We start from the raw sequence: 122,755 nt of genomic DNA, 5'->3' as shown, positions 1-122,755 counted from the left end.
ATATTGTATGGCTTGTACTGGGAAGCGGGAAAAAAATTCCAAATGCAGTGAAAATGGTGAAAAACCACATTTGTGACGTTTTCTTGTGGGCTTGGATATTACAGCTTTCACTCTGCGTCCCAAATGACATGTCTACTTTATTCTTTGGGTCGGTACGATCACGTGGATACCAAATTTGTATAGGTTTTATAATGTTTTCATACATTTACAAAAATTAAAACCTCCTGTACAAAATATTTTTTTTTTATTTTGCCATCTTCTGGGGCCAATAACTTTTTCATACTTTGGTGTACGGAGCTGTGGATAGTGTCATTTTTTGCGAATTTTGATGCCGTTTTCATTACTATAATTTTTGGGACTGTGCGACCTTTTGATCACTTTTTATTAATTTTTTAATATTTTTCAAAATGGCCAAAAAATGCCATTTTCGACTTTGGACGCTATTTTCCGTTACGGGGTTAAACATAGTGAAAAAACATTATCATATTTTGATAGATCGGGCATTTTCGGACGCGGCGATACCTAATGTGTTTATGATTTTTACTGTTTATTTATTAATCAGTTCTAGGGAAAGGGGGGTGATTTTAATTTTTAGGTTTTTTTATTATAATTTTTTTTTTTTAACTTTTTTTTATTTTTACTTTTACTATTTTTCAGACTCCCTAGGGTACTCTAACCCTAGGTAGTCTGATCGATCCTATCATATACTGCCATACTACAGTATGGCAGTATATGTGGATTTTACTCCCCATGCATTACAATGTGCAATTAGCACATTGTAATACATGGGTTAAAACGAAGTAGCCTCGGGTGTTCGGAACACCCGAGGTTACCATGGCGACGGATCGCCGCTCCCCGTGACGTCATTGGGGAGCAGCGATCCACAACAAGATGGCGGCGCCCCTTCGGCGCCATCTCTTTGAAGCCGCCGGCAGCATTGCCGGCGGCGATCGCGGGTGTTACCGGTAAGCCTTTGCTGCAATATGCGAGCCCTCTCCATGCACCGGGACCCGGCGCGCGCTGTACTAGTACGGCGCGTGTCGGGAAGGGGTTAAATATAGTTATATTCTTGTACATAGGGGGTAGGATTATAGTAGTTATATACTAGTACATGGAGGGCAGTATTAAATATAGTTATATTCTTGTACATAGGGGCAGTATTATAGTAGTTATATTCTTGTACCTAGGAGATAGTATTATAGTAGTTATATTCACTATATAACACTACATACGCTGGGAGCTCTCTCACACTAGAAGGTTAGTCAGTGACTGCAATACTGATCTGACACAGGAAGAAGTAGGATCTAGTACCTCACAGGTGTCATGTCTTCTTTTTCAGGGACAGAATCATCGTAAAATCTAGTTGCAGAATTTTCTGGCACATGTGTTCAGCTCTGGGAAGCAGATCCCCTCACTGCGCCCCTAAAAATACCATAGTTACTTACAGTATAATGTCATCTGGATAAAACAATGTCATACACACTGCCTCTCCTCCAGATTTTAATAACCCCCCCCCCATGCACACTGCCATTCCCCCCTCCATATTTTATTAAAGGGGTTATCCGGGTTTTAAAAATTACCTAGGGCCGGGCTGGGGAGGGCTAGTTAAACATACTAAACATGTACTTGCCTCGTCCGGTGCCGCTGATGTCCCGCGCCGCGGTCCCTTCGATCCGTGCCCCTGTTTGTTTACAGGGGCACGGAAGCCGCGCACAGGGAGCTTCCGGTCCGCGATATGGCCGGCTCCTCCCATCCGTCCCTATCTCTCAGCGTTGTAAGCCCTGGGAGATGGTGTCGCATGGGAGCATCCGGCCAGCCGGAAGCTCTCTGTGCGCACTTGTAATGAAACCGGCGCACAGAGAAGACTGGCAGCGGCGCGGGACATCGGCAGAACCGGAGGAGGTAAGTACATGTTTATTGTGTTTAAATAGCCCTCCCCAGCCCGGCCATAAGAAATTTTTTAAACCCGGATAACCCCTTTAAGGCACCCCATAATCACAGCCACCCCCTCCATATTTTATTGAGCCCACCATGCAAACTGCCATCTCCCCCTCCATATTTTATTAAGGCCCCCCATGCACACTACCATCCCCACTCCATATTTTATTAAGGCCCCCATTCACACTGCCACCCCCCCCCCCCCAAGCACACTGTCATTCCCACCTCTCCTCCATATTTTATTAAGGCCCCCCCTCCATATACTATTAAGCTCTCCTCCATATTTTATTAAGCCCCCCCCCCAACCCTTTCATATTTTATTAAGGTTCCCCCCTCCCTCTATATTTTATTAAGGCTCCTCTCTTTTGCCAACAGCAAAAAAAAATCACCTCACCTGATCCTGTAGCTTGTGCCACTGGGAGAAATGCACGACCGTGCAATGACGTCACGGAAAGCACCCGTCGGCGTTGCACTCACTGTGTCAGCTACAGTCAGTGATAGTACTTAAGTGGCCGTTTCCGGCTGCATCGAGTACTATTACAGCCAGTGGCAGGGGCCTCCCATGGATCCGATGCCATAGTGACAGGAGTCAGAGCCCATCGGGGGATTCACCGCCCCCCCCCCCCCCCGGCGGGCCAGACTGTCCCTGAGTATAATTGGTTGGCTACAGGCAGAGCACAGTACTGTGGTCTATCATAGCCCCTGTGTGCAGCCAGTTATTCACAATTATCTGTGCAACGTTGTGTACTCTGTGTGCGCTATATAAATACAAGAATAATTATTATTCATGTTCATCATCACTATTATCGTCTGTAGTGTATTGTAGTCTCTTCTGGGTTCTATGTTACTTTTTGCACAAATGCAGTAGTAGGTTTCCTGGGGGGGGGGGGGCATTTGCACTGTACAGTGATTTTTGGCACTTCTCAGATGTTGGTTAATAGTGAATACTGAAGGGTAGCGGTATGACAATTTGGCCCTTGGACCGAAAAAGGTTATGCACCTCTGTTCTAAATAATCTCAGTGCATAACAAAAATATACTACACAAACGAACATAAATTACTATTGAGGGCTGGAACTCATCCCCCCCAGGTGCCTACCCCTTCTGCCATCCCTCGCTGTCAGGGTCTTTTTAACTTTCATATTAAAATTTCTGTCTATGTTGACAGATATTAAAGGAAAGTCTTCCATTTATAACTATAAAACTGGCACCATATCGCTGTACCCATCTGAGCAAGATAGGAATCGTAGTATTTTGCTCTGCCCATATGTGCAGGGTAGGAATAGTACTGGGTAGTACTGTGATGTGCCCATATATACAAGATAGTAGTATTAGTACTGTTCCTCTGTCATTACATGCAGGATTAGTGTAAGAGTACTGTGATGTGCCAAAAAAATACTGGATGGGTATATTAGTACTATGCCTCTATCCAGGATAAGTGCAGTAGTACTGTAATCCAGACACCGATAAAGTTAATGTCCCAGGACATACCCCTGCAGGGCCCGAGGCTGTCCTATTGGATTTGGAGGGTTGGCAGGTATGGTGTATAGTAATATAAATATGTGGGGAGCCTTCTTACATGTATAACTAAGGAGATCAAGATTCTCCTAGGGACACTGTAGTGAACTCTATCAGCATCCTGGGATACAGACACAGTTTATAGCGTGGAAGTAGCCCCCTAAAATAACAGAGCCCGGAGCCACCACTCTTCTTTCCCCCCTTATAACTAGGCCTCTGGGCCCCCACGGACACATGCTATACAATAAACCATGCCTGAAGTTTGTCAACTTATGAAATTTTGATTTTGTGATCTTTTTCCAGACACTTGTACTTGTGAATTCATTGTTCACCTGCATAACACTAAAACTTTGCCATGCCGCATCTATTGGCTCTTGCAGGTCTCTCAGGTAGCCACATACTTTGTATCTGCGGTGCTTGATCGCAATGTTTTAGTGGTTTTTAAGGTGATGTCCTCTTCCAGCAAATAACCTATATCGGGGGAATTGTGATGCATGCATATCATTTTGGCTGCGGAAACAACCTATAGACTGCTATAGATGAATTATAAGGGCTCTGAATAACACTGTACATAACAATGAGCCTGAATTTTTATTTATTTTATGCTATTTTACCAAATTTTAAGATCATTCTCTCCTAGGTGGTGATCTCCATGGAAACAGATAGAAACCCAAAAAAGATATTTGCTTCACTAGCGAATGTCCATTTTCATTTCGGTTCAAGAGTTTGTACCAAGTTTGATTGTTATTCAAATTCTTGAGTTGGTGCTGGACTTTGTTAGGGGTTAACAATCTTATCAGTCATGGTCTTGGTAATTTAAAGAGTAGAAAGTCCAGCTTCCACGCCAAGGATCTGGCAAAAAATATTTTAAATGGTTAGTTTATTTTCAAATGCTTAGTGGTTTCAGCTAACACCTTTATTAACACACCTGCACCAGTTTTCTGTCTGACTTTGCACATCCTTTTTATTGAAAACTACTTGCACATGTATTTATAAACTGTCCGTGACACAATTAGGCACTGATGAGGCGTTCCAGTGCACCCTCAGACCATGCGCCACATTTATCATGCAGTGTCTGATAGAATTGTGTTGCATGCTCTATGTTAAAGGTGCACCAAAAAAAGATGGTGCACTCTGTCGGAGCAGTGCAGGGGCGTTAGAGTCACTTCACCCTCTACAATGAAATTGCTCTATTTTTGATAAATTTTGGCCAGAACGTTTGGTGTATCTGATGTCACATATTTTGCACAGGGTGAGCTGGTGCCAGCGCTTATCTTCGTTATGGTTTTAAAGCATTTAATCACTTTATTAATGTTTATATCGGAAGTAGCTTCCCCACACCGAGGTCCACCAGAGCTGGACCTCGGTGCGAGGAAGCTACTTCCGATATAAACATTAATAAAGTGATTAAATGCTTTAAAACAGTTTTAAAACTTAACGAAGATAAGCGCCGGCACCAGCTCACCCTGAGCTGTTGCACAGCATGTCCTGCTTATAAGCCCTATCCAAAGTGGTAGGTTTCCTTTAATTTTTTACATTGTGAGAATAAATGCAGCATGTCAGTACCTGTATAGCAAACACGCAACCACAACCAGGCTTGGCGATAGCTGTCAGACTAGGCAAGTGGTGGCGAACTCACCCTGCGACGTCCCTGCCTAAAGCAGAAAAACCGCGCTGATAAAGGCGAACCCACTATCAGGAACCTAATTGACGGTCCCTTAGTGACCCTACAAGATGACAGAAGACTTACGTCGTCTGGCAGCTGCTGGATGGTGGAGCGGACAGGTAACCGGAAAACAGGAATAGACCAGTGTTCACACTGGCGCACAGAAACCAACACAGGACTTACCAGGTAACCGGAATACAGGAATAGACCAGTGTTCACACTGGTGCACAGAATACAAACACAGGACTGAACAGGTAACCAGAATACAGGAATAGACCAGTGATCACACTGGCGCACAGAATACTAACACAGGACTGAACAGGTAACCGGAATACAGGAATAGACCAGTGATCACACTGGTGCACAGAATACTAACACAGGACTGAGACAGGGACAAAACAACAGATATATACCGGTCAGGTCCAGATACAGGCAGAGACAAACAAACCAGGTCAAAACCAAGATGGCTGCAAAGGTACAGAATCGGAAACAAAAAAAACAGAATACCAAACAAGATAGCAAGAGCACTAGATACACAGCAAGGTATGATGGGAATGGGCAGGTATATAAGGCCTTTCCCGGACATGCCTCCAGCAGCACACTGGGGGAACTGTCCATCTGGATAGTAACCCTTGCTGGGCAGGGCTGAAATGCAAGGAGCAGGGTGTGGCTCAGATAATCCAAACACAAGCAGTAAGCCACTGTTCACACACAAATAAACGCCATCTATTTTGCCAACTATGGATAGAGCGAAGTTCAGGCACGGACGTTACACAGCATTTATTTATTTTTCACTGGACTTATGCCTGGGTGGTGGACTTTGTTCTCTCTGAATCTTCACATTACATACATGCTTATCTGGAATCTGCAGGCGCAGTGAGCTGTCTGATATATGTTTAGAATCAAACTTAGGGTACTTTCACATGGGCGTGCCCGAAGACGCCAATGGTGGCCTGGCGGCAGTACGGTGCCACATTGGTGTGGCACCGTTACGCGCCATGCACGGGGAAAGAATACAGCATGCTCCTCCTCCTCCTTTCCAGTGCACAGCGCCGTGCTGTGGCTGTGTGAATGTACCCTTACAACCCCAGTAATGTAGTTAAGAAATATGGGCCTGTTCACACTACCTTTAAAATGCAGTAAAGTATTACTATTGACTGGCTTAGCCAATTCAGTATGTTCTGTTGTTATATGTTATTAATATTGTTTATAAATGGTTAGATAACTCACTAAATTAATATGAGATTTTAGATAGGATATGGAACAGCTGGACATAGCTGTAAAAGGGGTATCAATCCAGTGACATGTACTAAATTATTAGGGAAATTCTATCTCTATATGGCAAATTAAAGTTGTGTGCAAATCACAGGAAGAGTAATGGCTGCACTAAAATTATTCCCTAAGGGATAAAAAAAAAGTGGTCAATTACTATGAGTCATTATATTACTCACACATTTCCCTCTTGCAGTCATCACAAGCTAGGTAATAACTCCAAAGTGATGTGAGTTTTGTGGAATGTCAACTTCAGGGATGATAACTTTAACAACATGATAGTCATCTCATGAGTTAATTAATCATATTATATTTCAATTTCCTCATAAGCCTGAATACTATTTACTATGACACACAATATATATCATTATACAATTCTTACTAAGTTTTGGCTCATCATTCTGGTATATCCTTATACGGAATAAATTGTGTGAGTATCCTCAAGGCAATAGCCATTTGTAAGAATGATCTAGGCAAGCCAATCAGGGAGGAGGTACATGAGCCAGGCAGATCTTACAATGCTAAATATGCCATAACCTTTATTTATGTTTCATATCCCCAAAATCCCCACACAAGGGCTTTTAAATAGGAGTATCATATCCCAAAATTAGATAAAATAAAAATGATGGAACATCAAAGATAGACAAAGAGGGGGGGTTACTCTAACGGGGAGTTATTAGAATTTACTGTCATTAGGTCTGAATTATGTACCCACTTTGATATGTATTCTACCATCCTAAATGTTAATCGTTTTATTCAGGATGTTACGGTTACAGTCAGGATACATCTTTTCAAATACAGAATGGGATTTGTCAGAGATTCCGCTTGCAGTGAGAACCTGTTTCACAGTTTGAATGTCTCTGAACAGATAACACTGTCCTCTTTAACCCCTTAAGGTTGCAGCGTTTCATTTCATTTCATTTTTCCATGTACAGAGCTGTGTAAGGGATTATTTTCTGCGTAACAATTTTTTTTTTTCTCAGTGACGCCATTTAGTATTCTATTCCTTGTACTGGGAAGTTGGAAAAAAAATTCCAGATGTGCTGAAATTGGCAAGTAAAAAAAACGCTTTTCTGGCACTTTCTTGTGGTCTCAGTTTTTATGATTTTCACTGTGCACTCCAAATGATACATCTACTATGTTTGGTTCGGTACAAAGAATTACTGAACCAAAAAACAGTTACGAAAAAAAAACAGTTTCGCCCTCTTCTGATGCTAATAAATTTTACATACTTCGGTGTACGGAGCTGTGTAAGGTGTAAATTTTTTGCTAAATGAGCTGACATTTTCATTGATACCATTTTGAGGACTGTGCAACCCTTTGATCACTTTTTATGACTTTTTTATGTGATATAAACTGGTGTAAAAGGAGCGTTTTGGACATTTTTTGTTTTTCTGTTATCGTGTTATCGTGAATTTTTTATATTTTATTATTTTTTAAACTTTTTTTACTATTTTTTAGATCCTTTAGGGTAGTGGTGGCGAACCTATGGCACGCGGACCATCTCCCCTGCTGTCTATATATAAATCATTAGAACTCCCGGCAGGCAGGAAAAGCTGCCAATCGCCGAGAGCTCCAGTGATCTCTTTCACTGAAGGCTGCGTCTGACCTGCTCTGTGCTCATTAGTGCTGCCTAGAGACACAGCAGCAGGTCAGTGCCCGCCCCTCCACTCCCTCCCCCTTCAGCCCAGGAGAGTGAGAGAGAACTGCGGGAGCACACAGCAGCGGGTGCTCAGTGAGTACAGAGAAGTGCAGCAGGAGGGCAGGAGCTGCTCTGTGTGTATTACACAGGCAGCAGCCAGGCAGCTTTGGTACACTGAGCAACTATAGATGCTTATTGTTTAGTGTCCCAAACTGCCCTGTACGACAGATGTCTGCGGCCACATATATTCTGCCCCTGGCCCAGATCTCTTGTTTCTGTGCTATGCTGCCAGTGACCCTGGGGTGCACTACACTGCCCTCACTGACAGCATGGCACAGGTGCCAAGAGCACCAGACCAAGGGCAGTATATATAAATTCACCTGCCTGGTTCCATGTAGATTTGCTGCTCAGTGCACCCACAATCCACCCTACAACATACACTTTACCCTACACATCCCCTGCCGAATTCAACAATCCTTCTTATTGCCCTGGATGGGGGTAGTGCTCCTCACTGGATGGGGGTAGTGCTCCTCACTGGATGGGGGTAGTGCTCCTCCCTGGATTGACCTGAAGAAGGGGTCAATCCACCCCGAGACTCGTCGTCCAATTTTATACTGATGAATCCTTAAACTATACTGCTTTTATATGTAATAAATGTTTTCTAATAGTGAACATCTGTTGTTATACATATAATGATCCATTAATACACAAAATCCTGGTAAAACAGCAGCGCGACCAACCACTGGCTACCCACTACATAAATCTCCCTGGATGGGGGTAGTGATCCTCACTGGATGGGGGTAGTGATCCTCACTGAATGGGGGTAGTGATCCTCACTGGATGGGGGTAGTGATCCTCACTGGATGGGGGTAGTGATCCTCACTGGATGGGGGTAGTGATCCTCACTGGATGGGGGTAGTGCTCCTCGCTGGATGGGGGTAGTGCTCTTCGCTGGATGGGGGTAGTGCTCCTCGCTGGATGGGGGTAGTGTTCCTCGCTGGATGGGGGTAGTGTTCCTCGCTGGATGGGGGTAGTGCTCCTCGCTGGATGGGGGTAGTGCTCCTCGCTGGATGGGGGTAGTGCTCCTCGCTGGATGGGGGTAGTGCCCCTCGCTGGATGGGGGTAGTGATCCTCGCTGGATGGGGGTAGTGATTGTCACTGGATGGGGGTAGTGCTCCTCGCTGGATGGGGGTAGTGCTCCCAGCTGGATGGGGGTAGTGCTCCCAGCTGGATGGGGTAGTGTTCCTCGCTGGATGGGGGTAGTGTTCCTCGCTGGATGGGGGTAGTGTTCCTCGCTGGATGGGGGTAGTGCTCCTCGCTGGATGGGGGTAGTGATCCTCACTGGATGGGGGTAGTGATCCTCACTGGATGGGGGTAGTGTTCCTAGCTGGATGGGGGTAGTGCTCCTCGCTGGATGGGGGTAGTGCTCCCAGCTGGATGGGGGTAGTGATCCTCACTGAATGGGGGTAGTGATCCTCACTGGATGGGGGTAGTGATCCTCACTGGATGGGGGTAGTGCTCCTCGCTGGATGGGGGTAGTGCTCTTCGCTGGATGGGGGTAGTGCTCCTCGCTGGATGGGGGTAGTGTTCCTCGCTGGATGGGGGTAGTGTTCCTCGCTGGATGGGGGTAGTGCTCCTCGCTGGATGGGGGTAGTGCTCCTTGCTGGATCGGGGTAGTGCTCCTCGCTGGATGGGGGTAGTGCTCCTCGCTGGATGGGGGTAGTGCTCCTCGCTGGATGGGGGTAGTGCCCCTCGCTGGATGGGGGTAGTGATCCTCACTGGATGGGGGTAGTGCCCCTCGCTGGATGGGGGTAGTGATCCTCACTGGATGGGGGTAGTGATCCTCACTGGATGGGGGTAGTGATTGTCACTGGATGGGGGTAGTGTTCCTAGCTGGATGGGGGTAGTGCTCCTCGCTGGATGGGGGTAGTGCTCCCAGCTGGATGGGGTAGTGTTCCTCGCTGGATGGGGGTAGTGTTCCTCGCTGGATGGGGGTAGTGTTCCTCGCTGGATGGGGGTAGTGTTCCTCGCTGGATGGGGGTAGTGTTCCTCGCTGGATGGGGGTAGTGATCCTCACTGGATGGGGGTAGTGATTGTCACTGGATGGGGGTAGTGTTCCTAGCTGGATGGGGGTAGTGCTCCTCGCTGGATGGGGGTAGTGCTCCCCGCTGGATGGGGTAGTGTTCCTCGCTGGATGGGGGTAGTGTTCCTCGCTGGATGGGGGTAGTGTTCCTCGCTGTATTTTCTCCTGCTTTGTGATATAATTGGAGATGTTGGACTTTAGTGGTCTGTTTATTATCAGTATTATTTATCTTGTTGTACTGGTAATGGTCATCATGTGGCAGTGTTATATGTCCCTTATAGAGTGGTATGGTGTGATTTTAGGCTAAATAGACGTGTTGGCACTTTGTGATGATTACATGGACTTTGGTTTGCAGTTTGGGCACTCGGTCTCTAAAAGGTTCGCCATCACTGCTCAAGGTTACTTTAACCCTAGAGGGTCTGATCAGTCGTACCATATACTGCAATACTACTGTATTTAACCGATCGCCACTCTCTGATAGCGTCTCGGGAACAAAGATGGCGGCGTCTTTATGCAGCCTCATACATGTACGACGCAGAGCGTGAAGAGGTTAAAGGACATCTACCACCAGGATCAAGAATTGTAAACCAAGGAAACTGACATACTGGTGTGCGCCACCTCTGGTAGGATCTGCCCTTCTTTAAACTTTAAATACCCTTGTTTTAAAGAGAAAAAAGGCTTAATTTATTTATGCAAATTAGGGGTACTGAGGGGCTCCAGGCTCCATAGGTGTCCATCAGACTCATTTGCATTATTTTAAAGGCCTTTAAAATTAACAACAATTTATCTTTCTCAGTGAAACAGGCCCTCGATGAAATCTGAAGTTGGGATCATAATAAAGATGGCAGATAAAGGTGTTCTGTGGTTCTGATGGATAAAGTTATATAGAGTACAAACATTTCAACTATGCTGGTAGATGATGCCACCTACAGGAAATGAAAGATCGAACTATTATTTTCTTAAAGGAAACCTACCACTTGAAGTGGCAGGTATAAGAGGGAACTACCGAGCACCAGCTCAGGGTGAGCTGGTGCCGGAGCTTATTTTTGTTAGTGTTTTAAAGCGCAGTATCGCGGTTTAAAACACTTTTTAAACTTTATGGGCGGAGCTGCTTCGTCGCAAGGAGGTACGCGCTCAGCGCACCATGCGCGCGACCGTGCACGCGGGTACATAGGAAGTGAAGGAGAGCCTTGTGCATGGTCGCGCGCATGGTGCGCCGAGCGCGTACCTCCGTGCGACGAAGCAGCTCCGGCCATAAAGTTTAAAAAGTGTTTTAAACCGCGATACTGCGCTTTAAAACACTAACAAAAATAAGCTCCGGCACCAGCTCACCCTGAGCTGGTGCTCGGTAGTTCCCTCTTATACCTGCCACTTCAAGTGGTAGGTTTCCTTTAAAGTCAATTGTCTAAACCTTTACAAGAGGGAGTCTTATTAGACATCCTAAGTAGAAACCAGGCTGAATTGTTAAACACTGAGGATCCTATAATATTTTACTTCACGCTTTACCAAAGACACAAAGTTAATTGTACCTCCTCTATGCAAACTATTTTATCGGACATAGGCTCATGGAATGAAAAACGATGCGGTTGGTTAGACCATCTATTACAGCCACTTGTTTGTTGTGTAACAGGATAATTACAGGACACCAGGGAAGCGCTGTCGGTAATGGAGGGTAGAATATAGGAGAACAGTCATAGCTGGCTGAGCTGTGACAAGGTCTCACTCTACACTTCCATTCCACACCACATTGCCCTGACTGCCCTGAGATCACACTTAAAGGGCACCTACCACCCCGATTCTACCTATAAAGGTAGAACGGGTGGTAGGTGGATGAATGGGACGTGAGGATAGCCCTTTTTTGGGCTAATCCTCACATCCCAGCTATCTTTTAGAAAACTTTAATGCAGGCATATGTAAATTTTTTTATGCGGCTACTGGGGTGTGGAGTAGCCGGACATGAGGCTACTAGTCGCGGCTACTCCACACCCCAGTAACCACGTTACTCCGCCTACCATTTAATCTTCGGCGCGCAGCTCCTCGTAGCTGCGCGCCCTCATCCTAGTCCCCAGCGTTCTGCCTATGCGCAGAACGAAGGCCTTGGGCTGCGCAGAAGGCCGTAGATGCCGGGGAACTCGGACGAGGGCGCGCAGCAACGAGGAGCTGCGCGCCGAAGATTAAATGGTAGGCGGAGTAACGAAGCTACTGGGGCGTGGAGTAGCCGCGACTAGTAGCCTCATGTCCGGCTACTCCACGCCCCAGTAGCCGCATAAAAATTTTCACATATGCCTGCATTAAAGTTCTCTAAAAGATAGCCGGGACGTGAGGATTAGCCCAAAAAAGGGCTATCCTCACGTCCCATTCATCCACCTACCACCCGTTCTACCTTTATAGGTAGAATCGGGCTGGTAGATTCCCTTTAAATACAGTGAGTACATACCTAATCTAAAGGAATTTATCATCATGGTTCATGACTTTAAAATTTTCGATGGTGAATTCTTTATCCAGGTGAGGGGTGTCAGCATGGGAGCTAATTATTCTCCTTCACTAGCAAACCTCACCATGTCCTGGTGGGGGGAATTCACCATTTTTATAAATAACAATCCCTTTGTTGATTCCCTAGTGCAGTGGTGGCGAACCTATGGCACTGGTGCCAGAGATGGCACTTGGAGGCCTCTCTGTGGGCACACGGGCTGTCTCCCAGGCACAGAGTTTGCCTGACATGGCACCTTCCTGTAGCCTCAGGCAGTCCAAGTAGTGCCCTTCTGTTTTAAAGTGACCCATCCTGTGCTGCTTGGTCCTGTCCAAAGAGTGAAAAGGTGTCAGATTGGAGCTCAAAAAATTCTGGTAGCAAAAACTTTGTTACTGCCTAAATTGCCATGTTGGCACTTTGGGAAAAGCTAGTGTTTTTTGGGTCTCATTTTGGGCACTCGATCTCTAAAAGGTTCGCCATCACTGCCCTAGTGGGATATGGCAGCTACATAGATTCTTAAATATACTCAGGATAACAAAATAACACATTCTCTAATTCAATGTTATTAACAAAAATACAGCATTTCACAGATATAATTCCAACCTGTCTCTATTTCGGTTGCCTCTGAACCCAACCCTGAATATTCTGACTTAAGGGCTGGGTAGACATATTGTTCTCCTGTCTGATGCTACACTGAGCTGCTCTCTGCCTCCAGCCCCCAACTTATTCCAAGACAAGCTCACACAGAGACTTCCTGTCGGCTCTAGGAGAGTAAAGCTACAAGCGACAGACAGATAAGATCTTTATCCAGATGCGGGGGGAGGGATGCATATAGCAGAGATGTGTATGTTATGGCTGTGATAGCAGAGCTTAGAATATCATGTGTAATATGTGCAACACCCTCGCCGATGCAAGGCAGAGGGATTGTTGCGAATACGTCCCACCATGTAGCTTGCAGCCTGTGAAGGGTCTAATCAACCCCACAGCAGGTCACTACATAACACAGATGATAACTGCAGTGGTAGAATCTGCCTGGTTGTTTTCTGTGATGTAATTCCAGCAACCAATCACATGTGTTATACTTTGTTTCAGTGAGCTGAGATGTAATTGGAGGAGTAGCCACCACCTGACCAGTGGGAGTAACAAAACCCCTGGTCAGGAAACTTCTAGAGTGCAGTCAGACCAGGGAGTCTGAAGAGAAGCAGACTAGAGTTAATCCAGTACAGAGCAGATTAGAGACTCTGAAGAGTCAGTGCAGCCAGCACACCAGACCAGAGCAGGTGAGCCCAGCTCCCTGTCTGAAGAGTGGAACTAAGAGTTAGTCAGAGAGAGGGAAGGGGTATCATCCTACCTTCAAGGGTGATACCTGAAGCAACCCCGGACAAGCTGAAGCTTCCTACTAGGACACAGCTATCTCCCAGCCTGCCCATTGCATCCAGGCTGATGATCTCCATCCTGTGGCTCCCTCCAACTGCATCTTTAGCATTCCACCATTCTGTCAAGGCACGTTGCTACGGTTCCTGTCGGTTCCAATAAAGAACTGTAAATTGTTTTTGTTCAACGTCTGCCTCCGTCTGGTCCCTGCTACTACGGTTGTCACCATCACGGGCACCCTGTCCACCACACAGAGACTCATACTCTAGACATCAAAGGGTTGCCCCAGGGAGAACCGCTATTGCAGCCTCTCCCTCATCATTTCTTGCCAACACCACCCTGCTGGAGACCTACCAGGCTGTAGGACAGCCCTCCGGTTCCCCATACCAAGCACCGTGACACTAGCGTGCCTAGGCCGCAACTGCCAGCCACTCAGGTACTGCGGGCCCCGGCTGTATCCAGGCCCCAAGAAAAGGCTAGGCCCCGGTGGGGGATGTTGCATATGCATCTCATGGATCTCATTATCTCTCATCTCTAATCTGTCTCATTTCTCTTTTTCTATGTGTCAGATACTATTGAATGTTCAGAAGCTAAGTGAAAGTGTATATAAATCTGATAGACCTTAGAATCTAAGCACATTGTCAGAACACAACATCTCATAGCACAGATAAATCATAATGGGGCACTTTTAGTGAGGCTTTGCTCCACACTTTTTTCGGACTGTGCCCTATCTTCAATGGTAAAATGGCTTGCACAGGTATTTAAGTAGCGGGTGCCTTGTGATTGTGTAGTATGTAACACTTTTTGTGGTGCAGCTGTGCTGGCTTCCATGCAACACAAATTAGGGGGCATGCCGCCAGACAGTCCGACTGATTGCTGGAGGAGCTATATAAAGAGATTGCTGGGGGGCTGTATATAGTGGTTACTGGGAGCTGTATATAATGATTGCTGGGGGAGCTGTATATAGTTATTACTAGGGGGGCTGTAAACATTGATTGCTGGGGTGGCTGTATATAGTGATTGCTGGGGGGCTGTATATAGTGATTGCTGGGGGGCTGTATATAATTATTGCTGGGGGAGATGTATATATTGTTTACTTGGGGCTTTATATACTGATTATTGGGGGGCTGTATATAGTGATTGCTGGGGGGCTGTATAGAGTGATTACTGGGGGCTGTATATAGTGATTACTGGTGAAGCTGAATATAGTGATTGCTGGGAGATCTGTAAATAGTGATTGCTGGAGGAGGTGTATATAATGATTATTGGGAGATGTATATAGTGATTGCTGGATGTGTTGTATATAGTGATTACTTGGGGGCTGTATTTACTGATTACTGGGGACTGTATATAGTGATTGTTGGGGGAGCTGTATATAGTGATTGTTGGGGGAGCTGTATATAGTGATTGCTGGGGGTACTGTATATAGTGATTGCTGGTGGAGCTGTATATAGTGATTGCTGGAGCTATATATAGGGGTTACTGGGGGCTCTATATTGTGATTACCTGGGGGCCCCTATATAGTGATTACTTGGGGCTGTGTATATTGATTACTTGGGGCTGTATATAGTGATTACTGGGGGGCTGTTTATATTTATTGGTGGGGGCTGTATATAGTGATTACTGGGGTAAAAGGGCTGTATACAGTGATTGCTGGGGGGCTGTATACAGTGATTACTGGGGAGGCTGTATATAGTTATTGCTGGGGGGCAATAATGTAAATAGTGATTGCTGTTCCCTGTGTGAAATACATTCAATGGGGACCACCACCAGATTTTGCTCCGAGGGGCCCCCACCAACCTTAATCCGACCCTGAAAGGAAGACACCGTTTTTTTTACAAATGCTGGATTGCGGCTTGTTTGTTTTCATGGACTGAATCTTCCTGCAGATGAGGCAATAACAAAATAGCTAAAAATACCATTAAAGTTGGAAGAGAGCCTTGTCTGGGTCAGTACCCTAAGACACCAACAGTTACAGGAGCACAAAAGTGTTTGGTATCCGAGTAAAACTCATTCAAGTTTGCCAAGTCGGCCTCCTCAGGTAGCATAGATTTTGTTAAAATTTTGTTCACCTAGGTAATATGTTGGTACTAAGATGCCAAATATTCATGTGAAAAGCAGACACAGCAACAATTACATTCTACAGTGCTTACTTAGTGAACCTGCACTGCATTTTCAGTGATGCTTAATCTATTCATAATTACAATTATAGCGGTTTAACACTAAAAATATGCATTATTGCAAGATTGCTGTCAAATAAATGCCCAATGAAAAAAGGTTGATCAAACTATGTTCTTTGAAAAAGATCATGTAGGAACTTGAAGGGAAATGAATGTTTTTGAGTTAGACAGATAAATTTATGTTGGTGTGCCATACAGTGGCATAACAAGACACTAGTAGGCCCCACTGCGAACTTTGAATTGGACCCCCATATAGCTAATATTGCACTGCCCCCCCAAGTCCTGCACATTACACATGAAAATACACATATATGCTACAATGACATATACTCACAGCACCATACTCATACACCTAATACATAGTGTCCAGCAGCAGCCTCCACTCAATGAAATGTCCAGTAGAAGGCTCCATTCCGTGAAATCAACAGCAGCTGCCTCCATTCAATAAAATGACCAGCAGCAGCCTCCAATCAATAAAATATCCAGCAGAAGCCTCCAATCAATAAAATATCCAGCAGAAGCCTCCAATCAATAAAATGACCAACAGCAGCCTCCACTCACTAAAATGACCAGCAGCAGCCTCCAATCAATAAAATATCCAGCAGAAGCCTCCACTCAATAAAATATCCAGCAGAAGCCTCCACTCAATAAAATGACGAGCAGCAGCCTCAATGAAATGACCAGAATCAGAATCCTGTAAGACAAACTTACATCTGGAATACTGTACATCAAACTACCACAAAGTCTGAGTGCAGGCTGACAGAACAGAGCAAGAGGGCAAACTAACCCTGCGCTGATCTACCAACTAGACCCTACCAAGGCAGAAACCTCCTTGAAGGTAGGGAGCCTCTGCCGCAGGAACCTCCTATCTACCCTGCAAGGTCCCGGGAGGTGAGAGGAACCCGAATAGGTCTGTCAGCCGCAGTGAGGTGGTACAGACAGAAAACTGCAATGAGGGAGTTAGGACAGTATTCAGACAGAGGGAAAAAACAGGACAAACAAGGATGAAACAAGCGGGGTTCAAGAAAGCATAAGAAACCAAAGCAGACACGAGGAAAGAGAACTAAAGAAGTAAAGACACTGAACATAGAAAGGTAAGCAAAACCGCTGGGTCACACCAGAGGGTTCATCAAGGTCAAACCACTAGACAAGGGAGCGTAACCTAACTGGTGAATACAATACCAGGGTAAAGCAAACAATGCTACAGGAGACCAGGAATCCAGCTAGGCTGTAAGTTCCAGAAGGACAAACACTGGCACAGGTGGAAGGTCCAGATCCAATTTATGCAGTCTGAGATTCGCCCCCAGAATCCCACAGGAGCAGGAACCCAGGCTGACTCAGACGACAGACAGCTTTAATTTCCCTAAAGCGCACGTGTCCTGGATGCCCGCTGCCCCACGCGTGCAGCAGGGTTAACTCGCTGAGGATCAGGGGCGAAACCTGCGCGGAGACGTGCAGAAACTCGGGGAGGACCGCTAGCATTGTCAGCATGGAGGGTAGAAGGACCAGCAGATGAGGTGTCCCTTCCAGCGGATCAGACAAATCCATTCAATAAAATAACCAGCAACAGCCTCCACTCAATAAAATGACCAGTAGCAGCATCCCCTAACTAAAAACATGTTTTACAGAAGCCTACACTCACTAAAAAAATATAAATTAGCAGTCACAGGGCCCAATGTATAAAAAAAATTAAATCAGTACTCACCTCCCATGCTCCCTTGTATTCTTCTCCCGTAGTTTCCTATGCAGTAGAACGGACAGAATCAAGTCTGTGCACTCTGCCCGTGCACACTGTATGATGTCACACAGTGTGCACTGGGAGAGCGCACATTCATGCCTCTGCCTGTGTGCTCTGATATTATATATACACTCACCGGCCACTTTATTAGGTACACCTGTCCAACTGCTCATTAACACTTAATTTCTAATCAGCCAATCACATGGCGGCAACTCAGTGCATTTAGGCATGTAGACATGGTCAAGACAATCTCCTGCAGTTCAAACCGAGCATCAGTATGGGAAAGAAAGGCTATTTGAGTGCCTTTGAACGTGGCATGGTTGTTGGTGCCAGAAGGGCTGGTCTGAGTATTTCAGAAACTGCTGATCTACTGGGATTTTCATGCAGAACCATCTCTAGGGTTTACAGAGAATGGTCCGAAAAAGAAAAAAACATCCAGTGAGCAGCAGTTCTGTGGGCAGAAATGCCTTGTTGATGCCAGAGGTCAGAGGAGAATGGGCAGACTGGTTCGAGCTGATAGAAAGGCAACAGTGACTCAAATCGCCACACGTTACAACCAAGGTAGGCAGAAGAGCATCTCTGAATGCACAGTACGTCAAACTTTGAGGCAGATGGGCTACAGCAGCAGAAGACCACACCGGGTGCCACTCCTTTCAGCTAAGAACAGAACAGGCTACAATTTGCACAAGCTCATCGAAATTGGACAGTAGAAGATTGGAAAAACGTTGCCTGGTCTGATGAGTCTCGATTTCTGCTGCGACATTCGGATGGTAGGGTCAGAATTTGGCGTCAACAACATGAAAGCATGGATCCATCCTACCTTGTATCAACGGTTCAGGCTGGTGGTGGTGGTGTCATGGTGTGGGGAATATTTTCTTGGCACTCTTTGGGCCCCTTGGTACCAATTGAGCATCATTGCAACGCCACAGCCTACCTGAGTATTGTTGCTGACCATGTCCATCCCTTTATGACCAAATGTACCCAACATCTGATGGCTACTTTCAGCAGGATAATGCGCCATGTCATAAAGCTGGAATCATCTCAGACTGGTTTCTTGAACATGACAATGAGTTCACTGTACTCAAATGGCCTCCACAGTCACCAGATCTCAATCCAATAGAGCATCTTTGGGATGTGGTGGAACGGGAGATTCGCATCATGGATGTGCAGCTGACAAATCTGCGGCAACTGTGTGATGCCATCATGTCAATATGGACCAAAATCTCTGAGGAATGCTTCCAGCACCTTGTTGAATCTATGCCACGAAGAATTGAGGCAGTTCTGAAGGCAAAAGGGGGTCCAACCCGTTACTAGCATGGTGTACCTAATAAAGTGGCCAGTGAGTGTATATGGCACCAGCGGCACCACACCTTTAACAAATGAAGGGAAAGTTACAACGTACAAAGCATAAAATACATTGCAATAGGTAGTGATGATATTTAGAAAAGTGAAAACATGGAAGCAAATTACCACAACAAATGGGAAAATGTATAACAGGCTAGTGCGGTAAGCTTAGTATAATTGGATTTGCCTGCTCAATTTCTTAATTCCAGGGTGAATAATCAGTTTAATCAGCTCTAGCACTCTTAACTTAATAAATAAATGACACAGTAGTTATTATAGCTGCTACTGAGCTGTAGTAACAGAATGCTAACAACCAATATGTGTTTTTTTCTAGCAAGAGTTTTAATTACATATATAACATATATTCTATCTGAATTACTAGGAACCATTTCCTGCTAACTACATATAGTATCTGATGCAGAGTATATTTTCACACTTGTGAAGGTAGTTCCTGCATGTTTAGATTAGGCAGAACTCCCTCTACTACCATACCAGGAGCACATAGCCTGACTACTGTTGTAAAAGCCCATAACAGAAAACTATGTAAGTAATATTTTTTGCATGTAAGGGCACCCTCATCAGGACACATATGGTATTTAACACCCTACCTGTCACCTTACTAAAGTACCGTAAGCAGCTCCTAGTGCTACTACTGATGTAGCAGACTTCGGATAACGCTAGCAGACACTGCCGCAATTTACACTAGAAGCGTATTCATGTGGGGCAGGGGTTAGCCTATGTTCATACAGATCTATCTACATATGCATGTATATATTAAGATACATCTGGGTAATACAGTGGGTATGGAAGATATTTGGATCCTTTTACATTTTTAACTCTTTAATTGCAGCCAATTGGTAAGATAAAAAAAGTTATTTTTTTGCTCATTAATGTACACTGTGTACCCAATCTTGACGGATAAAAAACCCCCAGAAATGTAGATATTTTGCCAAACAACAAAAACTTAAATATCATCATAAGTACATCAGACACTCTTATTTAACTCACATGTTGTCCATTTCCTTCTGATCCTCCTTGAGATGGTTGTACTCCTTCATTGGAGTCCAACAGTATTTAAAAAAAAATTGATTAAACTTGATAAGGAAAGGCACAAACCTGTCTATAAGACCTCGCAGCTCACAGTGCAGTCAGAGCACATGAGAATCATGAGATCTAAGGAACTGTCCAAGGAGCTCGGAGACAGAATGGTGACAAGTAACATATCTGGCCAAGGTTACAAAAGAATTTCTGCAGCACTCGAGGTTGGTTAGAGCACAGTGGCCTCCACAATCCTTAAATAAAAGAAGTTTGGGACGACCAGAACCCTTTCTCTACCTGGCCATCTAGCCATACTAAGCAATCTTAGGAGAAGAGCCTTGGTGAAAGAGGTTAAGAAGAACTCCAGCATCACTGTGGCTGAGCTCTATAGATGCAGTAGGGAGATGGGAGAAAGTGCAACAAAGTCAACCATCACTGCAGCCCTACACCAGTTGGGGCTTTATAGCAGAGTGTGCCAAATGAAGCCTCTACTCAGTGCAAGACATATAAAAGCCTGCATACAGTTTGCAAAAAACTTTTGATTGGCCCGCCGCTGCATTTTCACAGTGGCATACATCAAGAGACTTCTGAAAAAAAACGCAGCCGGCGACTTTCCACATATGAGAAGTCGCTGGCAGCAGTGGGTGCGCCGGTGCGGGGACAGTAACGCCCTGCTAACATATGCCATTATTTCAGGGCCTCTGTGGCACACCAGGTCCTGATAAATATGCTCCAATGACACTAAGCAGTGGCTTCAGAACAACTCTGTGACTATTCTTGACTGGCCCAGCCAGAGCCCTGACCTAAACCCAATTGAGCATCTCTGGAGAGACTTGAAAATGGTTTACATCAACATCTAACCTGAGGGAACTGGAGAGGATCTGCAAGGAAGAATGGCAGATGATCCCCACATTTAGGTGTAAAAAACTTGTTGCGTCGTTCCCAAGAAGACTCATGGCTGTACTAGATCAATAGGTGCTTCTACTTAACATGATGTTATGTTACTCCTGGGAATTAGAGGACTTCAATCTTCCCCTCCAGATCCTTAACATCATTCCTCCTGACGCAATGCCAGTAAGTAGGTCAGTCATAACGGGTAATTTTACCCACCCACTGTTGACACACTATACAGTACACCCTACTATGCTGTTGACCTCCTCTGCACCTCTCTACTACCTTTTTACTCACACAGGCTCAGGCTACTAACATCGCCCCAACCGACCTTTGGTCACAAAAGTCTACGCGCTCAGACGCGGTCAGTCATTTACTATATCCTGAACTCAATTAGCTTACAATTTTACCGGTCAATGAGACCCCGATTGGGGTCATATGAATATTATACTATTTAACTGAGTGTATATGTGTTTTCATTGGATATGAGATTTTTTTTTTCTGTCTTTTACATATGCACTGTCCATAATCAAAAAATATCGGTGACCCCGTTATGTTATTTCTATTAGTTTCCCATGTAATAAACCGTGTTTTTTTCCTGTCTAAACCAGTAATGATCCTCATTTCCATCCCTACCTACCACAGAACAAAACAACTCGGACCTGAAGAAGGGGAAATTCTCCCCGAAACGCGTAGTCCATATTTTCTTTGTCCCAATATATATGTTACTTGAGCATTTGTAAAATAAATATTTTATTGAGAAATTTACTAAAAACATGCACTTATTCTGTCAACATTGTGTATAAATAGCAGCACGATACCCCATCTGGTTACCCAGACTCTATCTTGACACTTCTGATCAGGAAACTTTTCCTGAATACCAGTAATTGCAGCAGCTAACAAAACGTACCCTCCAATAGTGGACAACAGGTACATTACCGGTGTATTCCCTCTTTATCACTAAACTTACTCTCTGTGCTTGTCTCTCTGTTACTCAATGTCCCATCTGTCTCTATCCTTATCCATCATACCTCACAGTTATTATAAGTTGTATTACCGTATACTCATTGCCTATAGTAACCAATCAAAGTAGAGCTCATATTAATTGACCTGTGGCAAAATAGAAGCTGAGCAGACAATGGCTCCTGTATATGGTGGTTATCATATTACCTCATATTATCTCACATATTACTTCACATCTTATCTCTCTAAGACTGTGTTCACACGTTACGGTTTGTTTTCAAACGCATCACAACAGCTCAGAAGAGATTTGCCTAATACATTGCTATCAACATTGCATTTACAAAACCTGTATGTGAACAAAATGTTAAAGAACACGTTAACATTGTGCTAACACATACATTTGTTAACACATTGTTAACATGTGTTAACATATAGTTAACACTTGTGTTTTGTAAATGGAATGTTAACAACAATTTAATTAGGCAAATCTTCTCTTCTTAGCTGTTGTGATGGGTTTGAAAACGCATGAGTTACCGCAAACAAAACGCAGCATATGAATGCAGCCTAAACTGTATTATACTCATTGCCTATAGCAACCTACTAAAGCTCAAAGCTCATATTAATGACCTGTGGCAAAATAGAAGCTGAGCTGTGATTGGTTGCTTATTGCCATTGCAGACAAAGGCTCCTAGTATATGGTGGTTATCATATAACCTCACATATTACCTCACATATAAGCTGTCTTATACTCATTGCCTAAAGTAGTGATGGCGAACCTTTTATAGACAGAGTACCCAATCTACAACCAAAACCTATTTTTATGTCTCAAAGTGCCAACATGACAATTTATGCAGTAACCTATTGATCCCAGCTGTATCAATCGTGGTGGCGTCCTGAGGACACCAATACAATAGAAGGATGATGGATAAATTTGGATTATAGCTTCCTTCCAGGGTCCCCTGAAGAGCAGGAGCTTCAATGATAATCCATCTCTGTCTACACCTTCTTGTGTAGTCCTGACAGCCAAGGAGGTGTCTCTTTAAAATAGAGCTGAGCATTACTTGTCCATGTCTGTCTTGGATTACAGGAGGAAGCCTTGAGTCACATCTAATTCTGTGCTGGGGTGAAGGCCTGGGTGCTCACAGAAAGGGCTCTGAGTGCCACCTCTGGCACTCGTAATATAGGTTCGCCACCACTGGCCTATAAAAGATCAGAGCTCATATTAATGACCTGTGGCAGCAGACCAATCACAACTCAGCTTCCACAGCAGCAGACAATGGCTCCTGTATATGGTGGTTAATAAGTGGATTTTGGAAAGCGTGGGGTGAAAATTTCAGTTCAAAACCTAGTCTGATGTCCCCTGAGTCACAGAGAGCGGCTGTGCAAAATTTGGTGACTGTGAACACAACAGTTGCCTATGGATCAACTGTAATTTTATAAACCGCTGTGGGAAAATGAAACTTGAGCTCTAATTGGATGCCATGGGCACCTAGAACAGTTCTGCTCCCAAACACTTCTGATATATAGAAAAAGTGACAGTCTGAGACAAAACGCAAAGATGGTCAGAGACAGTTGGAGAAGGACAGAGACGGGCAGACAGTTGGTGAAAGTCAGAGACAATTGGGGACAGTCAGGGACAATTGAAAACAGACAGTGTCAGAGACAGTCTGAGACAATCAGAGACAGTGGGGCAGATTTACTTACCTGGTCCTGTCGCGATCCAGCGGCGCGTTCTCTGTCCGAGGATTCGGGTGTTCGACATCACACTCGCAACGCATGCCCGAATTCAGCATGTCAGTTCAGTTCCTGTTTGCAGCGTTCGGGCCGTGCGATCCCAGGCAGCACGTGTGGCGAGTGTGATGCAAATTCATCGCATCATACTCGCAAGTGTGGAACCGGCCTAAGATGCTGCCACTGGGATTTAGAAGCTGCACACTCATAGGATGGTCATTCTGGATACAATTTATAGCAGTTGAGGATTCTCATTAAAGACACCATTTCAAATGAAGGTGATGGTGGTAGGAAATGTAAAGTCTGTTGTAACATGACATGTAGGGCACTGTCTGTTCTTCACCTATTCCCGACAATACGTAAGGGGAGGAGGCAGCGAGTGCTAAAGTCCGGTGGTTCTCAGCTTGCATAAAGTGAGAGTCACTGAAAATGTCCAGTGGTAGATTTATTTATTTATATTACTTTAAGTAGCCAAGGCAGGGGGCGTTACAGGCGATCTGCCGATTTACACTACTCTAGTGCTTCCTCTATCGCTCCATAACCAATGTCTAGACCATACTTGGAACCATTTAGATATCTGCCTGAGAGATAACTGCACGACAAGTTTTGTAGAAATCTGACACATCGTTCTAGGTGCATCCTATTTTATTTTGATGTATAAAAGACTTCTGCTAAAAGTATACAGCTGAATCATAAACAGGCAATAGGATGAGGTTTTATAATGATTACACTGCAAGAAGTCATCTGCACGCCTGTGTGGGATTCATAAAATGCAGTTTTTCTTAGTACTTTGTAAAAAGTTAAAGTGCAAAATTTTAAAATAAAAAAAAGCAATATAAAATTACCATGTACAGTGAAGCATTCTGGAACCTTTCCTTTGCATCTAATGGATTGATTGAATGCTTCCATTCCAAACCTCACCTCTCTGTTACAAAGCTACTGACAGTTTCCACACCAAAATCAGGCTGCACATCCTGAGATGAATATTTCATGAAGTTCTATTAGACACCAAGACTCCCATGTGTTTTCCTAGCCATAGATCATTTAATACATCAAAGAAATTTCCTCTATTTGTTTAGTGATTTGTAAAGAAATGCGTTTAGGCCAAACCACAGATGAGACTTACACAACTGATACTGCTGTGTTCAAAGGCTGGGATGAAAAAGCACTCGGTGCACAGTCTGGCCAAATGTTCTATTAAATCAGAAGAATTCTGACTAAATTATTGTTTCTTGACCACTGAGCTAAGCCATTACTGATTATTATAAAACCATAGCTTTCAAGACCAGTATTTTACATAATGTGTGTAATCCACAATGGTAACAGGTTAAAGAGTAATAACTGTAATGTATTATCTACTCTTGGATGCTGATCCTGACTTGTATGGTTGGTAGTCTTTGAGGCAGAGGATTCCTCATTTCCTTTAATTTTCCTACATGCTATTGTTACTTTCTGCAAGAACTTGAAGGGCATTTATTGCAATAAAGAAAACTGAGAATGGCAGCCAAGCCTGCATAACCACTACACAGTGAAAATGGTCTTTCCTGAAGATGCTTTAGCATTCGTGCAGGGAACAAATTCTAGAGCAGGGGTAGGGAACCTACGGCTCGGGAGCCAGATATGGCTCTTTTGTTGGCTGCATCTGGCTCTCAGACAGATCTTTAGACTGATCACTGGACACAGGCAGCGATGTTACCTCTGCCTATGTCCTTTGTACGACCCAGGTCTACTGGCGGGCATGTGCTGTGGCTACCCATCTACTGGCGGGCATGTGCTGTGGCTACCCATCTACTGGCGGGCATGTGCTGTGGCTACCCATCTACTAGGAGGCATGTGGTGGGTGTCAAGATTTGGAGTAGTGTACCCCCTGGACCACCACGAATGATGAAGATGTAAGCAGACACCTAGGACCGGAATCTAAGTGGCACCTGGTCTTCGCCAGAGCCCGCCACAAAGCAGGATGGTTTTGCTGCAGCATGGTACCACCAGGTCGAGGTACAGGATCAAGACGTAGATCGCAGGGGCACCTGTGACACTGGGACCAGCTATCTACTTGGGGCATGTGCATATTGTACGGCTCTTATGGAATAACATTTTAAAATATGTGGCGTTCATGGCTCTCTCAACTAAAAAGGTTCCTGACCCCTGCTCTAGAGCATAGCATTCACACTGCAGTGGGTATAGAATTATTACCTTAAGGCTCAGGCCAAGTACTGCAATTAGTGCTGTTATTTGCCCATGTACAGTGAAAACCCCTTTTAGCATAACAATACTAACCTAGGTCCTCATAGAATAGCAATGTTTTCTTGACTTAACACAACTGTGATACAAGGCTTGATAAATTCCTCCCCATCAGCATACCATACCCATAAACTGTAATACCAAGGTACAAAACTTTTACTATTTACACAAGAACTCCATGTTAAAACAAGCACTTTCAAGTAATTAATAACATAAATAGAACATAAATACAGCTATAGGACACAAGTGCATATACTGCCAATCATTGATCCTTGTGAAGAAAGGTCTTTTCAAGTGTTTCAATGAATTTATGCTTCAGCTTTAATTTGAATTGTCTGTACCATTCTAGAATCCTTTTTCTTCTTTGAATCTTTTCTTGCAAGCTCAGATTTTGTTCTTGGTTTATAATTGCAGGAAGTTCTTTCCATGATTTGATAAAAATAAATGGAGCGCCATAAGACTTCAGTAGTTGCAAAGGAGCATAACTCTTGACAGAGGAGTTTCCACAATTTCCCGGTGTCATCACATCTTCTACCACGGGAACAGAGCCATAAGAACAGGCCTCATAAATTCTGTAACACTCCGTGTTTATTCCCACTGGGCTTAAGGTAAGGTCGCTCTGTAACAGTGCATCATGATAGCTCTTATAACTTTCATTTGTTTCTTGTGGTTGCCACCTGTAAAAAATAGAAACAATAGGTTACTTTCTAATATGTATTCAGTTCTATAATAAAAATATATTTAAATTAAAGCATCAGGAGAGGTCTCAGCTGCACTACACGGGGCTGTGGAGTTGAAGTTAGGGAAATTGAAAAGTTGGAAGTTTAGCTTACTGACTTCAAACCCTCTATAACTAGAAATGGAAGGTGACTAGAATCTTCTGTTACCTGTAGACTTCATCATATAGTAGGTCACTTTTTGTATCAATAGTGTAACAAAAAAAGATTTAATAAATAAATACTTACTCATTTCTTGGGGAGATCCAACATAGCTGATCAAGACCCTCATTTCTAATCACCTCCATCAAAATTTCCCTAGAAGAGTTGCCATATACAGTTCCTAGAAAGTTACATAAGTATGGCCGTGAATCATGAACAAGGGACCAACTTGGGTCAATGACTGGAAAGTTTCTATACCTGAAATGTTAAATATAAAATATGGTTAGCTCTGTAAATATATGGGTATATAAACAAACAAGAAAACACTTAAAGGGAACCTGCCACCTTTTAGTATTCACTCAGTGCTCACAGAGCATAGTACATACAAAAACTCTTTGGCTGTGTATAAAAAAAAATTGGTTTTACAGAAAAAAAAGATGTTATATAGTACCTTTTAATGCCAAGTGCTCTGCGACTAGGCACTTGTCCCCTGGGAGTGGTTCTGTGGTTTTTTATACAAAAACTCTTTGCCAGTGTATGTACTATGCTCTACGGGGACAGGAATGCTCACGTTCCCCTGCCCTAGCAGTTCTATCCACTTCTCGATAGATAACCATACTTTACAACTATACATATTGCCTTCCGCCTGGTTACAAAATAGTTGGTGGACCACTGCATTGAGCAATTGCAATATACAATAATACCACAACAACATGAGTGTCAGATCGGGATATGCTCCTCTCCCTTCTCTCATATGCAATAATATAGCACAACAACAATGGGGTATCTTAACAATATTACCCCTTAAAACCTTATTATTCTTTAAGCTGTTAAGAGAATAAAAACTTACGTGGCTACTCCTAAGGGCCATTGGAAAACGTCTTCCTCATTAATCCACACACTGTCATAGACAAGGTAAAGAACCTCTACAAACCCTCCATTCTTCTTCAGATAGGGAAGGATCCAGTTATTACTACATTCTTCACTTCCTAGCAGTACTAGAGCAACATGTCGGAGTTTATAGTCTTGAACCAGAGTCTGTGTGTACTGAAGCCACTGAGTTGCATATAAAATCTTTGCTTGTTCTCTTCCATTGAGAACAAGGACCACATTCTGGGCTTCCACAGAGAAATAACCTGGAGCAACTGCAGGACCAGTGATGAAGCTAGAAAGAATGATGAAAAAAAAAAAGGTAAGAGAAATCAAGGAAATCTTACATTGAAGTGGTAATTGCATCCAAACTATATATATTTAGTCCTGGTGGACTAAACATGATGTAGTGCACATCTTCTAAAATGGTACTATATTACAAATGTCCACTGTAGCAGCGACTCCTGAAATCCACTGCAGATGGGGGCCGGAGGCAGGCAGGCTGGCTATGTACCGGGGGCCGACATGCAGGCTGTATACAGGGGGCAGGAGGAAGTCTGTAAACGGGGGCTGGCTGGATGGCCATATACTAGGGGAATGGCTGGCTGTATACTGGGGGGCAGGGGGCTGGCTGGCTAGCTAGCTAGCTATATACAGGTGGGGGGCAGGGGGCTGGACAGCTATATACTGTGGGTCCGGGGGCAAAAAAGGTAGAATTATTTCCAAAAAGTCAGGTAGGAAAAATGTGCAAAAAGAAAAACAAAAATAACTCCGTTTCCTGAACTAACGCTTCTGTCCATGTTCTCTGGAACCATTGCAAAAATACAAATAAAAGCCTCCTAGGACATTTTATTATGGCAATGAGACAAATAATCCCCAGATTGTGGAGATCTATGGAGGCACCAACCAGACTGCAATGGGTAGAGGCGCTGGATTCAAATAGACATGTGGAGGAATTAGGAGCCAGTGATGAACAGTACCATACCAACTGGTCCAGCTGTATTGATTTTTGGCCTACACCTGCCCTACAGGACTGGTTGACCGCGGGCGGCAACCGATCCTGGCTAGGATAAACACAGCTGAAGACCTAACTTGAATTCCACAACACCCTTTCCCCTCCTATACCTTACCCCTTCCCTAACCTTGCCCCCCCTCGTCTCTCGTCATTTTTTTCCCCCTGTTCTCAGTTAACTATAGGCAATAGTGGCAGTTCCACACAGTGTTCTGTTAATTAGTTATCACGCACCTTATTTCAAAATTTCAGATTGTTTCTCTTGAAAACATATACCAACATACTATGTACACACGATTTTAATAATCATTGCAAGATATATACATACTGTGTAAAGTGTTTTAACACCATGAAATATTCAATTAAAAAGTCTTTTGTTTTGCAAGTTTGTTTATATTTAATTTCACCATCTCCTCTTAATTTAATAATATACAGTCAATATCCATACATTCTATGCCTTTGTAAGGCCATATAAATGTGAAGGAAGTCTTCAATTCTGCCTTCACAGGTTTTGAAGCGTGTAGGAAGAGGATTTGTCATTTTTTTATTTCAGTATATAAAAAAATAAAGTTAGTACTCACCCTACGGCGCAGACCCCCAAGTTCTCTTTTCCCTGCAGCACCTCTTCCCGGCGGGGGCAGCAGATGGACGTCTATACGATCTGGCAGCACACAAACTATGATATGGTAGATTGCATAGAGATGCATCTGCCAGCCTGACCGTGAAGTATCATAGTATATAAGGCTAGAAAAAGACAAGTCCATCAGTGGTGCTGCGGGGGCGGGGGTGAGGAGTAGACCAGGGGGTCAGCACCGGAGTGTGAGGACCAACTTTGTTTTTGTTTTTTTTTTAATGGGGAGGGGCACTCTGCCGGACGTCACATCAGAGGGGGGGAGGCGGTACTCTGCCGGACATTTAATTACAAAGTAGCTGCTGCATTTCTCACCCTAGGCTTATACTCGAATCAATACATTTTCCCAGTTTTTCTTGTTAAAATTAGGTGCCTTGGTAGATTGTGGCCGGTTAATAATGATGTAATTGACTTAAAGCCATATGACAAAATCACCAGAGCTTGTATGAATACCTTTAATATCAGTATTTAAGCGAATTGCTTGAGCAAGCTTTATAATATATTATAGATTTATTGAAAATGAGGGGCGAGAATGGGTCTCTTTTTTGTGCATTTTCAATCAATAAAACCATTTGAAGATTTTTTTGTATTTGCTGGAAAATCAAATGTACTTGTCTAATTTTCGGGCAATTAGGTCATATTGAGCATTTTTTAAGAAACTTTTTAAAAAAAATTACAAAAGAAAGCAATTCTTGCAGTTTTTTTTCTGAATATCTCCTTTTTTCTTGGATAACTAACAGAACAGCTGTATAGCTTGAGGCATTATGGGTATAGTAATACCCAATGTGTTTTATAGCACTGGGATTAAATTTTTATTATTTTATTACACTTTATGTAGACAGAACTAGGAGCTCTCATTAGGCCCCTTGGCTGTAACCAAGTAATGGCACCATACCCCACAATTATGTTTGCAATTTATGTCTTCTAAGGGGTTAACATTAATTTGTACTGTTCCCTTATAAAAATAAATGGCAGGAGCATTATACAAGCTCTTTTACCTCTTGTGTCAATCCCTTCCATCCTCATAGACTGTAAGCTCTTGTGAGCAGGGCCCTCACTCCTATTTTCCATATGACTGTTTGTACTCTGTAATGTATTATATTTGTACATGTCCTCATGATTTGTACAGAATTTGATGGGGCTTTATAAATAAAGATTATTACTATTAAAAGTACAGCATTTCTTGCTGTTCCTTTCCTTGTCATCTGAGAGGGAAGAACAACAATGTAAAACAGTGGATTTATAGCTATGTGACAAATAGTAGTGATCTCCAGACGGGGGAGCAGGAACTCCCAACTATAAGCAAAGTACAAGTAATACAGAGCTGAACTACTCAGTCCAGTCTTCCATAATGGCTTTATTTTTCCAATTCACAGAATCAAATGGGGCTTAGCTTTTGCAGGACAAATTGAGTGGTGCCATTTGGAAGTACAATCAGCAGTTGTAGTGAGTATGATTGACAAGCTGAGTACACCATGCAGTAAAAATGACAAGGCCCTGCTATTCCATTCAGGGGTAGGCTACATGAATTGCATACATTTCACCTCTTGTCTGTGCACCAGACATGGGGACATGGGATTTTCTAATTTTAGGTTTCAAACCATAGCAGAATAATTTATACACATAAGGTCAGTAGAGATCGGCGTTACCATATCATTATGTGTTTGCTGTCATCAGTAGCAGCAGAACTGTAATACATTTTTATTTCAGAATTGTATATGTACTTGGTACACTCCAATGTGATATCTCTTAATTTAACCCCTTAAGGACGTAGGGTATTTTCGCTCACTTCTTGCTCTCCATTTTAAAAAAATCCATAACTTTTTCATTTTTCCGTGTACAGAGCTGTGTGAGGGCTTATTTTGTGCGTAATAAATTTTACTTTCCCAGGATGTTATTTATTATTCCATGCCATGTACTGGGAAGCCGGAAAAAAATTCCATATGTGGAAAAATCAAAAGAAAAAAAAAACCATGTGTGGTTTTTACGACTTTCACTCTTCGCTCCAAATAACACCTCTACTTTATTCTTTGGTTCGGTGCGATCGCGATGATACCAAATTTATACAGGTTTTATGGAGTTTTAATACAATTTTCAAAAATTAAACGAATGTGTACAAAAAAAATAAAAATATTTTGCCATCTTCTGATGCTAATAACTTTTTCATACTTTGAGGTACAGAACTTTGTGAAGTTTAATTTTTTTGCGAAATGAGCCGACGTTTTCATTGCTACCATTTTGAGGACTGTGCGACATTTTTTTTTTACATTTTTTATGTCATGTAAAAAGGTGTAAAAGTCGCATTTCGGACATTTTGGCACCAATTCCCGTCTCGAATGTCACCACCGTCTGTAACCGTTTTTATATTTTGATAGATCGGGCATTTTGGGACACGGCGATACCCAATGCGTCTGTGATTTTTACTGTTTTTTTATATCAGTTCTTGGGAAAGGGGGGTGATTTGAACTTTTAATATTTTATTAATTTTTCACATTTTACTCTGCCGAGTAAGAGTGATACCAGGCTTCTGGTTACATATTACAGCAAAGGGAATGGACTGGGGAGAAGTTTAAATGTAGAGCTCTAAGAACATCTAAGTCCATCTACAATCCTGGAATATAAATATATTTTTCACAGTCCTGCTTTTACTTATAAAACATAAAAAGGTATGTTACAACCTCTGCAGCTTTATATAGATTCTATTTAACCTGCCACATGCTTCATAAAGGGAATACATAAATAAAAAGATGTCAACCTGTGCAGTTAAATCTGTGATGTGCAAAAGGCAAGTAAGTGTGTTTTCTCTTTTTTGAAGTGTATGTAGTTATGAATACCAGATATCCACTATATATTATGGCCTGTTACTACAGCTATCTAGGCCTCATTGAGCCCAGTTCTGTGACCTCCTGAGACATTAAAATAGTATTATACCTGAAAACTGTTCTTCCACTTCTGAGCTTGCCCTCCCGCCAATGAGCAGTATTGTCAAGAGGTTCAAGTGGTCCTTCCAATATATGCTGCCACAAGTAATGTCCTAATGCAAATAGGGAAATACAGAAGAATAACATACAACATTTTCTTTGCCAGCCTGAAAAACAAAGCTGGGTCGCTTGGCCGCACTTGCTTTATAGTTTTTGCATAGAGCTTGTTGTGGAATTGCCTAGCATCACAGCTGGCTGCCAGAACATCAGGGGGTCTTAGACCGGCAGCACACGTGGTGTTTTGAACCCGTTTTAGGCCATTTTTGGGCCGTTTTAAGCAGTCCGTTAAAAAACGTATGGTTTTTAAAAAACGCCTTCTGATGAACCGCTGCAACGGGGGTGGCGGAGCTTCCATCGTATGCAGGTCCACAGAGTGCTGGCATATGATAAATTCCCCCCATTCTGTTTAATACAGTATTAAAATTGTTGCACTTCATCAAGTTTTTCCACAGCTTTTAGACACCTAGTTTATGGAATAAACTAAACCACAAGCAATAGAAATTGAGACTAGACTAACTAAAATTAGAAACATTTTTGTCTATTCCCTTCTGGGGTTTTGTAATATATAAAAGTTTTTTTAATAACATGTGCGTTTAATTTGAAATATATTGAAAACCAATAAACTGGATTAAACACGAAATTTGGCAAATTTAATATACAGCATCAGCCACTTCTGGATCAGTACAAGACTGGTTTTTTTTTTTTTAGATACTTTGGTGATTCTGCCCCATTGTGCGAAAACAATAGCTGTAATTCTACAAAACACAATATAGCACCTGCAAAAAAGTAGTATAAATTCTAGTCTTCGCTTACCAATAGCTGCCTTGCCCCAGATTTGCACCTGAATTTCAGGAAGTTCTTGACGAGAGTTCGGATTTAATAGGCCTTTCCAGTTATTTTCTATTTGCAACTGTGAACCCTTGTGTCCCTTTTCATCTTCTTCCCAAGGATTCCACAGTTCATTCACATAAAAGAGAGACCCTGTGGAAAGAAAAAAAAATTACATTCACACAGATAAACAATTGAATGTTGCAGACATGGCTGGCGCCAGCACCCAGGTCACCAGGGCAAGTGCCGTGGCCCCAGAGCTTCAAGAGGGGCCCACAGCGCACACTGGCCCGATCTTAAAACTCAATGACATCGGCTACGTTGTGCCGACGATGTAATTGAGAGCCGGCGTGCTGGCGCCGGGGACAGGGGGGGCGGCGCCGCAAGCGGGACCCTCCGAGGACTCTGCAATTGACAGGCAGAGCGTCTCTGTGCAGGACGCTGGCCGGCGATGTCATGACCTCACGCTGCCAGCGTCCCTGCTGTCGCACAGTAGACGCTGCCCTGAAGATTGTGGTCCCAGAAAAGGAGAAGAGGAACGCAGGATGGAGCCGTGGACCTGCATGAGGTGAGTTAACGTTTATTATTTTTCTACTGCCCACTATATGGCTCCTAACCGCCCCCTCGCCAGTGTATTAGTGTCCTCTATCCCCTGTATATCTGTCAGTACAGTGGTCACATACCTCTGCCATGTATATCTGTCTGTACAGTGGTCACATACCTCTGCCCCCCCTCGCCAGTGTATTAGTGTCCTTTATCCCCTGTATATCTGTCTGTACAGTGGTTACATACCTCTGCCCCCCCTCGCCAGTGTATTAGTGTCCTCTATCCCCTGTATATCTGTCTGTACAGTGGTCACATACCTCTGCCCCCCCTCGCCAGTGTATTAGTGTCCTTTATCCCATGTATATCTTTCTGTACAGTGGTCACATACCTCTGCCGCCCCCTTCCCAGTGTATTCGTGTCCTTTATCCCCTGTATATCTGTCAGTACAGTGGTTACATACCGCTGCCGCCCCCTCACCAGTGTATTAGTGTCCTCTATGCCCTGTATATTTGTCAGTACAGTGGTTACATACCGCTGCCGCCCCCTCACCAGTGTATTAGTGTCCTCTATGCCCTGTATATTTGTCAGTACAGTGGTTACATACCGCTGCCGCCCCCTCACCAGTGTATTAGTGTCCTCTATCCCCTGTATATTTGTCAGTACAGTGGTCACATACCTCTGCCGCCCCCTCACCAGTGTATTAGTGTCCTCTATGCCCTGTATATCTGGCAGTACAGTGGTCACATACCTCTGCCCCCCCTCACCAGTGTATTAGTGTCCTCTATGCCCTGTATATCTGGCAGTACAGTGGTCACATACCTCTGCCCCCCCTCACCAGTGTATTAGTGTCCTCTATCCCCTGTATATCTGTCAGTACAGTGGTCACATACCTCTGCCGCCCCCTCGCCAGTGTATTAGTGTCCTCTATGCCCTGTATATCTGGCAGTACAGTGGTCACATACCTCTGCCCCCCCCTCACCAGTGTATTAGTGTCCTCTATCCCCTGTATATCTGTCTGTACAGTGGTCACATACCTCTGCCGCCCCCTCACCAGTGTATTAGTGTCCTCTATGCCCTGTATACCTGTCAGTACAGTGGTCACATACCTCTGCCGCCCCCTCACCAGTGTATTAGTGTCCTCTATCCCCTGTATATGTCAGTACAGTGGTCACATACCTCTGCCGCCCCCTCACCAGTGTATTAGTGTCCTCTATGCCCTGTATATCTGGCAGTACAGTGGTCACATACCTCTGCCCCCCCTCACCAGTGTATTAGTGTCCTCTATGCCCTGTATATCTGGCAGTACAGTGGTCACATACCTCTGCCCCCCCTCACCAGTGTATTAGTGTCCTCTATCCCCTGTATATCTGTCAGTACAGTGGTCACATACCTCTGCCCCCCCTCGCCAGTGTATTAGTGTCCTCTATCCCCTGTATATCTGTCTGTACAGTGGTCACATACCTCTGCCGCCCCCTCACCAGTGTATTAGTGTCCTCTATGCCCTGTATACCTGTCAGTACAGTGGTCACATACCTCTGCCGCCCCCTCACCAGTGTATTAGTGTCCTCTATCCCCTGTATATGTCAGTACAGTGGTCACATACCTCTGCCGCCCCCTCACCAGTGTATTAGTGTCCTCTATCCCCTGTATATGTCAGTACAGTGGTCACATACCTCTGCCCCCCCTCACCAGTGTATTAGTGTCCTCTATGCCCTGTATATCTGGCAGTACAGTGGTCACATACCTCTGCCCCCCCTCACCAGTGTATTAGTGTCCTCTATGCCCTGTATATCTGGCAGTACAGTGGTCACATACCTCTGCCCCCCCTCACCAGTGTATTAGTGTCCTCTATCCCCTGTATATCTGTCAGTACAGTGGTCACATACCTCTGCCCCCCCTCGCCAGTGTATTAGTGTCCTCTATCCCCTGTATATCTGTCTGTACAGTGGTCACATACCTCTGCCGCCCCCTCACCAGTGTATTAGTGTCCTCTATGCCCTGTATACCTGTCAGTACAGTGGTCACATACCTCTGCCGCCCCCTCACCAGTGTATTAGTGTCCTCTATCCCCTGTATATGTCAGTACAGTGGTCACATACCTCTGCCGCCCCCTCACCAGTGTATTAGTGTCCTCTATCCCCTGTATATGTCAGTACAGTGGTCACATACCTCTGCCGCCTCCTCCCTTTTTGCTCACTACCCTGTGAACTCGGGACACCTGAGGAGGTCGGAAAAACACATTGTAGGCGGCGTAGAAGGAGAAGGCGCAGTACAGCAGCACTAGCACGGAGCAGCACACCTTCTTTCGGGTGAATCTCATGCTCCGGAAGCTATGTGCTATGTGAGTGCCAAAGGACCTCAGATGACGTCATGAACACATGACTAGGGCTTTGTGTGGGAGGAGCAGAGCCAGAGTTATAGGGAAGTATGGAGCAACGCAGCAAGAGGCTAATGAGGATAGCAGGGAACTGTGTGAGAAGAAGGGGAACATGGGGTGCAGGGAACTGTGTGAGAAGGAGAGGTACATGGGGTGCAGGCTGTGTGAGAAGGAGAGGGACATGAGATGCAGGCTGTGTGAGAAGGAGAGGGACATGAGATGCAGGCTGTGTGAGAAGGAGAGGGACATGAGATGCAGGCTGTGTGAGAAGGAGAGGGACATGAGATGCAGGCTGTGTGAGAAGGAGAGGGACATGGGGTGCAGGCTGTGTGAGGAGGAGGGGGACATGGGGTGCGGGCTGTGTGAGAACGAGAGGGACATGGGGTGCGGGCTGTGTGAGAAGGCGAGGGACATGGGGTGCGGGCTGTGTGAGAAGGAGAGGGACATGGGGTGCGGGCTGTGTGAGAAGGAGAAGGACATGAGGTGCAGGCTGTGTGAGAAGGAGAGGGACATGGGGTGCAGGCTGTGTGAGGAGGAGGGGGACATGGGGTGCAGGCTGTGTGAGAAGGAGAGGGACATTTGGTGCAGGCTGTGTGAGGAGGAGGGGGACATGGGGTGCAGGCTGTGTGAGAAGGAGAGGGACATGGGGTGCAGGCTGTGTGAGAAGGAGAAGGACATGGGGTGCAGGCTGTGTGAGAAGGAGAGGGACATTTGGTGCAGGCTGTGTGAGGAGGAGGGGGACATGGGGTGCAGGCTGTGTGAGGAGGAGAGGGACATGGGGTGCAGGCTGTGTGAGGAGGAGAGGGACATGGGGTGCAGGCTGTGTGAGGAGGAGGGGGACATGGGGTGCAGGCTGTGTGAGGAGGAGAGGGACATGGGGTGCAGGCTGTGTGAGAAGGAGAGGGACATGGGGTGCAGGCTGTGTGAGGAGGAGAGGGACATGGGGTGAAGGCTGTGTGAGGAGGAGAGGGACATGGGGTGCAGGCTGTGTGAGAAGGAGAGGGACATGGGGTGCAGGCTGTGTGAGAAGGAGAAGGACATGGGTTGCAGGCTGTGTGAGGAGGAGGGGGACATGGGGTGCAGGCTGTGTGAGGAGGAGGGGGACATGGGGTGCAGGCTGTGTGAGAAGGAGAGGGACATGGGGTGCAGGCTGTGAGAAGGAAAGGGATGGGGTGCATGCGGTGTGATAAGGGGGAAGGGGTTGAAAACTGGAGAAAAATGGAGGCTGTGTGTGAGAGGGTGACTATTGGTTCAGGGTCTGAGAAGGAAGGAAATCATTGAGATACAGGGGGCAAGGTGGTGCATGCTGGGTGAGAACGAGGGGGACTTGCTGTACAGGCACATGCCCCCAGTACATTGGTGAGCCATGCCAGCCCATGCCCCTGGTATATAGCCTGTGCAAGCCTTTGCCCCCAGTATGAAGGTAGTCCACCCCCAGTATGTAGATAGCCCTTGGCTCCATTAGATATACAGCACAGCAAAAAAAAAAGTAATTCTCACCTTTCTGTGCTCCCTGCAGCCTTCTCCTCGCTTCCACAATCCTTTGTGACAAATGCTGGCGTCCTTTCTATGTCCCGGGCAGCGGAACCAACACATTTTTCTTGAGAGCTTGGAAGTCCCCAGGTGCTTTAGAAAGGCGGGAAGAAAAGAAGACTGATAGACATTCTGGAATTCAAGTCTTTGCAGAATGGTCAGCAGTGTCAAAGGCAGAGGACTGATCAAGAAGGAGAAGAGCAATTTATACCTGTTTTACCTTGGCAGAGAGTAGATCTTTGGAGACCTTGGTTAAGGCAGTCTTTGTGGAGCGGTTGGATTGGAAGCCAAGTTGTAATAGAAAGGTTGAAGGATTATTCAAGATATATGTTGTCCCAGGAGTTTTGAAGAAAATGGAAAAAATTAGATTGGGCTACAGTTCAAAAGAGAATATTGGTCCAAAGATTACATCTTTAGGATGGGTCTGACAGTTGCAAGGGATTGTCCGAGTTTAGACAAAAATCTTGTGGTGGCTGAGGGGCTGGACAAAAAAAAAACCTTTACTTACCTCCTCCATCCACCTGGCTTGCCTACCTATCCCTTGTGCTGGTATATAGGTACAGGTGGGAAGGCATCTGGAAGCTTTCAACACCGAGGTGCCGTGCCCCAGTAAACAAACAGGTGCATGTCACTGAGGGACTTTGGCAGGATACCAGGGCGGCCGGAGGAGGCTAGTAAAGGTTTATTTTTTTTTGTCCAGCAACCCAACTCCCCACCCACATGCCAACTGACGAATTTTGTCTAATCTCTGACAACTGATAGAACATTACCAGTGGATATCGAAAGTTTAAAGAGATTAGATAGCGATTTGATGAGCACAGTGGTGAGGTTGGAGATAAGGTATAATGGAATAATAATCTTTATTTACATAGTGCCAACAAATTCCGTAGCGCTATACAAATCATATGGGACATATACAAGTGTAATAATATATTACAGAGTACAAACAGTCGTATGGAACACTAGGAGTGAGGGTCCTGCTCACAAGAGCTGGAATTGGGTCAAGTGCACAATTATTTCGGTGTGAGCTGGACAGCATGGAGGAAACTTTCTCAACAGTGAAGTTAGTTAAGCAGAGGCATTGGTTATCTTGGGTAGGAAGCAAGGTTTGAAGGTTAAAACTTTCCCTGATGCTGTCTATTTTATTTTTTATGTGTAAAATAAGTCCTCACCAGTCTGGGGTTGTGAGATACGGAATATAGAAAATTTATGAATTAATCCTCTTTTGCAGATGTGAGTGCAGATTTCTATGACCGGACATATTCCTCTAAGGGTGATTTCTTTCAACGCCATTCTGCAATCTTTGCACTTTGCTTTAGATGTTTTGTAAGGTTGCTGTGCCAAGACTGCCTGGTTGTACAAAGAACAATCGACCCACTGTGCTATCCAACCAGTTTGACTTTTGGCTACACACTAATGTAGTTGTCCCTGGACCTTTCCACTATTCACCCTTTCACCCTTCACGGATTTGTACTTCACTGCAGAGAGATTGAAAGGCTGCTTCCTCTGGTGGTGTGTTACTGGTCTGGATAGCAGCTGGCCCAGTGCAAAGCAACAGGGGACAGGTTAGGCGTAGTCACAGACGGTAGAGATTTAAGGGCAGACAGCAATTCATCTGAATCCAAATGACAAGCCGAAGGTCAAGGCAGGCAGATACGGATCAGAGACAGGTAAAGCCAGGGCCTGCAATGGAGCAGAATACAGACACACACGGAGCAAACAGAGGGAATCCAATACATCGCAAAGCAGCACACCTTTGCTAGGGTAAACAAAAAAAAAATAAAATTGCTTAGGAACCTTCCATGCGGAGGTGGGTTGTGATGGTTGGTGTTGGACATGTTAATTGTCTGCGCACAGGCCTTTTAAATATCAGGAACTGATGTGAGAGGAGAAACAGAGAGAGAGTTTGTGGATGTCTTCATGCTTAAGATTCCTATGTGGGTGTATTAGTTTGTGGATTGTGAAGCAGAGGTGAGAGTAGAGTCGACAGGTATTGGGGCAAACTGATAGATTCACTGGTACGCCGGTGATCAAGTCTGACCTTGCTGAATCATCCGCACTATTGAAGCGGGCAAAAATTCTATATATATTTAATATATATCTATAATTATATATTTTATATATTAAATATATATTTAAATTTAATATATATTCTATATACCATAATTTCATCACTGTTGATAAGTGTCACAGCTTATCTCCTCCCACTCTCTGCTCAATGACCTCTATATATACACCACTGACTGATCATTAAAGGAAATCAACCGCTCCAAAACGCACAAAAAGAAACATGCTGGGAGCATAGGAGAGCGAGGTGACAAGGGTGTCCATTATTAGCAGCCCGGAGCACTGGATATCTTGTCCCCTCGCCCCAGGCTGCTAATTGCAAGTTTCTTTTCTAGGTGATCCCAGCTTGTCAAGACTATGGGAGGACAGTGTCTGGATCAAGATGAAGAGGAGCGGAGGTGAGTATTTCAAGGTTTTTTTGTTTGATTTCCAAAACAAATCAGTATATATGATATCACACACCATGCACAATGACCCCTGTATACAGTAGGTAACACCACAGAAAAATCGTTACATCACTGCTGACAGTTTAGGTGACAGCCAGGAGCGTGTAGTGAAATCATAGCGTCCCATTGTAAAATTCAGGCCCCGCTCCCTGGCAAAATATGCATGTATAACTCATTATGTTTGTTAGATGAGATCTCCCAGGAGATATAGAAAAAAAGGCTACATTTTGTAAAAAAAAAACAAATAAAAGCATAAAAAAAGAGATGAAATGTAGCTAAGGAAACTAAAAATAATCCCAAATTATTTTCAAATATACACTGCTCAAAAAATAAAGAGAACACTCAAAAAACACATCCTAGATCTGAATGAATGAAATATTCTTTCATTGGAATGGAAGTCAAATTTATTAACCAATGGAGGCCTGAATTTGGAGTGAACCTCAAAATTAAAGTGGAAAAACACAGGCTCATTCAACTTTTATATAATGTCCTTAAAACAAATCAATATGAGGTTCAGTATTGTGTGGGGCCTCTACGTTCCTGTATGACCTCTGTACAATGCCTTGGTATGCTGAAGAAGTTGTGGATGGTCTCCTGAAAGATCTCCCAGACCTGAACTAAAGGATTTGCCAACTCCTAGACAGTCTGTGGTGCAACATGATGTTAGTGGATGGAGCAAGGCATGATATCCCAAATATGCTCAATCGGATTCAGGTGAGAAAAACGAGTGGGACAGTCCATAGTTTCAATGCCTTCATCTTGCAGGAACTGTTGACACCCTCCAGCCACATAAGGTCTAACATTTGTATCACAGTATATAAGGCTGGAAAGAGATGCTAGTCCATCAAGTCTAACCTTTAAGTATAAAGTGTCCCCCCCCCCCTCCCCCCATAACCCGTGATATTTTTTCTCTCCAGAAAGTCATCCAAGCCTATCTTGAACATTAATACATTGTCCTGCATAAGGAGGACCCAGGGCCAATCGCACCAGCATATGGTCTCACAAGGGCTCTGAGGACCTGTATATAATGGCAGTCAGGCTACCTCTGCAAGCACATGGAGGGCTGTGCAGCCCTCCAAAGAAATGCCACCCCACACCATTACTGACCCACTGCCAAACCGGTCATGCTGAAGGATGTTGCAGGTAGCAGATCGCTCTTCACAGGGTCTCCAGACTCTGTCACATGTGCTCAGTGTGAACCTGCTTTCACCTGTGAAGACCACAGAGCGCCAGTGGTGAATTTGCCAATCCTGGTGTTCTCTGGCAAATGCCAAGCGTCTTGCACAGTGTTGGTCTGTGAGCACAACCCCATCTGTGGATGTTGGGCTCTCATATCCTCATGGAGTCAGCTTCTAACTGTGCGGACACATGCACATTTTTGGCCTGCTAGAGGTCCTTTTGCAGGGCTCTGGCAGTTCTGCCTCTGTGCCTGTGAAATTGAATGTCAATCAGTGTTGCTTCCTAAGTGGACAGTTTGATTTCACAGAAGTTTGATATACTTGAAGTTATTGGGGGACATTTACTATGGTGTTTCCGCCAGTTTTGTGGCGCTTTCACCACATCTTCTGCTCTCAGACCTATTTATTAGCTGTCGGGGACAGAAAAAATGACTTTTTCCGTCTGCTCCGACTCTTCTCCGAAAAGGGGCGTGGCTTTGGCGGAGTGGAAACTCAGACAGAATTAATATGTGTCACAGCCATTTTTGGGTGCTGAAAACTGGCGGAAAGTAGACCAAAAGAAAACTGGTCTAGCAGGGACTGTTGGACATATTTCTGGTGCTCGGGACAGATTTTGGTCCCAGGGACAGAAAATGGTCTCGGGGACAGAAATGTCTCTGCACAGCTCTACAATATTAAATGTGTATCTTCTTTCCGAGAGCAGGTCGGTAACAAAGCCAATGCAGACACCGACACTTTAAGTAAATGTCCCCCATTGTGTGTTGTTTAAGGGTTCCCTATATTTTTAGAGCCGAAACTAAAAATTATGAATAATGTAATTGCTCTGCTAAATGTCAACTGCTCAACCCAGGAAGAAATGCAGTGCCTCCTCTAAACAACAATAGACAAAACACCGGGCCCAGAAGGCATACACCACTGGGTACTAATGGGTTATGTACGGTGATAATCAGAACTCTTTTATTTAGTTTTTTTTAAGCAATTTTATTCAATGCGATTTCCCTAGGTTTTACAAAAACATTGGCGAAAGGTGCATAAATTTGAAGTAGACATCTATGTGAGGAGTAGCCGCCAGCAACAGTCACACTGAGGGTGCTGTCACATGCTTTGATTACAAGCGCCCTGTTAACCCGATGGAGGTGTGCCTCATGCTGAACACGTTTTCAGCTAAACGCTTGTGATTGGTAAATTGCTTGCGTTTCACTGGAAACGCTAATGAGATAGGGCCGAGGCACGGCTCCCTGTGCTTGAAAACGCAGCAGCGCAGCGTTTACTGCATGCGTTTAAAAACGCATTGCTACAGCTGAAGGGATATTTCCCTAATTAAACAGCTGTTAACGCTTCCGTTTACATCGCGGTTAACGCATGCGGTTGTTAACGCATTGTTAACACATGCGTTAACATCGCGGTTAACGCATGCGTTTTGTAAACGCAAGCGTTAACAGCTGTTTAATTAGGGAAATATCCCTTCAGCTGTAGCAATGCGTTTTTAAACGCATGCAGTAAACGCGACGTGTGACAGCACCCTTAGGCCGGCACCACACGTAGCGCTTTGTCTGCGCTTGCAAACGCAGACAAAGTCGCGCCCACCGGGGCGGGCCTCGGCCCGATCGCAGGCGTTTCCATAGAAACGCCGATACGATCGGGCCGAGGCCCGCCCCGGTGGGCGCGACTTTGTTTGCGTTTGCAAGCGCAGACAAAGCGCTACGTGTGGCGCCGGCCTTAAACTGAAGAGCGGGAAAAGGGATCAAAGGTTTGAAAAGGGGAAACAATCCCTGATTATAGTAATAAAACAGGTGTAATAATAGAGTTTAGCATTCCATCATTATAGTACAGGTAATATACAGTACACAAGAGTTACATTAGATTAGAAGGAGGTGGGAAGATAGAGGCCCATAAAGTCAAATCATTTAGCCAATATATCTGTAGACCCTAGGCAGACCAGCAAAATTACATCCCCCTCAGTAAAATTGTATCAAAAATGCAGCAGATTCAGAAACTATCCCGAGGGGAAAATGAAATTATTCCCCCCAATTAAAAAATCGTATGAAATCTAAGAGGCCAATTGCTATGGGATCATCTACAATAAGGTGTGGCAGGAGTAAATATAATGCAAATAGAAAAATATGCCCCTCCAGCGAAAATGCTACAAATATTCATATATACCTGAAATGAATGTAGCGAGCACGTACATATATTCCATGCACATAGATACCAAGGACTATGTCGCAGATTTGCCAGCAATAAATAAACACACACATAAAAATATCCCGCACATATAAATATATACATAAAATGAATATAAATGTAAGCATAAATATATATCAGCGGTAAATAACCACACATAAATGTATACCAGCAATAAATGTACCGCACACCTGGACTGCATTCAGACAGGAAGAGACATCACTTACTGTTTAACCCCTACGCACACCAGTACTATTACGGGGTGTGTGGAGAGAGCTCATAGGCTCACCCGTCTGTAAGGGCGCGTTCACACGTTCCACTAGCGCCGCATTCATAACGCGACGCTATCGCACAGGGGGCGGAGTTTGGGGCGATCGCATATGCGTTTCCAGAGAAACGCATGCGATTGGGTTATTAATCGCATGCGTTTCCCGGGAAACGCATATGCGATCGTCCCGAGCCCCGCCCACTGTGCGCTAGCGTCACGTTATGAACCCGACGATAGCGGAACGTGTGAACGCGCCCTCACTGCCGAAGTCGGTGCTTGCACCAATCACGGCAATTAACCTGTTAAGTGTCGCGGTCAAACCCAACCACAGCACATAACTTACTTTCCAATTTCCGACCCCCCATGACTTCATGGGAGGGTGGAAATCGGTTGCCATGGCAGCCTACAGTCTCATAGAGACTCGTAGGCTTGCCATGTGTAATGATATCAAATAGCCTGCAGATGGCAGGCTATTAAATATCATCAAGATTGCTAAATACAGGTGGACCCTACTTAAGGACACCCAACTTACAGATAGTTACCCTCTGACCTCTGGTGAAGCTTTCTGAATGATTTACTATAGTCACAGATTGCAATAATCAGCTGTAAGGTATCTGTAGTGAAGCTTTATTGATAATCCTTGGTCCCATTACAGCAAAAAAAATGTTTAAACTCCAATTGTCACTGGGGCCAAAAAATTTTTTGTCTGGATCTACAATTATAAAATATACAGTTTCAACTTACAAACAAATTCAACATAAGAACAAACCTCCGGACCCTTGTACGTAACTCGGGGACTGCCTGTACTTCAATACAGTAGCATTACAGTATATAGTGAGAGCAATTAGACCCTGTAGGGTTAAAGTACCCTAGAGGGTCTAAAATAATAGTAAAAAAAATATTGAAAAAATCTAGAAGTTTAAATCACTCCCCTTTCCCTAGATATATAAAAGTAAACAGTAAAAATCATATATAAGGTATCATCACCTTCCAAAATGCCAGTGAACGGAAAATAGCGCCCAAATTGGCAGTTTTTAGCCATTTTTCCATCCATGAGTATTTGAATAAAAATTGATTGAACAATCCCACATCTATATAAGTTAATACACCAGCTCATACCGCAAAAAATTGCACCTTGCATAGGTCCGTACACCAAATAGTGAAAAAGTTATTGGCCTCTGAATTTCAATAAAGAGGAGGTGTAATTTGGAGCTCAGAATGAAAGCTGTAAAATCAGAACCCACAAGAAAACATCACAAATGTGGTTTTTTGACGATTTCAGGTCATCCGGAATTTTTTTTTCAGCTATCCAGTACCTTGCATGAAATATTAAATGGCACCAATAAAAAGTACAATTTGTCCCGCAGATAACAAGCCCTCATACATCTCTGTAAACATAAAAATAAAAAAGTTATCACCTCTGGAATGAGTAAAAAATAGAAACACAAAAAACGAAAATAGGCTGAATCGTGTAAGGGTTAAACTAGGTTGCCACTGTTTACTTTTGCAACACCCCTGCCAATGTGCAGGCAGAGGAGTGTTGCGAATAAGCCCCTTTTCTGTGTTTATTATTAGATTATACAGTCATATTAGAGGTAATTAGCAGTGGTAGACCCTGCCTGTACAGCAAGGGTTAACAGGGTATGTGTTTTGATTTACTATCATCCAATTGTATTCCAATCTGTAAACTGGAGTGTGATTGGAGAGTGAGTCACCACCTGACAAGGGGGGTGAAAAAACCCCTGGACAGGAAGGGGCAAAAGCTCTTAGGTTCCAGTTCCTGAGACAGAAGCACATGTCTTTAGGCCCAGCCTCTCACCACTTGAGGAGCTCCTAGACTTCAGCTCTCAATATAGAGCACAGACTGTCAGTGACCAGAGAGACATTGTGATGCACCTCTAGTGCCACACACAGAACACCCAGGACAAAGCTGCAGTTTCCATGCACAGCTACCTCCCAGCCTGCACCTACTATCAGGCTGGTGAACCCACTCATGAGAATCACTTTCCATGACCACTCCAGTAATCCGGAAATTCTCCAACAATCCGGCATCTGTAACCAGATTGTTTGGCTCATTGGCTGCAGTTGTTTGACTGTAGGACAGCCCACCGGTCCCCATACCAAGAACCGTGACCACAACGTGCCTAGGCTGCAACTGGCAGCCACTCTGGTATTCAGGGCCCCGGCTGCCTCCAGGTCCCAAGAAGAAGGCTAGGCCCAGGTGGTGGATGTTGCACTTTTATGTCTGTGTTAGCCTGGTCCATTCCAGTCCTCTTCCTGGTAGTCTCGTGATTAGTTAGTCCTGATTAGCACATGCACCCAGTATAGAGGCAGTCCCAGCACATTCCTCCTGCATACAGGTAGTCCAAGAAGAAGCCCCCTGTATATAGGTAGTCCCAGCAAATACCCCCTGAATATAGGTAGTCTCCAAATATACCTCCTGAATATAGGTAGTTCCAGCAGATAGCCCCTGAATATAGGTAGTCCCCACACTCCCCCCAATATCCCAGTATAAAGGTAGTCACCACACATGCCCCCGGTATATAGGTAGTCACCACACATGCCCCCTGTATACTGGTTGTCCCAGCATATGCAGAACAGCAACAAAAAAAAAAGAATACTCACCTTCCTGCGCTCCCTGAAGCAACCTCCTCCTCACCCCCATTTTCTCCTCTCTATGACCCAGGAACCGTCACCTAAGCAACCACTTTGTCGTGGGTGCCTTGGTCACACATAGGGCACAGGCAGTGGTAACACCACCTTCTGCATCTAGTTATCAGCACTTTGTTGCACATAGCAGTGATGGCTGAGATCAAAGGTGCGCCTTAGAAGGCAAAGGTGGCGCTCTAGGCGATCACCTACCCTTTGTGTCAGCATTACTCAATACTGTGGGGTATCTTGGTTGTGAACACTGCTCCTCGTAACACCATCAGGGAGTGATGGTCCGTCGCTATGATAGCCTTGGGTCTTTATAAGACTTGTCATTTATGAAGCTCTTTTAAAGACAGATTCAAAAGATGCATGTATAGACTGATTTCCTTTCCACAAAGTTCAACAAGCAGTAGACTAGTGATAACATGACCCAGCTTCCTAGACAGAAAGGTAGGTGTAGTTGAGTTTGGAACATAAAATTTTGCTACAGAAGTTAGAATTGTAAGCGTCCCACCCTCAAAGACTGCGTTCACACGCACTGTTTGAATTGCGTTCTAAAGCACAATTCAATGGGGGACATTTACTATGGCGTTTCCGCCAGTTTTGTGGCGCTCTCACCACATCTTCTGCTCTCAGACCTATTTATTAGCTGTCGGGGACAGAAAAAATGACTTTTTCCGTCTGCTCCGACTCTTCTCCGAAAAGGGGCGTGGCTTTGGCGGAGTGGAAACTCAGACAGAATTAATATGTGTCACAGCCATTTTTGGGCGCTGTAAACTGGCGGAAAGTAGACCAAAAGAAAACTGGTCTAGCAGGGACTGTTGGACATATTTCTGGTGCTCGGGACAGATTTTGGTCCCAGGGAAGGAAAAAGGTCTCGGGGACAGAAAATGGTCTCGGGGACAGAAATGTCTCTGCACAGCTCTACAATATTAAATTTGTGTCTTCTTTCCGAGAGCAGGTCGGTAACAAAGCCAATGCAGACACCGACACTTTAAGTAAATGTCCCCCAATGACTCAAGGGAGCAGCTTGGCCCAATTGCAGATGATCTTGAACTGAAACAACAAAACACATTGGGGGACATTTACTTAAAGTGTCGGTGTCTGCATTGGCTTTGTTACCGACCTGCTCTCGGAAAGAAGATACACATTTAATGTTGTAGAGCTGTGCAGAGACATTTCTGGCGCCGAGACCATTTTCTGTCCCTGGGACCAAAATCTGTCCCGAGCATCAGAAATATGTCCAACAGTCCCTGCTAGACCAGTTTTCTTTTGGTCTACTTTCCGCCAGTTTTCAGCGCCCAAAAAGGGCTGCGACACATATTAATTGTGTCTGAGTTTCCATTCCGCCAAAGCCACGCCCCTTTTCCGAGAAGAGTCGGAGCAGACGGAAAAAGTCATTTTTTCTGTCCCCGACAGCTAATAAATAGGTAGGAGAGCAGAAGATGTGGTGAGAGCGCCACAAAACTGGCGGAAACGCCATAGTAAATGTCCCCCATTGGGGGTCATTTATCAAACTTTTTTTTCTCTTTGTTTTGTGAAATTTAGCGTAATTGCACTAAAATTTTGCAAGGCCCACCACAAGTTTTACACTGCTGCACCGGATAAAAAAAAATACAGATTTTGAAAATTTTTGTGCAATTGCAATGAAAAATCAAATATTTTTTTTTCAGAAAAAAAAACTCTACTCCAGAGCAGACACAGGTTTTTTTTTAACACAAATTACAAAATACCAACAGACTCACATGCCTTATTTATCAACCACTCAGGGCGCGTTCACACGTTGCGTTTTGGTTGCGTTTTCATTGCGTTTGAAATGCATTACAACAGCTGATGAGAGGTAGTTTGCCGTTTACATTTGTTAACGCAATGCTAACGCATGCGTTAACAAAGTGAGTGTGTTAACACATTGTTAACACATGAGTTAACATCGCGTTTACAATGCGTTTTGTAAACGGAAATGCTAACAGTGATATAATTAGGCAAATCCCCTCTCCTCAGCTGTTTTTAGTCAGTGCTTTTTCAGATCGTAAAAAACACATGCGTTTTTATAAACGGATGCGTTTTTTCGATCTGAAAACGCACCAAAAATGGCCTAAAAACACCATGTGTGACATCACCCTAAGGGCGCGGTCAAACGGTGCGTTTTGATTGCGTTTTGAAACGCATTACAACAGCGGAGATGAGGTGATTAGCCCAATTACATTACTATTAACATTTGCAATTACAAAACGCAGTGTAAACACAATGTTAGCGAATCTGTTTACTTTGCGTTTTGTTAACGCAAATGTTAGCAGTAATGTAATTAGGCAAATCACCTCATCTCAGCTGTTGTAATGCATTTCAATTCGCAATTACAACGCAACCAAAACGCACCGTGTGACCACACGAGCAGATAAATCAAGCAAGCCCAAAGCTTAAGGGCGCTGTCCCACGTTGCGTTTGCAAACGCAGACAAAACCGCGCCCACCGGGGCGGTCCGATCGCATGGGCGTTTCTATGGAAACGCCTGCGATCGGGTACGAGCCGCCGGTGGTTTGTGTTAAATTAATGCAAAACACCGGTGGCTCGTTCCAAACGCAACGTGGGACAGCGCCCCAAAAGAAGCCCCCCCAAAACTAGACACACCTTTCCAGACTTAAGATAAATGTCCCCCATAATGATAGATCACTTACGTTTCGGTGTAAACGCATCTGCTAAGCTCCTCCCTGCAGCCTCTGAATTCAATTTCTGCATGTGAACACAGCCAAAGAAATTTTTGTTGAATTGCTTCAAACTTCAGTAAAAACATATGCAGTTTTTAACATTTCTGTGCAGTTTTGGAAATGTATCAGAATGCATTTAAGAAGGAAAGTACGGAAATGCAGAAAAAATGCATCTAAGGCCGCGGTCTCACGTACCGCTAGGCGTCCGTCTTTACGCGACGCTAGCGCACAGGGGGCGGTCCTCGGCCCGAACGCGCATGCGTTTCCAGAAAAAGGCATGCGATCGGTTTATCAATCGCATGCATTTCCCTGGATGCGTTTCCCTGGAAACGCATGTGCGTTTGGGCCGAGCACCTCCCCGTGTGCGCTAGCGTCGCGTTAAGACGGACGCCTAGCGGTTCGTGTGACCGCGGCCTAAATTTACTTACAAATCCTTCATGCATTTTAAAGAATTTTTGAAAGCTTTGGCATATGCGGACAACAAAATAATCTGTGTATCTAAAGTAAGCAGATAATCACATGTGTCACAATGAAGACTGGTTAATCTGCCTGTGGTAGGTAACACCTGCTTTGTGTTCACTGTTGAAGTTGCAAAGCCATGTCAGAGCACCGCTATCAGAACACATGCTTCTTCTCAGGAGGTCTCCTACTGCTTCTCAATGGAGAAAGAACTGTTACAGTACTCAATTGTGAGCAAGTAAATTGCCCTGTAAGTCCTGTCCTTAAAATGTGCAGTTTTTACAAATTTAAAGCAAAGAAATTTTTGTTATGTTAAGGTACAGCTTCTGTGCACAGTAGTGCAGGCTCTGTCTGACATATGTACACAATATTATCCCTAACAAGCAATCCTTGTGATGTAGAAAGCTGCCATAAGCATGAAGCTATTTCCCTCCAGAAATGCTGCTTAGGCTGCATTCACATGCAACATATGAATTGCGTTTTGAATTATACAGTTTGATTATGTCTCTACTTAGAACACCACATCATATGCTTTTAAAAGGAGCCAGTTTTGCAATTACTTTAAATGGGACCCACGGTGTCAGGTTTATTAAGGCCCCTTCCACACTAGCGAGTGTGATGCGATGAACTCGCATCACACTCGCAACGCAAGCTGCCGGGAACGCACGGCCCGAACGCTGCACCGCGGGAGTGAACTGACATGCTGAGTTCACTCCCGCGGTGCAGCGTTCGGGCCGTGCGTTCCCGGCAGCTTGCGTTGCGAGTGTGATGCGAGTTCATCGCATCACACTCGCTAGTGTGGAAGGGGCCTTAGGGTGAAGACACACAGGGCGCTTTGTCTGCGCTTGCAAACGCAAACGCAGACAAAGTCGCGCCCACCGGGGCGGGCCTCGGCCCGATCGCATCGGCGTTTCTATGGAAACGCCTGCGATCAGGAACGAGCCGCCGGTGTTTTGCGTTAATTTAACGCGAAACACCGGCGGCTCGTTCCCGATCGCAGGCGTTTCCATAGAAACGCCGATGCGATCGGGCCGAGGCCCGCCCCGGTGGGCGCGACTTTGTCTGCGTTTGCGTTTGCAAGCGCAGACAAAGCGCCCTGTGTGTCTTCACCCTTAGGGTGCAGTCACACGTACCGCTTTCACTCTCTTTAGAAACGGGGCATACCATGGCCCAATCGCATATGCGTTTCTATGGAGACTCCTGCTGCGATCACCTATTGAACTAAGACTGTGGTCACACATTCCGCTACCGCTGTCTTCATAACGCAACACTAGCGCACAGGGGGCGGACCAACGGTGTCTTGCATTGTTCAAAAATGTATGGCAACAGCTGAAGAGAGATTTGCCTAGATAAACATCTGTTAATACTTGCATTTACAAAATGCAAGTAAACACATAGGTTAACACATTTTTTGGATTCTGACTTGGCTTTATATGGTTATAACTTTTAAACACTGTTACTTATCAAAGCGATTCTGAGATTGTTTGTTTTTTCCTCACATGTACTTCATTTTAGTGGTAAATATTAGCTGATAAGTTTTGCGTTTATTTCCAAAAAAAATTTCCCATATGTCTACTTTACATTTTTATCATTTCTGAAATGTCTGGATAATTTATTTTGATGTCACACAGCTTACAAATTGAATAGCGATTTTAGGTTTTTTTTTTCCATATTTTCAAAAATCTGTTTGGGGATAAATACTGTTTTGAATAAAATTTTACAAATTTAGCATTTAAGCTCCCCTATATAACCAACCCATTTTCAAATCTGCACCCCTCAAACTATCAGAAACAGCTTTTAAGAAATCGTTAACCCCTTGAGATCTTCATAGTAATTGAATCAAAATGGAGGTGAAATTTAGTACAGTTAGGCCCCTTCCATACTAGCGTTTTTCATGCACGTGTTCCGCATTTTTTTTTGCAGGATGAAATGCTTTTTTCCAGTGTTACCATTTTGGGGTTGGTATTCCCTATTGTTTAAAATTTATGACCTTTTTTTGAGGTCAGGAGTTGAATAGCATCAATTCTGTACTGGATTTTTTACTTTACTTTTTACTTTTTTTTTTTTGGTGTTCACATATAGCCTAATAATCATGTTATCTTTATTTTATGGGTCGAAACAATTACCAGACATGAATATTTTTTTTCTTATGTTTTACTAAATTTGCCAAATAAAACCCTAATGTGGGGAAAAAAAAATCTATCATTTTTGCATCGCCATTAGAGATGAGCGAGCACTAAAATGCTCGGGTGCTCGTTATTCGAGACAAACTTTTCCCGATGCCTGAGTGCTCATCTCGAATAACGAGCCCCATTGAAGTCAATGGGAGACTCGAGCATTTTTCAAGGGGACCAAGGCTCTGCACAGGGAAGCTTGGCCAAACACCTGGAAACCTCAGAAAATGATGGAAACACCACGGAAATGGACAGGAAACAGCAGGGGCAGCATGCATGGATGCCTCTGAGGCTGCTTAATCGCACCATTATGCCAAAATTATGGGCAACAGCATGGCCATGACAGAGTGACCGAATGAGGCTAGATAGCATCTAAAACATGCAATAATTGACCCTGACACTATAGGGGACGGAATGCAGAGGCAGCGGCAGGCTAGAGAGTGTCATGGCGACATATCCTAAATGGACTCAGGCTTCAAACCAATGGGTGGCAGAGAGGAACCAAAGGAGGTGAGCAAGAAGAACTGGAATGATTTCCTATGTCAACAAAAGGTTGACGGTATATTTAGTCGATAACACAGCATGGTGGCGACATAGTGACCAAGTTCCATAACGTATCTGGTGAAACACCCGAAAAATTATCCTGACACAGCTCGTTTGATAAGGGGACGACATGTGGAGGCAGCCATGGAGACGACTTCCATGATTAAGAGTGACAGTATGGGGCATCCATATTGCTTCTATGATTGAAACTTCAGGTCTCCAGCATGGTGGCGACAGATGGGCCGAGTTCCATTATGTATCTGGTGAAACACCTGAAAATTCTGCCTGACACAGCTCGTTTGATAAGGGGATGATGTGCTGTATATCCTCTCGTGCTCCAGCGTCTGGGGTATAGAGAGTTGAAAGTTGCGCATGGAGACATTGGTGAACGCTGTGGAGGATCGTGGAGGCAAAATGGACAGGAAACAGCAGGGGCAGTATGCATGGATGCCTCTGAGGCTGCCTAATCTTGGGATGGAGCTGGCGGTCCGCTGCCAGGCGAGCTTTCGTCTGTCCAAGCCCCTGTCTCTCGGCTCCTCCCCACCCAAAATGGGCCTGGGGGCCAGAAGCGTTTACGTTTGAATATTTCACCTAGGAATAATGGAATAGCATAGCGGTTGTATTTTTAATAGTTTTTTCGTAAATGTTTCCATGATTAAGAGCGACAGTATGGGGCATCCATATTGCGCTGCTATGATTGCAACTTCAGGTCTCTAGCATGGCGGCGACAGATGGGCCGAGTTCCATTATGTATCTGGTGAAACACCCGAAAATTCTTCCTGACACAGCTCGCTTGATAAGGGGACGATGTATGGAGGCAGTAAGGTAGTAGTAGTAGTAGTAGTAGATTAAAGGTGCTGCAGTTAAAACTATGTTAGTTGGATCTTGGGATGGAGCTGGCGGTCCGCTGCCAGGCGAGCTTTCGCCTGTCCAAGCCCCTGTCTCTCGGCTCCTCCCCAAACAGCACTTCTAAGAACCTTTTGTATAAGATCAAGTGTAGTAGAGTTCTTATAAGTTTGGGTTATGTCAGGTGAGGGGAATGTAAACAGATGCGCAAGAAGCGCTGAAATAATATCGGTAAATGATAAACGTTTGCCAGCATATTTTGTGGATAACACAACAGGGTGGCGACAAAGTTAACAAGTTTGATGTGAAAGCCATGAAAACAACCCAAAATTCTGCTTGACACAGCACGTTTGATAAGGGGACGATGTATGGAGGCAGCTATGGAGATGACGTGTGGAGGTAGCAATGGAGACAACATGTGGAGGCAGCTAAAAAGACGACGTGTGGAGGCTGCTATGGAGACAATTTAATTTGGATAGTGCCTGTATGTGGCAGTCCAAAAAAGTTTTCAAACCAGAGGAGCAGGTAGGTGGTCCTCCAGAAAAAATTAAATAGATTGAGTGCCTGTATGTGGCACTCCCAAAAATTGTTTAAAACAGAGGACCGGGTAGGTGGCCCTCCAGAAAAATTAAATACATAGAGTACTATAGCTAGAGCCAGTTGGCCCTGGCAAAAAATAGCCAGTTTCCTCTGCATTGGTGTACAAAGTGGAGGAGAAGGAGGAAAATGAGGAGGAGGAGTGCATAAATTATTCAGGTTGAGCTTCCTTCACCTGGTGGAGAATGGAAATCCTGAGAAATCCAGGCTTTATTCATCTTGATAAGCGGCAGCCTGTCAGCGCTGTCAGTCGACAGGCGTGTACGCTTATCGGTGATGATGTCACCAGCTGCACTAAAAACCCGCTCGGACAACACGCTAGCGGAGGGCAGGCAAGAACTTCCAAGGCGTACAGTGCCAGTTTGTGCCACATGTCCAGCTTAGAAACCCAGTAGTTGTAGAGAGCTGTGTGATCTTTTAGGACGATGGTATGGTCAGCTACGTACTCCCTCACCATCTTTCTGTAAAGATCAGCCCTACTCTGCCGAGACTGGGGACAGGTGACAGTGTCTTGCTGGGGTGACATAAAACTGGCAAAGGCCTTGTAAAGCGTACCCCTGCCAGTGCTGGACAAGCTGCCTGCTCGCCTACTCTCCCTTGCTACTTGTCCCGCAGAAGTACGCCCTCTGCCACTAGCGCTGTCAGAAGGGAAATACTGTTTCAGCTTGTGCACCAGGGCCTGCTGGTATTCATGCATTCTCACACTCCTTTCCTCTCCAGGGATGAGAGTGGAAAGATTTTGCTTGTACCTTCGGTCCATGAGAGTGAATACCCAGTAATCGGTGCTGGAATAAATTCTTTGAACGCGAGGGTCACGGGATAGGCAGCCTAGCATGAAATCTGCCATATGCCCCAGAGTACCAACGCGCAAGAATTCACTCCCCTCACTGGCCTGACTCTCCATTTCCTCCTCCAACTCCTCTTCTTCTGCGCATACACGCTGAACAGTGAAGGACTGAACAATGCTCCCCTCTTCTGTCTCGCCAACATTCTCCTCCTCTTCCTCCTCTTCTTCCTCCACCTCCTCCGATATGCGCTGAGAAACAGACCTGAGGGTGCTTTGGCTATCAACAAGGGAATCTTCTTCCCCCGTCTCTTGTGACGAGCGCAAAGCTTCCGACTTCATGCTGATCAGAGAGTTTTTCAACAGGCCAAGCAGCGGGATGGTGAGGCTGTTGATGGCGGCATCGCCACTGACCATCTGTGTTGACTCCTCAAAGTTACTCAGCACCTGACAGATATCAGACATCCACGTCCACTCCTCATTGTAGACTTGAGGAAGCTGACTGACCTGACTACCAGTTCTGGTGGAAGTTGACATCTGGCAGTCTACAATCGCTCTGGATAACATGGTTAATGTTGAATTCCACCTCGTGGGCACGTCGCACAACAGTCGCTGAGCGGGCAGTTGGAGGCGGCGCTGCGCTGCCCCGAGAGTGGCAGCATCTGTGCTGGACTTCCTGAAATGCGCACAGATGCGGCGCACCTTCGCGAGCAAATCAGACAGTTTGGGGTATGTCTTGAGGAACCGCTGAACTATGAGATTTAACACATGGCTTCATGTTGAGCGGTGCCAGCCACAGATCAGTCTGCGCCGTGATGCCCTGTAATAGCTCTTGGGCGGTATGCCTTTTATTGCCTAGGCTCAGAAGTTTGAGCACCACCTGCTGTCGCTTAGCGACGGCACTGCTGCTGTGCCTAGAGCTACCGACTGATGGCGTCATGCCCACGGATGGTAATTCGGAGGAGGAGGAGGAGGTGGAGGAGGGGTGGGAGGAGTCGGAGGCATAGTAGGCCTGAGAGACCTGGACCGAGGTAGGCCCCGCAATCCTCGGCGTCGGCAGTATATGACCAGCCGCAGGGTCAGACTCTGTCCCAGCCTCCACCAAGTTAACCCAATGTGCCGTCAGCGATATATAGTGGCCCTGCCCAGCAGCACTCGTCCACGTGTCGTGGACAGGTGGACCTTGTCAGAAACGATGATGTTGTCTGACACGTGCTGGTGCAGGGCTGGGACGGCACATCGGGAAAAGTAGTGGCGGCTGGGGACCGAATACCGAGGGGCGGCCGCCGCCATGAGGTTGCGAAAGGCCTCGGTCTCTACCAGCCTATAGGGCAGCATCTCCAGGCTAAGTAGTTTGGAGATGTGGTTTGGAGTTTGGAGAGGGCTTGGGCGTGTGGGTGGGTGGGTTGCACTGTACTTCCTCTTGCGCTCCAGCGTCTGGGGTATGGAGAGCTGAACGCTGTGCATGGAGACATTGGTGGATGCTGTGGAGGATCGTGGAGGCGAAGGTGTGGTTTTCGCACGGGAGGTGTTTGGGCCGGGGTCCTGGGCAGGGGGCTGACTAGCAGAGGCAGCAGATGACACAGGGGAAGGAGCAGTGGTGTGCCCGGCCAGAGGTGAACGGCCTTGGTTCCATTGAGTGGGGTGTTTAGCATTCATATGCCTGCGCATACTGGTGGTGGTTAAGCTGGTAGTGGTGGAACCCCTGCTGATCCTGGTGTGGCACAGGTTGCACACCACAGTCCGTCGGTCATCCGGTGTTTCTTTAAAGAACCTCCAGACTTCCGAAAATCTAGCTCTCGCCATGGGAGCTTCATTACGTGAAACATTTGGCGCTGATGCACCAGCTCTGGCCCTGCCTCTCCGTCTGGCCCCACCACTGCCTCTTCCAACCTGTTCTCGTCGAGGACTCTCCTCCGTCTCCGAAGCACTGTGTTCACCCAGCCTATCAACCCAGCTTGGGTCTGTCACCTCATCATCCTCCGATCCATCAGTCTGCTCCCCCCTCGGACTTCCTGCCCTGACAACAACTTCATCACTGTCTGACAACCGTGTCTCCTCATCGTCCGACACCTCTTTACACACTTCTTCCACTACGTCAACAATGTCATCATCACCCACAGACTGCGACCGGTGGAAAACCTGGGCATCGGAAAAGAGTTCAGCAGCAACCGGACAAGTGGTTTGTGATTCTGGGAAGGGTCCAGAAAACAGTTCCTTTAGAGTACGCCGGTTCAAATGCCAAATTTTCCTGGGAGGGGGCAGACTGGGGGGAAGGAGGCTGAGGTGGAGGTGCTGGAGGAGTGCTGATTTCGGGGACATGGGTGGACTGCGTGGAAGACTGACTGGTGGACAAATGGCCTCTGACGATGCTATCCTATTGCTATGGCTAGTTTCTAACCTACACTGACAGCACACAACTGGATTTTGTGCTGTGCCTGATGACTTTGAGTTATAAAAAAAATAAAAGTAAAAAAAAAAATCAGCAGACTGTGCCTAATTCAATCAAACCCCTAATAAATTGTCCCACTTAGGTGTTTGAGATGTGTGTGTCACTAAGAGCTAAACACAACATTTGCAAGTCTCCCTGCAAATTCCTCACAATATGGTACTAGCTGCACTACTAGTGCCAGCAAGGCCAGCCACAAGTAAATCAGCAAAATATATATATAACGCTATTGTAGGCCTAAGAGAGTCGGTTGGGTTCTTGTATTCTAATAGCACACAACAACTGGATTTTAAGTCACTTTAAGTTTTGAAAAAAAAAAAAAATTGTCAGAATGTGCCTAATTCAATCAAACCCCTAATAAATTGTCCCACTTAGGTGTTTGAGTTGGATATGTGTGTCACTAAGAGCTAAATAGAAAGTTCCCAAGTCTCCCTGCAAATTCCTCACAATATGGTACTAGCTGCACTACTAGTGCCAGCAAGCCCAGCCACAAGCAAACAAAAAAAAAATAAAATATAACGCTATTCTAGCCCTAACAAGGGCTGTTGGGTTCTTGTAGACTCACTCCTGCCTAACAGTAAGCTAATATAACATCCTAACGCTATCTCTGCAGCAGCAGCAGCTCTCTCCCTAACGGCATCCAGACAGAGAATGATGTGAGCAGCGCGGGCAGGGGCTAGTCTATTCAAGGGTCACCTGATCAGGCCAGCCAACCACTGCTATCGACGTGTAGGGGTACGACGTCATGTTGGGTGGAGTGCAGAGTCTCCTGGCTTGTGATTGGCTCTGTTTCTGGCCGCCAAAAATCAAAACGGCGGGAGATGGCATTTTCTCGAGCTGGCGAAGTATTCGTCCGAGCAATGAGCAGTTACGAGTACGCTAATGCTCGAACGAGTGTGTTCGCTCATCTCTAATCGCCATCTTCCAAGTGGCATAACATTTTAACCCTTTTTTTGGCTACAGAGCTGGTTGAGGGCTTGTTTTTTTGCGGGGCATGTTGTACTTTGCAACAGTATCATTCTGGAGTAGATATGTTTTTTTGATCACTTTTTATTGTATTTTTTTTTAGATTAAATAGGTAAAAATCATAATTTTTGGCGGGTTTTTAAAGTTTTTTTATGGCATTCACCGTACAGGTTTAATAATTATTTACTTTTATTTTACGGGTTGTTACGGACACAGTGATGCTACATATGTTGGGTTTGTGTTATGATTTAGACTTTTATTTCTCTTTATATTTTTGGGGCTTATGGGCATTTTTATTGATTTATTGATTTATTTTTTATTGAATAACTTTTTTTTAAAAACTTTTTTTATTAGTTCCACCAGGGGACATGAACAAGCAATCATCTGATTACTTGTTCATGCTAATACTCTTCAATACTGATGTATTGCAGGGTATTAGCTGTGTCAGCCTATGCATGTGCCATTAAGGGTGGTGGTACACGTAGTGAACCCGTTTTTAGGCCGGCAGCACACGTGGCATTTTCATCCCATTTTTAGGCTGTTTTTAAGCAGTCTGTTAACAAAATGCATGCGTTTTTTGAAAACGCATCCGTTTTTGAACGGTTTTACCAATTATCTTAATTAAAACAGGCCGAAAAGGCATGCGTTTTTTAATGGGCTGCTTAAAAACGGGCTCACCTTAGGCCAGCGAGACACGTGGGGCTTTGTCTGCGCTTGCAAACGCCTGCAATCTATGGAAACGCCTGCAATCGGGAACGAGCTGCCGGTGTTTTGCGTTAATTTAACGCGAAACACCGGTGGCTTGTTCCCAATCGCAGGCGTTTCCATAGAAAGGTCGATGCGATCGGGCCGAGGCCCGCCCCGGTGGGCGCGACTTTGTTTGCGTTTGCAAGCGCAGACAAAGCGCTACGTGTGGAGCCGGCCTAAGGGTGGTGACACACATGACGTTTTTAGACCGTTTTTGGGCCATTTTTTAGATCGTTTTCAGATTTTAAAAACGCTTGCGTTTTTGACCAGTTTGAATTAAGATAATTGGTCGAACCTGTCAAAAACACATAAAAAAAATAAAAACGGCCTGAAAACGCCATGTGTGTGTGTGTCACCACCCTGAGGGTGATGTCAGACGTGGCGCTTTGTCTGCGCTTGCAAACGCAGACAAAGCCACACCCACTGGGGTGCGACGCAACGCAACGTGTGAATGCGCCCTGTTTTTTGATACCTTGATCCCATGTTGAAGTAACATTGCGTTTCCATTGCGTTTGCTAAAACACAATGTTACTTTAACATGTGATTAAGGCTGAAGCCTTTTGAATGCGTCAAAAACGCATAAAAAAACGCAACGCATCGTGTGAATGCGCCCTCAGAGGCGACGTGTGACGGCACCCTAGGATTGCTTCTTCACTTGGTCATAGCAGGAGAATTCTGTGCGTTTTGTTTTGAACACACAACACAGACGCCACATGCAGCCTAAAGGCACGTTTACATGTGGTGTTAATGCATGGGTTTTCATATACAATACAACAGCTGAGGAGAGGAGATTTTCCTTATAACATGACTGTTTAAAAAACGCAAACGTTAACACAGTGTTAACGTTTATGTTAACACAACATTGACACATGCTTTAACATTGCGTTATGGTGTGCTCACACGTACCGCTATTTAAACAATACAGGACACTGTTTGCTGGTTCCCGAGCACATGTGTTTCCATAGAAATGCATACCTGAGAGGGCCGCGGCCTGCTCCCGTATCCTAGCGCTGCATTTGTAAACACAGAGCTAGTGGTACGTGCTTTTTGAGCAAAAAATGCTACTTTTTTTTAAACATCAACATCTGGATTTAGCATTTTTAAACCTCAATGTGGTGAACCTTGCTGGGTAATAAAAATGTTGCACACTTTTTGTGCAAATTTACCAATGTACAACAGAAAAACATAAAGATAAATGCAGTGCCAGTACTATAACCGTTAATACAATTCTGTAGCTGCAGTATGTCCAGCAGACAGGGGGTCCTTGCATCATATTTATGTGTAATGCAAGGACTACCGACCTGTGCAGTGTGTTTAGTCTGTGAGATCAGAGCAGCATATGGATCCATTTCCACGGCTGAACACGTCCTCCTGGCTCACTGTGCAATAAAACTTCTCTTTCTATTAAAGTTTAAACATGTCACCAAAGCGCCTATCTAGGTTTTACATAGCAAATTGCTGACAGACTCCCTTTAACACCTTCCTGACTGATCCGCTTAAAATCCTGCAAGTTGTTTAGTAACATCAGACCTGCACATCTAAGGCCCCTTCTACACTGGCGTTCTTCACGCGCGAGTTCTGCGCGTGCATTTGACGCGCAGAACTTGCATTGCACTCTGTCCCATTGTATTCAATGGGTCTTTCTTCATTTGCGTTGTTTTGCACGCGCGTGCTTGCGTTCGTTTGCACGCGCGTCAAAATCGCAGCATGCTCTATTTTTGCGATTCACGCGCATTTTTCACGCCCCATTCAAGTCTATGGGGACGTATCAAAAACGCAATGCGTTTTAAACGTTAGGGTTGCTAGGTGACCAGTATAACAGTATTTCCCCTGCTCGCGAACGATCAATTAATTAAAAAAACACAATGAAGAACAGTGAAGAATAGAATAAAAACAGTGAACACAGTGAACACAGGATCATTTAAGTGAAAAACACAGTGCAGAACACAGTGCAGAATAGATTACAGATGTTCGGCACATCTGCTTACTTGTCGGGAGATACGCGCGGAGCGGTGCGAACAAAATAGCATGTGAAGAACAATATATATGTGTGTAAAGAACACATTGCAGATGTTTCCATACATCTGCAATGTCTTCTTCACACATATATATTGTTCTTCACATGCTATTTTGGGCGCACCGTTCCGCGCGTATCTCCCGACAAGTAAGCAGATGTGCCGAACATCTGTAATCTATTCTGCACTGTGTTCTGCACTGTGTTTTTCACTTAAATGATCCTGTGTTCACTGTGTTCACTGTTTTTATTCTATTCTTCAATGTTCTTCACATCTGCTAACTTGTCGGGAGATAATATACGCGCGCGGAACAGTGAAGAAAAGATTGTAGATGTTTGCATACATCTGCTATCTTATCAGAAGACATTCTTTTTCAATTAAATAAAACATTTTATTCCCGAACCTTGGTCCCTTTGAAAAAGTCCCATTGACTTAAAAAAACGCGCGTGAAAAACGCACCGAAAACGCAAAAAAACGCGAACAAAAATGAAACAAAAACGCAGCAAAAACGTCAGTTTTTCACGCATTGCACCCTGACGTGAAACGCAACGCTAGTGTGGAAGAGGCCTAAGAGCTGCTGGGATGCAATGTCCTCTGGTTCCAGTGTACATCTCTGCCTATAATAATTACTTCCTCGTACCTGCATCAAAAACAAGTAGGGGGACTGCATGTAAAGTCATGTACAGGTAGATATGGATACTGCAAAGCCAGCAATACTGTACATGCTTATACAGCTCCACTGTTTTTATATATATATATATATATATATTTGTAATGTTTATGCCATTATTGTACATGGAAGACCAAATTTATGGTGAATAAAATCTATTTTCTTCCTTTGGCAATGATATCCGGACGATGCCTTTGTTTTGAGTTGCATAATAATTTTATTTTGTCAATTAATTGCGAATAAATATGATTCATATACAGGTCCTATTTTCTACAAGGAACAGAAATGGGCATGCCTTAGGGCTCCGTCTGTAATTGGTTGCCTTCCCCCAATCATTAACTTTAAAGGGAGAGTTGATGACCTGCATGACCTGTTGAAATGTCAGCGTAGACCACAAAACTTTATTCTTGGCATCTTCCTTTGCAGTCAAGCTGAGGAGCTGCATCTTTGTCAAGAAGCATGCCTAGATACACAGTGCATGTGCGAGGAGAATGGCTGTCAGTCCCATGTAAAGATCCCTCCAAGACAATTAGATGTCTGGGTAAGGAAGCATTGAGGAGGTACATAAAGAATAAGCCGGATAACGGTGGCTTTGAGACCCTGGAGAATGTGAAGTTTTACTTGCGGAGATGTAAAGGTTTGGGCTTACTGGACCTTGATGACAAAATAGAAGATGCATTAGAAGATAATGAGTTTGTGGAAGTTGGTGAGTTACTTTGTTATTTCATAATTTCCTATTTATAAGAAATTGCATTTTCATGTTTTTTACATTGAAATAATGATTATATTTTTATTTAAAACGAAATAAATTATATTTTAAATTGACATTTGGGCTTATGCTGTGTACAAGGACAATGTTTGGAGACAGATGTTGACCTGAAGGCACCTTATTTGCTGCAAGGAGCTGCTATGGTTTTAGGGGTGAATAACGGTCCACAGCTAGGATAAAAAAAACTATTTTGCTTATACACTTTCCATGAAAGTTTACTATTTGAAAGGGGCTCATTGATTTCTTAATACTCTTCCCTGCTCTAGTTATGGAGGGCGATGTGATGTCACCAGACTTTATACCATCTCAGCCTGAGGGGGTTCATTTGTATCCTTTATTGCAGAGAATTGTATAATTATAGCCTGAAGTGATGAAAACATGTGTTTACTTATCAAAGGTCGTTCTTCAATCTGATAGAATTCCAAATATTTGAATTGCATGGATCAACAAGTATGGACAACCTGGTGGCGCCCATGAAACTTGTAATTAAACAGACCAAGACAGATTGTGTTAAGGTGTAGATGCTTATCTTTTCCTGTGCATTTTGCTGTGGACGCCTGTTGGGGGGCATTGTTATGCTCGTATGCTATGATTTTGCATTATATATGATCTGCTGTATTCTACAGTAATTTGCTTTAATCTAAGTTCTTGGCACCTGTTAGTACCAGGATATTGAATATTTTGTATTCTTGAATGATAATAGCTAAGCATTTTTTTTCTAACTTTCATGTGGAAATGTAAGATAAAAAAAAATTGAAATTTTATAGTAGCCATTGGTACACTATAGTTCTTGAGCTAATATCCAGGCCCTACACCGATTATCTTTTTGGGCCTGGCATGAGGGCTTGGTGTCCATCCCCCACTGATTATATATTGAGAGGCCAGCAGTTAAAATTCTCATGTGTACCTTTTAAAATCTCCTAATTCTATTTTAGATTTGTACTGAAAAAAACAAAGAAGGCTAAGGATTTATGGATTATTAAATGGCAGATTATTTACTGAATTAATAAATTACTAATTACATTTTAAATAAATTGTGTCTTTTTTTTAATTTTGAACAACAAGTTGTCAGGTAAACTGATCCTATCTTGTCATTTCCTTAAATTATACATAGATATAGCAAATATAAAGAACCTGAACAGGTAAGTTTGTTACATCCTTCATGTTACAAATTGTGTAATATTTATGAGAATAAAAATGTAGCATTTATTAATTATAATGAAAGGTCAATTTACCTGTCCTAAGGATTTACGGTATGTCTACAAATCGCCTGTTATTCAGAACAGTACCATGATCACTGTAATATTCTTCTTCTGAGAGATGTACTATTAAACAAAAAATAACCTGTATTCAAATGATTTGAAAAGAGTCATGGGGTGGAGAAGAATCACATTGGTCTGTCCCCTCCTGGATTGAATAATGTACCACAGGACAAGTACATTATCGTAAAAGCCACCTTTATTAGTAAATTTTTGTAAATGAGATAAAAAGTAACTCTGACTGGAGCTCCAAAGTGTTCAATCATCCTTCCTTTTTTGGGGGGATATATCCCTGCTTTCACTGTGACGGGAAGGGCAACTTCTATCCACGATTTATATAGCACTCGAACCTCCGACAGGACTAGACCACTGTTCAGAACTCCCTTCGTGCGGTTTTCTTTCTTCAATCCAGCCACTGTCTCCAGCGGGTCGCTGGAAGAAAATATTCGCACGGATAGCATAGTATGTTCTTTAAAACAGGGTATTCTTTTTTGCGCATTAGTTTGCACATTTTTTAAACTACTATTGTGAGTATATTTTAAATAAAGGATACCTTAAAACTACTACAGGTCACTGTAGCTAAACAAAAAAATAAATATGGCGATTTTTGTGTTTTAATTTTTTAAAAATTATTTTTTTTTAATTATTATTTATTTTTCTTTTTGAAATTTCCTTCCCTTTCTGTAACTTGAGGTGATGCAGAATGTGCGGTAACAACCAGGCCCAGGGAGTTTTGTTTCTCCATATCAAGAGACTGCTATTTTCAATTATATATTAAAGAGACTGCCATAAAAGGTCACATCCTGGTAAATGGATTTAAATATTTCCCAGAATCCCCCAGTGGAGCGTCAATGGCTGTAAACCTCTACATGCCTGCAGTGGCAGCCTTTAATGTAGTCTTCTTATTTCCCTGATCCACATAAACTAGGAGATATTGAAAGTTCAATCATGTCTCACATATACCTTTATAAATGCTTTGTGCTCCTCTAATTAAATTGTAGTTAGAGTCTATGTCTCACTAATGGTTGTTTATATGGACTGCATGGATTTCATACTGCTTAAAAAATATAGAGTACAGGCAGTCACAACTGAGAACCCGTCAGGCAAATTAACCTCCTGAACTAAATAAATACTTTCATAAACTGCCATTAGAAAGCATTGCCTCTATCCCTTCATTGTCCCTCTATATGCCTGTAAACTTAAGCAATGAAGTCCTAAAGCTGTGTGCAAATGACCTGTGAAATGTCCAATGAGTCATTATCATATTCAAGCGGTCCAGCTTATTCATGAGTGGGCAGCACAGACACACCCCCAGTGCTTGACTGACAGTCTGTATAATGATGTGAGGTATAATGGTGTAATGGCTGTTACATGTACTTCCTGGTGCTGGCGCCCCCTGCAGCCTATGTGTGTATAGGAGAGATACAACAGCTCCAGGCAGCCATGTTATAGCAGAACATGTCAGGTACTTGTGTAGCTGATGTATGTGTCTCACACATGTGTATTAGGAGGATGCAGCACGTCAGCAGATAAATCAGACACTAGCAATTCGTTACTATACATGAGCAGGGGGAGGAAAGAGGAGGGGTAACAGGGGTGACATCACTGACCATGTGACCAGCCTCATTTACATAATAAAGAAAAGATTTTAGAATGATTAATGTATGAATTGACTAGATAAATGCTGGGATAGAATCCTTGTGAGCTGCACCAACAGGTAGTGGTGACAGGACAAGTGACACAGACCTGATGACAGGTGTCCTTTAAGAATAGCTTAAGTGTCCCTTACAGACAACCCCTAGATGCAAACAGACTTCTCTGGCCACTGTGACCTCTGATAAAGCTCTCTGGATGCTGGTAATTTACTGAACTTTAGCTCCAGGCTACAATGGTCAACATAAGAATTATCTAAGGTGTTTACAATGAAGCTTTATTGATAATCCTTGTTCCCACAGAAGCCAAAAATGTGGAAAATCCTATTTTCACAAGGGCGATACTTTGTCTGGACTTACACTTAGAAAATGTACCTCTTACACACAAATTCATCATAAGAACAAACTTTCAGAACCATCTTGTATGTAACCTAAGAACTTACTGTACATCTCTGCTAAATTTACCAGCCTTAATGCATTTTTCAATAAGCCTCTTTTAATAATCATTTGATTTGGCAGTTCCTAAAATACAGGTTTTTATTTTTTTTTTTTAATTTATACTATACTTTTATCTGTGGGCCAGGCTTTTTCTATGTAAATGTTTTAACACTAAAAGTCTTTCTGTACAGTATATTGAAGTAGATGGAGAAAGTCTGACAACAGAGGATTTGCTGAACCTAGGAAAAGGACTCTTCAAAATAAAGGTAAATATCCTATTTATGTTTTGTAGCTACCAATGATCATTTGGGGCAACTCTATAATTGTTGATACAAAATAGGATTTAAAAAAAACTTCAACCAAAAAATAAAAATGGATGAAAAAAATGGTTTGTTACAAATAAAAATTGGCAATACATTCTCTATAACTAAGCATTGTGTGTGAAAACCAAATAATGAAATACATGCTTTTGTTTGTTTGCAAGCTTACCGCAGAGGCTGAACAAAGAGTACAGCAGTCCAGACTTCTCATAGAAAGCATTGTAGCAGAGAAGAAAGGTACCTAGATGTTTCTTATGATTAAAGGAGCAGTTGTGGCATTTATTGCGGTGCCTTCTCTCATGTGTTTAGTTTACTATTTATTTCAGTTGTATATGGAATCACTACAGGATTTGGGAAGTTTGCTCGCACTGTTATCCCTGTTGGCCAGCTGAAGTAAGTAAAATATGACATAATGATGGAATTTCTCTTTGGTATGTGCTGTTGTCCTTAGGGTACACACTTTTACTGTTAAGTTATATCTCAATTTTGTATGAAGCTATAACAGTGGCTAGCAAATCTTTGCAACACAAAAATGATTTGGAAAGAAACTCTGATTTATGGATCAGCCTCTAAATGTAAGTTCAGTGTGTAGGACAGAAACATTTCTTGATATATATGCAAAACCTATTGGCTATCATAGGTATATATAGATAGATGTATATAGATATATACCAAAAGAGTAGCTAGATTTTAAAATCTGTACCATATGGAAAAAACGGCACTGTTTGCCTGAAATTATGTATATAAGAGAAACCAACAAATGCCTAGTTTATGAATTTAAGGGTCCTTTACAGAAGATCAGGATTGCACTGAAAAAAGAACTATCATCAAATGCCTTATACGTACATATACGCTGCTCAAAAAAATAAATGGAGCACTAAAATACCACATCCTAGATCTCAATGAAATAAATATTTCAGTTGCAATTCTTTATTCATTACATAGTTCAATACGTTGAGAACTATAAAAATGATCAATGAAAATAAAAAATATTCCCGCTTTATTTCATATACAGTCGGTCCCCTACTTAAGAACACCCGACTTACAGACGACCCTCAGTTACAAACGGCCCTCTGGATGTTTGTAATTATATGTACTTTTAGCCTTAGGCTACAATAAACAGCTGTAACAGTTATCACAGGTGTCTGTAATGAAGCTTTATTGTTAATCCTGGCTCTTATGACAATCCAACATATTTAAAATCTAATTGTCACAGAGACCAAAAAAATTTTGGTTAGGGTTTCAATTATAAAATATACAGTTCCGATTTACATACAAATTCAACTTAAGACCAAAGCTACAGAACCTATCTTGTACATAACTGCCTTTAATCTAATGTATTATAATTTAGATAAATAATAAAAACATTTGCTAAAATCCCCCACATTTGGTATTGCTGCATTCGTACCGCCCAGATCTATAAATATAACCTTATTTAACCAGTTCAGTGAGCGCCGTTAAAAAAATCCTCAACAAATTGCAAAAAATTGTTATGGTATGTTTTTGTCACATGGCTTTACAAAAAGTGATGATGTATGTATATAAATTAGACATCTTCCAAATAGTACTGGAATTGCAGAATTAAGATAGTAACTAAACAGCGCAAAATTTTGAATCAAATAATACACGCCAGTGTTTATTTTTTCCCATCCTCTGCCTAAAGCGTTAATAAAATGCAATTAATAAATTATAGGCATCCCAAATGAAATGTTCTGCGCAAAAGCCCAGAATGAACGACATACATGGAAAATTTAAAAAAACTATGGCGTTTACAATCCTATGTGAAAAAAAGGCCATTAGGGATTTTTAAGTGTTTTCTTTTTTTTTTTTTTTTTTTTTTGAGCAGTGTACTTTATTGAATAAAAATACAATATAGAAATTCTACATACGAAGCTGTTTCTGACACTGATTGTGGGCGTTAACCATGTAAATATTCCTGCTTCCCAGTACACAGCATAGAATATGTTTGGCCTGGTCGTTAAGGGGTTAAATTATAGTAAGTTTTACAACACAGTAGTACAGTTATTACATACTCAATGTTGACTCACTCATCTATAGACTATAATAATAAAGTAATTGCAGCAGGAAAAAGTGTGGTATACATGCAAAAATTAATATAGAAATGATAATAAATATACCATCAAAGAGTAAGTGCCACCAGAAAATAAACATAGGTATGCGCCCCTACAATATATACTATACATATATCTATAGACACCACCCAGTTACAAAAAAATAAATAACGAAATCATAAGGAAAATATGCATGAATATAGAAAACACCCTCCTATAAGTACAAATGTTTAGGCACCTCTGGGGTCAATGTTCCACAATTCAGAGTGGCAGAAGAGTTAAATAACTAAGGTGCCATAGAATAAAGTCATTTAAAAAATGGAGACAAGAGGTAACCTGAAATAGTTAAGCAGCAGAACTATGTACAATATACCCCAGGACATAATGGCAGATGTCTACCACAGGTCTACCATATTTTTAGGTATGTCAACTTTTAACTAAGTAAAATTGTACTAAAATTTTTATCAGTGATATTCCGCTAAATTTAGAGAGAAATAACATAATTTCAAACTGAATTATGAAATGTTGGCAGGTCTCAATACATACGTTATATTGTTTCTTGCTACCTAGGGATCTTCAAGTCAACCTTGTTCGTTCTCATTCGGCAGGTAATGTTTTACTCATAATGTTATTGTAACTTTTGACTTAATGTCATTTTTAATGTAATGTTGAGAATAATGGTTTTGATATATTGCCAGGTGTTGGAAAACCACTAAGTCCTGACCGTACCCGTATGCTTTTGGCTCTGAGGATCAATGTCCTAGCGAAAGGCTATAGTGGTATATCACTTGAGACTCTGCAACAAGTTATTGAAGCTTTTAATGGTAAGCCTGGAGCCTTGTGACAAAGTCAACACTTTCTACTACAGATTAACCGCTAATGTTTTTCTTTAAAAAAAAAAAAGTGTCATTTATTGTATGCAGGGCCGGCACCAGCACTAGGGGCCCAGAGTTTCTGGTGGGGGCCTACATAAGGCTGTACATAAGCGATCTATGGGGGTGAGGGGGGCTGCAGCTAATGAATCCATAGGGTGTCAGGGGAGCTTATATAAAATAACTATGAGGGGACTGTTTGGTATGATAAACTAGTAAATATTTTAGGGAACAGAAGATTGTTTTTAGGTTTTGAATTTTTAATGCCGCCACATAAGTTCACTGCAAAGGGGCCTACTGAAACCTGGAGTCGACCCTGATTGTATGCAACCAATCTACCCCCGATATAGAGTAATTAAGGTGCATGTTTCACATCCTTTAAAGTAAAATGGGTTTTACTTTTTTGATTTGGTTTTCTTTTCTAGCATGTTGCTTGCCGTACATCCCTGAAAAAGGCACAGTTGGAGCCAGTGGAGATCTTGCCCCTTTATCTCATCTTGCTTTGGGCTTAATTGGAGAAGGAAAGATGTGGTCACCCAAAAGTGGTTGGGCTGATGCTAAATATGTAAGACCTAATCCTATGACATACAGTCATCTTGAGCCTTATTTACCAAAGTCACTGTGATAAAAAGACAAAAAATGTAGCATAAAAGGACATGTGGAATATTATTATTTTAATTGTAGCATGTAAAAAAATTATGAAAATGTAATCTAGTAACTACATTTTTTTCTATGTAGGTTCTTGAGGCTCATGGATTAAGGCCAGTATCTCTGAAACCAAAAGAGGTAATTTAAGTTTTTAACATTTAATAACATGCACAGTTCTTCTAAATAACCCATTTTGTGAAGCAGAAAATATTAAATGTATGCCATCCCTTTATTTGCAGGGCTTAGCTCTCATCAATGGCACCCAGATGATCACATCTCTAGGCTGTGAGGCAGTGGAGAGAGCCAATGCAATCGCCAAACAAGCAGATATTGTTGCTTCTCTCACATTGGAAGTTCTTAAGGGGACAACAAAGGCTTTTGATTCTGGTTAGTCATTATTGTGCTACTGATCTGAAATATCAGTAGGATGCAGGCCAACGCATTAATGAACTATGTTTTCTTTCAGACATTCACAGACTAAGGCCTCACCCAGGACAGGTGGAAGTAGCTTTTCGGTTTAGATCACTACTCGATTCAGATCACCACCCTTCAGAAATAGCTGGTACTTTAAAATGGCTTTTGTCCAAGTGATATGTAAGAGGATTAGATAGGCTAGATCTATGCAAATAATAGAAAATCTATAATACATACAGACATTGTGAGAAATACATGCATTTTATAGAGAGGAGATGACATCTGCATAAATATTCCCAACCAAACAATGCCTACGGCATCTCATTTGCTATGTCGGCTTGCCTTCTTCCTATAGTGCTATCTCTTCATTAGATCGATAAAGCACATGTACTTTGTAGACCACATGATGTATGAGAAAAGTTTATTCATTAGAATTGCAATTCTGTACATGCTCTTACCCAGTTATTAGCCATTACAATTTTGCTTCATGCAAAGTTGTGCAGATCCTCAACATTGCCGTTTTTTATCTGCTTCCAGTCGGTTATTCACAATTTGTATAATATAACATTGATTTTTTTCAAAAGGGGCAAAACTTATCACATGAATAGTTTTATGACTGATGTCACAAAATGTATAAAACATGTCAACATTCCTTGCTTTTACTTTTAGAAAGTCACCGATTTTGTGACCGGGTTCAAGATGCTTATACACTACGTTGCTGCCCACAGGTAACAAAATTCATAATATAAGTCAATGCAATAACCTCTAATAAGGTCAGCTTTGTGTGCCAATGCCCGGAGAGGGTCAAAACACAGAAGATGTGAAAAACTGCACAATTTCTACATTTTCTAAGATGTGTTGATGACAGGATACATGAAATTCATATCTGCTGCATGGAAAATTGGGGGCTTACAACCAGGAGAGCAGACATGTGGACTTGTAGTTTTGAAATGAAAAATATTAACATGATTAGAAACTACAACTACCTACCTTCTAGAAAACCCTTTCTCTGAATTTGTTTATATGTGTTTGGTTTATGTGTTTTTTCCCATATAATTACAAATGTTGTGTTTCTAGGTTCATGGTGTGGTGAATGATACAATTGAGTTTGTGAAAAACATCATTTCAACAGAAATCAACAGTGCAACAGACAACCCTGTATCCTTTCGTACTATATATTTTGGAGGTTTAGGCTTCATGCAAATGAGCATAGAAATGTGTGACGTGAGTTACTTGCACAAACTGCAGCTAACGCAAAGCCCCACAGACTTATATTCTGTTGGTGTCGACCGGCCTCACCACAGATTATAGGGCAGGACTTATTCCTGTCCGATTTAGCAGCACAACCGGTCATTTCCTATGAACATTGACGTGATGCTCGCCCACCATTATCACCCAGGCCACCCGCAACTCCACGCAACCTGCCTGCAATTCTTGTTTTGGCCTGCATACTGAAGTCATGTGCATGATGCCTAACTCCTATATTTTCATGTACTGCCATTTTCTTAGATATAAAAAATAATAATTAACACCTTAACCCCTTAACCACCAGGTCCTTTTTTGTTTACATTTTTCCCTCCCCACCTTCAAAAATGTATAATTTTTTACATTTTATTTAGCAAAAAGCTGTGTGATGGCTTGTTTTCTGCATAACAAATCTCACTTCATAGCAATGGTATTGAATATCAGATGCTGTGTACTGGGAATCGGGGAAAATATCGGAATGCAGTGATATCGGTGAAAAACGCATTTGGGCTTGGTTTTTACAGCTTTCACTGTGCGCCCCAAATGACACGTCATCTTTATTCTTTCGGTTCGTATGATCACGGGGATATAAAATTTATATACCGTATACACTCGAGTATAAGCCGAGGTACCTAATTTCAACACAAAAAACTGGAAAAAAGACTCAAGTCTTTCCCCCTATCCTGCCCCCAGTATACAGCCAGACAGCACATGCGCCCCACTATACAGCCAGCCAGTGCATGCCCCCGAGTATACAGCCAGCCCCTGTCCCCCAGTATACAGCCTGCCAGCCCCTGTCCCCCAGTATACAGCCTGCCAGCCCCTGTCCCCCAGTATACAGCCTGCTAGCCCCTGCCCCCCTAGGCTGTATACCAGGAGACAGCTCCTGTCCCCTAGTATACAGCGCCTGCAAGGCCCTGTCCCCCAGTATACAGCCCCTGCCCCCCAGTATACAGCTCCTGCCAGCCCCTCCCCCAGTACACAGCCCCCTCTGGGAGGTCCTCTTCTGTCCAAAAAATACACCGGCTACCTCTCTCCGTGTGGTGCCGTCGCTCGAGCTGTGACGTCAGCGGCTCGCTGACCTTCTAGTGTGTGCGCCGCCTTCGGCACACACTGTGATGTCAGCGAGCCGCTGGCGTCACAGTCCGAGCGACAGCACAGCACGGAGAGAGGGAGCCGGAACATCGTTGGACAGAAGAGGACCTCCCAGGGTGGCGTGGGAAGGTGAGTACACACATATGTGTGAGAGTTAGGGTTTTTCAGCACACTTTTTGTGCTGAAAAACTCAGAATATATATATGGTTGGTTATATTGTGTTTTAATTCATTTTAAATATTAAAACCTTCTGTACAAAAATGAATTCTTCATTTTTCCATCTTCTGGCACTAATAACTTTTTCAAACTTCTATGTACGGAGCTGTGTGAGGTGTCATTTTTTGCGAGTCAAAATGAAATTTCCACTGCTACCATATTGAGGATTGTGTGGCCTTTTGAACACTTTTAATTGCACTGCTTTATATGTTGGAAAATGGTGAAAAAGTGGTGTTTTGGACTTTTGGGCGCTATTGGAATAACCATTTATTATATTTTGATACATGGGACATTTTGGGATGTGGCGACACCTAACATGTTTATGATTTTTACTGTTTATTTTTATATCAGTTAGGGAAAGTGGGATGATTAGAATTTTTTTATATTTTTCAGACCCCCCCCCCCCCCAAGGGTAGTTTAACCCTAAATTGTCTGATTGATTTTACTGTACGGCAGTATATGCAGATTTTAATGATCATGTATTACAATGTGCTACAGCACTGTTTCGACCTAGTTGGGTTCCTTCAGTAGCGTAGGGTTTGGCTGAGTGACAGGCTTTTGACTAGGGTCAGGAAGTAAGAGTTCTCCTTGTGGAGAGTTTGCCAATTAAGGACGCTTTATAGGATTTTACTTACTGGCCCTAATCAATAGCCTCTCATTCAGCCAAACCAGTTCCCTACACTGTACTAAAGTGTAAATCTGTTCCTTCTGATATAGATTATGTACTGGTTTGGCTTAATCACATCATGTTATTTGACTTCTTGTAAGTCATGTTAAGTGTAACTATTTGTAACTGCATAGCATAATTTATCTTGCCAATATTTTCTGATTATATGATACTTTAGCTATATTTATTGTTTTTATAGCCCTCTAGCCATAAAAAGCATTTCAAATCCCAGACAACCCCTTAAAGGATCTTGTGACTACTGTGGCCAATTATCGTCCTCAGCAGTCACATGAGCATGACTGTGGACATTACATTACTGTCTTTGCTTATATGACTGATGGTACATTTAGGACAGTAAACGCTGAACCACTCTGATGAAATGGGGGAACAAAGAGTGAACATTGCTTTTTTCATATAACTGCACCAAAATCTCATGGGAATTTTCTGGCTAAGCTTTGAAAATGTAAATATATGTTGCGGACACAAGCAGCCTAACAGACTGTGCCCTTTCAGAGCTGGATTCTATATCTTTACTTGAGACGGATCGTGAACATTATTGCTCCTGGCTATACATACACTCACATGCTCAATTCTCTACCCCAGTATAAGAGGATAGGGGAATAATCTATAAATAATTGCTCACAATTTAAAAGTATGCAAAAAAAAAAATGTAAAACATGTCAAGGTTAATTAATGAATTAATGTACATTTTTTTTGTTTGTTTTTATTCATTTCGACTGTTTTAATGTTTTTTCCCCATACTCTCACTCATTACCATACAAGTAATTTATTTTTATACTTTAAGTGTTTATTTCTGCTTTGGCGCTGTGTCCCTGCTCACAGACATCCATGGCTTGGCCAAAAGATCTAGGGCCCATGTCCTAAGGACTCAGACTAATCCTATTAAAATCTTTAAGTGTAACCAACTGTTGATAAAAAATGCATAAGTGCTAAATATCACATACAATAATAGGAATCACCTTTGCAAAGAATATAGCTTCAACAGAGTGAACGTTTCCATAATTCTGAGGAATAAAGGGACAATAGAGTGAATGTGCCAACTGTCTCATAAAAGTGAAATCAAAATATAGCCCATATACCCAACTACGGTAATTAGAAAGCAAGATCTATACATGTAGAAGTACATAGTGGTGAACAAGTGATAGTGCTAACTAGCTTATTATCAAGAAGGGGCACATTACACTGTCCATTACCCATACCCTGCATGTGTCGCGTCCCTACTCAGGTCCGACAGAGTTCACCTTCTTCATGTAAGTGCATTGTCTTTCGACACAACTTGAAAGTTAAATCCCGCGCTCAGACCGAATCGGTCGGATCGTCCGCCGGCATGCCCTGGAATTTCTGTTGCATGACAGCCAACGCAGCTGCGCCAAAATCCAATTGTGTGGACACAATCCCAGCGCATACACCTGTTAAATGCCTGTTAAAGCTGTAAAATACGTATAGAGATAATATAGCAGATCATTGGTTTGATTTTAAACCAATAATTTAAGGCTATAACTGGTTTTAAGATAATATGAATAAAACCTTGCAAACCTTAACCACGTTTTTAAGATGGTGTTTGCAGAAAGAGGGGAAACCATTTCAGGGGGAAACTTTCATGGTGAATATCCTGCAAAGGTACAATAGATTTTTTTTTTCTTACACATTTTTCAGTAGTTGAGCAAATTTTGTATCTCGATCTCATAGTTCTTGAATGTTTTTTCAGGCATTGGATTATCTTGCCATTGGGGTCCATGAACTTGCGTCAATTAGTGAGAGAAGGATTGAAAGACTTTGTAATCCCTCTCTCAGTGAACTACCAGCATTTTTAGTCACTGAGGGGGGGTTAAACTCGGGCTTTATGATCGCCCATTGTACAGCTGCTGCCCTTGGTAAGAACTTTATTCATTACAAACCCAATGTATGTTCACTGTAACCCTTTATTTAAAATAACATTAAATCTCATATGTAAATTTTTTTTTTTTTTCACCTTTCAGTTTCTGAAAATAAAGCTTTGTGCCACCCGTCCTCAGTGGACTCCCTCTCCACAAGTGCCGCCACTGAAGACCATGTATCTATGGGAGGCTGGGCAGCAAGAAAAGCTCTGAGAGTAATTGAAAATGTGGAACATGGTAAGATCTAAACTAGAACACACATTATAGGCTACATGCACACAACCATGCATTTGCCCGGGCTGGTCCGCAGGTTGCTGACACATGATACTGGCATAAGGAAAATCCTGTCAAAATATAATATAACATGTTTGATAAAAAAAAAACCAAAATACATGAAAAATATAGTAAGACAGAAGCCTTAACAGGAAACCAAGAATCTCTAATGACCACATACATTCCTAAATTGTGTTATTTTAAATGGTTTGTCTTCAGGATAGGAGGTAACAAAGTGATCATGAGGGTTTGACAACTGGAACCCTCACAGATTGTGACCACTTCTCACGTTGGGAGTATCAGAAATTACCTGTGAATAAGGAAATGAAGTAGCATGAACAAGCATGCTTCATAAGGTGTTATGTGTTAGGAGACAGATGGTTTTGGCCAGTTGTATCTAGATTACACTGTCTAGTCTAGGATTGCACTTTCTACTATTTGTCTTAGATTACATCATATGTTTGCACATTATTTGGAGAATAATGCCATGAAAATTAACCCACCCAAAATAAATACTTTAAGGATATCTACCATTTTTTTTATGCATTATGAACCAAACATACCTTGAGAATGCTGTAGATACACTGATCTTGTTTAAAAGATACTGTATATTGTTTAATCCCTGAAATGAGAGGATTTTCTGAAAAAAATTATTATACAATTATGATAATGAGGCTCTGTCGCTTCTGTGGCTGGCCTGGCACTTCTCCTCTTACCCTAATTAAGCACTGCTTCAGAGAATGATGAAATCACTGTGTTGTCCTTAACAGGCAGAAGTAATCAATCGGTGCACCATTCCCCAGCTGCTGTGTATAAGTCATCCAGCGAAGGTTGATTAGTTCTGTCTGGACAGTTCAGGAAGCTTGTGTAATGTGTTTATGAATGGCAGACTGCATGCAATCCAGCTTTTCCAAGGTTCAGATTTTTTTTTTTAGTAAAAACACTTGGATCATGGATTAAACAAGAAATGTTTCTGCATCAGTGTAGCTACAGTATTCTCTGCATCCCTTGGCACTTCATGTCATGTGACAAGGGTGATGTCATCTAAGGTCCTGTTAGATTTACACAGTCTACCCCATGTGTGTATCTGGTCACATGAAATCACAGCATGCTTCCAAGGATGATGAAGAGGATTAGTAGTCTATAGAGTCATGCTGATGTCATGTGATCCGATACATACATGGGGGTAGATGTTGCAAACATAACTGGCTAAGGGGCCTTAGATGTTATCATCCTGGTCACATTACATGTTGAGAAGAGGCATGGTACATACCCCCTTTGATGTAAGGCATGTAAGGGAAACAATTTTTAGCTAAAAGAAAGCTGTCAGTTAGTTAATAGGGCTCCATGGGAACCTGTCACTAGCTGTATTTGTGAAAATGCAGTGACAGGTTCTCTTTAAGCCTCATTCTTTTATTATCACCACATCCATTTCAGGTAAAAGTATCTAAAATGTGGTGTAATGCACAAATTGACCGATTTCTGTTGGAAACTAAAAAATAATTCATACCGTATATACTTGTATAAGCCGAGTTTTTCAGCATAAAAAATGTGCTTAAAAACGTCCCCTCGGCTTATACACGAGTCAATAGTGTAAAAAATAATTAAAAATGGACTAAAAAAAAATAAACTTATTTACTCACCCTCCGATGGCCCCGATGCCCAGCGCTGCTCCCACGATGTCATTGCGGCTCCTCTTCTGGCTTCCTGGCTCCTCCTCATGCTTCCGCGCCGTCTTCTGTCTTCTTTAACATCGTGCTGCGCGCCGCCATTGTTCTTCTCCCGTGCGGCGCCTAGTATGACGTCAGCAGCGGCGCGTCATACTAGGCGCAGCACGGGAGAGAACAGTGGCGGCGCCCAACACGATGTTGAAGAAGACAGAAGATGGCGCGGAAGCAAGAAGAGGAGCCGGGAAGCCAGAAGAGGAGCCGCGATGACATCGTGGGAGCAGCGCTGCGCATCGGGGCCACCGGAGAGTGAGTAAATAAGTTTTGTTTTTTTTTAAAATTCTGGGCTGATTGTATACTACTGGGGGCACGCTGTATACTACTGGGGGGCACTCTGTATACTACTGGGGGGCACTCTGTATACTACTGGGGGGCACTCTGTATACTACTGGGGGGCACGCTGTATACTACTGGGTGGCACGCTGTATACTACTGGGGGGCAGGCTGGGGTGGCTGTATACTACTGAGGGCAGGCTGGGGTGGCTGTATACTACTGGGGGCAGTGTGAACATATGTTAATTAATATTTTTATTTTTAGTGCTGGCTATTGAGCTTCTTGCCGCCTGCCAGGGCATTGAATTTCTACGCCCTCTTAGAACCACAACTCCATTGGAGAAAGTATATGACCTTGTTCGTTCTGTTGTTAGGTAAAAACAAACAGTATCTTGCAGTCAGTGTTTTGAAAGGCCTGCATGTTATAGTGGTTAATCATCAATAAATGTTCCTAATTGTCATTTTGTAGGCCTTGGATGAAGGATCGTTTTATGGCCCCAGACATTGAGGCAGTTCATAGATTGCTTGTTGACCAAAAGGCAAGAAGGATTTTTTTAATATTCCATTTATGCACGATAATGTTTTTTTTGTTTATTGTTATTTGTATATCCATTATCTATTGAAACATAAGAGTAACCGAATAGTAGGAACTATACATATTGTATATCCCTGAATGTTAGAAAAAAATAATACAGTAAATAACTTTGTTGCCTTTTTCACTACTCCTTTATACAAAGTATAAGAATTCTTATGGTAAATGGCAATTTCATTTTTGTTGCTGGGCTCAAATGAGGTCTGTGGGGGACCCATGGGGTAACTGTAAAGGTCCTTAAATAATATTTTACAAAGAAGGAAATGAACATTGCTGTCTCAATAACCGTATCATACAGTACCACATAGTGCTGCCATATTTCCTTCCCTACTGCTGCCATATAAAGATACCACAATTGCTTTACTGTGCCAAAATAAGAAATAAAATAATACATTACTTAAAGGGGTATTCCAGGAATCAGCATAATTCATATACAAATGGGTTCTTAACAACTAATTACATATTAGCTTATATTGTAATTAAAATGTTGCTCCCCTTAGCAGAAAAATGCTGCACACATACACTATGATGAAGAATTAAAATGCTACAGGCCCTTTAATCAGTCCAATAATTTCCTCCGCACGGAGAAGACACAGGACACAAGATGGCCCCTGTTCATGCCTGGGCAGGTCATGTGATCACCACTATGTTTGGCAGTAGTCGGTTGGTTGCAGTGCATCCAGTATGGTCAATGTATTGGTGATGGCAGTTACATATCATTACTATGGTAATAGAGCAAGAAAACCTGTTAGATCATCACTGGGAGCTGAGCCTGAGAGGTAGGAGGAGTTACTGAGAACTAAAGGATCATGGGACTTTTAGTTTCCAGTGGCAGCCATCTTGGTGATAACTCTGCATACTTTAGAGAGGCCATAAATTTTATCAAACCATAAAATCAAACTATTTGAGCTCCATTTTGTGACTAATGACATTTAGTTTTGTTGCATTCATTTATTTATAGTATCATGGGTTTTTGTATCAGATGTTCATATTCCCGGAATACACCTTTAATAATACCAGAGTAGGTCATCACTGAAAGGGGGAGTAGAGAGTATAAATATAAAATGTAACTTTTAATAGGTATGTATTAAAATAAATAAACAAATGTGGTTGAAGGGTAAGACACCCTACACTTTAGTGTGTGTGGTTTTTTAAAAAAAACTTTAAGTCTGGCCCTAAAATTTGGCACTCGTCTAGGCTGTTGGCTGTCCGATAATGTTACAAGACCGCCACCCCTCTTAAAGATATCAGATAGTATTGTTAAGATTATCGATTACAAGCCCCAGGCGTAGAGATACCTCCTGCTCTGAGGTCAAAGAGGATATAGTGGAGGCTGTCTGCTTATATCATGTTGGACAGGGATCCACTAGTGAGCCAACTGGAGCCTCAATGGGCTATTCCTAGCTGCTAAATGATTCCTGCAGATTAGTACCCTAGTCCCTAAGCTAGCACTCCATAGATATTAAGATCCAACGCGTTTCCCGACAATATTCATCAGGGATCCGATATTATTGTCTATAAGGTTATAAACACATATTGATGAGTACACATTCAAACAGCGTGTTCCCGCATTGATGGCCGCTTCAATCACATTTGTTTATTTATTTTAATACATACCTATTAAAAGTTATATTTTATATTTATACTCTCTACTCCCCCTTTTCGTGTTGAACTATTAAACTAGAGAGGTTTACAATCCCATATTCTTACACAGTGAATATAATACCAGGGTAGGCCCAGTTTAGAACATGTTAGGTGGAAGGTGTATTAGGCCCCTAGGTGGTAATGGCTTTGTTATATAATAAGTAGGTTTTTGTGACAGTCAAATGCTGTTAGATTTGTTGTCTTCTTCCTTTTTACTTTATTGCGAGCATCTATTTGTGCTATTGTGTGGACATACTTAGAAAACTGCAAAAATTGAGAAGCTGAGTCAATGATTAATATGCTGTACACACTACACCGAATCAAACCTTGCGTGTAATATATGGGCAAAGGTCCTCGAACGAAGTAGCTAAGTATATATTTGTTTAAACAAGAAGTGAAGCCTCTACATCATTTGCTTATCTTTCCTTTTTGACCCATGGTAAAATGAATGGTGGGAAAACATCATATGGCTTTCGTAAGTGGAGTGTGTAACATTCTAACACTTATGTGGTGCAGATCTGTGACCTACATGAACTCTATTGTAAAATTATGAATTCCTGATAAATACAAATGTCATAACTGATCATATTACAACTTACTCTAGGTCGTGTGAAGCTATTGAACAACAAGAACCAAGTAAAAGCTGGGGTCAATAATGCATAGGTGTTATATATTCAAGCCACAATGCTTCCATGTGTGACATGTAGCAAATATTCTCAGGGTATTTTATAACTACAATTTCCAGACAGACCCAGACCCTCTGGTCCCGTTTTTCTGGCTGTCTATAGCAAAAGTTGGCAGGTCATAACTTGTATACAAGTGTTATGCCTACAGGCAACACTGTGGCTAAGGCCTCTGCTCGGGGTACAGAGTGGATCATGTATGATGCACTGGTTTGGGTGTTGTACTTTGTGTGTTATTTATATACGAATCATGTACATTTTATTTTTAGAAGAAGTTCATGAAAATTTTTAGGAAAATAAAATGACCTCATATTTAAATTGGCAGTGGCTTCTCCTGAAGGGGATCCCCCAGTGCTGATCTCCTGCTGTACCCCTGTAATTCTGCACAGTATCCCCGTCAGACAAACTGGTGATACTGTGCAGAATTACATGGGGGACACTTGTTTGTAGTATCTGCACAATCCTTCAAAGTTCTCAGCTCTTGCTCTGAGCTCAGGATTTTGCTGAATGTTTTGTAAATAGAAGGTGAGGAACTGTAAATAGAGTCTGCAGCTCCTGTCTGCAGAGTATCTAATGTCTGTATTATCTGTTCAAGTGTCTGTAGTGTCTGCTGAACTTTGCTGCTAGAAATGACATGTTCTCCAAAGGGGCTCAGAGCTTTCTTCTCAGTTTACGCCACCTTCGGGCTGGAGTGTTTTTGCGCCCATTTTTTGCGTCTAATGAAAAGTTGCAAGTGATGAATATCATTAGGCACAGCATTAGGCGTGGCTAGTTTGGCGTTTAGTCGCAGAAATGGCGCAAAAACGTTGCGCCTGAATGAAAAGGCGCAAAAACAGATAAAACGAGTGATACATGTGGCCCTTTGTTTATACGATTATTTTCATACATCAGCATTGTGTATTTATATGCTCATGTATAAAAAATTCTTTATAAAGGACCTGTCATCAAAATTTTGCAAACTAGCTTTTCTGACTTATGTCTAGTGGTTTGACTTTTCTCCCTCTCAGGCTGGCAAAGAACCAAGCCACCTTATTCTGACTGACAGCTCAATCACTCTTCAAATCACTGCCCTGCCCCCTTGTACTGAGGGACTGTCTGCTAATATTCTACTACAGGCATATAAAGCTCTATGTACATATGGGAAATATTGTGTCAATTATTTTACATAGCGTTCTAACAATAGCAAACTGTACACCATGTATGTGTTCACATGAAAATATGTGCATGGGGGACAGTTTTATATTGTTAAGAGGCTAAAGGGCCTGAAATGATGTCACCCTGGTCACATGAAATGAACTGCCTAATAGTAGGGAGTCATAAGGCATGGGGAGGAGTAGATGGGGAGGGTGAGCCGGATACCCTCCCTTTGATGCCAAGTAATAGAAGATAAAAGGTGATTTATGTGGGTGTAAAGGAAACCATTTTTAGCTAAAAGTAGGGTGTCAGTTAATAGGGCTCTATAGGAACCTGTCACTGGCTGTATATGTACAAATGTGGGGACAGGCTCCCTTTTAAATTTTACTTTTGTATAATGATAAATTGATTTCTCCTGCAGGTTTGGCATGTGGCAGTCCCGTATATTGAGAAATACAGAGTGGAACACATTCCTGAATCAAGACCAGTTTCACCGACCGCTTTTTCTGTGGATTCAATATCCTTGAGCAGTTCTTCTGTAGTTGACCAGCAGGAGCATTCTGACTGTCATGATCACAATGAATCTTAGGGATACCTTTAATGGGGTTGGCCACTTTACCTCATGTTTCTTGTAATGTAATGTGTGTAAGTGTGGGGGAAGGTTATTAGGTGATTCGCCAGTATACATCTATTAAAAGCTCTCCACTGCTTTCTTTATATGTAAAGTGAAGCCTCCTGTCTTTTACCTCATCTGGCAGACATTCTTATCGATAAAATGGATGCAGATGGAGGGTCATGTGATCTCCAACTTTCCATGAACAATCGCCCTACCAGAACCTTATAATAGTATTCATGAATTATAAGATCAAGGTCCTAGCAGAGCAATTGTTCATAGACAGATAGAGATCCCATGACCCTCCTTCTGCAGCCATTTTATGGTCAGGAATGTCTGGCTGATGAGGTAAAAGACTGCTGACTTTACCTTACATATCAAAAAAGCAGGGTAGAACTTTTAATAGATGTATATTCACCTCATATCCTCCCCCGCACACTTACACAGAAATTACAATAAACACGAGGTAAAATGGCCTACCCCTTTAGCCATAGCTGTTTTTGTAGTCCTCCACCATCAGTACAGGTCAGAAAGATATTGGTATCTCAATTGATATTGAGATATTGCTAGCACCTTTGTAACATAGATGTAGGCTCCTAAAACAAATACAACCCCCCCCCCCCACACCAAAAAAGTGCCTATATTTACTGTACTGTAACTGTGTGATGTAATCCAGTCTTTTTCAATACTAATATTAAATGGTATTCATTGAAAAACGTATCTTGTGAATGTTTACTATGATGAAAATAGTTGAATAATTCTAATTCTGACTAATACCTTTTATTGATGCTGATTCTAAGTGGCTTTGGTTAACCAACAGTTTTGGCCATACAAAGCTCCAGACATTGTCAGGTAGCAGTGCTGGAGCTTTGTTTCTAATGTCTTTGTGTGTGTTAGTGGCAGGAGGATTGTGATAATTATCTTATATTCCAGGATTGTACTTGAAGAACTGGGGTATTGTCCTCAAACTGCTGAGTTCTGCATTCACACTGCTCCCAAGTGCTACTATCTTACACTTTCTACAACTTTGTATGGCTTATGGACACATACAGGTTATTTTTCTCTTCATGGCTTCAGTGATTTTTCATTGATGCCTTACTGAACCATTCTTTTCAATCTGCTTTTTCACAATTTATTTTTTTCCACTGATCAATATTCAATAGAAAATAAATGTAGTAGCCTGTCCTTTTTGTGGTCACTGACAACACTGAATCAGTGGAAAAGCCCATTGAAAAGAATGGTTCAGTAATGAATCCGTGAAAAATCACTGAAGCCAGGAAGAGAAAACCAATTTGTATGTGTCCATAAGCCAAAGTAACTTTAGTGAAAAATTACAGATGTTAAAAAATAACACCCCCCCCCCCCTATTCACCCTCCTTGAAGGAAGAGTCACATTGGAGTGTGTATTGTGCATCTGTGGTGTGTTGTCTCTGCAACCACAAAAAAAACTTGGTTTATCATTGGGACCATATCAAGAATGCCTTTAGAAGTAACCCCATGTCACATTTTATTCATTGTGCCACAAACAACCAAAGGAGTCAATGATGGTCCAAAACCATTTAGTTCTACACCATTTAAGTTGCAGGCTTACATCTTGTAACAAGTAGTCTGCAGGCAGATGTATGTGAAGGCTTAGAGTGATCATGGGAAATAGATTTCCTGTTAAAGAACTATAGTTTATTACTCCACAGAACATGTTTCCTCTTCTTTATAGTGCATTGTCAAAGAGCTTTAAACCATTTAATCCAACACTTTGTCCAGTAGAGGCTTGCTTTTAATTGTGTTTGGTGATGTAACGCTTAAAAGCAGCTCTTTGAGCAAGAAAACCATAGCATAAGCCTTCCCTGCACAGTGGCACATATTTTTGTGGCAGAGTAAGGCCCGTTCCACACTTGCGATGAACTTGCATCACACTCGCAACGCGTGCTGCCGGGAAACTGCAAATCGGGACTGAACTGACATGCTGAGTTCTGTTCCGGTTTGCAGCTTTCAGGCCATGCCATCCGGGCAGCACGTGTTGCAAGTGTGATGCAAGTTCAACACATCAGACTCTAAGGCCCGTTCAACACTTGTGTTTGAACATCCATGAGGCAGCAGAGTGGTGGAAACTTTTATGCACCTTCCACTTTCCAATAATAGCACTCACTGATGTCTGTGGAATACCTAGGAATGAAGACACTTTATGAAACTGACTTGTCGCAGTGTTGGCATCATAATAATGTGCATCTGAATTTCATAGTATTTCATAATAGGACTGGAGTAGGTGCTTATAGTAAACAGCACAGACTAAGACAGAACCACTGGAACCCATAGGAACTGAGCAAAAACCCAAGACCCAAAATCCCCTTTATCTGTATTCCTTTCGTTCTTACTCCCCAATCTTAATCCAGCCCCCATTCCTCCCCCATGGACTGTGACTCTTCCCAGCTCTCTACACTGTCTATTTGCCCTGCACAAGTATAGTTCCCCCCCCCCAGGTCTCTAGTTTAAACACTCCTCCAACCTTCTAGCTATTTTTTCCCCCAAAACAGGTGCAGCCCATCCCTAGTGTAGAACCTTTAGCCGACAGAAAAGTCAGCCCAGTTCTCCATGAACCCAAACCCCTCCTTCCTACACCAACTTTTGAGCCACTTATTTACCTCCCTGATCTCCTGCTGCCTTTCTGGTGTGGCACGTGGCACAGGTAGTATTTTGGAGAAAACTACCTTCGAGGTCCTTGCCCTGAGTTTATGGCCTAAATCCCTGAAATCATTTTTAAGGACCTTCCACCTACCTCTCACTTTGTCATTAGTGCCAATGTGGACCATGACCGCTGGTTCCTCACCAACCACTCCCAATAATCTGTAAGTAATCTAATTTATTGAGCTCTTTAGAAGCCATGGTGAGTGCCGCATCTTGCTCTGATATCTCTACTTGGCTCTCGATCTATAGAACAGCTGAGCCCCTCCAGCTTCCCGTGATCGTTATGAGTGCCATTAAAAAACCCACAGACTGACCATCAGCTGAGTCCAACGAGAGTTTACAGGGCAGTGCCAGTGCTATTCCTTCTTTCCGGATTTATTTTCCGTATGACTTTGTTCATTAGTATTCAAGACTATTACTCCTACACAATGGCTGGATTAGAAACGTTTAAAATGTATTGTATTCACTTTATTAAATATTCATTAAAAAATCGATACTTATGTCTGCCCGAAAATCAGATTTTTTTTCTGCAGGAAATACATTAAAAAAAATTTGAAGCTCGCTTAGGACTCCAATTCGCTTTTTCTATTTAGATTTTAATTTTAAATGAACTACAAAGAAGAAATATGACTGGGCTCTCTAAACTCCAAAAGATCATTATCTTGCTGATTGCAAGAAACTGGATAAAAACTTACCCTCCAACTCTTACCCAATGGGAGGCCCTACTAAACAGAATGAAGGACCTAGGTAGTTGTGAAGAAAAAAACTTTGTCTAGAAGGTCCAGCACTCCTGACCAAAAGGAGGACAAGTGTGTTCAGGTCCACAACATGTGAGAAGAAGTTAGTGGTTTTTGCATCAAAGTGGTGCACCTGCAAGTACTTAAAGAAGTTGCTGTATTGCAAGGATAGCTCATCCTACAGCTGTTGAAATGATTTAATGCTCCCATCCTCGCATAGCTGTGATAATTTAACCAAGCCCACCGAGATCCAATACGCGCTGTCCTCTATTTTTGTAAATTGCCCAAGAGTCCCGTCGTGCCATAAAGGCTAGTATCTTCACGTCAGTGGACAATAGAGAAATGGGTCTATAAGACTCGGGCATCTGAAGGTCATTCCCTTCCTTAGGTAATACCAAGATAATGGTTTCCTGCATCGACTGGGGCAGGTCCCCTTTCTCAAAGGACTCCTCAAAAACATTTAGTAGCTTAGGTAAAAGGATTCCCCCACATTTTTTATATAGTTCAGTTGGCATCCCATCCACCCCTGGAGCCTTGTCATAAGCCATCTCCTGCCTTGTCTCATCTATCTCTTCCAAAGATAGAGGGCCATCAAGCATTTCCCTGTTCTCCGCTGATAGTTGACGCAAGGAGAGTCGAGACAAAAAATTCTCAATTTTTCTGTCGCTTGTGTTCTCTTGTGTACAGGTCTGCGTAAAAAACCTGCAGGATGCACAGAATGCCCTTAGCGTCAGTACACACATCCCCATTAGGTGCCCTCAGAGATCCAATATGAGTTGTCCCTCGCTGTGCCTTTGAAATGACCGATAGCAAGTGGCCTACTTTCTCCCCTTCCTCAAAAAATCTTTGTTTCGCAAACTTATGTTTCCTAGCCGCCACCTCTAGCAAATGTGTGTTGAGTACTTCCTAACCCTGTCGCAGTCTGTCTTTCGTCAGTGCAGTGGGGTTCTAAATAAAGTCTACTTCTGCACATTTCCAAGTGCATAGCCTCATCTAATGCATGGGATGTAGATTTAGTGACACTCACATATTTCATTAGGACACCCCTCAAAAAGGTCTTCATAGTCTCCCACGTCCATTGCTGCTATTCACAGTCAGTGTGTGCCTCAAAAAACTGGACAGGGTTGCCCGGAACATTACTCGTCACCAACGGTTGAGTCAGACAGAAGGGTTTAATCCTCCACAACCTAACGCAGGCATGAGATTCCCCAGGGGTGGTGAAGGAAATTAACATAGGTGAGTGATCAGACAACTTTCTTGGAAGATACTGAACATCTGTCACTCAAAGCAACATTCCAGAGTCTCTGAACGCCAAGTCGATCTGAGAGAGGGTAGCATGAGTAGAGGAACAACAGGGATATTGGCTAGATTGCGGGTATCGGACCCTCCACAGATCTATCATGCCACTTCCAAGAGAAGGGTACCAAAGGGAGTCACCCCTCCCCCTGCCATCCGTCAGCAGTCTGTCTGTCAAGGCCTTCGTGAGGGACATTATAGAAGTCACCCACTACCAAATAAGGTAACCCAGATGTTTTGCAACACTAAAGTACATACTATGTTTGTATATTGAGTAGGGTTATAGAACAGCATGTTATGCATTACCTACCCGGGGTCTATTCATATAGTGAATACGATCTTCAGACCTATGGGTCTCCTGAAGGCAGAATATGGCAGGTTGTTGTCTAAGCAGATATTGGAAGACCCCCATGCGCTTGATCGCATGTGACAGGCCTCTTACGTTCCAACTAACTATTTTCCCATTCACAGCCATCTATCCTCATATACAAACCAGAGCTGAAGTCACCCTCTCCCCCCATCCACTGACATTGCATCCATCCACTATCTAACAAAGCCGTAACTGGTCCCTCCCCCCACCCCCTTCCCACCCAAAACCAGAATAAATACCACAAACGACTCGTATAACGCCTCCACCCATATGAGCCCCTGAAACCATCAGGTGCATGCCCCACCCACCTCCCCCCTTTCAACTAAACACTGGAAGGAAGGCAGGATCCTGCTGCCCTTAAAAAGGCTACACAGATTACCACCTTCGCTCCAGAAGACTAACAATTCTGTATAAGAACATAACTGCAGGAGAACAGCTCCCTCTGCATATATCCTGTCAGAAGTGCCCCGCATTAATAGCTGCAAGTCCTTTAGTGCAAAATGTCATAAACTCTGATCTTAAGGGTCTCTACAACCGATTCCGGTCAATCTCCCTCCTCCGGTGCACGGTTCCTCAGCTGGCCTTCAGCTAGCCATTGCAAGGCTGTTTTAGGATCCTCAAAAAAATGGGTAGTCCCCTGTGCCACTACCCTCAGTTTAGCCCGGGAATAACATTGAGTAAGGGACATTCACAGCCCTTAGCCTGCGCTTTATGTCCAAAAACTTGGCTCTTTTCTGCTGCACATCTTGGGAATAATCCGGAAACAAAGATATTTTAGCCCCATTAATGGTGAGGTCAGGATTGTCCCAAGCCTTACGGCGGATAGTATCCCTATCTCTTAAGTGCAATATCTTTGCCAACAGTGGCCTGGGCGGACGGCCTGGTGGGAGTGGTCTTGTGGCGTCCCTGTGGGCCCTTTCAATGGCAAACAATGGGGATGGTGTTTCCCAAATTTATGACACGCGTGGGGAGCCTGCCAACCGTGTCTTTACCTACCTCCTGTATGACTGTATGCCGGTCCACTATCGGAGACACATTGGTTGTATTATTCCTTCCTTATTTTATTTTGCTCATGGATACCAGGTTATTTTGACCATGCGTTTATCGGGTTAATTGACGTATATATTGCCCTGTAAGGACATTATGTGGTTATCCAATGTTATCTGTGTATAACCTTTTGGACCCTTTACCTTGGTGTGCACGCAGCACGGCAGCGATTTCTGGATACATCCTTTCAGAGAGGGTAATTGTCACCACTCAGTGATTGACAGTGGGTGTTTCACAGAGAATCGATACCTGATGGCTGTGTGGTATTTTTGTAAATTACAAGTTTTAGATGTTTTTAAATGTGTGTCTTTAGTTGTCTGTCATTTAATAAATAAATAGTTTCATAGTTTATACGGTTGAAAAAAGACACTTGTCCATCAAGTTCAACCAAGGAAGGGTAGGGATTGGATGAGGAAAGGATTTAGGGGAAACAATTCTATATAACATAACAATCAATGTTATTTAGGTGTAAAAAGGCATCTAGACCCTTCTTGAAGCTCTCCGCTGTCCCTGCTGTGACCAGCGCCTGAGGCAGGCTATTCCAAAATAGATTTTGTATATTTCTATATCAATTGAAGAGCCTTTTGTTTCATTCTTTTTTCTGTTTGTTTTGGCATCTCTATTTGTGCATTGGCTCATATAGACAATTAATTTGTGGTAATCAGTCCACTTCTTGTTTTGCAATAGTGCTCAATAAATGTTGTGGGGTCTTGGCCCTCTTCTTTCTCGGGTATTTTATGCACATCATGGCACAGAATGGACAGGTCTTCCCTCATGCCCCCCACTTGCTGTGTGAGGGTGCTGATGCCTGTGTTACATTGGGCCACAGCCTTCAGAATTTCAGCAATGTTGGGCTCAGGGCCCAACGGGAAAGCCATAGCCGGCCTGGATGTCTGTGTAATTATCCGGCCACCCACTTCCATAGTATCAGAAAGCTTGTCCTCCATCAGTTCTGGGTCACTGCTGATCAACCCAGCCATCCGCCGCCATGAGTCATCCGGCGGGTCCGATCTGCTACCTCCCGTCTGCCTGGGAAGCATTCCAGCCGGGCTGCGATGTTTTTCTGCTGGTGGGAAGATGCAGGAGTGGATGCGGAGGCGCCATCTTGAAAATGTGAGGTGCGAGAGGTTTTTGCGCTGCGAGTGCTTTTAGAGGGCAAATTTCGTGGCAGTGCTGGTACCACAGCGTGGGGGTGGTGTCTGCAACAGGATTTTAGGTCCTGGAGCTAGAACTCGAGCAGGAACCGGATAAGAGCAGGATAACCGGTGGTACCTCTCCCTATGAGGGGACTTATTGCATGCTCCGTCAGGGCACAGTTTAGTTCGTCACCCTTGTTCTTAATCCAGCTTTCCAGTACCATTTGTGATCTGCCTGGATTAGAAACATTTTAAAATGTATTGTATTCACTTTATTAAATAAGTGAATAAAAATTTTAAAACAAATACCTAAATACCTCCACAGCTTTTTTTGTACAAGGCTATTACCAAGCAATCTGTATCAATTTTGCAGTGAATAAAACCAAGTCTACATCAGATGAGCTTTGACAGTTTATTGTGCTTTACATAAGTCTGATGTTCTGTCTGATGGTCAATGGATCTGATGTGATCTGAGAAATTGCAGCATGCACTAGGGGCGCAGAGAGCATTTGGATGTAATCCTAGTAGTTTTTTTTTTACATGTGTTTTTAGAAAATGCTGAAAAAGTTACTTAGAGTTTCCAAAATTGGATATGAGAATCTGACACTAGGAATAGCATTAAGACATTTTGAACTTTGATAAAAGTTCTGTATTCCACAAATTTTCTGTACCTAAATAATCCAATGGTTTGTTGATTAGGTAACCAATTATAAAATGTTAACTAAAGTATTTAAAGTGCAAAGCTCAGAACTCTACAATATTGCAGGCTTCTTGGCAGGGTCCTGCTAGTCTTATTTCAAACAGTATTTCAAATGTAAAAAATGGGTAAGTGAAACTTCAAGGGCTCAAGGAAAAGCCTATACATCCTGTTCAAACTAGCCATAAAAAGTGATTTTTTTTTATCATTCAGACATTAATGCTAGAAAATTTGTCAAGCTGTGTGGCGGGGGGGGGGGGGGGAGTTTATTAAAAACATATGTCCGATCATTTAAACCACTTACTACTTTCAAACACTATTAAATCATGAAAATAATCTGCTTACCTGTAATCCTTTTCAAAAGAAGAAATTATACCGCTAGTTTGTCCACTTTGGGTGGAAGTAATGGCAGCAGATGTCCAGTCCAGGTTACCATGTATTACTACTATTTTTATATTTCCATAACTCAATAGTAAATTGCATCATAGAGAAATATGATCATATACAAAAAAGTGCAAATTTGATATAAGATATGTAATGCAATAAATCATGCAGCCAGCACACCATAAACATATGATCAAAACAAAGAACAAGTTGGTGTGTAAAGGCTAAGTAGTGTATACATTTTATTTGATTCCAATATATAGAAAACACACACAAATGATGCCATGCATCACATTTCATAAAAGCAATTAAAAAGTGTACAAAATACACATGGACAAAAGGACAAGTGGTCGGAGTCAGTCCAACCGATCCACACACGGCCACCAATCAACAAAATAAGAAAAATCTCCCCCATACACTAACAATCAATATAGAGATCAATGTTAGCAACAATGTACAAAATTTACCGGCACATATATATCTACCTCTAGTGATAGAGGTTTTGGCAGACTCCTGAATGACAAGGTAAACAAATGGTCAAACCCAGGTATCCGTGAAAGGAGTCGACCAGTAGAGAGGTCAAAGAGCCAGCATTATGTGAGTAGCTGGAAAAATAAAGGGTAAGCCATGGGGGGGGGGGGAGTGGTAAGGGGAAGAGGGCGAGTGGCCGGAGGCACCCAACCTCTATCACTTGGTAGATATATATGTGCCGGTAATTTTATAATCAACGTTTATTAGACAAGACAAAATATATAACAGTACAATACAATGAGAAAATGATTGTACAAGGCAGATCACGCAGGATCAAAAATGTGGAGAACAGTTGGTCATGGTAAATTGTAAATTAGGGGTTAGAACTAATTTGTATTACATTGAATAAGAAGCCCCAAGGTGCCGTCTTGTACAGAATGACTATTACAATATGGCCAACATGGCCGCATAAAGAAAAAGGGGATATAAACTGACAAACATATACATATAATAGGAGAAAAAAGGAAACGAGAAGGAGAGGGGGGGAGGGAAAAGGGGGAGGGAAAGGTGCGTGAAAAGGAGGGGATGCGTACAAGGGGTGGAGGACCTGTAAGACCGGGTTCCAGCGAATAGGGGAGGGCTGTGGCATGTGCCTGCTTATGATAGAAGATCGTGAAGTTCCTGAGAATTCGAGAATGTATCCCATGGGATCCAGGCTGTGTTCGCCTTGCCCGGATCTGCTGAGTCATTAGCTACCAACTCCTCCATTCTACGAATAAACCCAAGCTCCTGGATCTATTCAACTATTGTGGGAGGATGTGGGCTCTTCCAATGTCTGGGAATTACTGTACAAGCTGCGGTTAAAAAGTGACGAAGGAGGCCCTTCTTGATGGTAGAGATAGTACCGGGTATAATCGATAATAAAGCTAACTGAGGAGAGGGAGTAGCACTTTTACCAGTAACCTGATGGTAGACGTCAAAGACTTTATTCCAGAACGGCTGGAGGATCGGACAGCTCCACCATATATGGAGCAAAGTACCCACTTCCGCACCGCATCGCCAGCACATGTCTGAAACCTCGGGGAAAATTCTATGAAGCCATGAGGGACATCTGTACCACCTGGAGAGTATTTTATAGTTCTTTTCCTGAGCACTACAGGGAAGTGGCATTTTGTGCGAGAATAGAAAGGCCTTATCCAGTTCCTCGTCTATTAGTTCTATAGAGAGAGCGGTCTCCCATGCTCCAATGTAATTTGGCCTACCTGGAGTGGCATCCTCCAGCAACAGGCCATATATGCTTGAAAGAGCATGAGCTAGTGGGGAGGACAGTCTGAACAATGCTTCTAGGGCCGTGGGAGACGACCCGAACGCAGTACGATCAGGGTCAGCTGTTATGTAAGATGCTAGTTGTCTATGTTCTAGCCATGATAGTGAAATATCAGGGTGGGAGGCCCTCAGGGACTCCATAGTGGGGATGGTCCCATCAACCACAATCTGGCCCAGACGGGTGTCAGAAGAAGCCTCCCAACAGAGGAATCGCTGTCTACCCACGCCAGGTGAGAATGCAGGATTATGAAATAGAGGAGTCAAAGGGCCCCCCATCCTGAGTAATGTATTCTTGCTCATCAGTCCGTCCCACGTGAAGAAGAAGTATGATGGACGATGGCCGCTGTATGATAGAGTCGTGGATCAGGGAGTCCCCCCCCCCCCCCTAGCTTTTGTACGGGACAGCACGGAAAAGCTAATGCGACTAGAACCGCCTCCCTAGATAAACCTCCGAAAAGCGGTACAGAGTTTCGAGAAAAAAAAAACTTGGGGGTCGGATCGGCAGTGTCTGGAATAAGCCGAAAATGGGGCATTGTGTCCATTTTTAAGACATTAACTCGGCTGAACCAGGAGAGGTGGCGGCCACGATACTGGCTGAGGTCGCTGAGGGTTCTCTCTAAGAGAGGTTTGTAGTTCAAGGTATACAGAGAGGAAAGGTCCGCTGAGATATAAATACCCAGGTAGCATATGTGAGAGCTCTTCCATTTAAAGGGGAATTGAGAGGCCAGGTGGAGCGCTTCAGCCCCAGGGAGGGAAACATTTAAGATCTCAGATTTTGAGAGGTTTACCTTAAAATTACTGAGGGAGCCGAATTTTGTAAATTCTTCCAAAATATTGGGGAGAGTAATTCTAGGCTGCGAGACATATAAAAGGAGATCATCAGCATAAAGGGCCATCTTATAATGGTGGGTTCCAATTTGAAGACCATGTACACTAGGGTTCCGACGGAGGGCAACAGCCAGGTGCTCCATGGCTATAACATACAGGAGAGGAGATAGGGGGCAGCCCTGTCTGGTGCCATTCTTAATATGGAAGGGACCAGACAGGATACCGTTAGTTCGGACCTGGGCCGTGGGGGCCGAGTATAAAGCCTGTACCAGGCCCAGGAAGCGAGGACCGATGCCCAGCTGTTTCAGCGAGGCCCAGAGGAAACCCCAGTGTACACGGTCGAAAGCAAGCACATCTGCTGTCTGGTCGACTTTGCCCTGGAAATAAGAAGCAGAGTCTTATTAGTGTTATCGCGTGCTTCCCTCCCCTGGATGAAGCCCACCTGGTCATTATGGATAACGGCTGGGAGTAAGGGCCCTAGGCGGTTGGCCATTAATTTAGAGAGTATTTTTATATCCATATTAATAATGGAAATTGGGCGGTAGCTGGCGCAAATAGAGTGGTCTTTACCAGGTTTGGGGAGCACGGAAATAGAAGCCTGTAACGATTGCGGTGGAAGGGGAGCCTGGGAGGAGATGCAATTGAACGTACGCGTCAAGAATGGGACTAAGTCAGTCTGCAATATCTTATAGAAACGGGGAGTAAAACCGTCAGGGCCCGGGGACTTGCCCGCCGGTGTGGTTTTGATGACCTCCATTACCTCTGATTCAGAGAAGTCTGTCTCCAGGTCCTCGCGACCCTCCTTAGTCAGTCTTGGAAGAGCATTATCCTTAATGTATGCTTGTATTCTCTCCAGCTCTCTGGCCCCAGCCGAGTCAGATAATGGGCCCTGCAGGTTATATAAACTTTCGTAGTAGCTCTGAAAAATTGTATTAATCTCTTTGGGGTCGTGGGTCAGTCTGTCTGAACGGTCTTTGATTTGTGTAATATATGTACCGGTCGTACGGGGGTGAAGGTACCTAGCCAGAGCTCTCCCACACTTATTAGAATACTCATAGAAGAAACGTTTATTCCTATCTACAGACCTCAAGTAGCTCTGGTTCCGTAATTCCTTCAGTTCCTCACGAGTATTCAAAAGTTCATTCAATACCGCCTGGGACCCTCCATTTTTGTGTTCCTGATCTAGGGTACTAATCCTGGACAAAAGTGCCAGGGTTTTGGCCGTTCTCTCCCGCTTCAAACGGGCCCCGTGTTTAATAAATGCAAGTTGAAGCATACCCTTGAGGGTCTCCCACTGCATTGGAAGTGGAGGTTGTTGTCCCGAGTGAGTAGTGAGGAACTCGGCAATTTGCTTATGGATGTCCGCAAGGCAAACAGAGTCCCTGAGCAAATTATCATTAACACGCCACCGCCATGGCGAGGCATAGGGGCCTGGGATATCTAGAGCGAGAGAGATCGGAGCATGGTCCGACCACAGGGAAGGAGCCACTGACGCTGCGGGCCTCCATGTAAGGGCATGATGACTCAAGAAGAACATATCCAGCCGGCTGTGAGACCGATGAGCCGGGGAGTAATAAGTATAGTCTCTGGAATGCGGATGGAGGATTCTCCAAACGTCTATTAGTTGTGATTCCCACAGGGCTTTACGTAGCTTCCGCATTTGGGCTGGGGCCAGGGAGGGTCGTGCCACGGAGCAGTCAACAGTCGGGTCCATCGGGAAATTAAAGTCCCCCCCCATAACCACTATGCTCTCCGAGAAGTCCCATAGCCTAGCCAGGAATTTACGGCAGACTCGTATCTGATCTCTATTGGGGAGGTACACTGAAGCCAGCTTCAGCAGGTGACCCCATAGATTTATTTTTACAAAGACATATCTACCCTCGGGGTCAGTCTGGGAGTCAATAACTTCGTGCTGTAGGCGCTTGTGGATAGCAATAGATGCCCCCCTGGACTTAGCCCCCGAGTGAGTGCTGTGGAACCAAGTCGTATAGTATCTATCCCTGAGATTGGGGATGTTGTCGGTGCGGAAGTGGGTTTCCTGTAGGAATAGAAGGTCGGCCCTCAGTTTATGCATACGGAATAATATCTGGCTGCGTTTCTGAGGAATGTTCAACCCCCTAGCATTGAGGGAGTAACAGGTTATCGGTGCCATAATCGTGTCTAGCGCAAGGAAATGAGCTCGGTCCTAAGTGGATAGGTACGCACTGGGGGAGGATAACAATGGGGTAGGGGGACAACAGTAGGAAAGATTCAAGGAAAGTCAAACGATGGGGAAGGGGATTCAAGAACAACAAATAAAACAATAATAAGGCAGCTTCAAGGGCTGCTAGGGTTCTAGGGTCAAATTCTGTCGTAGGCGACAGAAATGAGCCTATTGGGGTCAGGTTATACCACGAGTAGACCTGCTAGTCGTGGGGCCCACTGGGAAACGAGCTGACTATGCAGGGCGCCCCCGGGGGACCGCCAAAAAAAAAAAAAGAACAAACAATGTACAGTTATCCATGCCTTACTTTAAAACAAAACACCAGCAGAGCAATCACGTATATAAGCAACCAATGCAACGATGCAACATTGTAAATATATAACAAGGCAGCCAACAATGGGCCAATATAAAGGATACGTTTGAGGACCGGAAGCACCATTCCTGAGTAAGGGGGTATAGACCCAAGTTGTCTTGGAGGGAGGATGCAAAGTCCAATTAAAGGCAAAGAGTCCTCATCTCAGCTGGGGGGGACCCTGGACGTCGTCTCCTCCTCTGTCAGGAGAGCGTCTCCTGCCTCTCCGGCGAGGGAACCTCTGCGGTCTTGGTGGTTGGAAGGGAAGATTGGGTGGGAGGAAAGAGGGCCAGTCCGATATAAGAACATCCGGCAAATTAAGAGCAGCAAGGAATGCAGGGAGGTCTCCAGGATGACGAAGCGCTGTTGTTAGGCCATCGCGCCTAACCTGGAGGCAAAACGGGAAGCCCCAAGAGTACGGTATATTCCTGTCCTGTAGGATGCTCAGGAGGGGCTTAAGGGCCCTGCGTTGCTGAAGTGTTAAGCGAGACAGATCAGGCAGCAGCTGGATTTCTGCATCCCGGTAGCGTACCCTGCCGGCCTCCCGTGCTCTATTCATAATTTGCTCCTTGATCTGGTATCTATGGACTCTGCAGATGATGTCCCTAGGTCGAGAAGGATCATTCGGGCGAGGGCCCAAGGCTCGATGGGCTCTGTCGAGCTCTAAAGGGGAGTCCACAGGGACCCCAAGAATGTTGTTGAATATGGCTCTGAGGGTACTGTCAATCTGCTGGTTATCGATGGCTTCTGATAGTCCCCGCACTCTGATATTATTCCTGCGGCCCCTATTTTCGGCATCATCCAGCTGCTCAGAGAGGGCCAGGATTTGTTGTGAGTGAAGAGAGATCTGTGTGTCATGAGCTGTGAGTCTTTCAGTAACGGTGCGATAAGAGGACTCATTGGTGAATACTTTCTGTTCAAGCTGTTGGACTTCATCGCGCAGGCCGGCCATCTCCACTCTGTACGATTGTTCAAGGCGAGCCACATAACTCTCCATATCCTCTCTGGTTGGGATGGCTCTGATATGATTGCGGAGGGCACGTATGTCTGCCAGCACACCTGCTTCAAGCGGGTTGCATTGATAATTTGAAAAAGGCTGCGGGGGAATTGAGGCTGCCCTCGCGGGCGAATCACCGAGAGATTGATCAGGATCACTATCCTGGGTGCTGTTGTAGTATAAACGCGGGCTCCTTGATAAGGAGGACTCTGGAGGACCAGGAGACTGTGCTACTGGCGCATCTTGAGGCCAGGTACCAGGAGAGTCAGGGGGGGCTCCCAGGGGGCACCTAACAGTGCTAGCAGGTAAGTGTGGGGGCGATGAGCCTCTCTTGTCGCTCAGAGGGGGGGCCTTCAGGACCTTCACAGTCGGGTATATCCCTGCATGGTGGGAGGATGTAGATGCAGCTGACCCATAAGCAATGGCCCCCTCTGTTCCTGGGGGGTAGAACTCGGGGGTCAAGGGACATAGGTCTGTGGCTTTCCCTGGGTGAGATCCTGTGGCCTCCTGCTCTTGTGAGACCCTTATCGGGTCAAAGTCCAGCACCTCAGGGGGGATTTGTCGCTCACCTGTCGCCGCTGGAGCTGCAGAAGGGCTGTGCTGTGGAGTGGTGTCACTCCGGACTGGAGTGATGCATGTGCCGTTCATAGCTGACCGGAGGGCAGCAAGGCCGGGAGATGTTGTGTGGGACCTCTCAGGGGGCCGCGATGGGACGTTCCCACTCAGGGCCTGCAGCACCGGAGCGCCAGTGGCCTCTGCTGTTTCTTCTGGAGCCGGGGCAGAGTCGGGAGAGGTCGGAGCCACACCAGTGCGGTGCGCGCAGTATGTCGGGGACCCGGCGGAAGTGTAGGCCCGCGCCTGAAGGTGAGAGGAGGCCGCGACATCCGCCATTTTGGCGCGCTCACCATGCTGCTCCGGGAGCCCGGAATCGAGTCCCTCCGATGGCTGCGGTCCGTGCTCCGGTGAGCAGGGAAGAGTTGTGGGAGAGGACCCTTGAGGTGGGTTGTCCGGGGGAGCCAAATCAATCAGGTCCCTCGCGTCCGCTGGTGAAGGCCGCGTGTCCTGGGAGGCCTGAGGGACCAGGTACCGGTCGATTCCCTTCGGTACGGGCCTCGTTGGGGTTGGGGCGGCAGGCCCTGTTCCCCTCTTCTTTCTGGGACCCATGTGGGGTAGAATCGGGCAGGATGGATAGAGATTCTGCGGCGGAATCCTGGCTAGACCCGGGAGCTTACTCCTTCATAGCCAGGCCACGCCCCCGTGCCGGTAATTTTAGTACAGTGTTGCTAACATTGATCTCTATATTGATTGTTAGTGTATGGGGGAGATTTCTCTTATTTTGTTGATTGGTGGCCCTGTGTGGATCGGTTGGACCGACTCCGATCCACTTGTCTTTTGTCCATGTGTATTTTGTACACTTTTTAAATGCTTTTATGAAATGTGATGCATGGCATCATTTGTGTGTGTGTTTTCTATATATTGGAATGAAATAAAATTTATACAGTACTTAGCCTTTACACACCAACTTGTTCTTTGTTTTGATCATAGAGAAATATGATGAAAGGAGTGTCTGCCCGCCAAACAATAGGGCCTGCACTGTGACAAGAAGCCATTTGGTTGGCTGTTCTTGCATTATAAATCACACGTGGGATTGGACAAGTACACGGTCTCATTTTTGACTGGCCAAGCATGTCCATGTGCTGTTGTCTTTAATCTGATTCTATAGTTCTGTGTGTGGTAGAGAGCTTTTGATAGGTTCCTTATAAACATTTCCTTTTTAATATTCCCCGATCACTGAATAAAATTCTATATGTATGTTGTATTAGGATATCTAACAACCTTCAATTTTTTTTTCTGTGTGGCTATCTACTGAATCTATAACCTCACCACAGGATCTAACTGACCTGAGACACCACATGACATCGGTGGTGTCCATATCTATTGTGAGGTTTCTGGCAGAACTAGACCACCACCTAGACAATTGCGGTGTCACCAATGAAAGTCACTTTATCCAAATTTTATCTATACACTTCATCAAGGTTTAGACAATGTGACTTCATGTAAATACAATTTTAGTTATTTTGGTTAAAAATACAACAGTTGTGAATTTTAACCATCCTTTTGTGTTATTGCCCTGTAAATAAGCAGAATAAGGATTTTTAAAGAATTTTTTTTATTTGGCCCTTTTTAAGCAATATTCCCAATATACAGTAACTTCAGTGGCAAACTTATTATATCAGTACAAAATTGTATCCTCAGAAAGGTTGAGTATCAGATGTTCATAGTAGCAAGTCGTCTTTATATCTTGAAATTATGGAAATATTTCCCAAAAAATTATTATATGGAAAGAATTCTTTCATTCTTGAAAACAATTTTGCCTTTAATAGCAACATATTGAATTAATTCTTGGTGTCCTCCAAATTGGTATATCACATGTTCCCACCTATTAAAAAAAAAAAAAAAAATTGAAAAACAATTCCCATTAATATGGACAGTGGCCTATTTTATTTTAAAATTAGTCTTTTGCTAACATTTTATTTTTTTGCTAGCTTTAACTTTAATTATTGAAGCTAATTTTGAGAATGACAAATATCAAATTGTTTCTTAAAAAAAAAAAAAAAAAAAAAAAAAAACACAGAGTGATTAACAGATCAACTCTTGTGCTTTATCATTTTATTCTCTGGTGCTTGGCTTGGAAAGCACCGATTTTTTTTTTTTTAATGGCCAAATAGCCATTAGTAGTTCATGGCAGGAATCTTAGCGTAGGTAGCAAAGGATGATCCAAGCTCATGCATGGTTTTAGATAGAAGCCTGCAGCCAAAGCTGGGGCACAGGTCCCCATTTTCATGGCATCTGCTGGACTTTTCACATCCTACTGCTGTATTAACAATACAATTCAAACCCATCGAAATATGGGAAAGGGTTAAAAAGGGAACCAATCAACAGATTTTCACTAATAAAACTATTGTCAGGTTCATAACACTATGCTTACAATTACCTACCCTGCATTTCGTTATCAGACGTGTCTGAGAGAAAAGTTGTTCTAGTTCCTCATGCAACCAGAGATTATCTTCCATTTAATAATCTGCTGTAGAAAAATGAAAGCTGAACTCGGATTGGTTGCCTTGAGCAACTAGAACAGTCTTGCTCTGTGAAACTTCTAATAAATCTCGCCCACATACTTCCTATCCCCAGAAAAAGAACCTACTTGCCAGAAGGTGCAGCGAGTCACACGGAGTATGTGAGTCAGCCCAAGTATCTAGAATTTTCCTCTGTCCCCCCTCCCATCCGCGGAGGAGAGGATCGCGTCAATGTGGGGGTGGGGAGGAGGGAAATGCGGGATCAAACAGCGATTCTCATAAATAACACATGACCCTTGTGACTCATTCCGACAGAGTCCCAGGTAGGCTTAAAGTACTTTTTTGTTGCCAAAACAGTATAGACAATATTTAGCATAGAGCTATAGGAACAAAAGAAAGAGAAAAATTACTCTGACCGGAGCTCCAACAATCCTTTATAAATTCTTTATGAATCCAACACGGTATATTGCTTGACGCATCGATCTTTTTCAATGAGTATTGCACGTCTCCACAGGTTTCTGACAAGAATAGGTCACCATTCAGACCAACTCCATCGCGTTTCCTAATCCTCCTTCATTGCCATCTCTCTTTAAGACAATTTCACTAGATGAAATACGCGTACGGATAGTGTAGTATATTCTTTGTGAGTATATTTTTAATAAAATTTTTAACTACAAAGAACATACTACACTATCCGTACGCGTATTTCATCTAGTGAAATTGTCTTAGAGAGGGCAATGAAGGAGGATTAGGAAATGCGATGGAGTTGGTCTGAATGGTGACCTATTCTTGTCAGAAACCTGTGGAGACGTGCAATACTCATTGAAAAAGATTGATGCGTCAAGCAATGTACCGTGTTGGATTCATAAAGAATTTATAAAGGATTGTTGGAGCTCCGGTCAGAGTAATTTTTCTTTCTTTTGTTTTAATTGTGGGACGTTTGTGGAACGGTCCTGAGCCGTTATTAGCTCCTAGGAGCCAAGTGTGCAACACATTAAGATTGTTATAGTGCTATAGGAACCTGTCATTAGGTTTACTAGTGAAAATTTAGTAACAGGTTCCTTTTAAACAATAGTTGAGGTATGGATGAACACATGGTTGAAGTAAAAAGCTTGCTTAAACCGTACAAGTTTATCCACACTTTGTAAAAATAAAAGGATAAATAGCAAAAGCAAATGGGGACACAACCTGGTACAAAGCCCACTGCAAAGGTGCTTGGTACAAAGCCCAGTACAGCCCAGGTTTATCATTGTACAAATAGAAAATGTAGCTGCCAGTTTATGCAGTGATCGACACAAAGCAGTGTTACAGAAGTTAATTTATACATTTCACAGATTAAAGTAGGGAGTTATAGATTGTATATGTTAATACAAACCGTGGGGCATTAATGATAACCACATCTCCTTGTTTCCCAACCTCTAATGAACCGTGTGTGTGAGATCGTCCTAGCGAGTAGGCAGCATTGATTGTGGCTGCAGCAAGAGCTTCATTCAGAGACATTTTCATGTTGACACAGGCAAGGTGCATGACCATAGGCTACAAATCAAATGTTAAGATATATTTATATGACAAGTATTCACAATTCAATGTGTTAATTAAAAAAAAAAGTGCTCAGAAAGTGTTCAAAGAAAGCCCAGACACCAGACTTTACACGGTTTGCATCTGTGCATGCATGGAGTGCTTTCAGAGCCAATGCACAAAAGCATGCAGACGAGGAGGTGGGCAAGTGTATGATGGAGGCCACCATTTACATAACGATGACATTGTGGATGGTAGGGATCCTATAAATGGAATGCTGCAGTAATAAATAAGAAGGATTAGGGGCTTTCAAGAAAATATACACTATTCTAGACCATTATAGGATTCTCATCAAGTGGGCAAAGCATAACATTAGGTTTTAAAATGAATTCTGCTCATTGGAATGTGTCATCCACCATCTTTTAGACTTACCATAGAGAAGCAGTATGCATTAGGATTGAAATCACTGCCTAGAGATACTATTACACCAGCTCTCAGCATGTCCCTTGCTCGAGGTTGCTTGAGTCTTTAAAAGTAAAGAAAGTAGTATGAAAATTTAATGAATGTAAAATAAAACTATGATATAGTTATGCAATATACTTTGGATTGTAATATTTGCAATTTTGGTGTACCTACCTAAAAAAACGTGTAGTATGGAGCCCAATAACATTAAGCAAAGTTTGTTTCAGAAAGGATTTATACATCAGTTTGGAGAACCTTAGTAGAACGTACCATATCCGTAGTCTCTACTTGTTATTTACAGATTAAGGGTTTAAAAAGAGAAATTAACTGGAGTTTTCCAGGCTTTTGAATGGCCTAGCCCTAAAATGTGTCATTAGATTGGGGCGTTCTTATTTTTTGGCAACCTCACTTGTGGGCACTTGAGCAAACAACTGCAGCTGGTTTACTGTATCTATTACAAGGGGCAAGCATCTTGTGAACACTTTCTACTAAACAGTGTATCGAGTCTACACAGCAAGCAATTACTTTAGGCCATGCACAATCCTTACCTAAGGATGTAGGCAGTAGTAGGCAATAGAATGGCTGAACATTTTGCAGCAGCCAGTGCAGAAATTCCTTCATCACTTATTTCTTCTAAATGACTAACAGCAAGCGCACCCAGTTCTGCACCTAACTGGAAAATACATTGCAAGCATTAACACATGTCTTTACTGTATAATACCGTCATTAGTGTTAGTGCAATAATATTACATAAAGTCAAAATCAATTTCCTTGGTTTCTCACTAAAGGTATATTAAAGGTGTGCGTCACTAAAATTAGCCACCCCCAACCCCATACCCCCAGTGGTAACCATAGATGGAGTTTGGAAACAGCCACACTGAACTTACACAATTTCTGTAATTCTAATTGAAGAGATTAGAATCACATAACAAAGTGACCTATGCCGTTTATCTTGCCTTTCCAGATGTAGAAACAGCATAGATCACTATTCTGCACAATATCTACCATAGCTCTAACTTACTTCAATGAGAGACTAGGTCTCCCATTGAAGTTATTTAAAGCTATGAATATCACCGATTCAAGGTACAACTGTTGAGGCTGTCTATTTAGGACACCCAACAATGTCAGTAGATTCTTTTGACAAAAAAAAAGCAATGTCTAAAAACTTTTAAGCAGAGTTAACGCTTCTATATTAGATACCGATTTGACAAGCTCTGTATAGAGCTGTGTAATCTGTGTGTGCTATATAAATAAAGGAATTATTATTATTATTATTATTATTATACTGATATTCCCCGATGTCCACCTAAAGTAATTTCCTTACTATGCAGGACCCAACCATGAAGAGAGTTATATATTGCTAACAAATGCCAATAGATGGTTTGAAACACATTAGGATGTTTCTCTATGACAAGGTATAGGATATCCTATATCTGTATACTGTTCCTAACCAGACGAACATATTCTGTTCCTACCCAGACAAACAATGCTGTCCAAAAAGTTGCATTGTTTAACTCCGGGGCTAAAATTACCTTGAACTTTGACTATTTCTGTTTGTTATCCTCAAGCAAACAAACAGGCCATATTCACTGAGCAATGCCATAACAGGGCAATGATAAGAAAAATCAACATTAACACAGGTTATGAAAACACATGAGATTTGTAAAATATATTGTACACAAGACCAGGAATGTCACAAGACAAAAAAAATTCTGTATGACTTACAGGCTATGAGCAGAGTTGGACTGCAGTTCCCCGAGCCCACCACTGGACCCAATCTCCATCAATTCTATAATAGCCTCCAAATTGGGTTGTCATCTGCTAGACCTGTATTGTGCAAGTACCTGTGCCCAATCCTCAGGTGTACCAGTCTGACATGTGCTACATATTTTAATACAGATGGGTTAAGCTAGAAATCATAGCTCTCATCTAGGCTTTGCATGCGTCATTAAGACAAGTAAAAACGTATAAAAACCTCTGCAGATTTCATGGGGTTAAGTTCATCTCCATGAAAGTTCAGATGTAAACCAATTGCTTTCCCTGCTAGAAGAATCCTTTTTGTGGACTCCAGGTCAAAGACTCCTTTTTCACAGAAGACATCAATATTATCTATATGAATTTCTCCATTTAATGCCAATCGCTTCAGTGCAGGAAGGTGATGTTCTATGATGTCATCAGTGGCTTCTTTTGCAGTTTTACCTCTGGTAAATAAAAAGACCACATGGTAAGTAGCAATTATTTTTATTTGGTCTGTTCACACCAAATTATAGGTGGACCCCAACTTAGGAACACCCGACTTACAGGCAGGCCTATCTCCCATTGATCTCTGGTGTAGCTTTACTGTAAGCATCAGCTATAAGTTTTATCGATAATCCTTGGTACCATAACTGCCATAAAATTTGTCACTGGGACAAAAACTAAATTTTGATTTGCAATGATTTACAACAATAAAATATACAAAGTTCCAACTTGCATACAAATTCAATTTAAGAATCAATTTGATTCAAGTTTGGGGTGACACTTACTATATACCAATACAGGCAACAGCCAGAGGCTGTAGTGGGTGCATGCTATTGATGCCAAGTCAACGCTCCGTAGACTGGCGGTCTGTGTGAGTGATCCTAAAAACCTTTTGATTTATTCCAATTTTAATGATTGACAAAACAAACAAAAAAAAGTGTGGATTTTATAGAATAGCACTCATGGTATTTAAAATTATGCACGGATACCCAATTAGTTTTGCCCATAGTCTTTATACATTCTACAGAAGGGGGGGGGGGGGAAAGAGTGAAGAGAAAAAGAAAGAAGAGCCATGGGAGTATGCAAGTTTATTCTTTTTAAAGACTTGAGTCTAAGCCGAGTTAGGGGTTTTCAGTACATTTTTTTATGCTGAAAAACTTGGCTTATACACAAGTATATTTTATGTGTAACTCCATGGAGAACAGCAGAAAAGTGAAGTTGAAATTCATTCTTTCATAATTCTTTTAAAAACACTATATCGACAAACAAAGAAAATTGTTATACCAAAACCAGCTCACAAATACAAAAATTAATATCATCTGGACTACTCGAATAGCCTCTTTTCTATTGACAGTTAAGTTATCAAAAAGGAAGCAGCACACACTGCCCTCCCTGTAGATAGGTAGCCCAGCACACACTGCCCCCCTATTATGCTAGACAGGATTCGGTTAGACAGACTAAGGTAATCAATAAAGAGGTTATAGCACTCGCCCAAGAATATTCCATAATTAATATTCTGATCCCAGGAAACCATATTATGCCCTAAATATGTCTTACTTTGGTACAGAATGGGCACCACAATATGTAGAAGAGATGCCAATTTCCATTTCCCTCTGAGCTCGTTCAATCACTCTTAGCATCTTGAGTTCGGATTCTAGTTTAAGCCCATATCCACTTTTGCATTCAACTAAAGTGGTTCCAGCCCTGAGCATGCGTTGTAGGCGTTGCTTAAAACTATTGAACAATAGTTCTTCTGACGCATCTTCTGTATGTTCCACTGTAAAATTTATTCCGCCTCCAGCCTGGTGAATGTCCATGTAAGTGGCACCTGCAAGCTGCAAAAAGATAAATTTAAAAAATAATAAAAAAAATAAAATGCTAAAATATGTTTAAACTATTTTAAAAAGGTTTAGCCTTCAAATTACTGGAACTAGCTTCTGTACTATGGAAACATGGGCACACTCACCCATATGGTACCTCCATGTTGGAAAATGGATATAGTTTTATTTGTATGGATACCCTTAGATTCCTATTAGACAAAATTAGGGCACCTTTTACTTTTATGGTCCATTGGATATTATACTCTTTACAGCTGTGAGGCTTAGAATTCCAATTACATTACCCTAAGGAGTTATGTCACAGGATACAGGTTTCCCTGTGTCTCACAATTATTTTCAGTTACACATTTCTCAATCCCTTCTAGGTTAGTATTATTTGGCTAAGTGTTAGAGCTTCGGTCAAGCAACACTTTCATCTGACAAAAAGATAACAAAAGCCCAGTTCTGATATTATATTGGAGCAAAATAAAGAAAACTACCACACAGATGCAAGTATAGAGCTGCCACTTAAACCAACCTACAGCTGCTAATCTTAAAGGAAATCTACTGTCAAAAACCAACATGATAAACCAGGGACACTTACTCATAGATCCAGGCACCGTGACTGTGGTAATTTGTTATCCACAGCCGCTTCCTTCTAAAATGAACTTATGTCAAATGAGCCAACACGACTCCCCCCCCCCCCCCTCAGCTGTAATCTAACAAAGTGAAATTTTTGGACACACACATACATATACAAGTTTAATTCACATTACCTGGCTCTCTGCCAGCGTGTGTGTGGCGAGTCCCTGGGGAGGGGGCAGGCTGTGTGTGCCAGTGTCATTTACCGGTCCTCCACATTCACCCCTCTGACTTCCTGTCATCTGCATTGAGCAGGCAGGGGAAGGAGGGAGACAGTCTGCAGTAGAGGAAGAATGCATGAGGAGACACAGGCACACACAGGCTGCAGCTGCCCCCCCCCCCCCCAGGCACTCACCACATTCTGCTGGCAAGGAGCCAGGTTACGTGAAATAAATTATTCAGAATGCTGGCAAAGCCATTTTTAAAACCAGCATAGCACAGCAATTAGAACCATTCATCAGTTAAAAATGACATTCCAGGTGACAGGTTCGCTTTATACATGGATAATCATATTGTACAATTTAAAATAGGCTACATTTTCAGGCCATATGACTAAGCATCTTTATAAACTAAATTTATCTCAAGGCCTTATTTCAATGCAACACATGCGGAAATGAGGATGCAGCCTCTATCCATATTCTGTAGAGGTGTCCCAGCCTGAGATCATACTGTGATAAAGTGAGGGATAAACTAGTCTCACAAACAGGGTGTGAGGTAGATTTGAATATCGAGAGGGCTATCCTGGGCTGTACAATTGGAAACAGATTGCATAAAAATATTAAAATGAAAAAAAGTCTTTTTGGCCAGATGGATTCTAGTTAGTTCTTGGAAATCGGCAAATACTACAATCATAGAATAAGAAAACTTACTATGCAAGGTCAAGAATTATGAAAAACTCTCGTATATTGATAACCAAGACCTAAGTTTATGGAAGTCTGTGTTTTGATTTGGTAGCCATACGAGTAAGACGTGTATCGTGGTTTTCGCTAAGATGGAAAAAGAGCAGTATCGCTCGGTAATTAACTTTTTGGTTTTGGATGGGAAAAAATGCGAGGAGGTAAAAAGCAAAGTTGGATGCTGTTTGTGGAGAAACTTCACCATCTATGACCACAGTTAGATATTGGCTCAACTAATTTAAACGTGGGCGAACATTTGTTTTTGATGAGGGGCGACCAGGACGCCGACAGACGTGGTTACCGAGGGTATCATTCAAAAAGTCCACGACATGATACCCGCTGATCGACGAACGAAAGTGCGCAAAGTAGCAGAGGACGTAGGTGTGTCGGCCGGAACGGCAATTAATATTTTACATGATAAGTTGACAATGAAAAAATTGTCGGCCCGATGGGTGCCGCGATTGCCTACGGTGGACAGCAAGCGGATGCGGCTGTTAACTTCGAAGCAGTGTTTGGAGCAATTTAAGAGATCCAGAACAGTTTTTGCGTTGTGTTATCACCGTTAATGAAACCTGGATTCATCATTACACACCAGAAACTAAGCAACAATCAAAACAATGGATTTCTCCTTGTGAATCTGCTCCAAAGAAGGCGAAGACTGTCTCATCGGCTGGAAAGGTCATGGTGATGATTTTTTTGGGATGCGAACGGCATCATCCTCATGGAAAAAGGAAGAACGATCATTGGACAATACTACAGTGAGTTATTGGACCGCTTAGACAAAAAAAAAAAATCACGGGGAGTGATGATCCTCACCAAGATGGCCGCGCCCATGCGTATCCATATTGCAGCAAAGACTTAATGGCTATCACGGGCTGAGCCCTCTCCATGCACTACTATTACGGCGCGCGTTGGGAATGGGTTAAAGGGGTAAAGGCTGGTTCCCGACCAGCCATTTTTAAGTCAGTAATGAATAGAGCAGGTAGTAATAGTAATATATACCATTAAGTAAAGCAGATTCATTGTGCCATTTTTCTGCGCCTTCTTTCTCTAGTAGTGATGAGGTTAATCATTAACTCTTTCCATAGCTATAAAATATTTCCCTTGATGATTTAAGTCTGTAAAGAGATGAAACTACTAATCTGTCTGTAAAGTGTCAAATAATTGGAAACATACTGGTAAGGGTGGTGGCACAAGTGGCGTTTTGAACCCGTTTTTAAGCAGTCCGTTAAAAGCAGTCAGTTGTAAAACAGACAAACACGCTAAGAAAAAACAAAAAAACAAAAACAGATGAGTTTAACAGACTGCTTAAAAACGGCTTAAGAAGGCCACATGTGCCTAGACAAAGCTGATTCACACAAACTGCATAAATAAGGAATAAAGGCAGAGGAAAAAAAGAACAAATATTTTTAATAAAATATATTACAATGTTTTTTTTTTATCATCTGTACTATTGATTTATGCAGTTTTGTTAAAAGTTTAGTTACTCTTGTGTACGACTAAGAAAATTTGAATACTATAGGCAAATTTTTATTTTAATCTGCCATACCTTAACTCAAATGTAGGTTAAAATGGCCTATGCAAAACTATTAAATTCAATAACATAAGGCAACATAACACAACTTACTTTCATTGCAAATTCATGAACTCTGTCACCAGCCCACACAGGATGGGTGTGAGCATCTATAAAACCTGGAAAAACACATTAAATAAAAAGGTTATGGACATAGTCTACAGTGGAATATTTAATTAACAGGTGTAGGAGTATTACCCACAAGTGCCTACAATGCACAACGTTTGCCACTTGCTCTTCTGATGCCCCATTTACTACACCTTTATTGGATTCCTCGCCTATGCTTCCATGCTCTCACATACATTACAGCTCCACTGATGTGCTACCCAAGTTCCTTCACTTCTTTTCATGCAGCTTTCCAATTCCCAACAACTTCTATCCAAGCTCCTCCATCGACACCTTCATATGACGGCATATGTTCTTCCTACACTGCTACGGCAGCTTTCCCTTTGCCTCCTGGTAACTTTACTATTATTGTCAGTCAGCTTATTAAGGCCACTGGATAGAATCATTGTGAGGTAAAGTAAAGCTGAACTATAGCCTTATTGGTATGGTTAGCAGCCTATTCACTAGCTTTCTGGATGCCCCGAGTCCAACCCTTTTATTGTGACCATACAATTGAATTCTCTCCCCTACTGGCACAACAATATATGTCCCCCTTAGCACCTACATAGTATAATGCCCACTTTCTGTTGGCCCCACACTGTATAATGACTCCTGTTCTGTGCCACACACACTCAAGGGCGCACCTGCCATGAGGCGAGTTGAGAATCTCGCCTCAGGCGGCGCGCCACCTGCTGGACGAGGGGCGGCATTGTGCGCCCGGCCGTCCATGCTACCACCCGCCAGTCTGCCTATGCTGCCGCTGGAACCCCCACCCGTGCTGCCGCCCGCCGGCCTGTCCTGCAGTCCACCTGACCACCATCCCAGGCTGACCCCCCCTCTCCCCCTCTTCTGCTCTGTTCCGCGCCGCTCCCCACCTCTCCTCCACTCTGCTCCGTTCCGCTCCCTCTGTCCCGTTCATATCCGCTCTCCCCCTCCTCTGCTCGGCTCCCCCTTCTCCTCCACTCTGCTCCGCTCCTTCTGTCCCTTTCATCTCCGCTTCCTCCACTATGCTCCGCTCCGTCCTCCTCCGCTCAGTCCTCCCCCTCTCCTCCACTCTGCTCCGCTCCCCCCCTCCTCCGCTCGGCCCCCCCCCTCCTCCTCCACTCTGCTCCGCTCCCGGCCTCCTCCGCTCCGCTCCCCCCCTCCTCCTCCACTCTGCTCCGCTCCCGGCCTCCTCCGCTCCGCTCCTCCTCCGCTCGGCCCCCCCTTCTCCTCCACTCTGCTCCGCTCCCGGCCTCCTCCGCTCCGCTCCTCCTCCGCTCGGCCCCCCCTTCTCCTCCACTCTGCTCCAGGCCTCCTCCGCTCGGCCCCCCCTTCTCCTCCACTCTGCTCCGCTCCGCTCCCCCCCTCCTCCGCTCGGCCCCCCCTTCTCCTCCACTCTGCTCCGCTCCAGGCCTCCTCCGCTCGGCCCCCCCTTCTCCTCCACTCTGCTCCGCTCCGCTCCCCCCCTCCTCCGCTCGGCCCCCCCTTCTCCTCCACTCTGCTCCGCTCCAGGCCTCCTCCGCTCGGCCCCCCCTTCTCCTCCACTCTGCTCCGCTCCCCCCCTCCTCCGCTCGGCCCCCCCCCCCTTCTCCTCCACTCTGCTCCGCTCCGCTCCCCCCCCTCTTCCGCTCGGCCCCCCCCCTTCTCCTCCACTCTGCTCCGCTCCCCCCCTCCTCCGCTCGGCCCCCCCCTTCTCCTCCACTCTGCTCCGCTCCGCTCCCCCCCTCCTCCGCTCGCCCCCCCCCCCTTCTCCTCCACTCTGCTCCGCTCCGCTCCCCCCCTCCTCCGCTCGGCCCCCCCCCCTTCTCCTCCACTCTGCTCCGCTCCGCTCCCCCCCTCCTCCGCTCGGCCCCCCCCCCTTCTCCTCCACTCTGCTCCGCTCCGCTCCCCCCCTCCTCCGCTCGGCCCCCCCCCCTTCTCCTCCACTCTGCTCCGCTCCGCTCCCCCCTCCTCCGCTCGGCCCCCCCCCCTTCTCCTCCACTCTGCTCCGCTCCGCTCCCCCCCTCCTCCGCTCGGCCCCCCCCCCTTCTCCTCCACTCTGCTCCGCTCCGCTCCCCCCCTCCTCCGCTCGGCCCCCCCCCCTTCTCCTCCACTCTGCTCCGCTCCGCTCCCCCCCTCCTCCGCTCGGCCCCCCCCCCCTTCTCCTCCACTCTGCTCCGCTCCGCTCCCCCCCTCCTCCGCTCGGCCCCCCCCCCTTCTCCTCCACTCTGCTCCGCTCCGCTCCCCCCCTCGGCCCCCCCCCCTTCTCCTCCACTCTGCTCCGCTCCGCTCCCCCCCTCCTCCGCTCGGCCCCCCCTTCTCCTCCGCTCCGCTCCCCCCTCCTCCGCTCGGCCCCCCCTTCTCCTCCGCTCGGCCCCCCCCTTCTCCTCCGCTCGGCCCCCCCTTCTCCTCCGCTCTGCTCCCCCCTTCTCCTCCGCTCTGCTCCCCCTTCTCCTCCGCTCTGCTCCGCTCCCGGCCTCCTCCGCTCGCCCCCCCCCCCCTCCTCCGCTCGGCTCCCCCCCCCCCTTGTACGCCCAAGCCCCCCATCCCCCGCTCCTGGAGAACCTTCCTGGAAAATACAAGAAAATAAAGTAAGTTTATCTGTTTATATGTATGTGATGTGTGTATGTAATGTATATATATGTGTCTATGTATGTGATGTGTCTATGTATGTGTGTATATGTGTATATGTATGTAATGTATATATATGTGTCTATGTATGTGATGTGTCTATGTATGTGTGTATATGTGTATATGTATGTGATGTGTGTATGTAATGTATATATGTATATGTTTGTGTACATGTATGTGATTTGTGTATGTAATGTGTATATGTATGTGATTTGTGTATGTAATGTGTATATGTATGTGTATATGTATGTGATGTGTGTGTGTATATGTACGTGTTTATTTGTGTATATATGTATTCCGTATGCATTTTATACTACATGGTGGCACGTTGTATGCGGTTTATTCTACATGGCGATACACTACATGCATTTTATACTATGTGGCGATATGCTGTATGTATTTTATACTACATGGTAGTAAGCTGTATCCATTTTATTCTACATGGTGGTACGTTGTATCCATTTTATACTACATGGCGATATGCTGTATGTATTATATACTACATGGCAATATTCTGTATGCATGTTATACTACATGGCGATATGCTGTATGCATTTTATACCACATGGCGATATGCTGTATACATTTTATAGTACATGGCGATATTCTGTATTCATGTTATACCACATGGCGATATGCTGTATGCATTATATAGTACATGGCGATATGCTGTATGCATTATATAGTACATGGCGATATTCTGTATGCATTATATAGTACATGGCGATATTCTGTATGCATTTTATACTACATGGCGATATTCTGTATGCATTTTATACTACATGGTGGTACACTGTATGTATTTTACACTACATGGCGACACGCTGTATGCATTTTATACTACATGGCAATATTCTGTATGTATTTTTTACTACATGCCGTATACGCTGTATGCATTTTACACTACAGGCGATATGCTGTATACATTTTATACCACATGGCGATATGCTGTATACATTTTATACTACATGGTGGTACGCTGTATGTATTTTACACTACATGGCAATATTCTGTATGTATTTTTTACTACATGCCGTATACGCTGTATGCATTTTACACTACATAGCAATATGATGTATGTATTTTATACTACATGGGGGGACGCTGTATGTATTTTATACCACATGGCAATATTCTGTATGCATTTAATACTACATGGCGGTATGCTGTATGCATTTTATACTACATGGTGGTATGCTGTATGCATTTTATACTACATGGCGGCATGCTGTATGCATTAAATACTACAGGGCGGTACTCTGTATGCATTTTTGCATTGCTTTATTTTCACACCAAACCAATATGATGGATCTCGTCCTGACACTCCCTGAAATATTACATATATGGGCGGGGGGGGGGGGGGGGTGGCGTCTCTCTATGGCTCGCCTCAGGCAGCAGACAGGCTTGGTACACCCCTGCACACACTGTATAACCCCCTAATGTAACCAATCAACTTTCTGTAGCTCCTTTGTTAATGCCCCCACTTATAATGCCCCTTTCTTTAGAACTTTCCACTTAAACTGTTTAATTTTCTCTAGCTCTCACCTCTACCCTTATGCAAAATATATATTGTAAAAAATCTGCCCAAAATTAAAGACATCATTAAAATCTGATGAAAAATACTTGGTCTTTCAGGCAGCATTCATTGGTGGAGTATTAATTATGTTTAACATAGCCTTAAAAGGGCTATATAGGGCAATATCAAATAATTGATATTGTTTGTGTAAGAAGACGCCATCTGATTTAGCAATATACTTTCTGTATAAATTCCTCACGGTTTTCTAGATCTCTGCTTGCTGTACTTCTATATTTATTTCATGTGGATAGAAATCTGGCCATGGTCAGGTGATGTCACAGCATGTTATTATCAGAGAGGGTAATCAAAGTTGTGTCATAACAGCTTGTGCAACTAGGTGTCAATCACACGACCATGGACAGATTACGACACAGGAAAAATAAAAAGGAAAAACAGATATTTTATAGTTCACAAAAACCTCTATATCCTGTAGGGCAGAGATGGCTGCTGCATGGCCCTCCTTCAATTCTGTGCTCCGCTGTGTGCCCATAGAACAAATAATGTTCACATATGGGGCGTCCCTGTACTCATACATCTTGTTCAATTACTATGAAGCCTTCAAGGGTTAACAATCTTCCTAAAAGCGGTCTAATAGTTTGAATGGTGCATTTTTGAAATGCTAAAATGTTAATTCATTTTTAAAGACGCAAAACATATTAACCAAAATGTACCACACATATGAACTACATCTTGTCATGAACAAAAAAACGGTGATCATAAAGGATGCTTCTGAAGTAACACCTTTCTACAGCGCTGCAATAGAAGATAGCAGGACCTAGTGCCCCGCTACTGCCGGCGCCATACTGTTTAATTCCCTTAGACACCCTGGTCAAACATGGACCACAGTGTCTAAGTGTGTACTGTGGGAGTGAGTTGCAATCACGGGGTGCCGATTGTGTCGCACAGCAGCCTAGAGTCCACTGAATGACCCAAGGGTTTTCTGTGATGACAATCTCACATGAATGCCACCTTGTGGGAAAGGTAATATAAAAGATGTAACCAAAAAAAAAAAAAGTCTAAAAACAAAACAAATAAGATCACACACATTTTGTACCTTCACACCCGTACTTACCCAGTCTACAAAGCTATAAAATGGTATTTCTCCTTTACGGAAAAGAAAGAAAAACTATTCTCAAAGTGACATTTTTCCTACTTTTATCCCTACCAACTCCAGCAATGTCCTTATAACAACTTTTAAACGCTGCATACATCTTATGGGCACATTTAATCCTACTTTGTTTATTTTTTATTTTTCATCTTTATTCTAATTCGTTGCTTTCTTCAACAAGTGCCTTATACATTTTTTTCATGTTTGAGTTTGTCGTTCTTTTAAGCGCCCCATACACTTCTTATATCTTCCGCCGTATGAACTTCAAAATCGTTGCGTTTTCAGGCAGATAGATCTACCACCTAAATAAGTTGCTGAATAACATTTCTCATATGTCTGCTTTATATTTTCATAATTTTTTAAATGTCCCGATAATTCATTTTTGATGTCACGCGGCTTACAAATCGAATATCGATTTTCTGTATTTTCAGAATTGGCTATTTTGGGGATACAGTTTTGAATTAAATTATTTTATATTTAGCATCAAAACCCCCTATATAAATCAACCCATTTTCAAATCTGCACCCCTCAAACTATCAGAAACAGCTTTTAGGAAGATTGTTAACCCCTTGAGATCTCCATAGTAATTGAATCAAAATGGAGATGAACTTTAGAATGGTCAAATTTTGGTTCTACGTTCATTTAGCCCTAAAATCTACACATTTCCAAAAGATAAAAAGACAAAAGCCACCTTACAATTTATTATGCAATTTCTCCCGAGTACAGAGACCCACCACATGTGGCTGTTTTATGGGCGCACAGCGAGGCGCAGGAGGGGAGGAGCACCCTGCAGCTGCCAGGATTTTACTTTCCTCATTGGCCCCTTTTACAGGCTATAAAATTTTCGCTTTTTCGTTATTGGGGCCATGTGATGGCATAGTTTTTGCGGGATGAGATGATTTTCCAGTGTTAGCATTTTGGGGTTGTTATCCCCTATTGTTGAAAATTTCTGAAGTTTATTTTTTAGGTCAGGAGTAGAAAAGCATCAATTCTGTCCTGGATTTTTTCAATGTTTCCACCATGGGACATGAACAAGCAATCATCTGATTGCTTGTTCATGATAATATCCTGCAATTTGATGTATTGCAGGGTATTAGCATTGTCAGCCTATGTAAGTGCATAGGCTGACACTGTGCCTTTAAAATGATGTCATAGACGCCATCTTTCAGGTGATCCTGATCGGACCCCAGGGCTGCCATAGCAACGATCGGCGCCCCCCCCGAAGACGGCGAGCGCAGGGGAAAGACCCCCCAGAAGGCAGGTTAAATGCTGTGTTCGGGCTGATCGCGGCATTTAACGGGATAAACACCCACGATTGGAGCACACTCCAACCGAGGGTGTTACATTGGGGTTGGCGGCTATTAGTTACAGCCGGTTCGGTTGTGATCCAGAGCTGAGCCGGCATCAGCTCAGTGACAGGTATATACGCCACGGAGCGGGAACGAGTTAAAGGGGATGCCTTACAAGGTAGCCAAGAGTCAATGTTTTCTTTATTCCATCCTGGAAAACATATTTGCACATTTCCCACTTTCATAAACTCTTGTCTACAACTGATCATCGAATGACAGACTTAACTAAGACATGGCCCAGTTTTCAAGGGGACGAACATGGAAGTATCAATAAAACGTGTTCATTTTAACATAGTTTCGTGCTGCCTTGTGATTAAGGCAATAGACAATTGTTGAAAGATACATATGCCAAGAACTCTTACCTGGTAGAACACATTTTCCTGAGCAGTCAATCACAGTCTCAAATTCTCCATAGGAAAACTGACTACGTATGGCCTCAGTGGATCCTATAGCCTTGATAAAGCCATCCCTGCAAACAATGTTATGTTATACTTTAGTGATTACTTTTAGTCACATCTTTATTGTATATTTTTAAATATTGAGATGTAGGAATACATTGCGGCTGTGTTCACACTTTTTTGAAGCATTTTCAGCACAAATTGCAAATGCACTGGGAAAAAAAAGCATGAGTTTTGGTGAGAACACATTTTATGGGATGCGTTCTAAAATGCAAAAATGCCACGTGCGAGTGTGGCCTTAAAGTGGTTATCCACAAATGCTATTTCTCATTTAATGATTCAAGTCATCAAGTAGATCATTTAACGAATTTGAACATTTCTTAAAAATTACCACATATACATCTAAGATGTTGCCTCTCTTTGGGCCTCTGCCTGACCATATAGGCACGAGATTCTGTAGGTTTTGGAATGTCAGACATATTGAAGACCTATTCTTTGGAAATGCTTGCAATTTCTATCCCAGAAAACTCCTTTAACTGCTAAAAAATCCCTAAAAATATTATGACTTAACGCATAACCTTGTTAGAGCCCAAATTTAAATAATAGTTAACCCCTTCCCCCACGCAAAACCAGAAGAAATAAGAACACTCCCGACGTGGTAACATGTTGTGGTTTGGAACGAATTACAACAGCTGAGGGGAGGTAATTTGTTGAATTACCTTACTGTTAACATTTGCATTTATAAAGCATAATGTAACATGATGTTACAGCATGTGTTAATAAAATGCAAACATAAACACATTGTTAACACATTAACATGTAAACATATTGTAAATGGAAATGCAAATCACCTCACCGTTGTAATGCGTTTAAAAACGCAATGAAAATACAACCAAAACGCTAAGTGTGACCACTCCCTAGGGCAGTGATGGCAAACCTTTTAGAGACCGAGTGCCCAAACTACAACAAAGACCTGCTTATTTATCGCAAAGTGCCAACACAGAAATTTAATTTGTGATTTATACTGGCTTCTCTGTCACAGCTTTCATTGATACCAGCCCCTGAGGCACCAATAAAGCAGAAAATAGTCCCAGGTACAGCTGTCACTTTAAAATAGCTCTGTGCACTGCAAGTCCTGGGCTGTCTGGGACTGCAGGAAGATACCGGGAGTCATCTCTGGTGATGGCCTGAGTGCCCACAGAAAGGGCTCCGAGTGCCACCTCTGGCACCAGTGCCATAGGTTAGCCATCACTGCCCTAGGGTGTTACATATATCTCCTTGTAGATTTTTGCAGAAAATTACAAATAGGAATTTCTAACGATCAACTTACTTGCCGACAACTAAACTGGCTTTCTCCAGCACCTCTAGATGTTGCATACCGTCCTGCAGCAGATACTCTTCTTCTTTCCTACAGATAACAACCAATTGCTCAGCATTTTCCAGCAAAAGTCTGAACTTGCAAGACATTTTAGTAGCTTCAGACTGTCTTAGTGTTTTGTCCTAAATGAAGAGTTCCCGATCACTGGAGCACAGCATGTGTTTGTATTGTACAGAGCTCCAGCAGTAATGAGGGACAGGTGAATTATGTAACCTCCCAGCTAGTTATATTAGTAGCAAGGAGATGCCCCTTCCACACCTCTCTACCTTACATATCCCTTTTTATTTTTTTCCATGGTATATATATATTTTTTTAAATAAGAGACTTCTATGAAAGCAATCTTTAACAGTGTGAGAGCTCATACATATGTCAGAAGTAGTCACAAAAAGCCTGAATATGTACAAATCTCACCATTATACTTTTGCTCTGAAAGTTTCCCTCCATGGTTTTCACTCACATGTAAAAAATAGTATTAAAATAGTGCTGCGTAAATGAAACCTAAATATATATGGAGATCTTAGTTTTGTCTTCACCAATAACTTTGTACAGTGCGCCCTCAAGTGCTCAGAAATTATACTAGAAAAAAGTGATGAAAACAAATCTGCACTGCATGTCATTTTCCAAAACAATTGGCACCGTTTACATGACATATGCGATATGACATAAATGGTACTGTATCACACAGTTTTCCACAGCGCAGGTGTCCTGTGATTTAGGGTGCAGTCACACATTGCGTCTAAGGGTGAAGACACACATGGCGTTTTTGGGCCGTTTTTGGGCCGTTTTTACTAAGTACGTTTTCAGATCGTTAAAAACGCATGCGTTAAAAAACGCATCCGTTTTTTGAAAATGCATACGGTTTTTGAAAACGCATGCGTTTTTGTCCGTTTTTCATTGCGCGATTTCGGAAAAACGGACAAAAACGCGTGCGTTTTCAAAAAACGGATGCGTTTTCAAAAAACGGATGCGTTTTTAACGATCTGAAAACGTACGGTGAAGACACACATGGCGTTTTTGGGCCATTTTTGGGCCGTTTTTACTAAGTAAGTTTTCAGATCGTTAAAAATGCATGCGTTAAAAAACGCATCCGTTTTTTGAAAACGCATGCGGTTTTTGAAAACGCATGCGTTTTTGTCCGTTTTTCATTGCGCGATTTCGGAAAAACGGACAGAAACGCGTGCGTTTTCAAAAAACGGATGCGTTTTTTAACGCATGCGTTTTTAACAATCTGAAAACGCACTTAGTAAAAACGGCCCAAAAACGCCATGTGTGTCTTCACCCTAAGTCTGAAATGCATATACAACAGCTGAGGAGAGGTGATTTGCCTAATTGCATCACTGTAAACATTTCCGTTTACAAACGCATCGTAAATGCGATGTTAACGCATGCGTTAACAACGTGTTAACGCATGTGTTAACATTGCGTTTACAAACGTAAACGGCAATATAATTAGGCAAATCACCTCTCATCACCTGTTGTATATGCGTTTCAAATGCAATTAAAACGCAACCAAAACGCAACGTGTGAACGCGCCCTGAGGGCCCTGAGGGCGCGTTCACACGTTGCGCTTTGGTTGCGTTTTCATTGCTTTTTAAAACGCATTACAAGAGCTGAGGAGAGATGATTTGCCTAATTACATTACTGTTAACATTTGCGTTTACAAAACGAATTGTAAACACAATGTTAACAAATACATTAACAATGCATTAATGCATGTTTTTTGTTAACGCAAATGTTAATAGTAATGTAATTAGGCAAATCACCACTCCTCAGCTGTTGTAATGCGTTTTAAACTAAATGAAAACGCAATCAAAGCGCAACAATGTGTGTGTTCATAATGCAACGCTAGCGGACGGGAATCGGTACCGATCGCATAGGCTGGTGCCACATGTAGAGCTCTGTCTGTGTTTGAAAACGCAGACACAGCCGCCCCCATTGGGCCGGGCCTCGGCCAGATCGCATCGGCGTTTCTATGAAAACGCCTGCGATCAGGAACGAGCCGCCGGTGTTTTGCGTTAAATTAACAGTTTTCAAATGCAGACAAAGGGCTACGTGTGTCATCACCCTTAGGCCGGCGCCATACGTGACGCATACATACGTAGCGCTTTGTCTGCGCTTGCATGACGCATACATAGCGTAGCGCTTTAAATTAACGCAAAACAGACAAAGCGCTACGTGCGTTTCCAGAGAAACACATGCAATCAGGTTATCAATCGCATGCGCTTCCCGGGAAACACACATGTTATAATCCCAGGCCCCGCCCGCTGTATGCTAGTGTCGCATGGGCTAGCGGAACGTAAAAACGGCCCTCAGGGCGCGTTCACACGTTGCGTTTTGACCTGCGTTTTCATTGCGTTTGAAACGCATATACAACAGCTGAGGAGGGGTGATTTGCCTAATTACATCACTGTTAACATTTCAGTTTACAAAACGCATCGTAAACGCGATGTTGACGTATGCGTTAACAAAGTGTTAACACACACGTTTTGTTAACGCATGCGTTAACATTGCGTTTACAAACGTAAACGGTAATGTAATTAGGCAAATTACCTCACATCAGCTGTTGTATATGCGTTTCAAACGCAATGAAAACGCAACCAAAACGCAACGCGTGAACGCGCCCTCAGGGTGCTTTTCCCATGCTTTTTGGCAAACCCCCTCCCACTTGCATTTTGGATGCGTTTTAAATGCATCAAAAGGGCAAGTGGGAGGGGTTCTGGCCAAAACAAATATGCGTTTCCAAAGAACCAACCGGCCTCAGGATGCATTTACACGTGGCGTTAATGCATGTGTTTTGTAAACTCAATGTTAACAGTGATTAAGCAAATCTCAGCTGTTGTATTGCGTTTCAAAGTGTATGTGTTAACACCACATGTGAATGCAGCCTCCCCTCGCCATAAGGAGCCGTGCCTGGTCTAATTTTTTTCCGGCGTCAGCATGGTATGGTGACTCATGTGTGCTCACTGTACCATGCCATGCACAATGCACTCCTATGGCAGCCAAATGGCTGATGTTTGTACAGCTAGCTTTAGTCTGCCATGTACGTTTGTAAGAATGTGACCTTAGGCCTTATTCACAAGAACGTAATATGACGTCTATGGTGCCTGCTCACTGTACGGTGAGAACACGTTGTCCTATATTTCACCATGTTACAGCGGCTGCCCTGCAATGGGGGGTAAGCAGCGCTCATTCCTCTTCCTCTTTAGCGTGCTGATGTGTGCCCATGGGCACAGGTTCTTGTGAATATACTCTTATGGAGGAAATACATATGATTCCCTCAAGTGAGTTGTTACCACACAGGAAAGGCCCAATTCCCTTGTAGAACATACCCCCCTTTTCTCGAGCACCACTTGGTACTGTCCATCCAATAAATATAAGGATGTAAAGGTTTTCAGAGACTGTTTAACTGTCAGCCTGAAGAGGCAAATAACAGATCAGGTGTGTGCAGGTTACAGGAGACCTTAACGCAGCATATGCTTTTCACCAACATGTGTTTTATTTTATATGGTCACACTCATTTCAGAGTGTATGAACTTCTGTTTAGATTTTTAATTTAGGGTGTGCCATACCAGAAAACACTACTTTGACTAATAGTAAATAGAGCTGCTAGAGACCTAAGAATATATCTCCATATAATGCAAAAGTCACCCCCACACGGTATAAGGCTGCATTCACACTACCACATAGGGGACCCTATGTGTGCCCGCAAGCTTGCACCCATACATATACGTACCCCATAGACGGCAGTGGTCGCATGGAGTGAAACAGTGCTGCACACGTGCGGCACTGTAACTCTCCGTACATGGGAAAGAGATACGTGTTACAGCCCGTAATCAATGCATTGCGATGGAGAGGGGAGCGGTCTCCTCTCCATGGCGCCGGACGTATGCCCACCAGGCCGCAGCCCAGCGGGCATGCATCAGTGTGTATTCAGCCTAATGACCCCATAGTGCCCTCCAACTCCCCCTCACATTGTGCCCCTCAGCTCCCTATCACATTATAACCTCCTCACATTGTGTCTCTGCCCGCTGCACCTCACGCTGTAGCCCTCTTGTTATTGCACCCCCAGGTTCCGTTCATATCGTGCCCCCTCAACAGCTGAACCTCGTATTATGGCCTCCCAGCAACTCCCACTCATAATTCACCCCTCCCCACACCTCCCTCTCATGACATGTCCCCCTTACAATATGCCCCCCAGCAGGCCTCCCTCATATTATGTCTCCCCAGCAGCTCCCCCTCATATTGTATCCCCCTCATATTGTGCACCTCCAGCAGCTCCCCCTCATATTATGCCTCCCTCTCCTCCTCCTTTCCTTGTTACTGAGTGATAAAAAATGTATAAACACTCACCTCTCTCCAGTTCCCTGCAATAGCTCTCCTCTTCTCTGCTGCTGCTGTGTAAAGCAGTAAAGCTGGCAGACAGGAAGTCATATTATTGTGTCTGCAGGCCTCTGCTGCACACTGCTGACTAATCTCTGCACTATCACTGTATTCAACACTATCAATTGTGTGCAAGTGTGAGGGCAGGATATTAGGTAATTTACCAATCTACACATATTTAAATTTCTGCTCCGCTTTCTTGATATGTAAAGTGAAGCCTCCTGTCTCTTAAGCCCCTTCCACACTGGCGTTTTTCACGCGCGAGTTCTGCGCGTGCATTTGACGCGCAGAACTTGCATTGCACTCTGTCCCATTATATTCAATGGGTCTTTCTTCATTAGCGTTGGTTTTCACGCGCGTGCTTGCGTTCGTTTTCACGCGCGTCAAAATCGCAGCATGCTCTACTTTTGCGTGTCACGCGCGTTTTTCATGCCCCATTCAAGTCTATGGAGATGCATCAAGAACGCATTGCACTCGCAATCATTACAAGTGCAATGCGAGTGCAATGCGTTTTAAACGTAAGGGTTGCTAGGTGACCAGAATAACAGTATTTCCCCTGCTCGAGAACGATCATTAAATTAAAAAAACACAATGAAGAACAGTGAAGAATAGAATAAAAACAGTGAACACAGTGAACACAGGATCATTTAAGAGAAAAACACAGTGCAGAACACAGTGCAGAATAGATTACAGATGTTCGGCACATCTGCTTACTTGTCAGGAGATACGCGCGGAACGGTGCGCCCAAAATAGCATGTGAAGAACAATATATATGTGTGAAGAACACATTGCAGATGTATTTAAACATCTGCAATTTGTTCTTCACACACACATATATATTGTTCTTCACATGCTATTTTGGGCGCACCGTTCCGCGCGTATCTCCCGACAAGTAAGCAGATGTGCCGAACATCTGTAATCTATTCTGCACTGTGTTTTTCTCTTAAATGATCCTGTGTTCACTGTGTTCACTGTTTTTATTCTATTCTTCACTGTTCTTCACATCTGCTAACTTGTCGGGAGATAATATACACGGGGAACAGTGAAGAATAGATCGCAGATGTTTGCAACTTATCAGAAGACATTATTTTTCAATTAAATAACACATTTTAATCCCAAACCATGGTCCCTTTGAAAAATGCTCGAGTCTCCCATTGACTCGCGCGTGAAAAATGCGGCGAAAATGCAAAAAACGCTAACAACACGCGCGTGAAAAACTCAAAAACGCTAATTACTCCAAGGAAAAATGAAAAAAAAACGCAGCCAAAAACATCAGTTTTTCACGCATTGCACCCTGACGTGAAATGCAACGCGAGTGTGGAAGGGGCCTTACACTTTACACTAAGACACTTTACATATCAATAAAACGGTGAAGAACACACACATTACAAAAAACATGAGGTAAAATGGCCAATCCCTTTAAAATCCTAACAGCACCCAAAATCCGTGACTGTACTGCTGAATCCGTGACAGTTGGGAGGTATACTAGAGGCAGGCCCCAGGCAGGCTATAATGAAAAATACAGTTTTATTGCTGTATATAGTGATCAGACCCCCTAAGGTTCAAAAACTGTAAGATGCCTGCTAAGAAAATTTTTCAAAAAACAGAATGGGTGCATTT

The 122,755-nt window shown here is 43.3% G+C and overlaps 3 protein-coding genes across 5 annotated transcripts; 1 reads left to right on the top strand and 2 right to left on the bottom strand.

Moving 5' to 3' along the window:
* Window positions 1–26,218: 26,218 nt before the first annotated feature.
* On the bottom strand, window positions 26,219–36,225 carry RXYLT1 (ribitol xylosyltransferase 1). The gene is made up of 6 exons (XM_072146607.1): window positions 36,004–36,225; window positions 33,274–33,441; window positions 32,411–32,513; window positions 27,817–28,131; window positions 27,054–27,224; window positions 26,219–26,765 (listed from the first exon to the last, which is right to left on the bottom strand). The coding sequence occupies exons 1-6, from the start codon at window positions 36,152–36,154 to the stop codon at window positions 26,351–26,353; spliced, it is 1,323 nt and encodes a 440-aa protein (XP_072002708.1). The 5' UTR covers window positions 36,155–36,225; the 3' UTR covers window positions 26,219–26,350.
* Window positions 36,226–49,829: 13,604 nt separating this feature from the next.
* On the top strand, window positions 49,830–82,137 carry HAL (histidine ammonia-lyase). Its single transcript, XM_072146606.1, has 21 exons — window positions 49,830–49,953; window positions 61,921–62,200; window positions 62,530–62,590; window positions 63,378–63,405; window positions 65,804–65,878; window positions 66,097–66,169; window positions 66,259–66,325; window positions 68,575–68,612; window positions 68,703–68,828; window positions 69,302–69,441; window positions 69,615–69,662; window positions 69,764–69,911; window positions 69,991–70,086; window positions 70,608–70,666; window positions 71,016–71,096; window positions 74,737–74,802; window positions 74,891–75,056; window positions 75,162–75,296; window positions 77,598–77,706; window positions 77,802–77,871; window positions 81,807–82,137. The coding sequence occupies exons 2-21, from the start codon at window positions 61,954–61,956 to the stop codon at window positions 81,972–81,974; spliced, it is 2,001 nt and encodes a 666-aa protein (XP_072002707.1). The 5' UTR covers window positions 49,830–49,953; window positions 61,921–61,953; the 3' UTR covers window positions 81,975–82,137.
* Window positions 82,138–98,683: 16,546 nt separating this feature from the next.
* On the bottom strand, window positions 98,684–120,164 carry AMDHD1 (amidohydrolase domain containing 1). Of its 3 annotated transcripts, XM_072146604.1 has the most exons (10): window positions 120,085–120,164; window positions 116,708–116,785; window positions 115,342–115,448; window positions 108,304–108,368; window positions 104,879–105,156; window positions 103,557–103,782; window positions 102,130–102,254; window positions 101,552–101,645; window positions 100,977–101,137; window positions 98,684–98,964 (listed from the first exon to the last, which is right to left on the bottom strand). In XM_072146604.1, the coding sequence occupies exons 1-10, from the start codon at window positions 120,117–120,119 to the stop codon at window positions 98,859–98,861; spliced, it is 1,275 nt and encodes a 424-aa protein (XP_072002705.1). In that variant the 5' UTR covers window positions 120,120–120,164; the 3' UTR covers window positions 98,684–98,858. The 3 variants fall into 3 exon arrangements, with proteins under 3 accessions (XP_072002705.1, XP_072002704.1, XP_072002706.1); XM_072146603.1 differs by lacking the exon at window positions 120,085–120,164 and having other exon boundaries at window positions 116,708–116,961; XM_072146605.1 differs by lacking the exons at window positions 100,977–101,137; window positions 120,085–120,164 and having other exon boundaries at window positions 116,708–116,962.
* Between the last annotated feature and the right edge of the window lie 2,591 nt (window positions 120,165–122,755).

Source organism: Engystomops pustulosus, chromosome 4 (genome assembly GCF_040894005.1).
Source record: "Engystomops pustulosus chromosome 4, aEngPut4.maternal, whole genome shotgun sequence".
In the NCBI taxonomy this organism is placed as follows: Eukaryota; Metazoa; Chordata; class Amphibia; order Anura; family Leptodactylidae; genus Engystomops; species Engystomops pustulosus.
Note: the sequence above shows the minus strand (reverse complement) of the source record. Positions and strands in the feature narration are given on the sequence as shown.

What these genes read in the sequence shown, in the direction of transcription:
- RXYLT1 (XM_072146607.1), bottom strand. Translation starts at nt 36,154, where the DNA reads ATGAGATTCACCCGAAAGAAGGTGTGCTGCTCCGTGCTAGTGCTGCTG. An exon ending in AAAGGGAGGAGGCGGCAGAG is followed by an intron (nt 33,442 to 36,003) that starts GTATGTGACCAC and finishes TTCTTTCCACAG; the next exon opens with GGTCTCTCTTTTATGTGAAT. An exon ending in TGGCCCTTAGGAGTAGCCAC is followed by an intron (nt 27,225 to 27,816) that starts GTAAGTTTTTAT and finishes TTAACATTTCAG; the next exon opens with GTATAGAAACTTTCCAGTCA.
- HAL (XM_072146606.1), top strand. Translation starts at nt 61,954, where the DNA reads ATGCCTAGATACACAGTGCATGTGCGAGGAGAATGGCTGTCAGTCCCA. An exon ending in TAATGAGTTTGTGGAAGTTG is followed by an intron (nt 62,201 to 62,529) that starts GTGAGTTACTTT and finishes TCCCTGCTCTAG; the next exon opens with TTATGGAGGGCGATGTGATG. An exon ending in CATTGTAGCAGAGAAGAAAG is followed by an intron (nt 66,170 to 66,258) that starts GTACCTAGATGT and finishes TATTTATTTCAG; the next exon opens with TTGTATATGGAATCACTACA.
- AMDHD1 (XM_072146603.1), bottom strand. Translation starts at nt 116,844, where the DNA reads ATGTCTTGCAAGTTCAGACTTTTGCTGGAAAATGCTGAGCAATTGGTT. An exon ending in AGGAAAATGTGTTCTACCAG is followed by an intron (nt 108,369 to 115,341) that starts GTAAGAGTTCTT and finishes GTGTTTTTCCAG; the next exon opens with GTTTTATAGATGCTCACACC. An exon ending in ACTACTGCCTACATCCTTAG is followed by an intron (nt 101,646 to 102,129) that starts GTAAGGATTGTG and finishes TTACTTTTAAAG; the next exon opens with ACTCAAGCAACCTCGAGCAA.